This window comes from Eurosta solidaginis, chromosome 4 (genome assembly GCF_040869045.1).
Source record: "Eurosta solidaginis isolate ZX-2024a chromosome 4, ASM4086904v1, whole genome shotgun sequence".
NCBI classification, from domain to species: Eukaryota; Metazoa; Arthropoda; class Insecta; order Diptera; family Tephritidae; genus Eurosta; species Eurosta solidaginis.
Window position 1 is genome coordinate 135747209 of NC_090322.1, and position 144179 is coordinate 135891387.

Consider the following 144179-nt stretch of genomic DNA (forward strand, 5'->3'; position numbering starts at 1 on the left):
ATTTACAACTCACATGGGTTTACAGGCGGGATTTTCATGTTTCACCAGCGCATTTCTATTCCTGTTGTATTAAAATGTTTATTTCGCTTTTTTTAAAGGTACTTGGAAAAATTCCACTCATACCAAAATATTAAGATTTGTTAGCATGCGTGAAATTCTGTGGTGTGAATTGTGTTTTGATTCAAATTTTTTTATACTCAGAGTGCTTTGCACATAGAGTATATTAACTTTGATTGGAAAACGGTTGGTTGTACAGGTATAACTGAATCGAGATAGATATAGACTTCCATATATCAAAATCATCAGTATCGAAAAAAAAATTGATTGAGACATGTCCGTCCGTCAGTCCGTCTGACCGTTAACACGATAACTTGAGCAAATATTAAGATATCTTCACCAAATTTGGTACACGAGCTTATTTGAACTCAGAATAGATTGACGTTGAAAATGAGCGAAATCGGATGATAACCACGCCCACTTTTTATATATATAACATTTTGGAAAACACAAAAAACCGATTATTTAGTAAATAATCCACCTAGAATGTTGAAATTTGACGTGTGGACTGATATTGAGACTCTTGATAAAAATATGCCTTTTTTTTTTTAATGGGCGTGGCACCGCCCACTTGTGATTAAATCAATTTTACAAATATTATTAAACATAAATCAAAAATCGTTAAACCTGTCGTAACAAAATTCGGCAGAGAGGTTACCTTTACTATAAGGAATGCTTTGATGAAAAAAATTTAACCAAATCGGTTAAGGACCACGCCAACTTTTATGTAAAATATTTTTAAATGGGTCGTGGACGCGTAAAATAAGCTATATCTTTGCAAAAAAGAGCTTTGTATCAATGGTATTTCATTTCCCAAGTATATTTGTAACAATAAATAGGAAAAACTTCAAATTTTAAAAAATGGGAGTGGCACCGCCTCTTTTATGACTAAGCAATTTTCTATGCTTCGGGAGCCAAAACTCGAAGAAAAATTGACGGATCGTAATACAATTTGGTACACAAATTTTCCCTATATCAGGAAATATTTTTAGAAAAAATGGACGAGATCGGTTAAAGACCACGCCCACTTTTATATAAAAGATTTTTAAAAGGGTCGTAGACGAAAATAATAAGCTATATCTTAGCGAAAACAGCTTTGTATCAATATAATTTTACTTTCTAATTGAATTATAACATTAAATGGGAAAACACTAAAATTTTTGAAAGTGGGTGGGCCACCGCCCCTTTTATGACTAAGCAATTTTCTATATTTCAGGAGCCACAACTCGAAGAAAAATTTATATCACAATGAAATCTTGTATACATATTTTCCTTATAGCAGAAAATATTTCTAGGAAAAATGGACGGAATTGGTTAAAGACCACGGCAACTGAGATATAAAACAATTTTAAAAGGGTCGTCAACTAGAATAATAAGATATAACTTAGCAAAAAATAATTTTGAATCAATGATATTTCACTTATCAAGTTTTATTGTAAGAGGAAATGGGGAGATATTTTTGTTTTAAACGGGCGGTGCCACGTGTTATGTGGAAACGTAATTTATCTGAAATGAAATGTACAATTGAAGCTCACACTGAGTATGCAATATTTGGTTAAATCCGAACTTAGACACCTTTACTTGTTATCCTAATATAATATATTCAAGTTAATGTATTACGCCCACTTGCAGAGCGGCAAGTTAACTCAGAGGTAACTTGACATGAGGGGTTAAACTCATACATTTTTGACACATTTGTTTAGTTAACTCTGAGCTAAAAAATAACTTGCCGTTTTGCAAGTGGGCCTTAGAAGATTAAATGTTTTTTTTACGAGGAGGAAGCATCGAAAGCCTCTAAACCGAACTAAGCCTCCCAGCGTCTAAGTAGCAATTCCGCCGGTACTACCATCAGTATTTTGTCGGAAGGTGGGTTGAGCACCAAGCTTCATGTCTGTTGGGGTTACGTTGCAATTCTGTAGAGTCAAACGTTGTACATATCGACATATTTTAATGGAAAGGTCGTAACTTCAAAGATTTGTTAACAAGGACGTATCTCAGCGAAGTCGTTAATAAAGTCGTACCTCAGGAGACCGGCTAAAGAGCATACATATTTATTTACTGTATTTCCTGCTTATTTATAACACTGATAGCCAAGTGTGTATTGCTCCGGTATCTGAAAGCAGGGTCGTTTTGAACGACTGGATAAGACATGTCTCCAATCCTTGCCTTTTTTCTCGCTGTTTGTGAAGCTTTCGGTTACACCTCCAGATATGTAATTATTCTTTTTTATTTTTTAGTTATTTTTTTTTTAATTTTTAGTTTTTATTTTTTTTTTTGTTAAATTTTATAATTTATTAAATTTTGATGAGCTCGAGGCAGTTTAAAAAATTGAACACAGTTTAAATTTTTATATTTCAATTTTATTTGGTCGATATTTCGATCTCATTCTGAGATCATCCTCAGGAACTGTGGACAAAAACAACAATTAGTTTACATGTAACATGTTAAATTTTTTTGACAAAATTTTTTTTTCGGTACCTTTTCAAAGCCAGCCAATCTGCAATTTGAGCGGTTGAAGAGGCCTTGTCTCTAATCCGTGTTAAAGCAAGGACTATCTAATACCAGTTTCACACAGAAGGTTAATGAAGTAATTAATCCAGGTTTCTACATTAAAGCCCTTATTGAACTCAATCTTCCATACAAAATACAAATTCCGAATTATCTCATTATTGCTTTATTTAATGCAAAGTGGAGTCAAAAATGTAGTACATTTTGCTTGATGGGCGGTCAGAATTTATTGTCTATGTAACAAATGACAATAATTTACGACAAATAGAAAAATACCAAAAAAAACTGCATTTGCAGCAAAAGATAATAAGGCCTTCTCAAAAATAGGCACATATTTTGATTGCCATAATAGTTAACGAGCTGTGATCCATTTTAGCATTTTTTTTTTTCAAAAGCGTAATATTTTTTTAGGGCTGCTGACAGATGTTCGCTTAATGAAGCAAGTCGCCCTGTGTGAAAAGGAAAACTTAATTATTTCATCACACAAAATTGTGATTCGTTTCAGTTTCTGCGTGAAAACGGCATAAGGAAGTAATAATGGTTAACCGTAATGTCACCATTTGAACAGTTGGGGAAGCCAGTCTCTTTGCATCAGCCTAGACTATCTATGTTGGCCGTAGTCGTTTTTACCGATGTTGTTATTTGCACGATTGGAGAGGCTTTGTCTCCAATCCGTTCCTTTGATTTTTGCCTAGTCGCTACGACTGCGGTGTAGCCTTTCCAGGCTTCGTTACCGCCTTATTGTGTATGCGGTGACATCGCACGCTATCGTCCATTTTTTGATACTTTAGAGCATATGACCCACAATTACCTCGGTTATGTAATCTTCCCAAAATAAGCTGCGCAGTCTACATCTAATCCTACAGGACATGGGGCATTCAAAAAAGACATGTTTCACATCCTCTATTGTTCTGCCTCCGTTGTGGTCGCATATTGTTTTTCTTCGATTTTGACGCGGTGACGATATTTCCTAAAATATCCATGCACGGTTGCGAACTAAGTTAGGTAGAAATCCACTTTATCGTGTGTTCATGTCACGATTCAAGTCTTGTTTGCACCGATTAATTGTGGTTCATTTTGAATGATACTGAATACTTAGAGCCCAGACATTTCCACACAACTAGGATTAAATGCCTCTGAGAAGATTATAACCGATAGATTTTAGTGAAAATTGTGATAAAAGATTCACGGTGTCCCTCTTTCGCGATAACTGACGACAATTAAGATCACCAAGGGAGGTTAAGTTTTCCTCCTCCTGCCTCTCCCAACTCAGTAGAGGTCTTCCCTTCCTTTGCTTTCAAACTGCAGCGTCGACTGAAATACTTTCTTGACCAGAGCGTCTCAATTCCCATAACATTACCTAGCCACCGAAGTCTCTGGGTCTTTTCTGCGTGAATCTCATAGAGCTCATTATGACATTATGATACCTCCTCCAATACTCGCCGTCGGCATCACGGACAGTGCCATTAATCTTCCGAAAAACTTTTCTCTCGAACACTCCAAGAACCAAACCATCTTTTCTGGACACCGTCCATGATTCCGAGCCATATATCAGGACATGTATGATGAGCGACTAGTAGAGTGTGATTTTTGTTCGTTGAGAGAGGACTTCACTTTTGAGTTGCCTACTTAGTCCAAAGTAACGCTTGTTGGTAAGAGTAATTCTCTGTTTGATTTGAAAGCTGACATGAAAAGTGTCTCAAATTAGAAGCCTGTTAAGGAAGTACTCCTTTAACGAATGTCAAGCAACTCACGCCAGAAGTTATTAATTTAAAATAGGTCGGCTTGATCCGCTTCTCGGAAAGAAAAGAAAGACGCCATACCAAATTTTGAATATAAAGCATCATCTAATCCCCTTGAGCTCACACACTAAATTTCATTAGTTCAGTCACAAACACCCGCATAGAAGAGATTTATATATAAAGAAGGTAAGTGGGTGACAAATTCTAACATCAAAATAATTCTGAGATTTACTTAAGTATACAACTTTCATTAATATTTAATAGCAAATTTAACTAAAACGAATAAACTAACGCTTAACACTTTGTGAGTATTTACCAGCATTACCTGTCATCCCAATAAAGTTATTGTCGGTTGTGGAAGAGAGCAAAAGAAAAACTAATTAAACAAACAAATTGAAAAGAATGATCAAAGGACAAGTAAGGAAGGCTAAGTTCGGGTGTAACCGAACATTAAATACTCAGCTGAGAGCTTTGGAGACAAAATAAGGGAAAATCACCATGTAGGAAAGTGAACCTAGGGTAACCCTGGAATGTGTTTGTATGACATGGGTATCAAATGGAAGGTATTAAAGAGTATTTTAAAAGGAGTTGCCATATTTCTATAGGTGGACGCCATTTCGGGATATCGCCATAAAGGTGAACCAGGGGTGACTCTAGAATGTGTTTGTACGATATGGGTATCAAATTAAAGGTATTAATGAGGGAATGGCCCTTAGTTTTATATGTGAAGGTGTTATCGAGATATCGACCAAAATGTGGACCAGGGTGACCCAGAACATCTTCTGCCGGGTACCGCTAATTTATTTCCATATGTAATACCACGAAAAGTATTCCTGCCAAGATTCCAAAGGCTTTTGATTTCGCCCTGCAGAACTTTTTCATTTTCTTCTACTTAATATGGTAAATGTCACACCCATTTTACAAAGTTTTTTCTAAAGTTATATTTTGCGTAAATAAACCAATCCAATTACCATGTTTCATCCCTTTTTTCGTATTTGATATAGACTTATGGAATTTTTTTCATTTTTCGTAATTTTCGATATCGAAAAAGTGGGCGTGGTCATAGTCGGATTTCGGCCATATTTCACACAAAGATAAAGTGAGTTCAGATAAGTACGTGAACTAAGTTTAGTGAAGATATATCGATTTTTGCTCAAGTTATCGTGTTTTCGGCCGATCGGAAGGACAGACGGTCGACTGTGTATAAAAACTGGGCGTGGCTTCAACCGATTTCGCCCATTTGCACAGAAAAGAGTTATCGTCATTGAACCTATGCCCCTACCAAATTTCACAAGGATTGGTGAATTTTTGTCCCTCTTATGTCATTAAAAGTATTCTAGACAAATTAAATGAAAAAGGGCGGAGCCACGCCCATTTTGAAATTGTCTTTTATTTTTGTATTTTGTTGCACCATATCATTACTGGAAGTGAATGTTGCCATAATTTACTTATATACTGTAAATATATTAATTTTTTTGTTAAAATTGTTTGCTAGTTTTTGGTTTGCACACACACAGTAATAGGAGTAACGTTCCTTCCAAATTTCATCATGATATCTTCAGCTACTGCCAAATTACGGCTTGCAAAACTTTTAAAATACTTTCTTTAAAAAGTGGGCGTGTTCTTCATCCAATTTTGCTAATTTTTAATTAGCCCATATATAGTAATAGTAGTAACGTTCCTGCCAAATTTCATCATGCTATCTTCAACGACTGCCAAATTACAGCTAGCAAAACTTTTAAATTACCTTCTTGTAAAAGTGGGCGGTGCCACGCCCATTGTCCAAAATCTTACTAATTTTCTATTCTGCATCATAACGTCAACCAATCTACCAAGTTTCATCGCTTCATCCGCCTTTGACAATGAATTATCGCATTTTTTCGGTTTTTCGAAATTTTCGATATCGAAAAAATGGGCGTGGTTATAGTGCGATATCGTTCATTTTGAATAGCGATCTGAGATGAGTGCCCAGGAATCTACATACCAAATTTCATCAAGATACCTCATCATGTTAAGGGGCAGACGGACGGACGGACATGGCTCAATCAAATTTTTTTCGATACTGATGATTTTGATGTATGGAAGTCTATATCTATATCGATTCCTTTATACCTGTACAACCAACCGTTATCCAATCAAAGTTAATATACTCTGTGAGCTCTGCTCAACTGAGTATAATTAAGCGGATAAACGCGGATAACGAGATTGCTGGTCTTATGAATTCAAAACATTTCAAAAATTTCACTTAATTTAACATTATCCCACTATAACATGAAAAACTAATTTCTGTTCAATTAAAATCACAAAAATGTATATTTACTAAAATTAGCATACCTCAGAAAATAAACACAATATTATATTTTAGCAATTGAGGTATAACTCACAGCAGGCCAGCAATTTAAACTTACACAATCAATGGCAAAAATTCGAGTTAAAACTTTTTCTCAATTGATATGCTTCCAAATAAAGCTCCGTTAGTCGATTCGACTTAGTTCAAATTTCCTGGTTTTTTTATTTTTTCGCTTAATTACGTATTTCTAAATAGAATTTCAAAAGAATTTTTGAAATTCAAAGATATACTTTTTTAATTAATATTTTATAGAACATGAAAGTAATACACTGTGCGCTGCCGAGGAAAAAATTGGTTAACAGCGAGCACGGAAAAACAACTAGTACGATGAAGCATGTCGCGTTGCAACTGAAAGAAAAGACGCTGCCCACATTGCTACGCTAAAAGCGAGCGCAACAAGAAGAGTACGTGAGCCCTACCGCTGGTTGAAAAGGGAAGCGTAACGCCTTTACAGGAAGAAGATATCATAGGCTGAAAGGCGCGATTACGAAGAGCTGCTAGCCATCATAAATAACGCCCCCAAATTTTACCGAAAAATTCGGCAACATACGAAAGGTTTTAAATCCGGGGCAAACTCCTGTATGGAGGAAGACGGCGATGTAACTCCCATATGGAGGCAATACTTCTCTGCTCTCCTTAATGGAGATGATGAGCCCGACACCGCAATCGATGACGATGGGATTAATGTGCCAGATAAAAAAAATGAAACAATGCTTCGGGCGCTGATGGAAAATACGGCAGCGAAGAGTTGGTAAGGCGCATGTATCAGCTTCTTTGCCAATAATTGTGGGACGAGCACATGCCTCACGATTGGAATCTAAGTGTACTTTCCCCAGTTCACAAGAATGCGGATCGGGCAAACTGCGACAACTATCGCGGAATTAGCCTTCTTAATGCTGCATTTAAGGTTATGTCAAGCTTATTGTGCGAAAGGAGAAGCCTTGACAATTACGCCACTCTTGGCAGCATTTGGGAAATAGTGTAAATAAACAACATCAGCTTCAAAATACAGCGAAGGGTTACTCCTGCCAATAAATGGTAGTAAAATTATGCTCTAAAAGTCACTTATCCTACCCGTCCTGTTGTTCTTGCATAAGAATGGACCATCACAACATAAAATGGGGGGAGTGTTGGACGGAAAAGTTCTTCGAAAAATTTACGAACCTCTACACGTTGGCCACAGCGAGTACCGAAAAAGGTTAAATGATGCGCTGCACGAGTTTTGCGGAGAAATCAACATAGTCCAGCGAGTAAAATGCAGTGGCTATGCTGGCTAGGTCATGTAATGCTAATGAAAGATGATGCTCCGGCTAAGAAAGTATTCTTATCGGAACCTGCCTATGGAAGCAGAGGTAGAAGGCGGCCCCTACTCTTTTGGAAGGAACAGCGAGTGTAGGTTTTACTTGCGTACCTGCCGACGTCGGCCTAACCACAGGTATGGACCATGGTACAAGAGTCAAAGCAGGTTTGACCAGCCCCCAAAGCTCGCTTACCTTGGTCCCAATCGATAATGTGCATGGACACACCATTACTTTGGTGTGGTTAGAAAACACCTCTTTCATTCTATGGGTCATGGCATCCGGTTGCGATGCAACCCCACATTCGAGCTAACCAACTCTTACCGCATTCGGATATCAACTACAGCCACCACGAGCTCCCAAAAGGTACCTCCCTCAAATGAGCAGAAACAGAGAAAGCTCCGCTGGCTGTCTGCTCCCCGGGGTACCACTTTAAAGTCTTAGTCTGATTTTCGCAGCCGAAGCTACTACCGGTTGAGTATCCACCAACCTGATGTCCGAGTATTCCGGACACTGACACAACACATGCACCCAGTCTTCACGCAATGCACCACATACACACCCCTCCGTTTCGCTCAAGTTCTCAAAGAATGCAATAAGAGGACCACGACCCGTTAGCAGAAAGCACAAATTAAATCTGAAGTCTGGATTTTCTGCCACAAACGAAACGACCCGCAAGTATTCGTACGTTACCCTGCTACTGGCACTCCTTGTTGGACGCCGTAACCGTTTAAATGGTTAAGCGCCAGTTAAGTATGCAAGTAAGTAACCATTTCGTATGACTATAATTTAAGTTGACCCTAAGACCTTTTGAAATGGTCATAAAGTCAATTTTTACTGTGGGCGTTGAAGTTATATCACCTCTCCATTTAAAATTTATGTTACCAATAAATCTACCTGCCTGCCCATTAATTGAAAAGTGGAGATTGGAAACATTCTAAGTATATTTTTAATATAGACTATCAGCGCAAGTTTGGTGTTTTCTTATTCATCACTTATTTTCGTCACTTACTCGTCTAGGTATCATCTAACAAACCAGTGGGTATAAAAATTACATGAAAATAAAATATGCTCTTGAACCGCTAATTTGAGAGGCTGGTTATAAAGCTGAGCACGAATATAAGCGAAAAAGGAAAGTGCTGGTGCTCTAAGCTATTACTCACTCAAGCGGTCAGTTACGGTTTTGCACTTAGTGGCACAACCCCTGTTAAACGTTATGATTATTATTTGACCAATCGCGGTTAGGTTAGCGCAAAGTGTAAACAGCAACAACTTACACAAGACGCACATCATAATTAGCCGCAGACTTATTAATGTTTAATTAAATTTCTTTTCCTCACAAAACGGTGACCTCACTCAAAGTACTTGGCCTCCTTTACTAAAAGTTTGCGCGGAAACATAGGGTACGTAATAAAAACCTACGAATTGGAAATGAAAACAAATATAAATTAGCTAGTTGGTATGAGGTCGTTGTTGTTGTTATTGTAGCAGTACTTCTCTTCCAATAGATGCAATCACTCAAAAATCAATCAATATCCTCTTACCGGAGGAGTTCAAGGAAATTTTAATTTTCAACATGGTTGCACCGAAGAGATATAAGTGTAAGAGGCGTTGGTTTAACATTGTCATTAAAAAAATGGTTGGTGTCATGTGGGGACATGTTACAAGCAGGACTTATATTGTGTATGTCGGATAAGTAAGAGTTTAACCTCTTACAGTATCCAGGTCGAAGTTGTGTTGAATGACGCGCGTCTCCCTGGAGAGATTGCTTTCCTCAACTGCGAGTTTTGTATTTGTATTTGTCATTGGGGACTGGATTAACTTGGTATTTATGGGCACAGAAATTTGCTGACAGGTTTTGGAAGTTTCTGTAGGCTTTTTTTGCTTTTTACCTTAAAACGGCTAAATATTTTCTATTTCTGTAAACTTACGAACTAGCTCAAAGTTATTCACTAAGGCCAGGGTTCAGTACAAGTTCAACTCAGTTTGTCAGCTAAACTACGCTTAAACTTATTTTGCAGTTTTTCAGTCTACTTTAACTGAAGTTTAAGCTGAGCTTAAGCCGCCAAACTGGCAGGGTTAAACTCTAGTTAACCTATCGGTGATTTGCGTTCGTTGGAAATGGCTTCGAGTATACAAAACACGCATTTGGGCTTGAGTACCATTACCTCTAAAATCTAAAGAGTTGTTACGAAACAGTGGCTCTACTTGAGAATCGTAGTGTACTCACCAAAAGAGCGAATTTTTTATAAAGCGATAAATGCTATTACTTAAGTTGAAAAATGATAGTTACCAGCTTGTGATTCTTTGACTGGACTCACATGTAAGATTCCAATATTACCTAAAATAAAATAAAATATATATGATTTATTTTTGATAAATTACGCTTCATTACTGCTATCAATCAGGTATTTATTTCCCACAATAAACAGCTGTTTGCTTTGGTGATACCACCTTGGAGATTTTTTTTCAACCTCACCTCAACTCGATATCCAATGTAGGATATCAACTAGAGAAATGTTTGAATATTCAGTTGTGAACGGTACATTTCTCACAATCTGCCAAAGGTTGGATAATAATTTCAAAATGCTCATGAAGTTGGAGATCAACTCGAGAACTACATATAAATTTTGCAAAATTTCTCAAAGGTTGGATATTGATTGGAGAATGAAGTTGGATATCAACATGAGAACTATCTGGTTTGCGAATAACTAGATAATGATGTTGGATATCCCCTTCGGAACTTGATATATATTTCGCTGGAGAAATATCTTTTAAACGCAAAAGGCGTCCTTTAACTGCGACTGAAAAACTGCTCAGTTGTTTAACTGGAGTTTAAACTTGACTAGAGTTTAAGTAAACTTAGTTTAAGCTTAGCTTAATCAACTACTGAAAAACCGAGCCTAATAGTTCAGAATAAAAATGTAATTTTTTTTCACAGGGACAAGTTCTGGTGATGGAGGGAGTGGTAATTCACTCTTTCATAACCATAAGTGGTCGTTGTAGCATTGGTCCATTTTCAGTCCATTTAGCACATAAATGTTGATCATCTTCCACAGCCAACAACTTGAAGCCTACATTTTGATGGCTTTTCAATCTTCTGTCTTCGAAAAGCAATCTTCATTTACAGCTGCTACTCAGCATTCTCGTATCAGTTGTTTGTTTAACAAAGTTAAACTTAATTTTGTTTAATGTCAGTTGGCAGACTTGTAAAATGTAACAGGCTGCTGTTCGTTTTTATGACTTTCTAATTTCCAAAGAAAAACGGACGATAAAATAAATAGATATGAACAACCGAATTAGGGGAAAGTGCCACGAGCTTTTTGAAACTAACAGCCTCTATTAAGCATAAACTTTAAGAATGTATAAAAAAGTTGTAAAAATATTTTTTTGCTTTTAAGAAATAAATCAACAAAAAATATGCTTGTAAATTCGGGAGGCAGCAAAGTTAAGGCGTTCATTTCAGGTAACTACCACTAAATCTTCTAATACTAAATCAGTAAGTGCATTTGCCATTTATGTTCCCACTTTTATGAGAATCCATAAAGAGTGCGCTTTGGGTGGAATATGGAATACGGAATGGAGTTAATATTAAATTGTGGTTGAAAAATGAAGCAAATAAATATTTATATAAATTTAAATCGTAAGAAAAAGTGCCTAGTACTTACATATATTCAATTCAAATTCTGTCTGAAGCATCAGCATAAAGTGAGGTTAGGGTCGCGTGGCGAGTCTCATGTCCTTTGAATGCAATTAACGACAGACCCTCTAGGGAGTATGAATATTTGCCAAAGCGCAAATGCACTGACTTTTGGCTTGATGACAGCAGGTACATCGTTTTGTCATTTCCCATCAAACCTATATTTTCCGCCCCTTTTTCCAGTTTGGAGTAAGCATAACTTACGGTGCGGGTGTTCAGGAGGAGGATATAGAGCGCCGCTTATTTAATTTTTCTATAAGCTAGCATATTTTATACGGACTTCGAACGGCATATGCTAGACAGATGAATTTTACTGAAAAGCTTTTCATGCAGAAATATCCCAATGGGCTGCCCAAACTCTTGCCGAGGGACATTGCCGTTTAGGGAAATTTTTCAAACGTTTTTATGTTATTGTTCCGTCACTTTAGTCCAGGCTCATTGGCTAGTTAGGTCAGTGCACTACATCTACATCATGGCGGACTTCAATTACGCAACTGTAATGCGGACATAAAAAAGTTGCTGCAGTTTGTCAAATTTTGTGATTGCTTAGCTTTTTAGTGGTCTTCCATAAGCAATCAATTAGTCAGTTTTGGAGATAGTTTCTTCCATATTTTTCAAATAAGTAAGTAGTATGCCGTCAAAGAAAGATGTTTTTGCTTTTCTCAAGGTAGCTTCTAAATTAGCATTCCACGTGAGCGTTCTAACAAGTTTTGCTCCCAGGTATTTTCTTCCGCGCAAAAAAAGATTTCGGAGCGATCCAGAAATTATTCTAGGTTGGCTGACTTTCTTTTTGAAAAATGTGCTACGATTGATTGATAATCACTTGATATCCAAATATCTTTCTACACTCAAACATTTTCTTATAAACATAGAAATACGAAATAGGAAAAAGTTATATGGTGAAAAACAAGTGTATTTTCTATGTTTTGAGAAAGTTTTTTTCTTTCGAGAGTCTATATAGGGACACGATACCGAATGCAAATAATCGGTACTCATTACAGGTATCGCTCTTGAAGTAGCAGGTACCCGAGAGTATTGAGTCAAATAGACTCGATACTCCAAGTATCAGATACAAAGGAGCGGTTCAATAGTGTATCTTAAAACAGGCGGTTCCTATTGAAGGCTGAGATCTATTCAATTCCGGGGGCCTGCAAAACACCATTGAAGGGCCACCTCTTTATTTTAAAAATTTATATGAGGTGTCTTTCTAACCTACCAAGAGAATTATGGTTTTCAACAAAATTACAATTTATCATAACCAGATAAACAGGCTTTCGTGAATATCGGAATTGAATCATTCATTATTAAAAACGCATATGTCCTTATTTAGCCAAAAAATGTTAATTTTTACTTATTTTAAATTTTAAGTTCCATTTTCTATAAAGCTTTTTAAACGCAAAATTTGTATACTTAAATTTTGTTTTTGATTTGTGATCTACCCAGAACCAGCTCTTAAATTATTGTGACTTGTGGCAACCTTTATACTGATAGAAGAATTTTTGCTTACTCAGTCTGATTAGAGACTGCTTAAAGTTTGTGAGAAACAAACAATGAAAACCGCAATAAAAGACACCCTTGCATGGTGGACACACTTGCACTTTCGCACTCAATCATGTAAAAGTGTACTTTACACTTTTCCTATAAAAAAAAAAACACAAAACAATAAAGCTTACCTTATCTTCCATAGTTAAGTCAGTAAGAAAAATAAATAAATGTTGCCTAAATTATTTGCAAAATTAAACTAGCGGTACCTGATTTGCAGGGCAATCGGCCAACCTTTTAAAGTGTAACAGTGCAGAAAGTATGCCTTTTTATGAAGCGAAAACACATTTGGTTTGGCGAAATCACTAATAGTTCTTTCTTTGTATAATTCCAACTTTTGACGAAAATTCGATACGAAATACTCTTGCCAAAAAGTATATTCACAAAAGTAAACTAGTAAAATATCAGTTTCGAATGGCAAAAGTATCGATATGGTAAAAGAGCGTGTCGAAATTCGTGTCCCTAAGTACATAGTTCAGGAGCTATCGTATATTTCTTCTTCGTGCGCCCCTGTTATTCAAATGTCTTCTGCATAACTTAGTGTATAAGATCCTCACTGGGTGAGGAGGACCATATATGATTGCGGTCCTCAATAGAAGGTATAAAGCGCCCGGAGAGGGTATTCATATTTGACACAAGACTATAGAAATATCAAGAGCATCACTAATATTTTATTGTTCTTAGCAAAATTAATTGTTTTTTGTTTGGTTACAACAATCTAAACAACAATCTTTTTTATTCAGTTTCCTATGAGTTTTTTGAGCGTTTCATGAGGCCGCTTAAGAAAATATCCTTCATATTCAATCACTTCTAGTTAGAGGCTACTTCGTGATTCAACACTCTGAAAATAAATTGTTACTTGTGACAAAATTTCTGGAATATTAATCACTTTCCTCAACACAAGGATGATATTCAAGTAACAAAGAATTGCAATTTCCTGTTTGAAGCCATAAAACTAATTGAAAGAAACTCCTTCATTTTTACTTCAAATAAACTAACAATGTATTAGAAAGTCAATAAAAAAGTTCGTACTATTTTTCACTTTCCTTCAATTGAACACATGTGAACTTTTTTGTTAGCTTCCAAGTAATTACAGCCATTCAACATTGGCAGCTGTGGCCAGTTAGTTTGCTTAGGCATAATCAGTTGCAATTGATTATTTTCCTGCCAATTCAAATAACTAATCGTTAAATGAAAGTTGCATAGAAAACGGAATAAAAGAAAGTAAAAGTGGTCAGGCGATGTTGGCAGTTGATAATCAGTGGGAGAGAGCACTGCAAGAGATAAATCTCAAATAAAATAGGGAAGGTAGAATAAAAATTAATTAGGTCAATTGGTTTGAGAAATTGAAAACAAGCAGAAACCACGTATGTACTCGGAAGAAGAGTAATGGAAAGCGGGCTGATAATTGTGTTATAGAGAACGTAAGGATGTTTAACTGAAAAATCACCTTTTTTATAAAGAGCGATATTATGATATTTACATTATAATCAGATAGTCAATTGAAGACATTTGTCAATAAAGTGCTTAATACTAAAAGTTCAGAAAGTGCGAAAAGTAGAGAAAGCGCTGGGATTAAAAATGAGACTTAAAGAGTGAGTCAGAGTCAGTTTCGATGTGTTAGTAAAACTATTTTAGGATTAGCCACACATGCATGAGCACTATGAATACATTCAGTCTATGTAATGTCTTATTGACCGGCAAGTTCAATCACACAGACTTGACTCGGGCTGACTCGTGAAAATCCAAATGAGTTTGATTTTGACGGCGAGTGAGCACGTGCATAGATGACTCGTGAGGGGTCAGACGCAACGTGTGTAAGCCCTATTAGAAAACGCGGAAATAAAATGATGCTTCATGCTAGGATTTGTAATGAGGTTTATTTAAACCAGGGTCGGAAAATAATGGCTATTTTTTTCAAATGTATGAAAAGGTTTCAAGAAAACAACTTTAACATTTTCTAGGGAATTTGTCATATATGTAATACTCCTATATTGCTAATAGAAAATGCTCGCATTGTGTGACAAAGAAAAAGTTAAATTTAGGTACACTAAGAAAAAATACGCATAGTGAAAATGAATATATTTTTATTAATTACCATTTAAATATGTCCCTGTTTAAAAATAATACGTTCAGACCAAAACTTACTATGCACATATTTAAATTAAGAGAGAATTTACATACACGCTTACTTAAATACATATGTATGTATAATGTGCATGCTCTTTTATGCATCCGTAGCTTGTGCCCAGAAAAAAATGGAATAAGCAACTGTGAGGTAGAAGGAATTCAGCGGCAGCACTGCTTGTTCATTTGATTTTTTTGTGGTTGAAACGAACGCAATATGCATGTACATAAAAATATTTGTTGAGCGAAGAGGTTGCAAGATTTGAATTGCCATTAACGTTTTTCTATGCAGTGTTGCCGTTTTGTTACATATACCGCAATAGTGATCAACATTTGACTCGAAACATTACCATTGCACATATGCAAGTAAAAAATATTTAATTTTTTTCTGTGCTAAGAGTGAGGTGGCAACTCATTTATAATGGTATGCATTTGTAGCTGCTTCAAGGAAGAGAAAAAATGTGTGACAAACTGAAAGAAATTTTGCATATTTTTCAATTAGATGAATTGCTGGAAGAGCTCACTGGGAAATATATTAAAATCTTTTAAAATATTTATTATAAAGCATGCAATATTGTTTGTTCTAGTGACTGGAATTCAATTTCAACATTTAAGTTTTTTAAACGAATCTGATATAGCCGACGCTGTAAAAAAAGTTGGCAAAAGAGCTCAATTCCGTGAAAAGCTGTTTGCCTGGCGAAAGAAAAAGGTAAGTAATAGTAAATTTCGTACAAAGCTTTGTTGTTTAAAGTGCTTATGTTTTATTAACGAAAATAATCTATAAAGAAAGAATATGTATGTACATACGTATTTGTATGCGCATACGCTTGACGTCGCTGCAAGATTTTTGCTTGGCTGCAGTCGGCATAATTCATGAAAACTTTGTACATTGTTAGTGTAATAAAACACATAAAAATCAAGTGCAAAATGTTTGTTATTAATTTTTGAATACATGTAGGTATGTGCCGCCGATGAGCTACGGAACAATGGTAAACAATGTGTAATCCATTATGTGGTTAGTGTTATTTTAAAATTCTTTATAAACCTTTAATATTTTCTATGAATAAGGGGGTTAGTTTATTTGAGCCAGATTCAAGTAAATGAGTGGTATCCAAAAGCACGTAAATAGTGAAATATCTAATAAATACATTTTTTTGCTTTTAGTCTGTGGAAGGGATACTAAACGACTGTTCTGCTGGCAGATCCATTTTAGAACATTATGAGTTCAACGGCCATTTAAATAATGGGCATCCTGATCGGATTATAAATGCTGTTGTAGAGTACGTCGTTGAAAACAACATAAAATTAAAGCCACTCAACTTCGAGCAATTTTTAAACGACATTCAGTTATTGTTTCCCGAAGAAAAATCGTACTTGGTAGGTAATCAAGAAATATCAACATAACGTCGAAATGTTTACTAATGACTTTTCCAAATTAGGAATATTATTACATTCCGCGCAAAGGAAAAAAACCACCTGCAGGGAAATTGTATTCCAAATACACAAATATTACAGCGAAAAAGAGGAAAGTAGACTGCACTGCTAAACAAAAGAGCAATATTTTGGATACATCGACTACTGATTTTTTAATTGAATTCGACGAATAAATTGAGGCTAAAATAAAAGAGGAGCTACGAAGGGAATCGTCTGATTGACAGGTGGGATAGATCTCATAATATTCGCCAACGGGATTTATCACGTCTCAGTAATTTGGATTTCATAAAAGAGTGGCCAAAGCTAAGAGACGCCAGAGGTCCCGAACTGGTAAGCCCCAATTATAAGTTTAGATACACTACTGGGGGATAGTCATAGTCGAAATAAAATGTAAATTTAAGTTAGTTAAAGCTTTTTGACACAATTTTATGTGTGCTATCTGCCGGAAATTCTTTAAATAATTTAAAATCACATTTTATTTCGACTATGACTATGCCCCACTAATTTTGATATTTTTTGAACTTGTATAAAATTTTGTTATTTGAAAATAGATAAATGCCGACTTCAAACGTTTGTATCCAAACAAAGAGCATTTACTTAAAAGCAAATGGAGTAACTTCAAACAGAAAATTCGAGAGTACTACTATTTGAATATTGCCAATGCCGCCTGCAAACCTCTTTTAGAAGACTTAAGTTGTGTGAAGCAAATAGGTGAGTCAAGTGACTTTTGGCGAAAAGCAATGTGTGCAAAATGTCAATTTATAAAAATATTTTCTCTTTTTTGTTTAGATGCTGAAGATTGTATATTAACAACTCTAATTCATTCAGTACTACCTCCAACAGCAAGATTTAAAAACACTTCGGGAGCATTGAGAGCTAAGGCTACAATATTAGACGCGCAAAATTTTTTTATTTTCAAGGTGGAAGGTTTAAGCAATGTTCATGAAGAAATTTAAAAGTACGTTGACAAATGCTATTTGAATTCATTAACAGTACAACCTTTTATAATTGTTGAGGGAACATATTTATCACTTAATCGTATTATGCTTATATTGATAAAATTATTTATAAGTTTGACTCCTTTATTGAGTGCCTGGATTGTACTTTTTAAATATTTCAAGTTTTAAATTTAAAGTATCCGGCAATTGCTGCAAACGCTTGGACTTTTATACAGATATATTTTTTTGAAATCGAAACAACTTTAGATATTAAAACTCCTGCTTTGGTATCACTTGTAAATTTCCTTAAAAATTAGTAACATTTAAATATTAAAAGATGATATGTTTTTTATGTAATAAAACATTCCAAATAACAAGCTGCTTCATAGCACATTTAAAATCATATCACTTCCTTAAACAAAGTGATACAAAAATTTGTACGTTTGGTAACTGTAAGCAGCTTTTTTCATCGTTCGGTAATTTCAAAAACCATTTACTTAAACATATGAATGAACAAACAGATATTTGCAAAACTATAGCAAAAACTTCAGCGCTTGAAGTGCCAAAGCAAAAATTAGCCAGCGGGCCATGATTCATTGATAATTCTAGCGTTAAATGTCATAAACAAAATATAGTTTCAGATCAAAACGACAATACAATATTATCAAAGCTATCTAATAATTTTCAGTAAAATTATATTCAAAAAGTTCAATGACTAGAAAGGATGTGCTTTTTATACAAAATGAATGCGCGAAATCCTTTCAAGTTGTTTCAAGAATACGTAAACGAATCTTTGAAAAGAGAAAGTTTTACAAACCGGAATTCATTTTCAGAGCTAGAAGTTCTTTCAAATTTTTGCAGCAATCCTTTTGTAGACATTTCTTCAGAATATCGTATGATAAAATATTTGACACAAAAAAAAATTTACGAAAGCCCCAAAACTATTGTAATTGAAAACACAATACAGGAAAAAATTGTTAAAGGTATTCCATCATTATCAGAAAAAAAGCGAACTATTGAAGTTATGCCATTGTCATTTCAATTTAAGGCTTTTTTTAAATTAGATGGCCTACTTGACATTGTAGTTTCTAATGGCAGAGGACTAATTAACAATGAAAAAATTTGTAACGTTGTAAGTGGCACAACTTTCAAAGAAGTAGTACTTTCTCTTCCAAATGAAATCGTAATACCATACAATTTATACTTCGACGATTTCCAACTAAATAATGCGCTGGGAACACACACTTTTTACATCTGTGGCTGCTATTATAATTTTCCAACATTGCCTCAATACTTGAGTTCGAAGCTTGACTTTATATTTCATGCTGCTTTCATAGCTACGGAAAATGTAAAGAAATTAGGTAATTAAATATCATTTAATAGCTTGATAAATGAACTAGTTATATTGGAGAAAGGTATTTTAATACATACCAAAATTGTAAAATTTGTTTTGACAGCAGTACTTGGGGATAATTTTGCTATCAATGGAGTATTGGGATTTTCTAAATCATTTATTGCTAACAAATTTTGCAGGGTCTGCAGACGATCAAAAGAGCAAACTAAGCATGATTTAATAGAACAGGATATAAGGACAAAAGAAAAATACAAAAGCGATGTACTTGAGGGAATTATTTCAGGTATTTCGGAGGAGTGTATTTTCAATAGACTAGACAAATATCATGTTTTAAATAACTCCTGCTTTGACATAATGCATGACTTGCTAGAAGGAGTTTGCAAATATGATGTTACAAAGATTTTGTCCTCTTTAATAGAAGAAAAAGTACTTTATCTTGACATTATAAATAACAGGAAAAATCGTTTTCCATATGGAGAGCTTGAAGTCGGAAATATTTTCATTAATATTACAAAAAATCATTTAATTAACTACAATTTAAAAATGACTGCCACTGAAGTGTATTGCTTTATTAGTTTTCTGCCTTTAATGTTAGGTGATCTTATCCCAATAAACAATAAATATTGGTCAATATTAATTTATCTTGTAAATATATTAAATTTACTTTGCAAGCCAGAATTGGGTGAGAATGATGTTAAACGTTTAAAGCAACTAGTAAACAATCACCACACGGTTTATTGTAATGTATATGGATGCCTTAAACCAAAACATCATTTTATGCTTCATTATCCAAGAGCTATTAAGATGCTTGAGCCATTAAGATACAACTGGTCTATGAGGTTTGAGGCTATGCATAAAGAAAGTAAAATTTACTTTCAAAACGTGACATCTCGTCTTAATTGCATCAAAACAATTACATTAAAAGCAAGCTATATATTTACTTCAATTTTACAAAAATATTAAGTCGGTTTGCCAAATTTATTTAGTATAGATGAACATTTTTATATTGACAATTTAAAAGAAAAAATTTTTTTCAAATATGTAATAACCGAAAACCATCAAATAAATTTTGAAAATGTATGTGTGTCCGAATATATATTGTATGGCAACTTAAAATATAAAAAGGATATCTATTTAGGTATTTTAAACGACAATTTTAAGTTATTCAAAATTGTATTAATATTACATTGGAATGATAACTTATACATATTATCAAAATCTATACAAATAAAAAAATTTGATGAACACTATTGCTCTTACGAAGTTGGATCCGCCTTAAATAAAATAACATTAATAGACATTAGAGACTTTACTACACGTCCAATGAATTTGCACTCTATAATTGGAGGCAGAACTTTTATAAGATACAATAGCATTTAAGCTTATCTTTAAGATTTACGTATTCACTTTCGATGTAAACATCTATAAAAACCATAAGCTTATCTTGAAGTAATACATATCTATTTTCAATATAAAAACCAATAAAACCCCTAAAAACGCAGTTTTTTTATTTTAAAGAAGCAAATGTAAGTATTTTTTTATTTAAATATGTTATTTAATATTCAAAACACAATCAAATATGAAAGTTGAAAAATTTAATATTTTGTATTTGGTAAGGATTTGAATATCATCTGATTAAACCCAATATTTTCGTATTCAAATCATATTCAAGAATTATGTAGTAAAACTGAGTGTGGAAGTATTCAATCGAACTTCAAAAATGTATATTCACCTCGAATACTTTCGTATTTAATATCATATTAATTATGTGCATACTTGATTTAAACATTTGCTAAATACAGCACATTCATTGACGTTTTTAATTAAATCATATACGTTTTTATTTGATTTTACTATTTTTTCCCCTCAGTGTACATTCGACTATTGAATACAAAACAAAAACATTTAAACAGCAATATATCGGCACTCTGATGTTTGTGAGTGTTTGTAGCCTGTAGCAGCTGGACCCGTGCGCATCTTGTGCAACAAATATTAACAGAAATCAGCTGTTCTATCAATCAAACGTCTATAAACTTACATGCGCTTGCGCTGCCATCTGGCGAATGTTAGCAACTGCCGGTAATGCAGTGTTAGTTCTAATCAAATATTCACAATAGTGCAATAGTACAAATAGATTTCTTTGTGTGCTCACAATCGTTTATTTTTAACAAATTATTTTAATAAAATATAGCTAAACAAAAGCACTATGACTAATGATGCCCAAAGCTCGCTAATAGCTTTACAACCAAAACTTTATTTATTTATAGAGAACGAAAATCGACACTGATGATGGCACAATGCCGAAACCGGTTTGTCTCAAAACCAAATGTGACAAGGGATGACGGAAAAGCGTTCCAATATACACCCTTTGTTTATAGATTTGTATTACAAATAAGAGCGCGAAAGAGACCTGTACATAGAAACAGCAATTAGAAATAATATAAAAGATAACATATATGGAATTTGTAACCAAATTTGGGCGTTCTATAACCACTATAGTTACCAAGCATTTTCTTGGTCATAAATAAACATTATATTAACCAACATGGTTTTTTTTTTTGGTTACGGAAACCGAAAGCAAAAATTTCTTTTTTTTTGTTTGGTTATTAGTATGAAAACAACGTATATATTTTAGCTTATACCTACAATTTCATGATATTGTAAGGAATTTTGAAAAATCCTTGTTATTATACACCTTCTGCAAACGTCCGAATCGCTAAATTGTCGAATAAATAACTCCAATATTCAGTTATGCAAAATGGTCTTTATTAGACTACTTTGTGAGTACTTCACAATAACACTTTTACTTCACAACTAATTGCGTGTTTAAATCAAACTGATTCTGATTACTCAGCTTGCGCTGCTTTTGTACTCTCCGTTGCTTCGTCCGCATATTTCTCCAAAGGTCTAGACGTTTTGTAAATAAATCAAAACTGAGTTGTTCAATGTACGTTCATAAGTGTCTTTATTTGGAAATTACTTTCCCTTTTATACAAAAGATTCTTATTATACAGATACTAATACTTACAAACTAAGTTTACAATATTTCTGGTATGCGATGTCAGCATATTGGAACGACATATTTAGGTACGTTATTACATATGTATGTAAATGATTCGATGTCAATATGACTGATAGACAATTATGTCGGTCAGCGTGACTGATCGATACAGGGCCGTAGAGAGAAAATCCGGGCCCGGGACTTAACAATTTACGGGCCCCCTATAAAAATCCACTAATACACTTGATTAATTTGAATTAATGACGTCTGATTCATGAATCATTATGGATGGATTATATCAAACAAAATTTTTGCCACGTCAACTAAATAATTTTTGCACTAAGAGCTGAATATAAAATTAACACAAAATATTTACTATTTATATTATTTTATTGTAACGAAGAAATAAAATTCTCTTTTAACATATTGTTTCAAATAATCTTTTCTAGTTATTTGGTAACATTTTAATACATTTCTGATAAATTTAATGATGATTATAAATTTTAATTATTCAATATAGAAAGTTCGAATATCAAAGAGTGGCTTTTCCCTCTTTTTTCGCTGCAAAATTTTTTATAATGATATCAAAATTTAACTGCCTTGCCAAAACGGATTCAACACAAAGCGTGGAAAGTCCTGAAACTCGCTCTTGAGATGAACACGATCTATGAAAGTTTTTGATTCTTGAAAGGACGCTGAAGGAAGGTTCTGCACTAGCTACAGTGACGGGTATAGTGAAAAATATACGTAAAGCAACACAAATGTTGGAGAAAATCGTATACAGATTTTTAACATATGTAGATGGCATTTAGCAATTCCAATGGTGACAGACCTTTATGCAAAATTTGCTTCGTAAATGTGTTCCAAGTGAATTATTTCGCATTCTAAGCTTTGAGAAATGTTCGACTTGTATTTTTCGACAAATTTTGCTGCGCTCGTCCGAACCGTAGTTTCATCCATGTCTTCAAATTGCCACACGTTTCGCTCAAATTTCTCATAGCTGCAAATCGTTCAGAACTGCCAGTGATTAACGAATCAACGATCACCAGGAATGTATTGTTTTTAAAATCAGACACTGAATCATTCGTAATCATATCATTTAAATTGTCTTCAGAACGTCTTTTGGGTTTTCTCTTTCGAATGTCCGGAAACTTTGGCGAGATGTTCAGTTGAATAGCAATTGTTTTGCATTCGTTTAAAATTGTTTCCCATTGGTTCCTGATCGACTTCAAATCAGCTAATAAGGCATCTATATGTCGGACCTTATCATCTATGGTGGCGTCTCTAGCTTGGATGGCCACGTTTCTTACATTAATGTTAGTCATTATTTTGAACCAAATTGAGGACATCAAGATACATTCGAATTTGTTGATGTACTTGAGAATGCCGGTAACATCTCCGTATGCCTGCGCAGTCAAATTTGGCTTTTGTCTGAAAGACTATGTACATGTTTTTTTTTTTTTTGAGGATGTCCCATCGTTGTGGAGTGCTGCTGAAAATAATAAAATATTTTTATACAGCTCCGAAGGAAGTAATTGCAGCGGTACAACATTATGCAGCATCAACACCACATAAATTGAGACTGTGGGTTGCACAAAGCGAGTAATCAGCTTTCGAGTTTTTGTCGAGAATGTGACGTAGTGCTCCGTTATAAGCTTCTTTCATATTGGCGCTGTTATTGTACCCTTGTGCACGACAATTACCAATTACCGTTATTGTACCCTTGTGCACAATGTTTATCTAGAGTATGGCAAATTAGATAAGCGATTTTCTGACCAGCTTTTTGGTTACAATTCACGAAAGCCAAAAACCGTTCCTGAATTGTAAAATTTTTTTGCTTTCCAATTGAAATGGAGTTAACGCAAAAATTAACGTAGTCAACGCGACTAGCGTCAGGCATAGCATCAACGATAATAGCAAAATACTTGGCTTTCTTGCCTTGATCTAATATAGTTTCCTTCACGTGCTTTGCACAAATTTCTATAAACTCGTTCTGAATGTCTGGGGAAAGATAATGAACTTGTAAACGCTTGGGCTGCTGTTGTGAAATCCTAACTTTCTCCAAATGATCTCTAAGTATCGGATCATATTGGCTTATGAGACCTTAGATGCCCAAAAAATGTCTATCGTTTCGTTCACCAAGATATATACTTTCGCATTTGAAAGCTAGGCCTCTTTCACCCAAAAATAAAATAGTGTCTAAAGTTCTATATAAAATTTCTTTCCACTTTTGAGTTTCAGTGATTAGCTGTTCATTGTTCGTTGATGTTTTGAATTAGATTTTGTAAAGATCGCCATTGAATATAACATTTAATGTGATCTTGAGTATTTTCGTGTGATGGCAGTTTATCGTATAGCTTCTTCCATACTTAGAATTTCGAATATCCCCACAACAAATTTGAGGTCGATTTAAAGTATTGGTGCTTAACAGATGACATGGTAGGCAATAAAAAGCATTGCTACTGGCACTCCACACTAACCAGTCACGCTCCACTCTCCCTCCATTTGGGAAGATTCTGTTTAAGAACGAGTAGGAAATGCCTCGTCATGACAATCATGTGGAAAAATAACAGGACACTTTTAATGACCTCGACGAATTATTTCGTTGACTTCTTCAGATCGCAAAAACTGGTTATTACGTTACCGATATCGAAGTCGTTTAAATAATCTGGAATTTGATACAGAGTTGGTGGTATTGTTGGAAGACTTTTTGAAAATGATCCTTCATCAGTGTCACCACGAAAACTTTACGACTTCGGATTCACGTAAACATACATTTTTGTTTGATGTTTTTATTGTCTCTTCCCTATTCGAAGGCCCAGGCAAAGTCAATGTCAATATTCGTTGATTTTGGAATTCGGCTTAAAATTTGCACATTGAACAAATATAGACTCTCCTGAATTAAAAAAATGTCTTAATACCTCTAAATCGCGGGCCCCTGAGAAACCCCGGGCCCGGGGGGATCCCCCCGTCCCTCTACCTTATCGTCGGGCCTGGATCGATAAGTATGTTGGTCAATGTGACGAATTGACAAATGTAAACAAATATGCATTTGCAAGCATTAATAACCCATTGGTTAACTCCCGCTGAAACTGCATAAATATTTGGGTCGGTACATTTAGCTATTTGTGTGGTCTAGAAGTGCGTGTGTATTTTGTATTGTTAAATGCATTCAGAATGAAGGGCATTTCCAAGTAATGCTACACGACCGGGTTTTTGAAGAATGGCCACACACAATATGCGTGTGCTAATTTTGTGTCTATTCAAATTGTATCCTCAAATTTGGGGTGTGTTTTTTATCATTTTACTTTTGTGACCTATATAAAATTCGTTTGACACAATCGACTTTCAAGTGTGTCGACCCACTTAAAATCCGCTTGTGTTTCCAAGTTATTCCTTAGCAGTCAATCGTTTTATGGTCATAATTTAGGAAGTAATGGTAACTTGATGCCAAAATGAATTTGTATGTTTATGTAGTTTTTTTTTGTGTATTTATTTGTTTACATTTGCTTTACATGTGTTCTTATTATTTATTTTGTCATGTGTACATATTATGTTGACCTTGTTTTTTTTTTGTTCTCTTTTGTTTTTGAACATATTTTGTTGTATGCTGACTTTCGAGTACTTGATACGAATTATGCGTAAATTCGAATGCTTATAACTAGATTTTTTTTTGTCTAAAAATTACTAATGGTTTTATATTAATTTAAGCCTATTTTTATGAACTATTATTTCCTTGTCTTTACTTTTCTATCGCTATCTCCTGTTCTATGCGGTATTAATATGAAACTGTTATTTTTATCAATATTTTTTAATTTAAACTGTCCTTTGTATTTATTATCTAACTTATGGTCAAATGACCTCTCTAAAAGGCGAGCTTTTCTTAGAGGACCCGGGCAAATAAATATTTATATCTATTTCTTTAATGTGGTGTTTCTAACAACTAATAGAGATAAATGATTTGTATTTCCTTACTTTAACTATTTCTATTAAACAACGCTTTTCGTTGTCATTTAATTTTATTTCAGTCCTACTAAACTAAGATCATATAAAATAGGAAATCTGTAACTAATTATACAGAGAATTTAGGAGCTGTAATTGATGGAAGAGCCAGATAGTTTATAGTAGTAGAAGTATTTCAAGTAATGGGTAAGAAGGAAGGTAGTGGATGCAAAAATGTTCATATATTTATATCTTTCATATTTTTCAGCACTATCTTTTTTATCTTGAGGTGTCGTGCGATTTCTGGGTGGCGAGCCAGAGTCGTTATGATATTTATGAGGGATTATTTTAATTTTATCGCGATTTGTCACCTGTGTAGCATTATGCGTCATGCCCATCTATGTAATACACTTGCGTCATTACGCATCATGAACCTCCATGCCAAATATGTATATTTTAATAGCAATCATATTACAATATTATTCAACATAAATTATTGAACTAACCCAGACGGTTAACTAACATCAATGGAATGCCGAATATGAAACCCGTGTCCGTTCACAGCTAATAAATTTTGCTTATTATTTACATACAACCAATTATGGAAACTAACCAAATTCCCGCATTGATCTGCTTAGGTTGCGAGACAGGCATACAAACTTACATATATGCATAGCATTCACCAGACGTTGTGAGACAGGCACACAAACTTACATGTATGCCTAACATTAACCAAACTACTTGCATTGATCTGCTGACGTTGCTAAAGGCTCCATTACTGATACTTAGCATAGACTTGACTTGACTTGGCGTAAACTTGGCAACTTAGCCACGATTATACTCCACTTGGTGCATAAAATCTGGCATCATAATCAGCGTTGAAATTTATTTTTAAATAAATGTCAATTTGTATGACAAAATGTCAAAATGAAATGGAAACAAACAAATGGCATCTCAAAATGTAAACGTCACTTAGAACTTACATAGAAAATCAAAAATCAACAGACTTCTAAGTCAAGTTAAGTTTTGAGTAATCAGTAACATGCAATGTTAATTTAACAGAATTATAAGTGACAGTTCGCAATCCAAGTCAAGTCTATGCTAAGTATCAGTAATGGAGCCTTAAGCGGGAGTCATTGGTGCCGTATGTCGTATCGCTGTAGTCGTATCCCTAACGTAATCAGCAGTTTATCGTTACGACGGTAAACCAAAAACCAAATGGTTGGCTACGATACGGTTACGACCTTAGCAGCACCAATAATCGATTGCATTGATTCTCATAAGATAGGTCGAATCAGCTGTTATAAGGTTACCGATACGGTTACCGATAAAGCACCAATGTCTCCAGCTTTAACAATGTATACAAACCTACATGTATGGAGTCATGCATACAATTCTACATGTATACAAAGACTGTATGCAAACTTACATATATGCATACCCCATTACCAATGTACATATTTTTAGTTTATTAGTATTAATATTATTATGAATGTGTAGGTTAAGTAAACTACTATAAAAGAGAAGGCAATTATTTAATAAAGAAGATTCATGTTTTGACTACGAACGTCTTAGCTTCTTTCATTTTTAAAATTAAACACTTTTCACCTGCATAACTTCTAAAGTTAACGTAATTATTTGATCTTTCAGAATTGGGGTACCTACTTTATTTTTAAATTTGCCTACTGCAGTATTCATTCTTATTTTCACCAATTTTTCCTTCAGGACAACTGTGTTTTTTCTTCTTTTCAAGTTCTAGATTGGCGGCATTTCTACAGATGTGCACAGCCTGATAAGCAATTGTTCTAATTCAATCTTATCATCAACAATCAGGTTCCTTGTACTTCTTACGCTACCATTTTTCTATCCTTTTGGGATGAAAACGAGCGCGACATGTCTTATTGTTGCAAACTTATATAGCGCTTTACATATATATATATTCTCTTGTAACTTTTTCATAATTTTTATTGTTGTTATGTGCAGGTTTTTTCCGTGTTTTGCATATTTCAACCGTCATAGAATTTTTCTATTGCTTCATGACTATCTTTGTCTTCAAAGATACCAGGAGCATTCAAAGAAATTATGCAACTATTTTTGATTTGCTATCAAACTTAGACAGGGCTGATGAAACTGTCTTTATTGTTGATTGGGAAATTTTGGGGTTTAAGATGTGATGAAGGTTTAATTTTAATTGTCTACTGCTATTCCTAAGTTTGTATGAAAAGAAATTTAGATACGGTCTTTTACGGGTTTCAACTGCCTATATTTGTGCTTCATATAATTTTTGAGCATCATAGCTATTGTGATGATCAATAACATGAATGCACAAATTAGAACTGCTAACCAAACATCTGGAATATTTGGCAAATTTTTTGTATCTACCTCGGCTGGCGGTTCGTATTTAATTATTCTGTTTTCTGTTTCTTTTTTTTCGGAATTCCTGAATTTTCCTTTCCTAATTCATATCCGGCTAATGCTATCATAATGCCGTGTGCTATCTTTGTCCACCAGGCCATGTTGAAATTTTCCTATGATTATTTTCCTGTTACTTAGAAAAGGAATTAATTTAATGTTTTAATAAAATTTTTATTTGATTTCATTTTTTATTTTAATTTAGCCATTAAGCGTTCGATTTTACTTTTTTCAACGATTTAGCAGTTCTAAATTCTTAAATTTTTATACTCAGCTGAGCAAAGCTCACAGAGTAGATTAACTTTGTTCGCATAACGGTAATCAGTAACGGCATAAACTAATCGAGATAGTTATAAACTTCTATATATCAAAATGATCTGGGCGAAAAAAAAATTCATTTAGCCATGCCCGTCCGTCTGTAAACACGATAACTTGAGTAAATTTTGAGGTACCTTGATAAAATTTGGTATGTGGGTTCCTGGGCGCGCATCTCAGATCGCTATTTAAAATGAACGAAATCGGACCATAACCACGCCCACTTTTTCGATATCGAAAATTTCCAAAAACCGAAAAAGTGCGATAATTCATTACCAAGGACGGCTAAAGCGATGGAACTTGGTTGATGGGTTGACTTTATGACACAGAATAGAAAACTAGTAAAATTTTGGACAATGGGCGTGGCACCGCCCACTTTTAAAAGAAGGTAATTTCAAAGTTTTGCAAGCTGTAATTTGGAAGTCGTTGAAGATATCATGATGAAATTTGGCAGGAACGTTACTCCTATTACTATATGTGTGCTAAGGAAAAATTAGCAAAATCGGATTACGAACACGCCCACTTTTAAAAACAAATTTTTTTAAAAGTCAAATTTTAACAAACTGTTGAATATTTTTACAGTATATAAGTAAATTATGTCAACATTCAACTCCAGTAATGATATGTTGCAACAAAATACAAAACTAAAAGAAATTTTCAAAATGGGCGTGGCTCCGCCCTTTTTCATTTAATTCGTCTAGAATACTTTTAATTCCATAAATCGAACAAAAATTAACCAATTCTCTTGAAATAGATTTTGTGACGTTAACTGTTTTCTGTCAAAATGGGCGAAATCGGTTGAAGACACACCCGGTTTTTATACACAGCCATCCGTCTGTCCTTCCGCTCGGGCGTTAACTTGATAACTTGAGCAAAAATCGACATATCTTTACTAAACTTAGTTCACGTACTTATCGGAACTCACTTTATCTTGGTATAAAAAATGACCGAAATTCGACTATGACCACGCCCACTTTTTCGATATCGAAAATTACGAAAAATGAAAAAAAAGCCTAACTCTATACCAAATATGAAAAAAGAGATGAAACATGGTAATTGGATTGGTTTATTGAAGCAAAATATAACTTTAGAAAAAACTTTGTAAAATGGGTGCGACACCTACCATATTAAGTAGAAGAAAATGACCAAGTTCTGCAGGGCGAAATCAAACGCCCTTGGAATCTTGGCAGGAATACTGTTCCTGGTATTACATATATAAATAAGTTAGCGACAGATGATGTTCTGGGTCACCATGGTCCACATTTTGTTCGATATCTCGAAAAGGCCTTTACATATACAACTAAGGGCCACTCTCTTTTAAAACCCTCATTAATACCTTTAATTTGATATCCATATCGTACAAACACATTCTAAAGTAAACCCTGGTCCACCTTTATGGCGATATCTCGAAAAGGCGTCCACCTATAGAACTAAGGCCCACTCCCTTTTAAAATACTCATTAACACCTTTCATTTGATACCCATATCGTACAAACACATTCTAGAAGCACCCCTGGTTCACCTTTATGGCGATATCTCGAAAAGGCGTTCACCTATAGAACTAAGGCCCACTCTCCCTTTTAATATACTCACTAACACCTATCATTTGATACCCATATCGTACAAACACATTCTAGAGTCACCTCTGGTCCACCTTTATGGCGATATCTCGAAAAGGCGTCCACCTATAGAACTAAGGCCCACTCCCTTTTAAAATACTCATTAACACCTTTCATTTGATACCCATATCGTACAAACACATTCTAGAAGCACCCCTGGTTCACCTTTATGGCGATATCTCGAAAAGGCGTTCACCTATAGAACTAAGGCCCACTCTCCCTTTTAATATACTCACTAACACCTATCATTTGATACCCATATCGTACAAATACATTCTAGAGTCACCTATGGTTCACCTTTATGGCGATATCTCGAAAAGGCGTTCACCTATAGAACTAAGGCCCACTCTCCTTTTTAATATACTCACTAACACCTATCATTTGATACCCACATCGTACAAACACATTCTAGTGTCACCTCTGGTCCACCTTTATGGCGATATCTCGAAAAGGCGTCCACATATAGAACTAAAGCCCACTCCCTTTCAAAATACTCATTAACACCTTGCATTTGATACCCATATCGTACAACACATATTCTAGAGTCACCCCTGGTCCACCTTTATGGCGATATAGAACTATGGCCCACTCCCTTTTAAAATATTCTTTAATACCTTCCATTTGAAACCCATGTCATACAAACACATTCCAGGGTTACCCTAGGTTAATTTTGCTAAATGGTGATTTTCCCTTATTTTGTCTCCAAAGCTCTCAGCTGAGTATGTAATGTTCGGTTACACCCGAACTTAGCCTTCATTACTTGTTTGTCTTAATTTTAATTTTTCTTCAATACTAGACTATGCTAATCTCTTTTTCCTTGTTTAGCTTGTTCCTGCGCCGATATTCTTCTATAATTATCGGTTGTGGACCTTGCTTCCCAGTCGCAGAGGTTTGAGAGCCTCTTCGGTGGCTTTTATATGCTTTTTTGCTAGTTCGTCACACCTTTTAAATATTGCATGAAACTCTTGGTCAGTTATGTCTGGCACAGCTGAGAGATAGCTGTACCTTTTAATGTTTTCCTGAACGGCAATCTTTGTTTATTATTTATTCTATTGAATATTTACTCAATATATTTTTGTTTTAAATTAAAATTTTTCTAAAATCTTTTTAAAATGTTTTTTTTTTTTCAAATTATAATTAATTAAGTATAGTTCATTTTTCTTCTTATTTACAAAATACTTTCTTGAAAGACTAGTTTTTATGCCGTTTTAAAACGTTTAATTTATCCTATTGGAAATTTATATAAAATAAAAATATTCCTAAGCAGAAATTGGAAGTTTCTGCTGTTGGTTGAGCAGCATTGGGGTTGCCAGTCTCAAGTGGTTTGCCGACAGTCGGAAAAATATCTTATCTTATTCCATTCGATTATGCCCATTCTGTGGAGTGAATGTTAGCTACGGTTACGTTTTTGTGTTCACTTCCTTAGCGCGTTCTACATTAGAATTCAATGCTTCGTAGTTAATCTGCTCTCCTTCTGGAATCGTCAGTGGGATTTCGGTTGCTGCCTCTGCAATGATTTTATATTTTTTCTGCACGTGGTGTTGGGAAGGTTTTCATCGGAATTTAACAAAAATTTTCCTTTTGCCAGGAGTTGATTGACCGATTAGTCCTTCTTGGAATTTCCGCAACCTGCTTTTAAGATCTCAGGATTTGGATTTCAGCAAGCTCTTATATGATTTCAGCAGTATTTGGCAGAATCCTTGATATAAAGAAAATACTATTGGATGTTTTCTGCCTGGATTTTAAGCAATCTGCTTCAGAAATAGCAGTTTGCTTATTGTAATCAAGGTAAGCTGGCAGGATCGCCATGTAAATAAATCAAGACTGAGTTGTTGAATGTACGTTCATAAGTGTCTTCATTTGGAAATTAGTTTCCCTTTTAAGCAAAATATTCTTATTCTACAGATAGTAATACTTACAAACTAATTTTACAATATTTCTGGTATGCGATGTCAGCATATTGGAACGACCTATTTAGGTACGTTATTACATATGTATGTAAAAAGTTCGATGTAAATATGACTGATAGACGATTATGTCGGTCAGCGTGACTGATCGATAAGTACGTTGGTCAATGTGACGAATTGACAAATGTAAACAAATATGCATGTGCAAGCATTAATAACCCATTGGTGAACTCCCGCTGTAATATTTGGGTCGGTACATTTAGCCATTTGTGTGGTCTGTAAGTGCGTGTGTATTTTGTATTGTTAAATTCATTCAGAATGAAGGTATTTTCAAGTAATACTACAGTTTCACCTTCAGAACTCTTGTAGCTCATGCTTGGTTACCAGCTATATTCGTATGTATTTGTAGTTTATAGCCATATGCGTGTGTATGTGTGCGTAACTACTTCGGCTGATGACTACATATGTGTTTGTATGTGAGATATCTCTTCGTCGCCTTCTACATAAGTGTTGCTAGCTTTTACGTGGACATGTATATAAGAGTGGCTGCTTCATGTTTTTGTTGTTGCGTGATTATTTACTAACAGCCCAGTGATGTCAACAATCGCCACAATATGAAATGCGTCTTACATGGCAAGATTGTGAGACGGGCTTGCAAGCAGTGTTTTTCCGAGCTCGTTGGGAACCTTCTGTGTCCTTACTGTTCATTTACTCGCTTCGGGGAACAAATTTATATTCGACGTACGGAGTACGGTTTGTTTGTTTGACTCCTAGTCGAAAACGTAGTATAAAGAACTAGAGTTGCTCCAGTGATGACAATTTTTGGATAGATGGGGACGGGCGTAACATGGCTGTTGTTAATTTAAAAAGCTATTTTGGTATTTTTGTTTATCCGGTACTATCTTGGAGTCCGCTCAGCGGACTTAATTGAAATTTGCAGCGAGTGTACTACAATCTTGAATATATTTTTAAGGCCTTGTCAATATATTTTCATACGGCTGCCACCTAATTGAAATATAAAAGTAAATGAGGTTAGCAAATAAGGGTATCTAAGTAAAGGTATTTTACTATATATTTGAACTTAAATATTTATTGCTCGGATGAGCACATATTTAGGTTTATCACCTAACGTTACTTTATTCATTCCCTTGAATATCTGGTGCTATCTCAAACACAGGTTTGGATGAAATTCCATACATAGCTAATAAGCTATATTTGATTAATTTAATTTCTTAAATAAACGTTGGAGTTGTGGATGATTTTGTAATGGAACGTAATTTGGGACGTTTTTAATTTTTATGTACGGTTGCCACTTGACGTTAACTATACATTTTTATATTTTTGCTATCAAATAATTTTTTTTCAGGAATTCACTGCTATTGAAGTAAAATAATCTCGAAAAGCTCACGACCTCACTTTTGCAGAGCTTATTGATTTGATAGAATTCCACCGACCTCATCCTTCACAGCGGACCCCAGGTACTGATTATCAAGTTTTTAAGAGCTTGTGTAGGAGTTCTACCAACGGCTCAACGTTCGTTGAAGATATCATGATGAAATTTGGCAGAAACGTTACTACTATTACTATATATCTGCTAAATAAAAATTAGCAAAATCGGATGAAGAACACGCCCACTTTTTAAAAAAAATTTTTTTAGAAGTCAAATTTTAACAAAAAATTTAATATCTTTACTGTATATAAGTAAATTAAGTCAACATTCAACTCCAGTAATGATATGATGCAACAAAATACAAAAATAAAAGAAAATTTCAAAATGGGCGTGGCTCCGCCCATTTTCATTTAGTTTGTCTAGAATACTTTTAATGCCATAAGTCGAACAAAAATTTATCAATCCTTCTTAAATTTGGTAGGGGCATAGACCCAATGACGGTAACTGTTTTCTATGAAAATGGGCGAAATCGTTTAAAGCCACGTCCAATTTTTATACACAATCCACCGCCTGTCCTTCCGCTCGGCCGTTAACACGATACCTTGAGCAAAACGAATATATCTTTAATAAACTTAGTCCACGTACTTATCTGAACTCACTTTATCTCGGTATACAAAATGGCCGAAATCCGACTATAACCACGCCCACTTTTTTGATATCGAAAATTACGAAAAATGAAAAAAATGCCATAATTCTATACCAAATACGAAAAAAGGGAAGAAACATGGCAATTTGATTGGTTTATTGACGCAAAATATAACTTTAGAAAAAACTTTGTAAAATGGGTGTGACACCTACCATATTAAGTAGAAGAAAATGAAAAACTTCTACAGGGCGAAATCAACAGCCCTTGGAATCTTGGAAGGAATACTGTTCGTGGTATTGCATATATAAATAAATTAGCAGTACCCGACAGATGATTCTCTGGATCACCCTGGTCCACATTTTGTTCGATATCGCGAAAACGCCTTCACATATACATTTAAGGGCCACTCGCTTTTAAAACCCTCATTAATACCTTTAATTTGATACCCATATCGTACAAGCACATTCTATAGTCACCCCTGGCCCACCCTAATGGCGATATCTCGAAAAGGCGTCCACCTATAGACCTAATGCCCACTCCCTCATAAAATGCTCAGTAACACCTTTCGTTTGATACCCATATCGTACAAACATTCTAGAGTCACCCTTGGTCCACCTTTATGGCGATATCTCCAAAAGGCGTCCACCTATAGAACTAAGGATTACTCCCTTTTAAAATACTCATTACCACCTTTCACTTGATACCCATATCAAACAAACACATTCTAGAGTCACCCCTGGCCCACCCTAATGGCGATATCTCGAAAAGGCGTCCACCTATAGACCTAATGCCCACTCCCTCATAAAATGCTCAGTAACACCTTTCGTTTGATACCCATATCGTACAAGCATTCTAGAGTCACCCTTGGTCCACCTTTATGGCGATATCTCGAAAAGGCGTCCACCTATAGAACTAAGGATTACTCCCTTTTAAAATACTCATTACCAGCTTTCTTTTGATACCCATATAGTACAAACACATTCTAGAGTCACCTCTGGCCCACCTTAATGGCGATATCTCGAAAAGGCGTCCACCTATAGACCTAATGCCCACTCCCTCTTAAAATGCTCAGTAACACCTTTCATTTGATTCCCATATCGTACAACACATTCTATAGTCACACCTGGTCCACCTTTATGGCGATATCTCGAAACGGCGTCCACCTATGGAACTAAGGATCACTCCCTTTTAAAATACTCATTAACACCTTTCGTTTGATACCCATATCGTACAACACATATTCTAGAGTCACCCCTGGTCCACCTTTATGGCGATATCTCGAAAAGGCGTTCACCTATAGAAATAAAGCCCATTCCCTTTTAAAATACTCATTAACACCTTTCGTTTCATACCCATATCGTACAAACACATTCTAGAGTCACCCCTGGCCCACCCTAATGGCGATATCTCGAAAAGGCGTCCACCTATAGACCTAATGCCCACTCCCTCTTAAAATGCTCAGTAACACCTTTCATTTGATTTCCATATCGTACAACACATTCTAGAGTCACCCCTGGTCCACCTTTATGGCGATATCTCGAAACGGCGTCCACCTATGGAACTAAGGATTACTCCCTTTTAAAATGCTCATTAGCACCTTTCATTTGATTCCCATATCGTACAACACATTCTAGAGTAACCCCTGGTCCACCTTTATGGCGATATCTCGAAACGGCGTCCACCTATGGAACTAAGGATCACTCCCTTTTAAAATACTCATTAACATCTTTCGTTTGATACCCATATCGTACAAACATTGTAGAGTCACCCCTGACCCACCCTAATGGCGATATCTCGAAAAGGCGTCCACCTATAGACCTAATGCCCACTCCCTCTTAAAATGCTCAGTAACACCTTTCATTTGATTCCCATATCGTACAACACATTCTAGAGTCACCCCTGGTCCACCTTTATGGCGATATCTCGAAACGGCGTCCACCTATGGAACTAAGGATCACTCCCTTTTAAAATACTCATTAACACCTTTCATTTGATTCCCATATCGTAAAACACATTCTATAGTCACCCCTGGTCCACCTTTATTGCGATATCTCGAAACGGCGTCCACCTATGGAACTAAGGATCACTCCCTTTTAAAATACTTATTAACACCTTTCATTTGATTCCCATATCGTACAACACATTCTAGAGTAACCCCTGGTCCACCTTTATGGCGATATCTCGAAACGGCGTCCACCTATGGAACTAAGGATCACTCCCTTTTAAAATACTCATTAACATCTTTCGTTTGATACCCATATCGTACAAACATTGTAGAGTCACCCCTGACCCACCCTAATGACGATATCTCGAAAAGGCGTCCACCTATAGACCTAATGCCCACTCCCTCTTAAAATGCTCAGTAACACCTTTCATTTGATTCCCATATCGTACAACACATTCTAGAGTCACCCCTGGTCCACCTTTATGGCGATATCTCGAAACGGCGTCCACCTATGGAACTAAGGATCACTCCCTTTTAAAATACTCATTAACACCTTTCATTTGATTCCCATATCGTAAAACACATTCTAGAGTCACCCCTGGTCCACCTTTATTGCGATATCTCGAAACGGCGTCCACCTATGGAACTAAGGATCACTCCCTTTTAAAATACTTATTAACACCTTTCGTTTGATACCCATATCGTACAAACATTGTAGAGTCACCCCTGGCCCACCCTAATGGCGATATCTCGAAAAGGCGTCCACCTATAGACTTAATGCCCACTCCCTCTTAAAATGCTCAGTAACACCTTTCGTTTGACACCCATATCGTACAAACATTGTAGAGTCACCCCTGGCCCACCCTAATGGCGATATCTCGAAAAGGCGTCCACCTATAGACCTAATGCCCACTCCCTCTTAAAATGCTCAGCAACACCTTTCATTTGATTCCCATATCGTACAACACATTCTAGAGTCACCCCTGGTCCACCTTTATGGCGATATCTCGAAACGGCGTCCACCTATGGAACTAAGGATCACTCCCTTTTAAAATACTCATTAACACCTTTCGTTTGATACCCATATCGTACAAATATATTCTAGAGTCACCCCTGGCCCACCCTAATGGCGATATCTCGAAAAGGCGTCCACCTATAGACCTAATGCCTACTCCCTCTTAAAATGCTCAGTAACACCTTTCGTTTGATACCCATATCGTACAAACATTGTAGAGTCACCCCTGGCCCACCCTAATGGCGATATCTCGAAAAGGCGTTCACCTATAGACCTAATGCCCACTCCCTCTTAAAATTCTCAGTAACACCTTTCATTTGATTATTGATTCCCATATCGTACGACACATTCTAGAGTCACCCCTGGTCCACCTTTATGGCGATACCTCGAAAGGGCGTTCGCCTATAGAACTAAGGCCCACTCCCTCTTAAAATGCTCAGTAAACCCTTTCATTTGATTCCCATATCGTACAACACATTCTAGAGTCACCCCTGGTCCGCCTTTATGGCGATATCTCGAAACGGCGTCCACCTATGGAACTAAGGATCACTCCCTTTTAAAATACTCATTAACACCTTTCATTTGATTCCCATATCGTACAACACATTCTAGAGTCACCCCTGGCCCACCTTTAGGGCGATATCTCGAAAAGGCGTCCATCTATAGTACTAAGGTTCACTCCCTTTTAAAATACTCATTATCACCTTTCATTTGATACCCATATCGTACAAACACATTCTAGAGTCACCCCTGGCTCACCTTAATGGCGATATCTCGAAAAGACGTCCACCGATAGATCTAAGGCCCACTCCCTCTTAAAATGCTCAGTAACAACTTTCATTTGATACCCATATCGTACAAACAAATTCTAGAGTCAGCCCTGGTCCACCTTTATGGCGATATCCCTAAATGGCGTCCATCCATAGAACTATGGCCTACTCTCTCTTAAAATACTTTTTAATACCTTCCATTTGATACACATGTCATACAACCACATTCCAGGGTTACCCTAGGTTCATTTTCCTACATGGTGATTTTTCTTATTTTGTCTCCATAGCTCTCAACTGAGTATGTAATGTTCGGTTACACCCGAACTTAGCCTTCCTTACTTGTTTTTGTTATTTTTGTTATTAAGCGGGTAGTTCCCTTTATTGGTTTTAATAAATGAGTTCATTTTTAAGAGCAACTTTTTTTTTAATCTTAATTATTTTGACCATTGTACCAAAGAGTGTAGATTTTTAAAATCTTTGATTGTACTAAAATTTCTTCAAAGTCTTTCCTGCCGGGAGAGGGATGCGAACCCGCTCTTCTGCGATGGTTGAACTGTTGCCCTGGTCCACCTTTATGGCGATATCCCTAAATGGCGTCCATCCATAGAACTATGGCCTACTCTCTCTTAAAATACTTTTTAATACCTTCCATTTGATACACATGTCATACAACCACATTCCAGGGTTACCCTAGGTTCATTTTCCTACATGGTGATTTTTCTTATTTTGTCTCCATAGCTCTCAACTGAGTATGTAATGTTCGGTTACACCCGAACTTAGCCTTCCTTACTTGTTTTTGTTATTTTTGTTATTAAGCGGGAAGTTCCCTTTATTGGTTTTAATAAATGAGTTCATTTTTAAAAGCAACTTTTTTTTTAATCTTAATTATTTTGACCATTGTACCAAAGAGTTGTAGATTTTTAAAATCTTTGATTGTACTAAAATCTCTTCAAAGTCTTTCCTGCCGGGAGAGGGATGCGAACCCGCTCTTCTGCGATGATTGAACTGTTATAAATAAAGTCAGCCAAGCCTTTGCTGTTGTACAACTTTTCTCAATTGCCTTGTTTGCATAGTTTTATTCTTGTATTTCTATTAATATAGCAAAGCAAAACGAGTTCATTAAATGAACTTACCAGCAAGAAAGCGTTGCTTAGGTACTTGTAAACATACTAATAAAGTATGTATATGTGTCCAAAGAATAAGAATCCAAAGAATAAAATTCAGAAAAGCAGCAAATTAAAGCAATTTAGTCACATTTTGTTTAAAAATTGATATATAAAAAAAAAAAAACTTGGCGGATTTGCCTTCGAGGATTTTCAGGCTGGGCTTCACTTCTAATTTGCGTCGTGCTCCTTTTCAATTTTTTCTAGAAATTGCCGGAACAGCACCTTCTTGTTGTATGCCGACTTAATACCACAGCTGCAAGGTAGTCGAATTTTAACTAAGAAGTTTTTCTATGCAGAAACACTCTCAGAGTGCTTGCCAAACCACGGCCTAGAGGCGACCTCGCTTAGAAAAATCTTGACTAAACTTACAAATGTATTATGTACATGGACGTTTTGGTTCTTTAGTTTTTAAAATCAGACTCAATAAGATCTTAAAACGCAAAACGTGGACCCTGGTTCCAATATGGTGTGTAATATGAACATCAAATGAAAGCTTATGATGATAGCTTTAATACAAAGGTTGCAATATGTCAACCCGTTAACGTGATATAGGTCAAAATGTATTATCTATATCTTTGTATATAAAAATCACGTGTCACTATGTTTGACGCCGATGGACTCCTAACTACTGCACTCCGTGTGTAGTTTGATCTAACTTGAAATATAGGATAGGTTATATCTCAGCCTATATTCGCAATATTATTTTATTGCAATTTTTTTTATTTGTTTATACGTAATAACAAAATGTTACATATACGCACCGGCACTCACATTTTCAGGTAGTGCGGATATACTTCCGTCTAACTGGTTGGTGTTTAATTAAACAACGTGCTTATCAATAAAAAATAGTATAGCGAATGATATCAAGTATAGCACATCACCAGGCCCGCCGAGAGGGTGGGGGGGAGGGGGAGGGTGGATTAGCCCCGGGCCCAGGGTTTCTGAGGGGGCTCGCTACTTAGAGGTACTATGACATTTTTTTTAATTCAGGAGAGTCTTTAGTTGCTCCATGTGCAATTTTTAAGCCGAATTTCAAAAGCAACGAAAATCTGAATTTCGTTTCAATATTATAGTAAAGTGTGAAAAATAAAAATCTATAAATATAAAAACAAAGGCTAAAATGTGTGTTAGTTGGTCGCCGATGTTTGAAGAGATGCGTTGGTCGATTTTGTTCAAACTTTCACCAAGTTGCGTAAACCTCACGCGGTGGTTACTACATAGGTTTGGTTGCGATCGACGTACAGGGTCTCGAGATATAGGCCGAAACGTGGACCGAGTACCCCTAGAATGTGTTTATAGAATATGGATATCAAATGAAAGCTGTTGATGAGTGCTTTAGTACAGATTAATATATTATCCAGAGACGGACTGGGACTGGAATTAGGACTAGGACTGGGACTGAGACTCGGAGTGGGACTGGAACTGGAATAAAATACATAACACCGTCTGGGACAGGCAATTAGGGATGCAGAAGAATGAGAAGAAATTGAGAGAAGAGAAAAGAGAAAAGGAGATTGAGAAAGAGATAGAATTAGACGAAGATGGCGATAGATGAAGCCAAAAAGACGGAGGGAGGAGTGAATAAAAGGATAAGAAAAAGGTGTTTGCAGATAGGCCAAATTTAGGGCAGAACCACGTCTGCCGGGTCTTCTAGTTTTATATATATACTTAATTCCCGTGTCATAGTGTTTGTGGTTAAACTATTTCAAACCGGCACGAGGGGTTTTCATGAAATTTTGTCAGTATATTGAGCAGGCCACAGAATCGGATCTAATCTATTTTTCATACACTAAAATAGTAAGGGCGATCCACCGCAAAATTTTGTTTATTTTATTTTAAAACATTTTCCGTTTTTATTTTTTTATTAAACAGCATTCAAAAATACTTAAAACCCTCTGGGATTAGGACTGAAATTAATGGATGGAGAAAAATAAGAAATTTAGAGAAGAAAAGGGAGGGGTAGGGTTAGACGAAGATAAAGAGAACAGGGCCGCCGAGAGAAAATCCGGGCCCGGGGGCAAAAAAATACGGGCCCCCATACTAAAATGAACGAATTCTCAAGATCAAAATTATCATCTTTTACAAATTTATATGCATTTGTATATACATGTATATTTAAGCGTATACATGCATACGAATTAGGCTGGGTCGATTTATTAACCGATATCGCGCCATCGGTTTTTCGATAGGATTTGGGCTCAGGAAGAAAAAGTTCCACTACTCATACCCAAAAAAATAATTTTGGAGCCTGCGGAAAAAAAAATAGCGAAAGGGTTATTTCCGACCAAAACACTCCCCAAACCCCAAAAGATATCTGTTTTTTTTTTTCAAAAAACTGCAATCGGCAACGGTTTTACATACATACATACATGTATATCGCTGTATAAGAATTTGCATCATACCGAATTTTTCTGCTGCAACAGAAAACGAATTCAACTTTATGCTACAAAGCTGACGCCAAAAACCAACAACACCTTATGCGGGGTGCAGACACGTTAAGAGATTTTTAATATTTGTTGAAATTTAAAATGATTGCTATCTACGAAAGGTGATTAAAGGTGTGGTTTGTTTATTTTCTGTAAGCAAAAAGCTTGGATAGCATTTTGAGATTTCCGGGCCTCTCCAAAGCCCGGGGCCGGGGGTAATGGCCCTCTCAGTCCCCCCCCCCCGCTCTCGACGGGAAGGGAAGTAAGAGGTGAAAACTTACAAGTTATGCAGATAGAGCAAAGTTAGGGCGGAACAACGTCTGTCGGGCCTGCTAGTTTGGTATAAAACTTTTTATTAATTTGAGGAAAAGTTTTTCTTCGATTTTTTTTCAATAACAAATACTTGATTGAAGTCTTGTCACAAAATTTATATGTACGAGTTAGCGCATAGGGAAAGAGTACTCGGCTGTAAAATTGTGAACCACGACAAGAAATCCACGGCCTTGACAGTTAAACAATTAAATTTTTAGATGTTATAAAATTTTCTCCATTTTTAAGAAAATTATTCCTATAAGCAAGGACAAAAACATCTTAGTTTTGAGGAAATTAATTGTATTTTTAAAGGAAGAGTTTCTATGGCACAAAATCAATCCCATTTTACTTTTTTTTCAGTTTTCAGGAATTTTTAACAAATTTTTTTGGGTTTAAGTACCAAAACCGTAACGGAATATGTACATAAAAACTTTTTAATATGTAATCGTATAAACTTCACTACAGTAACATCTTTAAAACCAAAAATGTATACACTTAAAACGCGCAAAGAAAAATAATAATAATTGCTTCACTTTCGTTATAACTTCTATCGTATTTTCTATCTCAAAAGTAAAATCATCACAGACAATATAATTGCATTGGCCCTTGCTGCATTACATTTATTTGCCAAAAAGTTTTTGAAAACTTTGGCAGAGTAGTAAAGAAAACGGAAACAAAAAAAGCTATCGAGCGAAAATTCCAACTTTGAATGAATGCAAGATGGATGGATGTGGCACACTGATATGTGACTGCCAGCAACCAAACGCTAATGATATCGCAGTAAAGAGGAATAAATATGTATGTGTGCATATAAATACAATAAAATATATATATTCATACATGAAGCTATAGACATATATGTATATACATATGTTGCAAGTATTTGTGTAGTCATATTAGAATAACCAGCCGAACATTCTAAGACAAAAGAAGACGCTCTTTCTTGCTGGTAGAATATGAATATGAATGCGGCTGATGTTGGTGAATTTTGGCCTGACATTGGCGGCATCATAAAATATACGATAAGAGCAGTTTTCCGCTCCATTGCAGCGAAAAATAATAAAAGGAAAGCACGAATATACATACATATGTACACGTTTATATTAGACAGTTTCCTAAAGCTAAAATGATGATATGATGAGCAAGTGAGTGAGCAGGTTTATTATACTTTAACGCCCAAACTACCAGGCAGCTTTAACTAAAATTTTTCAAAACTGCTTTCAGGAGACCCATCTAGTGGCAGTGGTTAAATAGCTCGCTACGAAACGGATTGTGCTTAAAAGCGGAGACACGCACTTCTGTTGGTGATATTATATAACCAATAGCCGAATCGGTTGCCATGAATCGTAGATACGCACACAGCTAATATTTCAAAACGCCATCGAATCATAGTCGCGTGTTCAGTGTGTAACTATTGCTTCGTCAAAAGAAAATTCGTAAGAAATCAGGATTTTAATAGTATCCGTTGAAAGCACTGCGATGTTACTGCATAAGAACTAGCGCTGTCTCTTAATGCTATAATTCTGCGCTAGCTTGGAACTAGTGCAGTTCGATATAGGGTACTTTGGTACTTCAGCTTTGTAGCAAAAACCATAAATGTATGATTTACGTGAGGATTTATATGTGGACCTCCACAAAAGGTGTTGGGCAATTCGCTGCTGGGTTATTATGGATCCTGTAACTCAGAGCTATCATTCTCTATGTCGTCCAACTTTTTTGTAGATATCACTTTGCGCGGCCGGCTCCCTTTCTTTTCTGATGGGTAGCAATACTTTATTTTACTCACAATGGCTCCTAAATATCAGAAAAATCACATAACTTTATAAACCCAAAGTACCTACTGTATCTAAAGGGCACAGACCTTCGATGTATCCAAAAAGATTGGAGATACAGACCAAAATATGGATACAAATGGGCCAGTAGGCGTTTATGTAATTTATTACTAGGATATCGCAGTCTTAATTGGGCTCGAAGATATACTCTAAAATGTAGCAGTGAAGGTCTGTTTCAAAGAAGATTTCAGTACAGGAAGCATTCAAAATTTGGCTCAACTATATACGGAGGTAACGCAGAGGGAGAAGGAGAGAATGTAGAAAAGGCAGTGGGAAAATGAGAACGAAAGGGTGAGTGACAGTAAGAAAATGACAAGTGGAGAAAAAAGGAAGGGAGTGGTGGGAGAATGATTATGGGAGGAAACTGAGAGAAAAAGAAAAAAGTGCCAGCCAGTCGGTTTCAAAACCCCCATTGAAGAAGATGGTGTAGATGTGAGGTATTTTTCTAACCTTTTTTACGATATGAAAATTGGTTCGTAGCCAAAATCGGTCAGTAAAATATGGTTGTATATTCAAGCTTTAAACACATACAGCATTAAGAAATTTTTCCCGTAACTATTTCCCAACAATCGCCTAGGTTATTTGAAAAACTCTTCTAGTACATCGTTTACAGAAAGTGGTGTATCAATATGGATATTCAATGAAGCGAGTCCATTCAAACGTTCTTGACTGGTTGTACTCCGCAAGTATGATTTTAACCTTTTGAGGGCAGAAAATGTGAATTCTGGTGTTGCTGTCGAAACTGAAAGAACGGATAATATGCGCAATATCTTATTTACACGTTCGAAAGCATTTGGATTCACCATCTGAAAAAATAACATAAAGAAGAAATATAGCATAACAATTTTGTAGGAAAAATTTTGACTTGCAACTCGCCTTCTCCACATTTTGACTTCCATTGCCAACTCGGTTTTGGAACAATTCACAACACTTTCATAAAATGCATGCAGATTTTTGCATTTTTCAGCGTTGTATTAATTTTTGGGGAACAAAACACCGAAATTTTCGAAAATTAGTTGGTGTTTCATGGAACGGTTCTTGATATGAGTTATGAACGCATCAAGGAATGGAATATAGAATGCGCTTCTATAATAATCTTGGACGCTCTCAGTATCAACGTTGCATCTATTTAATTGATGTTTACTGATGCGTGGTTTCTTGTGTAGCGCAACTCTTTCAAGGGGTTGCGAGCGCATTATATACATAGCTTATCAAACCCAATTGTCAGCCTCACCTACCCGTGGGGAATCCTGTTTCATTAACGGCCGAGCCTCTGGCGACCCCGAACTCCTGATGGATCAAGGGGTTGGGAGGGCGGTATGGCCTAGAAGGTTTCATGTGGTCATAACAAATCGTTTCCCGAGATGTTCGGACTGGTACTTTTATTGTGCTTGTTACCGGAACGTACCGGATTTGCATCCGGAAAAGACCATCAACATCGATAACACTTCCCAAGGCCTTCGGGGAGTGTCCTTATCGCTACAACAACAACAGCAACGTTTGGAATTGCACGCTAGAAATAGCAGTTTGAAACTGAGAAGCTTGTGCTCAAGTTTTGTCATTTTTCCCTTCTGCTATCTCTTCAAAGGCTTCGAATATTGCTGACTCAAGTTCAATGTAAGTGGTTACCGCTTCATGACATTGGCCCATCTTGTTGGGCAGACGCTTTGTAATTTTTTCTTCGACCTTCTTTTATACCCAGCTGTACTTGTACACAGGGTATTATAACTTTGATTGGATAACGGTTGGTTGTACAGTAGGGCGGGTCGATTTAAAAATCGCTCATTGCTCTGTGAAAATCGTATTCTAGGGATCAAAATAAGAAACTTTGCCGAAGGAACCATACCTCTAAAACGAATTCTGATGTCCCGCCCTTTGGGTCGAACTCTTTGGTAGGGGCAATTTCAATTCTACCTGCTGTGTCTTGTGGTGGCTTAAAAAAAACAACACAAGCAATTTTACGACATGCAAATGCATCACAGTGATGCCTTGGTTTTAAAAGGGGGTTGTAAAAACGTTAATTTCTAATAATTTTTTTTAATTTTTTTTTCTATTACTAAGTTAAATTCATTTTTTCATTTACATATGTTCTGACTAAATAAATTTCTAAAGAGAAAAATAAACTCCAAAAAGAACAAGTAAGGAAGGTTAAGTTCGAACATTACATACTCAGTTGAGAGCTATGGTGACAACATAAGGGAAAATAACCATGTAGGAAAATGAACCGAGGGAAACCCTGGAATGTGTTTGTATGACATGTGTATCAAATGAAAGGCATTAAAGAGTATTTTATGAGGGAGTGGGCCATAGTTCTATAGGTGGACGCCATTTAGGGATATAGCCATAAAGGTGGATCAGGGTTGACTCTAGAATGCGTTTGTACGTTATGGGTATCAAATGAAAGGTGTTAATGAGTATTTTAAAAGGGAGTAATCCTTAGTTCCATAGGTGGACGCCGTTTCGAGATATCGCCACAAAGGTGGACGAGGGGTGACCCTAGAATTTGTTTGTACAATATGGGCATCAAACGAATGGTGTTAATGAGTATTTTAAAAGAGAGTGGGCCTTAGTTCTATAGGTGGATGCCGTTTCGAAATATCGCCATAAAGGTGGACCAGTGGTGACTCTAGAATGTGTTTGTACGATATGGGTATCAAATTAAAGGTATTAATGAGAGTTTTAAAAGGGAGTGGTGTGAAGGCGTTTTCCAGATATCGACCAAAATGTGGACCAGGGTGACCCAGAACATCATCTGTTGGATACCGATAATTTATTTATATATGTAATACCTGCCAAGATTTTAAGGGTTTTTTATTTCGCCCTGCAGAACTTTTTCATTTTCTTCTACTTAATATGGTAGGTGTTACAACCATTTTATAAAGGTTTTTCTAAAGTTATATTTCGCTTCAATAAAACAATCCAATTACCTTACCATGTTTCATCCCTTTTTTCGTATTTGGTATAGAATTATGGCATTTTTTTCATTTTTCGTAATTTTCGATATCGAAAAAGTGGGCGTGGTCATAGTCGGATTTCGTTCGTTTTTCATACCAAGATAAAGTGAGTTCAAGTAAGCACGTGAACTAAGTTCATTAAAGATATGTCGATTTTTGCTCAAGTTATCGTGTTAAAGGCCATGCGGAAGGACAGACGGAAGACTGTGTATAAAAACTGGGCGTGGCATCAACCGATTTCGCCCATTTTCACAGAAAACAGTTAACGTCATAAAATCTATGCCCTACCAAATTTCAAAAGGATTGGTTAATTTTTGTTCGACTTATGGCGTTAAAAGTATCCTAGACAAATTAAATGAAAAAGGGCGGAGCCACGCCCATTTTGAAAATTTCTTTTATTTTTGTATTTTGTTGCACCATATCATTACTGGAGTTGAATGTTGAAATAATTTATTTATATACTGTAAAGATATAAAATTTTTTGTTAAAATTTGACTTTCAAAAAAATTTTTCTTTAAAAGTGGGCGTGGTCCTTCTCCGATTTTGCTAATTTTTATTAAGCGTACATATAGTAATAGGTGTAACGTTCCTGCCAAATTTCATCATGATATCTTCAACGACTGCCAAATTACAGCTTGCAGAACTTCTAAATTACCTTCTTTTAAAAGTGGGCGGTGCCACGCCCATTGTCCAAAATTTTCCTAATTTTCTTTTCTGCGTCATAAGTTCAACTCATCTACCAAGTTTCGTCGCTTTAGCTGTCTTTTGTAATGAATTATCGCACTTTTTCGGTTTTTCGAAATTTTCGATATCGAAAAAGTGGGCGTGGTTATATTCCGATATCGTTCATTTTAAATAGCGATCTGAGATGAGTGCTCAGGAACCTACATACCAAATTTCATCAAGATACCTCAAAATTTACTCAAGTTATCGTGTTAACGGACGGACATGGCTCAATAATTTTTTTTTTCGATCCTGATTATTTTGATATATGGAAGTCTATATCTATCTCGATTCCTTTATATATGTACAACCAACCGTTATCCAATCAAACTTAATATACTCTGTGAGCTCTGCTCAACTGAGTATAAAAAACATAGGCATATCAAAGTGGGATTTTTCAAAATTTGCCCCTACGAACCAAAGGGGGGACATCAGAATTCGTTTTAGAGGTATGGTTCCTTCGGCAAAGTTTCTTATTTTGATCCCTAGAACAAGATTTTCACAGAGCAAAGGGCGATTTGATTTATGGACCTCTACGCGTTGGCGATGGCGAGTACCGAAGAAGATTTAATGATGAGCTGTACGAGCTATACGCAGACATCAACATAGTCCACCGAATTAAAACGCAGCGGCTGCGCTGGCTAGGCCATGTTATGCGAATGAAAGATGATGCTCCGGCCAAGAAAGTGTTTCTATCGGAACCCGCCTATGGAAGCAGAGGTAGAGGGCGGCCCCCACTCCGTTGGAAGGACCAGGTGGAAAACGATTTAAACTCCCTTGGTGTGACCAATTGGCGCCGGTTGGCGGAGTGAAGGAGCGACTTGCGCGCCTTGTTGGACGGCCATAACCGTTTAGACGGTTAAGCGCCAATTAAGTAAGTAGAAGTAAGTAAAGGGCGATTTTTTTGCCTCCCCACAAATCCACCCGGCCTATTGTACAGGTATAAAGGAATCGAGATAGATATAGACTTCCATATATCAAAATCATCAGTATCGAAAAAAATTTGATTGAGCCATATCCGTCCGTCGGTCCGTCTGTCCGTTAACACGATAACTTGAGTAAATATTGAGATATCTTCACCAAATTTGATACACGAGCTTATCTGGACCCAGAATAGATTGGTTTTGAAAATGAACGAAATTGGATGATAACCACGCCCACTTTTTATATATATAACATTTTGGAGAACACTTGAAACCTGATTATTAAGTAAATAAACAACACACCTAGGATGTTGAAAATTGACGTGTGGAATGATATTGGGACTTTTGATACAAATTCGAAACAAAATTTTAAAATGGGCGTGGCACCGCCCACTTCTGATAAAATCAATATTACAAATATTTGTAATCACAAATCAAAAATCGTTAAACCTGTCGTAACAAAATTCGGCAGAGAGGTTGCCTTTACTATAAGGAATGCTTAGAAGAAAAATTAACGAAATTGGTTAAGGACCACGCCCACTTTTATATAAAAGATTTTTAAAAGGGTCGTGGACGAATAAAATAAGCTATATCTTTGCAAAAAGAGCTTTATTACAATGGTATTTCATTTCCCAAGTGGATTTATAACATTAAATATGAAAAACTTCAAATTTAAAAAAATGGGCCTGGCACCGCCCTTTTTATGACTAAGCAATTTTCTATGTTTCGGGAGCCATAACTCGAAGAAAAATTAGTTCAGAATAGAACCATATGTATGTATTATTGCGCAACCTTGTAACACTATTAAGCACACAAAACAAACAACAACAGCATTTCAAGTGTATAGCTGGGTATGTAATATTCGGTTTCACCCGCACTTATACTTCCTTACTTGTCGCATAATCGAAATTTTTTTCAGGAGAACGTTTTGCCTTTTTGGCCATTGGTAAAAATCAAAATAAATTCACCCTGCCTACATCATGTTACAATCAAATATACGACATAAAATAATGAAGTAAAAACGAGGTACAATCCTAGATCTGCCACTGAGACAGTTGTTATATGTACAGTTACATATATATAAGTAAATATTCGTACATACTTATGCACCTTTTTGAATGCGAAAGGAGGACTTGTGAATGACGGCGTCCAGTACAGAGGAGCAAAATCATAACAACGGAGTGAAAAGTTAGCTAAAACAACAACAAAAAATAATAATAATGACAGTAACACAAGAAAGTTGAATAAAAATAAAAATTCCTCGTTATTTTCATATTGCCACAAGAGAGTGTACAACAAAAAGTTTCAAATTGAAATAGTCGCATACTTTTTCTCAGGCTAAGGCGCATGAGTGTATATAAATAAGTAAAATGCATGTAAAGGACGCAGGGAGCGTATACCCTCGGCGACGATGCTTGCAGCGGATGTGCTTAAAGTCAAAGTTAAGCAAAAGCATTTCCGTGCACAACAGACAAAAGTCAAGTTCAAATCTTCAAAAAAAGAAAGGCCAAAGCACTGATACGAACGATGAGGCAGCACTGAATGTCTCTGTTATAGGGATGGAAAAAATGTGAAACTTGCTTGAAAGTTTATTTTTAAATAAGGATGAATAATTTATGTAAAAAATATGATTAATAAAATCTTTCTTTCTCTTTGTATTTAATACAACAATATTATGTAAATGGTTGGTTCCTTGTCAGCCATCGCTGGAATGATCTTAAATTTGCAGGTCCTAAATGGCATGAAACTATGCTGTTGGAGCGTGGAAATAAATGAACTCAAAATGCAAGGACCTTAAGGACCTTCATAGTAGCAAAGGGCAGAGAGAAAGCAAATTGGAAAACAATAGCAGTTACAAGTAAATTTAGTAGGCAACATTTAAAGTTATGATGAAAACATTTACAGTGTTCCAAGAAAGGAAAGCAAAGGAGTGGAAAGGAAAGGAAGGAAAAGTAAGGGAAAGCAAAAAAAGGAGAGTACAGAAAGGAAAGAAAATGAGAGAGAAAGGTTTCTACCTGGTATGTTGTCGACAAAGCATAAGCGAGTTACCGATTTTTTATCGATATAATAAAGAGATAGCTTTTGGTAAAAAATTGATAACTTTCGATGTATCGATAAATTTTCGACACCAAATACAATCGTTTTATTTTATAAATAATCGTTAAGTTTTAGATAGGAAATCAATAACTTTTCGAAAGCAAATCGATACCAATTTGACAAAAATTTCTAACATATACATACATTTGCGTCGTGCTCCTCTTGATTTTTCCTACAAATTGGCCGGACGGGACCTACATGCTTTATGCCGACTCCGAACGGCATCTGCAAGACAGATGAGTTTTCACTGAGAGCTTTTCATAGCAGAAATACACTCAGAGCGCTTCCCAAATACTGCCGAGGGGCTACCACGCTTAGAAAAGTTTTCTTCTAAATGAAAAACCTTATTTCTAAAGTTTTGATGTTGCTTTGCCCGGGGTGTGAAACCAGGACATTCGGTGTGGTAGGCGGAGCACGCTACAATTACACCACGGTGGCTCTAACACTCCGATAATAAATGAATAAAGTATCCAAGGCAAATCGATTGGTCTCTGATAAAATGTGACAAATTTTCGTAAAATATTCGAAATCTCATTGTTAATAAATAATAATAACAATATAATTATAACAAACCGAGTTTTATACTTCTAGTCGTAGTTGTACCAATTTGTAAACAGCTTTTTAGCGATTTGTTATCGAATACAAATAGACTTGTTATCGAAAAGTTATCGATTTTTGATGAAAAAAGTAAACAATTTGGTATCGAAAAGTTATCGAAATTTTATTGATTTTTTATATAGAAATTATTGACTTTTAATAGATTTAGTATCAAAAAGTAATCGGGTATCGATAAGTTTTCTAAAAATATCAAGTTATCGATTTGTTAGCAAAAAGTTATCAATTTTTTATCAAATAAAAGGACGATAAAAAATTTTTAAGGACTACCTTTATATAAATGGACAAAAAAATAGAAGGCAATTTTTCCTTTAATACAGACATAGTCTTGTTGAATTTTGACTAAAAAACTTTAACAATAGCTCTTGTAAAAGAATTTTGGGATTTAAAGCTATAAAGGTGGAACGCAATCTTTCAATTTAAGGCAAACCATGTACGTGGGTTTCACTGATTGATTATTTAAAATTTAAACACGCGCTCTACCTTTATAATTTTAAATCCCAACATTTCTTTGCAAGAGCTATTGTTAAAGTTTTTAGTCAAAATTCAACGAGACTATGTCTGTATTAAAGGGAGAATTTCCTTCTATTTTTTGGTCCATTTATATAAAGATAGTCCTTAAAATGTTTTTATCATCTTTTTATTTTAAATTTTTTAGTACTGCCTACAAAAAGGCAATTGCAACTTTGATTAATAATTTAAGTAATTCCTAAAAGAAATTTCTTATCTTTATTTATTTGTTCAAAATAGGTACCCGTTTTTTGGCGTTGTCGGACGTACTACGTCTATATCTATATTCGGCTTAGGTGACTGTAGAAAGATGTATGTGTGCTACATACAAATCGGTGAATTATTATAGCTGTTCAATGTTCTTGATATTGGTGGAGCGGGTGAGTTGGACAAAAAGGATGAATGTGATGAATGATTCTTGTTGGCGATTATTCTCATAATTGGCGAAGCCGGATAATGCGGTGCAATCGTTGTTGGTGAATATGATCATAATTGTTGAGGAAGTAAGTTCAACACAATTGATGATGTGGTGAATTTTTATTGCTGGTGAACGTGCATCATAACAAGGGAATTCCAACTCGTTTGTCAGCTACTTAATTTGCACAGATGAAAAACGTGGTGAAATTCGCATACACCTGAAAGTCTAAAAGAATCGTGGTGAAAGTCTCTTACGCCTAAAAGTATGCAAGGACGTGCATTGCTTTGAGCCTTCAACGAGGTGGAATTCTACAATGCCTGCAACACTCAGGAGGCTAGCCATGAAGGTATGGCTTAATCTTCAAAATAGTTCGACTTGTGCGTTACGTAGCTCAAATGTTTTGATCAAACATTGCACTGTCACCAAATTTTAAACTATACTTCAGGTTTCAAGTCTTTAGATATCCAGGAAGTTAGCTAAAAATCGACTGCAAGATTCCCAATTTAAAACTTGTTTTTTCAATATCTCAATCCATGTGCCACCTAGCGGATTTTTGTTGATAAAATATTGCATTGTCACCGGGTTCTGATTTACGGCCCAAGTTTTTTAAGGATTTGCAGTTATCTTAACTAGAGCACCACCTAGCGGAACTTTGTTTTCTATTAGTTGTATTGTCACCAGGCCTTTAACTAAGTGCCAAGTTTCAAGTCTCTAGGTACCCGGGAAGTTAGCTAAATATAGATTGAAAGATTCCCAAATTAAAATTTGTTTTCTTACTTTCTCGAACCGCGTGCCACTTAGCGATTTGTTTTTTTTATCAAATGTTTGATTGTCACCGGGTTCTGACACACGGTCCAAGGTTCAAGTCTCTAGTTACTCAAAAAACGATCTTAAGGTACCCCTCGTTTTTCAGGGATTTGTAGTTATCTCGCTTACCGCGCCACCTAGCAGAATTTTGTTTTCTGCAAATTGTGCTATCACCGGGTCTCGAATTATGTGCTAAGTTACAAGTCTCTAGGTAACCGGGAAGTTAGTTAAAAATTGGATTGAAAGATTCCCAAATTAAAATTTGTTTTCTTACTATCTCAATCCGCGTGCCACCTAGCGAGGTTTTTTGATGAAATGTTGCATTGTCAGTGGGTTCTGACCCACGGCCAAAGGTTCAAGTCTCCAGTTTCTCAAAAATCGATCATAAGATACCCCTCGTTTTTTAGGGATTTGTAGTTATCTCGCTTAGCGCACCACCTAGCAGAATTTCGTTTTCTGTAAATTGTGTTGTCGAACTATGTGCTAAGCTTCAAGTCTCTAGGTAACCGTGAAGTTAGTTAAAAATTGAATTAAAAGATTCCCAAATTAAAATTTGTTTTCTTACTATTTTAATCCGCGTGCCACCTAGCGGGGTTTTTGATGAAATGTTGCATTGTCACTGGATTTTGACCCACGGCCCAAGGTTCAAGTCTCTAGTTACTCAAAAATCGATCATAAGATACCCCTCGTTTTTTAAGGATTTGTAGTTATCTCGCTTAGCGCACCACCTAGCAGAATTTCGTTTTCTGTAAATTGTGTTATCACCGGTTGTCGAACTATGTGCTAAGCTTCAAGTCTCTAGGTAACCGGGAAGTTAGTTAAAAATTGGATTGAAAGATTCCCAAATTAAAATTTGTTTTCTTACTATCTCAATCCGCGTGCCACCTAGCGAGGTTTTTTGATGAAATGTTGCATTGTAACTGGGTTCTGACCCACGGCAAAGGTTCAAGTCTCCAGTTACTCAAAAATCGATCATAAGATACCCCTCGTTTTTCAGGGATTAGTAGTTATCTCGCTTAGTGCGCCACCTAGCAGAATTTCGTTTTCTGTAAATTGTATTGTCACCGGTTGTCGAACTATGTGCTAAGCTTCAAGTCTCTAGGCAACCGTGAAGTTAGTTAAAAATTGAATTGAAAGATTCCCAAATTAAAATTTGTTTTCTTACTATCTTAATCCGCGTGCCACCTAGCGAGGTTTTTTGATGAAATGTTGCATTGTCACTGGATTTTGACCCACGGCCCAAGGCTCAAGTCTCTAGTTACTCAAAAATCGAACATAAGATACCCCTCGTTTTTCAGTGATTTGTAGTTATCTCAATTAGCACGCCACCTAGCGGAACTTTGTTTTCTATAAATTGTATTGTCACCGGGTCTCGAACTATGTGCTAAGTTACAAGTCTCTAGGTAACCGGGAAGTTAGTTAAAAATGAATTGAAAGATTCCCAAATTAATATTAATTTTCCTAATATCTCGATCCATACGCCACCTAGCTGAATTTCTTTGATAAAATATTGCATTTTCACCGGGTTATGACTTACGGCCCAAGTTTCATGTCTCTAGATCATCGGGAAGTTACTCGAAAATCGATAGCAATATTCCCCCCGTTTTTAAAGGATTTGCAGTTATCTTGACTAGCGCGCCACCTAGCGGAACTTTGGTTTCTATAAGTTGTATTGTCACCAGACCTCTAACTAAGTGCCAAGTTTTGAGTCTCTAGGTAACCGGGAAGTTAGTTAAGAATGGATTGAAAAATTCTCAAATTAAAATTTGTTAACTTACTATCTCGACCCGCGGTCCCCTAGCGACATTTTTTTGATCAAATAATGCATTGTCACCGGGTTTTTACCCACGGCCCAAGTTTCAAATCTCTAGCTCACCGGCAATTTACTCAAAAATCGATTGCAAGATTCCCCTCGTTTTTCAGGGATTTGTAGTTATCTCACTTAGCGGGCCACCAGCGGAACTTTGTTTTCTGTAAATGGTATTGTCACCAAGCTTCGAACTGTGTGCCAAGTTTCAAGTCTCTAGGTCACCGGGTAGTTGGTTAAAAATGGATTGAAATATTCCCAAATCAAAACCAATTTTCTTAATATCTCGATCCATGTGCCACTTAGCGAATTTATTTTGACCAAATATAGCATTGTCGCCGGGTTGTGACGTACGGCTAAAACTTCAAGTCTCTAGCTCCCCGGCAAGTTACTCAAAAATCGATCGCAAGATTCCCTCGTTATTCAGGGATTTGTAGTTATATCAGTTAGCACGCCATCTAGCGGAACTTTGTTTCCTATGAATTGTATTTCCACCGGGTCTCGAACTATGTGCTAAATTACAAAGCTCTAGGTAACCGGGAAGTTAGTTAAAAATGGATTGAAAAATTCCCAAATCAAAATTAATTTTCTTAATATCTTGATCCATGTGACACCTAGCGAAATTTTTTTGATCATATATTGCATTGTCACCGGGTTCTGACTTATGTACCAATTTTCAAGTCTCTAGCTCATCGGAAAGTTACTTAAAAACCGATCGCAAGATTCCGTGCATTTTTTCAGGGATTTTCGTTTATTTCGATTCGTCTGCCATGTGCGCCATTTTGTTTTCCACGAATTGTGGTGCCATCGACTCGCAAACTATGGGCTAAGTTTCAAGTCTCTGGATCACCGAGAAGTTAGTTAAAAGTCAATCGCAAAATTTCCATTTTAAAATAAATTTTCTGTATATCTCGATCCGTGCGCCATATAACGGTTTTTTTTCACTGGCATTGTTATGTCTCCCAGATCTGAACTCTTTTCTAAGTATCAAGTGTCTAGCTCAACGGGAAGTTACCGAAAAAGACTTTTCCGTGGGTCAAAAATTCGTATGGAAATGAGGGGACAAACATGAAAGGGACTTAATATAAAGGTAATAAAATAAAATTGGTCTTAACATTGGATCGAGATATTAAAAAATCGTTAATGTGGTCCGATTTGGCTCATATTTGGAACACATGTTACATACATGAATAGAAAGCGAGCTATGAAAAAAATCACCGCCAGGTGGCGCAAGGATCGAGATCGATTTGGCTCATTGGTCAAATATTACATACAGTCCGGTAGAAGTAACATCGAAATACTTTTGAGCACATAAGTTCAAATTCTATAAGCGAAATTTAAGTAAAAAATTCAAGTACCGGAAGAAGTGACGTCAAAATACTTTGGAGCACATAAGTTCAATTTCTGTTAGTGAAATTCAAGTAAATAAAAAAATAAAATAAAAATTTTAAGTTAAACGGCTTTATTGAAAACAATATGTGCTACAAAGTATTTTGATGTCACTTCTACCGGACTGTGTGTAATATTTGATCAATGAGCCAAATCGATCTCGATCCTTGCGCCACCTGGCGGCGATTTTTTTCATAGGTCGCTTTCTATTCATGTATGTAATATGTGTTCCAAATATGAGCCAGATCGGACCACAAATAAGATTTTTTTAATATATCGATCCTTGCGCCACCTGGCGGTGTTTTTTTCTTTTTATTGCATTGTCATCGGGTTCTGAACTATATTCCAAGTTCCAAGCTTATAACTTATCGGGAAGTTACTTTCAATTACAAAATTCTTAAACAACGCTACACAGAGTCAAGCTAAATAAAACCGTTTAAAAACAAACTCAAGGAGAAGAAATAAATTGCAACAGCTCATTTGGAATATTTACTTACTGCAACTTCGATTGTGTAATTGTTCAGCCATCTTTGTGCAACTCTCTAAACTCACCACGGACTGCTTCTGCAGCACCGAATTCTTTGTTATTGTGCTCGTAAGTGTGCAAGAAGCTCTTTGGTTGTTATAAATAAAAGCAAAACATTTGTCTTGATTTATGTTACCGCAAGATGTCGACTTTATCGCCAAATATCTTATCGTGCCATTGAGGGTATTTAAGCGGTCGCTTGACTGTTTCGTTTCCTCTTTAAGTTTTGCTTCATCTGTGTAATTTAAGCATTTAGTTTTGCCGACAGTATTTCGCGGTTAAGAGCACAAAATTCTAGCCAACACACTTATGTATTTTATGAGGGCAAAAATGAGGACCAAAAAAGCTCTTTGTTTATCCTTCCAGAATATACCGAAAAGCCTGAAAGTTGTTGTACTCTCATTCAAACTTTGCTAGCTTCTTTAAATTATCTAGCAAAAAGGATTCAAGAATTGGTTGACCCAGTCTGTTGAAATGTATTTCATGGTTGGTTTCTTTCCTGCGGTTACCAGCTTTTTTATCTACACCCAACTGAAGTCCGCATATATGAGTAAACTAAATTTTGTTTTAGATTTAGATTAGACCAGTTTACATGAAAATGGCTGCACGGAACATTTAAGCCCAGATAAGTCTTCACTTTTCTTTCTTACACTAACATTTTTAAATTAACTAAAATTCGCTCATGGGTTGAAGTTAAACTTACGAGAAGCAAAAAAATGCAGGCTCTATGAGAAGATCGTCGTCGGCTTATTATCAATAGCGAATTATTATAGGCTTTTTATTGTATAGTCATCACTGGCTTTTTATTGATTTCTTATCTAGTTGTAGTCGATGGGTTTCAGATGTATAATCGATTTTAAATTGAAATTTTATCGGCACTTGTTTGCTAATGATTCGATGAGTCATCGTTTCCAAATCGATGGGCCGCCGATAACAAATGGGTAACACTCCGATAACCACTCAATAACTTTTTGATAATATGTTCATATATTTCGATAAACATTCGATAACATTTCGTTAATAAATCTTGTACTTTTCGATAACAAAATTATACTTTTTGGATAAAATTGATCATTTTCGATTGCAAGTCGACAACTTTTTGAGAAAAAATCGAAAATATGCTGATAACAAATTGGTAAAATTCCAACAAAAATCGATAAATTTTTGGCAACATTTCAATATCTTTTCAACGAACTTTTAATTCCTCGACAACATTTCGATTACCTTTGTCGACGATACTAAATTCACACTTAGATAAACAAATCGATATCTAGTCTATACCTCGTCCATAACAAACCTTTTCTTTCCTTGTCTTAATTTGCTGTTCCGGCTTCGCTCACATCAAATCTACTACCAACACTGCTCCCACGTTATGCTACATTTGAACTCCGTATTATCCCATATAGCATACCACATACAAGGGCTACGCCTATGCTTATATAACCTTTCTATCGCAGTTTAGATTCCCTTATACCCTGATCAAAGATGTTTTCTTATTTACATACTTAATTGGCGCTTAACCGTTTAAGAACTTGAAATGTCGTCAAGAGTAGACGTGTTTTCAGTGTGTGTGGGGTGCGCGCAATTGAAATCGCTTTTTACACTATTATTATAATCAAGTTTTATTAAAATTTACGGTAAGTTTTCACTTCAAATAATGAATTGTAAAATCTGCAATCAAAAAGTGGACCGCGCAGACGGTGGTAAAGTCACCTGTGCCGACTGCAAATATATTTTTCATTGTGTGTGCGTCAATTTAAATAAATCCGATGTCGATTTTATGAGAAGCAACAACACCAAATTTAGATGTGATGGATGTGGTGTCGCTCGTCGTAAATCGTTGCACATCCAGCCTCTGCCACCACCAGCGACTGCATCAGGGCTTGCAAATGCCTCCAAAGCTGCTCCGACGCTGGAAAAAAATTTGGCATCTACAAGTTTGGATCAAGCCAAAAAACAACAACAACTGTCCGCGAAAGCAACTTCAGGTAATGCAAATGGGCAAGGCAATGCTAAAGAAAACATTGCGTCTAATACCAACACAAACAATCAAAAACAGCAGATAGACAAATACACGGGTCAACAACCTAACGAAAACTCCGACAGCAGTAACAAAGCAATCACTCTTCAGTTGCTATATGAAGAGATAATTGCGCTAAGAGAAGTCAACACCAATGTTCTTAATGCACTCGGCGTGCTGAAAGAGGAGAATGAAGCACTTAAGAAAAAGGTGACAGTATTGGAGAGCAAACTCATTTGGAGAGAGCAGGGAGATTATGGGAATGCAATTGAAATTACTGGCATCCCACAACAGTACAGCAGCAGTGGGGAAGATTGTGTACAAAAAATTATTATGGACACATTAGGAGTCACAATCGCGCCTACAGATATCGACAAATGCGTGGTAAAAAGCATTAAACGTAATAATGACTCTCCGTGTGCCCGTGACGTAGTTTGCGTGCATTTCTCATCTAATTCAATCAAGAAGAGAGTGATGACCGCACAAAAAGCAAAAGCGCGCTCGCTGTCAGCAAAGCTATTTGATGACTCCAACAATAATAAAATATATATAAACGATGCTCTCTCACGATCAACTCGAGCTTTGTTTACTGCGGCATATAAATTAAAACAAGAGAAACGATATAAATATTTACGGTTAGAGAAATCTAGCTTCCTAATGAAAAAAGGCAACAATGAGAAGATTATCAGTATCAGAACATTTGATGATTTGCATTTAATAGTTAACTAGCTAATTTTAGCTCTTCTCTTAATTTTTATATTTACTTTTAAAGATGTTCTCAGATGTTCTGCCTAATGATAACCCAATCGTTGCTAGCAATAATGTTTTGAATAACTCGCCCTCAACTGATTCTAACAAATTATTAGTTATCCATCAAAATATACGTAGTCTTAGACAAAATTTCGATGTATTCGTTGGTAATATAGAAGCGTTAGGTATAAAGCCAGATATTATATTTTTGTCTGAAATATGGATTTTTTCGTATGAAGTAGGAGATTATAAAATCCCCAATTATAACTTTTATACAAATACCAATGACAGCTACAGTGCAGGAGGTGTTGCAGCTTTTGTACGCGATACTTTTGACTGCTCGTCAGTTAGTAATAGCTTACAAAGTGCAGATACGTTACAGCTTTCCATCAATATCAAAGGCGAACTATTTGTTTTCTTGGGGGTATACAGACTTCAGTCTGTACCTATCTCGTTATTCCTTGAAGAATATTCCTCTTTAGTGGTAAATGCGAAATCGGTTAATTTTTTTATTCTTGGTGACATCAATTTGGATATTTTGCATCGTTCCAGTATTACCGACGAATATTTGGCTTTAATGGCGGTAAATGGTTTGGAATCCTACATAAATGAACCAACACGAACAAGTTCAGGCACTTGCATTGACCACGCGTTTTGTCGTTTCAACTCGCTCCCTAATAGAAATTGTACAAGTCTTAATATGGACTTGCAAGTAACCGATCACACGATGACTGGTATACAGCTTACTGGTATTACGTCAGGCAAACCAAGTATCAACCGCGCTCGTAAATCGATTTGTAAGGTAAACTTTACGATGCTGAATAACAAGCTTCTTCTCGAAAATTGGTCAGAAGTGTACGCGGAAAGTAACGTATCGGCGGCTTGTGGTGTATTTTTAAACACTTTAAAAGTGCATGTCAATAACTGCACTCTTAATGTGAGTCAGCGTAAACAAGCTCTGCGGCTTAAACCTTGGATTACCCGAGATCTATTAAGGAAAATAAAGTTCAAAAATAAGTTAGGCAAAAAATGTGCTAAGCATCCCAATTGTAGGAAGCTTCGCTCTCGCTACAATAAAATTAGGAATCAGTCCAATAAAGCAATACGCACTACGCGCGATACATTTTTTAAAAACAAGTTTAACTCAGCTTTGGGCAATACCAGAAAAGAATGAGTCGTCATCCACAGTTTCCTAAACCGGGACAGTGTAGGGAGCCACGAGCCAGTTACCCTACGTGCTGACAGCCAGCTGACTACAGACCCAGAAGAAGTTGCTAACAAATTTAATACATACTTTACCTCGATTGGTAATTCAAGTTCAACCCTTTGTGATTGTCAGTTTGCAGCCAATCTACCCTTATGCCAAGTTGCAACTAATAGTTTCTTTTTTAACCCCATATCCAGCTTCGAAATCGCTAAAATTATAAAAACATTGACCAACTCTAGCTCTTGCGGCGATGACGGTATTTCAAATAGTTTATTAAAAAAAATATCGCTCAATATAGTAGATATACTGAAACATTTATTCAATAAAAGTATAACTCAGGGTGTTTTTCCTGATGATCTTAAATGTGCCATTGTAATCCCGATCTTCAAAAAAGGGGATAAGAAGGACGCACGTAACTACAGGCCCATATCTCTACTCCCATCGATTTCCAAAGTATTTGAAAAGGCGGTTAAAAATAGAGTTGTGAACTTTCTAGATAAATCGAACTTTTTCAGCCCCATGCAATTCGGATTTCGATCCAGACTCTCAACAGAGGACGCTCTACTAGATTTCTGTTCAAAGGTGTACAAAGCTCTAGATAGTAAAAGTAACTGTGCTGGTTTATTTGTCGACATAACAAAAGCTTTTGATATGGTAGACAGGAATATACTTCTGGAAAAAATACATAGTGCAGGTTTTCGTGGCTTTATGTACAAATGGTTTACATCTTATCTGTCTAATAGAATACAAAAAGTTAAAGTGGGTAGTTACTACAGTAGCCTGCAGGAAGTTAATCTGGGCGTACCCCAAGGCTCTGTCCTTGGCCCGGTACTGTTCCTCATTTATATTAATTCAATTTTTTCAATTCCATTGAAGGGCAAAACGACTGCCTTTGCAGATGATCTTGCCATTGCGTATAGTACAACGAGTTACTTCGAACTAATATGTGATATTAGCCACGATGTACATATGCTGAGGACTTGGTTTGCTTTACACAAGCTACTAGTTAGTAACAAAACGAAGTTGATGTATTTTAGCATTGCTCCCAAAGAATTTGAGGTTTGTGATCTTTTTTTTCATTCAGCAGAATGCGCACGTTTTAACATGCATCATATGGCGTGCACTTTGAATGGCACGAAAAGTTCATTTGCAACCAACGTTAAATGCAGTGATAACTGCTTCAGGATTGATGTTGTTGAAAATTTCAAATACCTAGGCATTATAATCGATAATCATTTAAATTGGTCTGCACACATTCAGAAACTAAAACATTACTTTCTGTACACTACCCGTCACTTCTATCGTCTCAAAAAGTGTTGCACTATGTCCATTCTAAAAGCTGTTTACTATGGTCTAGTCCAATCGAAACTTCAATATGGGATTACCTGCTGGGGTGGCGCCTCGGCTAGTAAGCTGTCACCCATTGTAACACTCCAAAAGGGAATTATAAGACGCATATGTGGCGCAAACTACAGGTCTCACGCTATGATATCCTTTAGGAGACTAGATATACTACCATGTCGTCATCTATATTTATTTAAAGTCCTAAAAACGTTCTTTATTAGATCGGTGTACTTAGAAAGTTATCCGTCTGAAGTCTACAACCTTAGGAGCAATCTGCTTCCATCGGTACAAATCCCGCATGCTAGGACATCTCACTTCAGAAGTTTTTATACATACACGTCGTGCAAAATGTTCAACACTCTCCCTACTTCTGTACAAGTTATAAGAAATCTTAACCTATTTCAAAATAAAACAAAAATGTATCTGATTAGTTTTAGCCACTACGATCTAGAAGCCTTGCTGAGGACGTTGTTGTAAGTCATATGTAACTTTTTTAACTATATCAACTGTTTCTCTATCGGAACCTTAACTAATTAACGAATTATCAATTGTTTCTCTATCGTAATCTTAACTAATTATCTGAATTATTATGAGTTTATTCTATAATATTATTAACAACTATACACCCCACACTGAAAAAGAATTTTAATATGTGAACTGGCATTTAATACTATTTTAAAAATTTAATATAAAAAATGCCATGTACCTTTCTTATGCTATAGAGTAATAGAATGTGCTCTTTCAATATTGTAATTTATTTAAAATATGCATTAAGAAATGTTTAATAAATAAATAAATAAAAAAATAAATAATAAAATAAAAAAATAAAAACGGTCATGGCCGTTCACCAAGGCGAGCCACTCGCTTCTATGTTTTGTAAACTGGCGCCAATTGGTCACCTAAAGGGACTTTTTTATCGTCTTCCAGCTGGTCCTGCCGGAGTGGGTGCAGCCCTGTTATTTTGCTTCCACAGGCGGGTTCCGATAAAAATGTTTTCTTAGCCGGAGCGTCTCTTTCATTCGCGTAGTTTGGCCTAGCCAGCATAGATGCTGCAATTTAGATCGATGGACTATATCGATGTCTCTGCGAATAGCTCGTACAGCTTATCGTTAAATATTCTGCGGTACTTGCCGTCGCCAACGCGCAGAGGTCCGCAAATCTTTCGAATATAGCGGGAAAGAGTACAATAAGCGACTTGTAAGGAACGATTTCCGTTTAATGATAGAGGACTTTACATTTCATTTGCCTTCCCTAGTTAAAAGTAGCACTTATTGGCAAGAGTGATTATTCGCTTGATTTCAGTGCTAATCGTTTTGTTTGTGTTAATGCTGGTTCCCAAATGAACGAAGTCTTTTACTAACTCGAAATTATGGCTGCCAACAGCGGCGTGGTTGCCGAGTTGCAAATGAGCTGACTCTTTGCTGCTGCTGTTGTTGTAGCGATAAGGACACTCCCCGAAGGCCTTGGGGAGTGTTATCGATGTTGATGGTCCTTTGCCGGATGCAGATCCGGTACGTTCCGGTACCAAGCCCGAGCATCACGTGAGCGATTTGTTATGACCACATGCGACTTTCTTGGCCATACCGCCCTCCCACCCGCTAGACCCATGAGGAGTTCGGAGTCGTCACAGCCTCGGCTGTTAATGAAACAGGATTCGCCACGGATAGGTGAGGTTAACAATTGGGTTTGGAGAAGCTATAATTGCGCTGGCAACCTGAAAGGGTTGAACTACACCACCCCTTGAATCTGATATTTTAGTCGCCTCTTACGACAGGCATCCTAAACCGCTGGTGGAATGAAATTGCTTCTAATGAATTCTAAATTGCTGACTCTTTGCAGGTGACAGCAGGTACTTCGTTTAGTTCTCATTCAAAGATGTACACACATCAAACAAATCAAAATATTTTGCAGTCCGCCGGCAAGTTTCGAGTGGAAGTACTTTGGACCAGAGCTGTGTGCTCTACCCACTGAGCCATCAAATATTCAAGTTTGTGAAAATATATCTATGACCACTTCTCACAAATAAAATTTTTTATTTTCAGCACCAATGTTAAACTTTTGCGTTTTGTTTCAAAACCCGAAATCAATGAAAGTTTTTAAGTAAATATTGTTTTTTTTTTTTAACTAGAAATGTTTACAATATTTGTATTTTTGGATTTTCAAACTTTTTGGTTTTGTTTAAAAACAATTTTAAGGGTTTGAACTTTCTGCCCAATTTTGTTTAAAATAAAAATTAGAAATAATAAAATATAATTATAGAAATTAAAAAACAAAGCAGGAAGTTGACGGGTTTTATATGTAGATAAGAAAAGTTCAAAATTGCTTTAATGATTGATGAATGGCTTAAAACAAATTTCTAAGCGTGTGTGGCGTTCTTAGAATACATTCTGAAATAGTACGTTATTCAAAATGTTTCTAGTATAGGGAATTTTGAAACAGTTGCTTGATATTCGACTCAGCAGTCTATTGCTTCTTAACTTTCATCTGGACGTCTTTATCTGAGAAATTTTCAAAAAATTAATTAAAGGTACCTTCTTTGAAATAACCGAAACATACAGTACGATGTTTAATCCTCTTCTAACTTTATTTTATCTTAAACTAGCGGGACCCGGGTGTGCTTCACTACACCAATAGAAATATTGGAACAAGAATAAAATATCATAAAATTTTTTTTAATCTTTATTTCAATTCTTAATCCAAAACATTTGGATACACTATATTTTTCGTTTTTCCATCTGGGATATGAATAAAAAAACAATTTGGAATGCCTACTCTGGAAGAGGCAACCGTGCGAAAAGCACGGTTCTTCCAAATTCAATCCGCATACTCGAAGCGTTTGTCCTTGCGCCTTGTTGACTGACATAAATGACAGGCGCACTGGAAATTGCAAACGCTTGAATTCAAATGGCATGTTTGTTGGTATCAGTGCGATTCGCGGTATAAGCACAATTTCACCTTTCGCTTTGCCGGTCAGTATTGTTGTTTCAATTAAATTCGTTATCAACTTTTTTACATTCAGTCATGTTCCATTACAAAATTTTGGTGCATTTAAATTCCGTAATAAAATAAGTGATGAGCCGACCTTCAAATTTAAACAATGCGGTGACATACCAGACGGTTCCAATGAATTCAAAAATTCAACTGGATAATTCACTGCGTCATCTTGATTCATTGCGCTTTCTACTGACTTGTATGTTGTCACCACACCTGACAATTTTTTCAGAATGTGATGATTGTTTTCATTGACATAGGCATTTTTTGGTGCCAGTATTGCGCGTTCTCTCATGTAATTTTGAACAATATTTGGAAACACTCGTTCAATTAATTCTTCTTTTGACTGGATAATTGTACAAAAATTGTTTGGCAATGTAATCGAACCATTTGTTTTGTCGATTGGAATTTTGCCATTTCCGATCTCTAACAATTGCTTCGAGAACTGCTCTGCAGACTGATCATTGTGCAACTGAACACGCATTTTTATGTGTAATGTTAATTTTTTCACGTATCGCCACAAAACCGAAGGCTTCAAACATGCATTGATCTCATCGGCCGGTGTTGATCGTGGAATAACGGGAAATGTTTGTCGAAAGTCACCTGACAATAAAATTAAAGCACCACCAAAAAGCACCCGGTTTCCACGTAAATCTTGCATCGTTCGATTTAATGCTTCCAATGATTTTTGTTTGCCATTGTACACTCATCCCATAGAATGACCGCTGCTTGTTGCAAAACTTATGTCATCGCTGAATTTTTGGATATGTTACAGGTTGGAGTTTCTACCATCTGTATATTCAATGGCAATTTTAAAGTTGAATGAGCTGTTCGTCCTCCATCCAATAAAGTTGCAGCAATTCCAGAAGAAGCAAGTGCCAAAGCAATTTTCTGTTGCGGTCGAATAGTTTCTAAAATCAATGAAATCACAAATGTTTTTCGGTGTCGCCAGGTGCATCCAAAAAATATAATCCACCAGTGTTATCAGAAACAGCTTGCATGATTTTGTCATATATATCCTTTTGTTGATTATTCAATTTGGTGATGTTGGATTGAACAAATGTACGTAAATCAGGATCCATTGCTCTACGACGCATCCGAATTAAAATATCTTCAGTCATGTAATCTTTATATTTATTCCACAATCCAATTGGATTCGATGGCATGCATGTTGATTTTATAATGGAAAATAGCATTCGTATTTGCTGTGGATGAGATGAAATCGATGCATCATGAAGTGTTGCGTCCCAATGAGTGTCATCTTCTAACAAATGCAAGAGCTTACATGCTTCGCGATATGTCTGACAAAAATGACTGTGAACTGTTCTTAAATCCTGAAATGATTTTGGTCCTCGAACGTTTACCAACAACATTCGCAAATAGAAATATTCAGCATTGTTGGGATGTACCGTATACATCCTGCCCAAGGCATCTGTTTGGAAAATACCTGGATAACCATCAACTGGTGTTCCTTATTTACGCCGTTGAAATTTGTTTGATGATGCATTCCAGTTTTAATATTGCGGTATATCAACATATATCAAATATCTGGAAAATGTGTCGGTTTCATACAATTGAAAAAAAAAAGCAGTTAAAAGAGTTGCTGGTGGTTCTGCTGCTCTCTGCTGTACATTCTAAGTAGTGAAATAAACTCGTTGACCATTCTCCAGATGAACTGCCAAATGAACAACAACAGGATATCTTGCATGCAAAGGAAACGAAAAGTTACGCCAAACTGCTTCATTACTGCTTATGTATCGCCCCATTTGATATTGAGTGATTTCATCATTTCTATTTTCACCATCTACTCTAAAAACAGCCATATCCCTTCCTTTATTCACATATTTACAAATGTATTTAATAGACTTTACTGAGTTACAGTACTCAACATTTAAGTGAGTCTGGAAAACTTTTGGCAGTATCGGTGAATATGGCACGACCCAACGATTGTCAACTTCGATGTCTTGATTGCGCACTCTCATTATCGCCGTTTTACCATTATTTTCAAATGATCGACGTCGATACAATGGATATCCGTCATTGCCTGTTATGGTATCGGAAATTAATGCTCTCTGATACCGCTTTGAACATTTCCCATCGATCATACATGTCGAATACATATTTATTGTATTGTACTGTATTGTATTGTATTTATTTCAAATCAATTTTTTACAATTCGGTCACAATGGAAACAATTCCCGCGAAGCTTGGCGCTTATCTGCGGTTATTCAGATATAACAAAAATAAATCTTAAAATTAATACATTGAGTCTTAAGACGAAATTCACAAATTCTATAGATAGACATTATTTAAAGGAAGAATATATAAGAGTTGGTAGTGTAGGAAGAAGGGAAAGAATGGGAAGAAAGATAAAGGTTTTATGTATGTGCTTGGACAATCATTATATTATGCTCTTAATAAACTTTACCAAAACTGACTTCCTGGCAGGAGTATTAGGAAAGTTAGTGAGATTGACCGGAAGAATATTTAAAATTGTGGGAAATTGTACGGTAAGAGTTCTTTTTGTGTAGTTGTTCGAGAATTTTGGGATTCTCAACCTGTTTTCGTTACGCCTACGGGTACCAATGTGATGATCAATGGGTATTCGCCACTTACCTTCATCGTAGAATTCATTTAGAACTGTAACTGTATATATAGATTTGACATTTAGTATACCGAGCTCTTTGTTGAGGGATATTATCAAATCAGTTATATTTTCCTTTCTGCTTAGAATTTTAAGGATCTGGTTCTGACTATCTTGTAAATAGTTGCAATATGTGGATGAACCCCACGCGGTAATTCCATATCTCAAGTACGACTCTGGCAGTGCCGAATAGGCTTGTTTTAATACATCATACGAGCTGAAAAAACTAAGATGTTTCAGAAAGTATGATGTCGACCTAAGCTTTTTTTGCAGATGGTTGATATGCGTATTCCATTTGAAGTGGTCAGCCAGATGCACACCCAGATATTTGTATGTGTTCATTTTTTCAAGAACCTTGGCACAGTTGCACGCTGCGGCGTTATTATGTATGCAATTGAAGCTATGAAACAAGATATTTATCTCTGAGGATGGAATATGCGGAGGTATCATATGCATAATTTTAATTTTAGATGCGTTTATTCTCAACCCGTTGTCATGGGACCACTTGGTAAATATGTTAAGCTTTCTCTGCTTGATTTTTATTGCTTGGTTAAGGTCTATGTGCGGAACTAATACAGATGTATCATCAGCATAGGCAAACAACTTACAATTCTTTAGCACTTGAAGCATGCTGTTAGTGTATAGAATGTATAAAAGCGGGCCCTGCTTTGAACGTTGGGGAACTCCGCATTCAAATTTTAGTCTCTCGCTATAAGTGTTATGTATTTTTACTGTGTATTTCCTCATTGAAAAATAATTTTCAATCCATCTAAGGGTTTCCCCTCGCACCCCGGAATTATACAATGCATTGAGAAGGTTCGAGTGGGATAAGGTGTCAAACGCTTTGCTGAAATTTATAAATAACGCTAGGCAATGATGGTTTCTACCTAGAATTTCATTCACCTTATTAGAAAAATTTCCTAACAGCTGATTAATATTTTTCGCTTTCAGGAATCCCTATTGGTTTTCGCTAAATATATTATATTTATTAATAAAATTTCTCAATCTTCATACCAATACTTACTCCATTATTTTCTCAATGACGGGCAGTATTGATATTGGCCTCTAATTTACAGGGTCGGTTTTTATACTCGATTTATGTATAGGCTTTATGACTGAAACTTTTAATGCATCAGGGATTTCGCTTTGACTTAGACTGAGGTTTACAAATTTAGCTAAGATTTGACTCATTAAAATTGCGTTGTTCTTAACGTCCTTTGGTCTTATACCGTCTATACCGGGTCCTTTTTTGCCATATAATTTTTGTATGATATCCAGGACTTCCTCCTCGCTTACTTCGTCTAAATAAATTGAATTCGATGTACTGCAATCTGGTGCAATTAAAGTCTTTATATCACAATTATGGACTGCTTGTTTAATGCCGTTATCAAAAGTTATAATAAAGGTATCACAGATACTTTTGAAATCCGCACCTATAAAATTCCTAGACAACATTTCGTCAGTGCTAATGGGTTTTCTTCCTATTAAGTCATTAATAATCTGCCATGTTTTACGGATATCATATCTACAGTCTGCGAATTTTTCTCGATAGTATTGGTTTTTTGTTTTATTAATTGTTTTATTTAAGTGACTTCTAAATTTTTTGTATTGCATTTCTATGTTCCTATCATTTGGGCTAGCCTTCCATTTTTTGTACAGACTGTCTCGCTTCTTACACAGACGTATGATTTCGCTCGTTAGCCAATCATTTGCTTTTCGAGGTTTCTTCGTACGTTTGACCAAAGCATTCTCGTAGATACATCCAAAGGTAGAAAGTATATTTTCATACATAGTGCTAAAGTTTGTACATTCTAGTACTTCGTTCCAATTAACCTCACGCAGTTGATCAGCGACTTTTTTGTCACTTAATGATAAAGAGAACCTATTTGTGCTCTTACTAACTCTATCGCTTTCACCAAAAGAAACACCAAGTAAAAGGGAGTAATGGTCAGAAATATTGGCCTCTATTATTGCGGAGTGTAATTTTGCATCTATGCTTTTGATAAAAATGTGGTCAATGCATGTGGCGCTTTTTCTCTTCACATCTACTCTCGTATAATCTTTAATAATATTTTTAAATCCATATGAAGATAATATGTCTAGGTAAAGAAAAACTTGCCTATTGTTAGTATCAAATGTATTGATGTTTATGTCACCAATAACTATTGCGCATTCTTCATCATTCATCAGCATTCTTCAGTGTGCTCTCTAGCTCTCTGACAAACTCATGTGTGCTATTGAGCGGGGGTCGGTATATGGCGTATAGTTTGCATTTGAGTTCAGTGTTTTTGTTAGATATGATATCAATTACTATGGTTTCGTAAGAAATAGTTTTCGAAGGGGCATATTTATAGGACAGGCGATCTCTAATAAATACAACTACACCACCTCCTTTACTTCGTTCTCTGTTGACGAACTCTGCGACAAAGCCAGCGATAGAAAATAGATTTTGTTCTCCTTCTACTATATTGGTTTCAACTAAGTTTATTATATCAATATTATTTATGATTGGATCTATTTCTGTTATAAAGCTGTTAAAATTTGTTTTTAGCGAACGTATATTTAGGAAGACGCAGCTTATGGTAAAGTTTTTTATATTTATCGCATTAATGTATCTAAAGCTTTTATATTTGTTATAGGTTATAGTGTTCATTAATAGAGAAAAGTATGGAAAGTAAAAAGTTTCGATATATAACGAGAAGTGAGAAATGGGCGTAAAAAAATTGAATGTTAGGTGTAAGTACTTAATACTTAATACTAATTTATGAGGTCGATGTCTGATTAGGAATAAATATATATAAAATAATTGTTTTCCCCCTTTTTGGCTGACACGGTGAGTTGATCATTCACATACACATATTTACCAGCTCCATTGCCATTGCCTAGTAAAGAACCTACACTCAGCTTTTTACCCTTCGTTTTCTTTATTCCCTTTTCTTTGTTGTGCGGCAAAACTTCACCGCATGGACCGTGAATCGTGTTTTTTGTTACCACTTCAAATGATTCTGGATCGATGGTTTGATCTGGTATTTCGGCTGATATGACGCTATCAATCGGTGTTATTTTACGTACCAGCCATATCAATATGTGTGCCTCTTTTTTGCCATTCAATGGAGTACATCCAACATTGCCCCTTTCCAAAAACGCTTAATTTCACAATTAAATCCATCAGTGTCTTCAAGTTTTGCCGGAATACACACTGCTGTAACATCGTGTCGATCTGTTGGTGACTGACCCTCGAATTACACGTAAAAGTGATGAAAAGATCTGGTCGGCCGTATTTTCGAACATATGACATAGTATCTTGTGCATATTCGTGCATGTGGCGTGGACCACCAATATAAGAAGCTGGTAATATCGTCAGACGTCCGATATCATTCACATTTGCATCATTCGCTATTGCATCTTGCAAATGTATGTACTCTTCAGATCGCAAATTGGCTTGATTGAATCGGATGAAATTCAGACGTCAGTTTCAAATTTTGCATACGTGTCTACAATGTATTGGTGAAAAGTTTACCACATCTCAGAATGTAATTTTGTTCTTGTGCACGAAACATCAATCGATAAGAATAATAATTGTAAAAAATATGTTCATTCGATTTTAAATTTTAGTTTTTATTTGATATCCGATTAATATAATTAGTATATTATTTACCGGTTCTTGGATCTATCATTGGTATTTAAATGTGATAACCATAATCACCTTTTCAATGTAGAATTGGATATTTTAATGCGTCGTAACTGCGATGAAGCTCCGAAACACGCTGTAATTGTTAATTTCTACGATGAAGTACAATATCGCGGGATTGAAACTGATCGCCAACAATTACAATTGCCACTTCATCAATCGTCGGTACATTAAATCTTCTGGAATGCTCACCAAAAGGCGTTTTATCCGCTCTGATTATGATTTTGTGATTATCAGATGGCATACGATCGAGAGCGGTTTTGAACAATTTCACCAATTCATTGTTCTGATGAAAAAATCTTTAGAGATCGCAAATAATCGCTCGTTTTGTATGTGAGGTAATTGTGCAACGTTCATCCAACTTACGATTCTCATCTCCGATAAAATATATTTGCAAAAATTGATGGTTAGCGTCAGGAAATGGTAACAATGCACCTCCTCGATGATAAATCTGACCTTGAATCTGTAATATGTATGCAATGTAATTGGTGTTGGATCAAAATCCTTAAAAAAATTGTAGAAACTGCTACTTAGATCTACAGAACAATTAGATACTCCACATGAAGTAATCACCTTAAATGTCGGCTTAAAATTGTCTCTTATAATTTTTGTAGCACCAAAAGTAGTCATTTGAAATGATGAATTGTATTCTTGTATATGATTCATAAAATGGTTCGACATTGGTGATCCTCCAAAAATCAATGAGTGCAATGGATCAGGTGGTGTTTCAAATGCCGACAATTTCACTTTGCCATTAGCACAACACATGCCAACCGTTTCACCCAGAAACTTAGCTGCTTCACAATGTGGACATATCGCACTCATTAATCCAATATATCCATGCATACTGTAATCAATTTGTGGATCGTAATTAAAAGCATTACGATACATATTTTCTAGAACACGACGTCATATTTGTCTTGGTCGTGCTGGATTTCTTTACCGCTGTGGTTCTGCATATTTATTTCGTGCATACCGTTCACGTCGTATTTCATTTTGTTGTGGCAGGTCATCAATACTTTGCGCTCTTCTTTGAAGTAACATTCTGTTAGTACTACGCGTACGTCGACCAATATTTTGACGTCTGGCTCGAGGCATGTTCTTAAAGTGAAAGGAAAAAAATTCACTAAAACTCCATGTTCAACGCAAGAAATTTTATTTAAGAAAAGCACATGCAAAAATACGCTATCGAAATACACCCACACGTATATGTTCAAAAGACAAAACGAAAATACAATCCGTGCAAAAAATTTGATGAAAAACACAATAAAACACGTGTACACGATTAGATGCAGTTGAAATCACTAACTGTATTCTGTAAAATGAACGACGAAAGAACATTTGAAAAAATATATTTGAAGAGAAAAACTTGATACATCATTGCCACAATTTTCTACTATATTTTTGTTCAACGATACGACATAATTACAGAAGGAATTCCCAGTGTATTATAAATATTGATATGAATTCAATTGAAAATGAAGAAATACTCAATTATGAATCGAAAACTACATAAATATTGAACACACGTGTTGATTCTCCATAGCTCATAACAAAAAGACCTAATGCCAATATACAGCGAAAGTACGATGTGACAGATATGTTGTGTTGTGGTGTATCTCTTTCCATTGTATCTGAAAATTCCTTATTGCCAAAATGGCAGCCATGTTCATTGTTCATACTCTAGTCTAAGAAATCTCGATCAGATGCAGGTCAATCAGTACAGCACATCCTAAATACATTTCTTCATTACTTTTGTTTTTAATTTTTTTAATTTTTTCATTCTTAAGGCATCAGAGTAAAAAAGTTAGTAAGTGTGTAGGAACAACAACTTTCGGGACGCTAGTGAATACATTCGTTGAACTCGAGGGATTCATGAGTTAGGTTACCAAATAGTTGTAGCGATATTGATTCGAAAACAGGTGGGCGAATATTTCTAATGTTGACTTGATCCGTATTTCGAAGAAACATTGTATATGTAAATCTTATGGCTATCAGATTTGGTAGTCGTAAATTTGCAAGTTTAAAGCCAACAGTCAACGATTCTTTATATTCGTTTTCCCAATAAGTGATTTCTCGTCGTGAAAGAAGATTGAACACGTTGCACCGAACCGTTGTTTGTTGGGGCAGTTGTGTAATGAAGAGATATTGTAAATTTTCGGTAAGGAAGCGACCATTTGAAAAGAATCAGTTGAAATTTGCGGAATGTTTGGTTTTGATTTCGAGAAATCTAAAATATTGACCGAAATAAGTAATGCACCAGCGCTTCGTTGTAAAAAATGCGATGAACTCGATACCCTTGAACTCTTGTTGCCAAAGTGCCAGCCGAAAATGAATTTGCCGATGCGAAATGTATGACATCTTTATCAGAATGCAGTCGGTCAGCAATTTCCAAGATTATTTCAACTGTATTCATGATTGTTTTTGAAGAAAAGCAACACAACAAAATAACACCTAATAAATTTAGTGGGACATTACTCACCAAATTGAAGCACAGCATATACCGAATTTACTTAAATCCAGTTCATTTATTTTTTTCACAGTTTTTATGAAAAAAAAACAAATGACTTCTTTTTTCACTTGGTTTTCACTTGAGAAATGCCGAACGTCAAATTATAATTCTAGAAACGTCAATTCCATTGAATAATGCAAAATGGAAATAAGCACCACCTATTCCATTTCATGAAATAACGCAAATATGCAAATAATCACCATCTCTTCGTATGAAACGTAGCCGTAGCTTGGTGTGATATATCTCATGAACCGCTCGACCAAATTCAATCAAACTTTACAGAAACCATCGACATGATAGCCCAAATGTACCGTAGAATGGTTGGTTGTATTTGGTGGAGCCGGTCTCAAGTTATAAAGTAACACCAAAAATGTGCACTTATTTTTATATATATAGATTAAATCGTATTATAGTACTGCAAAATTCATCACAATTAAAAGTTCCTCTGCACAGCCGAAGACAGCGCAAGTTCTTACTAATAATGTGCGTCCTATTCCATCTCACTGGCAAACGTTGTACGAACAAAAAAAAAAACTTACCAACCCTTTATTGTAAATTACCAAAAAAATTTAAACGTTTTCCGTTAAATTGTTTACTGCAAGTGTTATTTTTAAATCTCATCTAAAAGGCTGCGGTGGGCGTCCACTTGTCCGACACTGCGTATGAGTAACATTATTTTACCAAAGCGTTGTATCGTGCGAAATGCCGACCACAGAAAAAACACGTCTGCTATAAATGCAATTAAAATATAATTTATACTGATGAACACAAAATGCATATATTGACATTTGTACATACATGCAAGAATACATATTTTAATCATAAATGTACAACATCAAAAGTTTACCTTTATACAATACATACATATCTACATTCGAGTACGAAAAAGCACTATGGCACATATCTTGCAGCAAAAAAATAAATAAATTTTAAAATGCTGATAAATGCCAAAAAACAGGCCGCAAGCATTTGTTTTTGTATGGTGTTGTCACATAAAAACAAACTAAAATGAAATAAAAAAATGTTTTTATTTATTACCATAATTTAATAAAAATGCGTAAAAATGTTTGCAAAGCCGAAAAGTATGTGTAATCCCTTACCATGGTGCTCGTATGTACGAGTATGTACGTATTACAAACACATTGTTTCAACATCAGCATAAGCACTTGACTTGACCCCACACGGTTATGTGAAAATGCAGCAAAAGCAGTTTTCCAGTCTTTATCATGGCTTTTTAAGCCATGGATAACGATCTTCTCATTGCTGTTACTGTCGCCCATTAAATGTGCTGTCAAACTGTCAGTCGGGGTATGCACCTGTTCTTTATTGTGTCCAGCACTCTATACTCCATCCATTCATTGTTTTGGTAATTTATTTTTTATTTATTGCACAATTCTTTCAGTTTTTTGCTGTTATTTAACTCATTCAATAATATTTATGTATGTGCATTCATTGATGTTATCCTTATATTATTTTAACTTGTATAGCCTCAATTCGCTACGGTCATCCTGGTGTGCCATGGTAGGTGTACTGTTGCCCAAACGGTACTCTGTTATATTTAATTTTTGAATTCTAAAAGAGTTTTCATTCTGAAGAGTTGCTCACTTTATTGTAATTAACCTGATGGTATTGTGCGGTTGCTTTTATCTCGCTGACATTTCTCTGCATACCAGGGGTCATGCTACTATTGTGTGATATACGTTATGTGTACGTATATATACATATAGACATTTCTTTGTATTCGTATAAACCGATTTTTAATATATGCGCGTATTCGAGGATACAATAGCACTTTTACCAAAAATTATTATTTTCAGTTTAAATAAAATATATCAAAATAAAACAAGTAAGGACCTTCTCTAATGCCTTATTGTTTTCACGAATGTAACATTATTATAAACTGAATTATTATTTTATAGGTTGTTGGTCAGAGAACGTAAAGGGACTTAATATAGATAAAGCAATTGTAAAACAGAATTCTTCTACATTTTTATACTCAGCTGAGCAGAGCTCACAGAATATATTAACTTTGATTGGATAACGGTTGTTTGTACAGGTGTAAAGGAATCGGGATAGATATAGACTTCCATATATCAAAACTATCAGTGTCGAAAAAAAATTGATTGAGCCATGTCCGTCCGTCCGTCCGTCCGTTCGTCCGTCCGTTAACACGACAACTTGAGTAAATTTTGAGGTATCTTGATGAAATTTGGTATGTAGGTTCCTGGGCACTCATCTCATATCGCTATTTAAAATGAACGATATCGGAATATAACCACGCCCACTTTTCCGATATCGAAAATTTCGAAAAACCGAAAAAGTGCCATAATTCATTACCAAAAACGGCTAAAGCGATGAAACTTGGTAGGTGAGTTGAACTAATTAGGGAAAATAGAAAATTGGTAAAATTTTGGACAATGGGCTTGGCAACGCCCACTTTTAAAAGAAGGTAATTTAAAAGTTTTGCAAGCTGTAATTTGGCAGTGGTTAAAGGTATCATGATGAAATTTGGCAGGAGCATTACTCCTATTACTGTATGTATGTTTAATAAAAATTAGCAAGATCGGAGAACGACTACGCCCACTTTAAAAGAAACATTTTTTTATAGTCAAATTTAAAAAAAAGTTAATATCTTTACAGTATATAAGTAAATTATGTCAACATTCAACTCCAGTAATGATACGGTGCGACAAAATGCAAAAATAAATAAAGGTTTCAAAATGGGCGTGTCTCCGCCCTTTTTCGTTTAATTTGTCTAGGATAGATTTAATGCCATAATTCGAACAAAAATTTACCAATCCTTGTGAAATTTTTGCAGGGGCTTAGATTCTAGGAGGATAACTTATTTATGTGAAAAAGGGTGGAATCGGTTGAAGCCACGCCCAGTTTTTATACACAGTCGACCATCTGTCCTTCTGCTCGGCCGATAACACGATAACTTAAGCAAAAATCGATATATCTTTACTAAAATAAGTTCACGTACTTATCTGAACTCACCTTATCTTGGTGTAAAAAATGGTCGAAATCAGACTATGACCACGCCCACTTTTCCGATATCGAAAATTACGAAAAATGAAAAAATGCCATAATTCTATACCAAATTCGAAAAAAGGGGTGAAACATTGTAATTGGATTGGTTTATTGACGCAAAATATAACTTTAGAAAAATACTTTGTAAAATGGGTGTGACACCTACCATATTAAGTAGAAGAAAATGAAAAAGTTTTGCAGGGCGAAAACAAAAGCCCTTGGAATCTGGGCAGGAATACTGTTTGTGGTATTACATATATAAATAAATTAGCGGTATCCATCAGATGATGTTCTGGGTCACCCTGTTCCACATTTTGGTCGATATCTCGAAAACGTCTTCACATATACAACTACCACCACTCCCTTTTAAAACCCTCATTAACACCTTTCAGTTGATACTCATATCGTACAAACAAATTCTAGAGTCAGGCCTGGTCCACCTTGATGGCGATATCCCTAAATGGTGTTCACCTATAGAACTATGGCCCACTCCCTCTTAAAACACTCTTTAATACCTTCCATTTTATACACATGTCATACAAACACATTTCTGGGTTACCCTAGGTTCATTTTCCTACATGGTGATTTTCTCTTATTTTGTCTCCATAGCTCTAAGCTGAGTATGTAATGTTCTGTTACACCCGAACTTAGCCTTCCTTACTTGTTCTTATGTAATAATGAAATGAGTGTTTTGAAGAGGCTATTTCGACTTCGCGGTTTGCAGAAAAAATCGGAGAAAGGCAGTAGATAAACAATTTCAATCTAAGTCTGAATGAAAAGTTGTGCCATGGTGCGAATAACTTTTTTATAACTTCTAAACTGCATACAAATAAATCCTTCAGGGGCATGCAAAATATTTTCGTTTTCTTATCATGCTCCTAATTGCACACGATAAGGTGAAATTAAACTAACAATCGAATTTTAAAAACCCTACAAAAAAAATCACCACATTGATCCAAGCCAAGTACTGTACTTTAGTACTGCTAAGACTTTTTACAAGTACATATAATAAGCTGCAGTTCTGCTCCAGGACTTTTCATGCCCTCGTCAGCTTTAAAAATTTTTTTCAAGAAATATCAAACTTTTATACCAACGAATAAGACGGTAAGACAATTAACAGCTTATTTATCAGTATTGGTTTTAAATATTTTTTGGGATTTTATTTTGAGAATATTTGTGATAAGATGTTTATATAGAATATATGAAAATTGTAACCATCGGCTGGATTTTTCAAAAAATAACTTTTGATTTGTAATGAGAGACCGGAAGATCGCCCACGAACGAAATTCCACTTAAAATCCCAAGTTAAAAAATATTAGGTAGCAGGAAAAAGGGGAAATAATTCAACAATTTAAGTTTAAGCTTTGAGTTTAATGCATAGCTTAACGACGTACTTGTTACGCAGAGTCCGTTCATCGTAAATCGTACCAAAAAGTCTATACATTTAATCACCCACCTCTATTTCAATCCCTCTCCCTTACTGAATCTTTATGTCCTCCTAACACTTTATATGACTCCCTCTTTACCTGCTTCCAAATGTCGGTGTTGTTAGAAATACTTTCTGGACTTGAGCGTTTTCGTTGATTCGCTTATCAGAGTAGAGCTTATGGCACGATATTAACAAGTCTATTTGCTCATTGAATTCCAACTCTTTTCGTCTAAATATTGATCAAATCTTAGAGACTAGATGTGATATTATATTTAAAGATATTCAATACAAAGACAATTGTGAATCTATGACTTTTTGTATAATTTGGGAAAAATATAAACAACGTCACATCAGGGCGGAGAAGGTGACATCCATTTCCAATAAAATAAATCTCTTCAAAGCCTTTTTACCAGGAGTGGGATTGGAACTCGCACTCCTACGATGGTTGAAGTGTTACGTCATGCCTTAGTTGTTTGTAAACTTTATCCCAATTGCCTTTTTTGCATATTTTATTCTTTTGCACACAGGGCCGGCTCTACCATATACGCGAACTACGCGACCGCCTAGGGCACCAAGTTCTAGGGGGCACAAAATTAAAACACTTTTGTACTAAAAATCCTTTTTGTAAAAAAAAAAGAAATTTTGTAGCGGCCCTATATTTAGTTTCATTAAAAAAAATTTAATTTTCACCTTAGTTATATTTTACAACACAACTTGCCTGGTTCCATGCCCAATTTAGTATTTTGTTGACGATATCAATGTCGGTTGCGAGTGGCGAGCGTAGTTTTTCGAAGCTGAAATTAATCAAAACGTACTTGCGTTCGACCATGACTCAAGAAAGGCTTGTCGGTTTAGCATTGCTATCAGTACAGCAGGAAATTTACCAAATATTACATTTAAGTAAAATTATATCTCCTTTCTCTGAGCTGCAGGCGCGGAAAATGAAGTTTTAGTAAACTCTAAGATAATCAAAAATACTTTTGTGTGTTATATTTTCGTTGTTTTGTTAAAAAAAAAAAAATATATATTTAATATGCAAAAGAAACATTTTTTTTTTTATTGACACTAAGTTTGAATTAAATATTTCTGATCTCTAATTTTCTGATCTCCAATTCCTTTGTACAAATACGGGCGAAAGGGCCGCAAATAATAACTCCCCTAGGGTCCCAAATTCTCTTGAGCAGGCCCTGTTTGCACAGTACATACTTTGTATGTAACCACATGTTAAAATTATGCTTTTTGTTAGTGGCGGTTTCAAAGAAATCGGTATTTGATTTGTTATATTTATAAAAATACAAAGAATTGACTAATGTTGTCTGTTTGTATGAATTAAGCGGGGATTGCCCTTTTTGCTTTTAAACGTATGAAAACATTTATTTTGAAGCAATTTTTAATTTTATATATAAACTATCAGACCCGGTAGAAGTTGTTCTGCCCTAAATTTGGTCTATCTGCATACATTTTAATAAGCTTTTTCCGTCTAACTCTGCCCTCTCCCCCCCCCCCCCCCCGACCTCTTCACTTTTTCCTAATCATTTTGTTCACTCCTCCCTCCGTCTTTTTCGCTTCATCTATCTCCATCTTCGCCTCATTCTAACTCTTTCTCAGTCTCCTTCTCCTTCACTCTTTTATCTTCTCTCAAGTTTTTCTCATTCTCATTCATCCCTTATTGCCAGTCCCAGAGGGTGGTATGTATTTTGTTCCAGTCCCACTCCGAATCTCAGTCCCAGTCCTAGCCCTAATCCCAGTCCCAGTCCGTCTCTGGTCTACTTCCCGGAAAAAAGGATCGTAAATACTAAAATAGGCAATTTTGTATACCAAATTTCAGGCAAATCGAATAGGACGTATGTAAATAGGTATGTGGCTATTATTAATTCATGTCTTTATTTCGGCTTCGCATGCATATTTATCAGTTTTGCCAGGTTGATGCGACTTATTCGAATATCACAATGAAAATTACTTTAAAGCTCTCAGCAACTGCTTTAATTTGATATCCGTATTACACACACATTGTGGGGGTATCTGGGCCACGTTTTGGCCTATATCAGGAGACCCTGGTCACCAATAGGTACGAAAACTACCCTGTACTAAAGCAGACATCGACAACTTTCATTTTGTATCCATATTGTATAAACACTGTCTAGGCGTTCGCGGGCATGTTTTGGCCTATATATCGAGACCCTAGTCACTAAAGCACACATCAACAGCTTTCATTGGTTATCCATATTCTATAAGCATATTCTAGGGGTACCCGGGTCCACGTTATGGACTATATCGCGAGACCCTATCCGTCGATCGCAACCAAACCTACGCAAAAACCACCGCGTGTGGTATACGCAACTTATGTGAAAGTTTGAACAAAATCGACCTACATATCTCTTCAAACACCGGCGACCAACTAACACACATTCTAGCCTTTCTTTTTATACCTTTCATGAAAATGAAATGGTATATTAATTTCGTCACAAATCCCAAAATTGTAAGTCCTTAAAGGAAAATAGATAGACCCACCAATAAGTATACCGAAATAATCAAGATTAAGAGCTGAGTTGATTTAGCCATGTCCGTCTGCCCGTCTGTCGGTCTTTCTGTTTATATGCAAACTAGTCCCTCAATTTTTGAGATATCGTGATAAATTTGGTGAGCGGGTGTATTTAGGTGTTCGATTAGACATTGTCGGAATCGGCCGGATCGGACCACTATAGCATATATCCTCCATACAACCGATTTTTCAGAAAAAGAGGATTTTTGTCATATCTTCCTCAACTTATCAGATTGAAGCCTCAAACTTCACCATATGCTTTCGTATATTGCACGTCTGAAAAAATGGGTAAGATTGGTCGTATATATAGCATATATCCCCCACAACCGATTTTTCAGATAAGAAACTTTTCGTAATTACTGCCCCATTTAAAAGCTAGAGGGTTCAAATTTCGAGGAATGCTTACGTATATAGCATATATTATAGATCGGTGGTATATCTTAATATATAAAAATCACATGTCGCTATGTTTGGGGCCAATGGACTCCTAAACTACTGAACCGATTTTGAATTTGTTTTGCACACCGTGTGTAGTTTGATCCACCTTGAAATAGAGGATAGGTTATATCTTAGTTTATAGTCGCAATATTATTTTATTGCATTTTTGTTTATTTGTTTATACGTAATAATAAAATATTACGTATACGCACCGGTACTCACATTCTCAGGGGTACGGGTATACTTCCGTGTAATTGGTAGGTGTTTAATTAAACAACGTGCTTATCAATAAAAAATATTATAGTGAATTATATCAAGTATAGCACATCACCAGGCCCGCCGAGAGCGTGCGGGTTTCTGAGGGGCCTGCGATTTAGAGGTACTATGACTTTTTTTTTAATTCAGGAGAGTCTTTAGTTGTTCCATGTGCAATTTTTAAGCCGAATTTCAAAAGCAACTAAAACCTGCATTTCGTTTTAATATTATAGTGAAGTGTGAAAAATAAAAATCTATATATATAAAAAGAAAGGCTAAAATGTGTGTTAGTTGGTTGCCGGTGCTTGAAGAGATGCGTCGGTCGATTTTGTTCAAACTTTCACGCAAGTTGCGTAAACCTCACTCGGTGGTTACTACATAGGTTTGGTTGCGATCGACGTACAGGGTCTCGAGATATAGGCTAAAACGTGGGCCAGTGAATGCCTAGACAGTGTTTATACAATATGGATATCAAATGAAAGCTGTTGATGAGTGCTTTAGTACAGAGAAATATATTATCCAAAGAAGGACTGGGACTGCGATTAGGACTAGGACTTAGGCTAGGATGCAGAAGAATGAGAAGAAATTGAGAGAAGAGAAAAGAGAGAAGGAGATTGAGGAAGAGATAGAATGAGACGAAGATGGAGATAGATGAAGCGAAAAATACGGAGGGAGGAATGAATAAAAGGATTAGGAAAAAGTGAAGAGGGGGGAGGGCGAGTCAGACGGACAATTATGAATCTATGACTTTTTGTATAATTTGGGAAAAATATAAACAACGTCACATCAGGGCGGAGAAGGTGACATCTATTTCCAATATACCTTGTAAATCTCTTCAAAGCCTTTTTACCAGGAGTGGGATTGGAACTCGCACTCCTACGATGGTTGAAGTGTTACGTCATGCCTTAGTTGTTTGTAAACTTTATCCCAATTGCCTTTTTTGCATATTTTATTCTTTTGCACACAGGGCCGGCTCTACCATATACGCGAACTACGCGACCGCCTAGGGCACCAAGTTCTAGGGGGCACCAAATTAAAACACTTTTGTACTAAAAATCCTTTTTGTAAAAAAAAAAGAAATTTTGTAGCGGCCCTATATTTAGTTTCATTAAAAAAAATTTAATTTTCACCTTAGTTATATTTTACAACACAACTTGCCTGGTTCCATGCCCAATTTAGTATTTTGTTGACGATATCAATGTCGGTTGCGAGTGGCGAGCGTAGCTTTTCGAAGCTGAAATTAATCAAAACGTACTTGCGTTCGACCATGACTCAAGAAAGGCTTGTCGGTTTAGCATTGCTATCAGTACAGCAGGAAATTTACCAGAAATTACATTTAAGTAAAATTATATCTCCCTTCTCTGAGCTGCAGGCGCGGAAAATGAAGTTTTAGTAAACTCTAAGATAATCAAAAATACTTTTGTGTGTTATATTTTCGTTGTTTTGTTAAAAAAAAAAAATATATATATTTAATATGCAAAAGAAACATTTTTTTTTTTATTGACACTAAGTTTGAATTTAATATTTCTGATCTCTAATTTTCTGATCTCCAATTCCTTTGTACAAATACGGGCGAAAGGGCCGCAAATAATAACTCCCCTAGGGCCCCAAATTCTCTTGAGCAGGCCCTGTTTGCACAGTACATACTTTGCATGTAACCACGTGTTAAAATTATGCTTTTTGTTAGTGGCGGTTTCAAAGAAATCGGTATTTGATTTGTTATATTTATAAAAATACAAAGAATTGACTAATGTTGTCTGTTTGTATGAATTAAGCGGGGATTGCCCTTTTTGCTTTTAAACGTATGAAAACATTTATTTTGAAGCAATTTTTAATTTTATATATAAACTATCAGACCCGGTAGAAGTTGTTCTGCCCTAAATTTGGTCTATCTGCATACATTTTAATAATACATACCACCCTCTGGGACAGGCAATAAGGGATGCAGAAGAATGAGAAGAAATTGAGAGAAGAGAAAAGAGAGAAGGAGATTGAGGAAGAGATAGAATGAGACGAAGATGGAGATAGATGAAGCGAAAAAGACGGAGGGAGGAATGAATAAAAGGATTAGGAAAAAGTGAAGAGGGGGGAGGGCGAGTCAGACGGAAAAAGCTTATTAAAATGTATGCAGATAGGCCAAATTTAGGGCAGGACAACGTCTGCCGGGTCTGCTAGTCTATATATATAAAAAGAAGTGTACATTTTGATTGTCACTCCATAACTCGAGAACGGCTCGACAGATTGCTGTGAAATTTTTAGGAAAGATACAGGAAGGAGAGGTGATGGTTAGTTGATTTTGAAATCCCAAATCGGTTTAGCCATCTAATATCTAATCTAATATATATTATAAATGGGAAAGTTTGGATGTTTAGATGTTTGGATGTTTGGATGTTTGTCCAGACGTTTGTTTTTGTGACTCAATGACGCAAGAACGGCTGGACCGATTTGGATGAAATTTTGCACACAAATAGCCAATAGTCTAAAAGGATCTACCAGCTATATATTTTTGAAAAGGGCGTGGTCCCCGCCCCTAGGAACAGTTATAATTTAATTATTACATTTTTTCGTCTTTGCGACTGAATCACGCCAGAATGGCTACACGGATTTTGATGAAATTTGGGACACAGACAATAGTCTACTAGCGAAATTTTTTTCGAACATGGAAAGGGGGGTGGGGTTCCCACGACCCCTTCGAACAATTACTTTTTAATTATTTTTACACATTATTACTTTACGTATACGGGCCTTCACCAATATTACAGACTCAATGGGTCAAATAAATCGAGGGCTTACAAAATGAGCAGTGACACCCTCCGCCTCCATCTCCCCCTTCTCTCTTCCTCTGGTGTAAAATCTATAAATTGTTATAACTCAACATACATTTTCTCCTACATCAATAGTTTTTGGTATCTGGTACATACAGATCGAGATCTAAACAATTTTGGAAAAACGATCAGTGGTCCTCTTCTTCTCCTCCCGCCATCCGCCCTCCTTCAATTGTTTTTATTAGCACGCTTTTATTAGCTTTACCTGTATGTTTCTATGTAACTTTTCATTCGCTCCAATGCGCCTGCTGCCTTATTAACATGGTTTTATAATTAGCTTCACCTTATTTGTAATCCCGTAACGGTCATATGGAGACCCTTCCGGGATCATTTCTGGATGGTTTTCGGGATCGGTCCGGGATCCCGCCGGGGTAATTTCGTGACTATTTTGGGATCATTTTGGGACCCTTCCGGGATCATTTCTGTATAGTTTTCGGCATCCGTCCGGGATCCCGTCGGGGTTATTTTGGGACATTTTCGGGACTATTCCGGAATCATTTCGGGATTATTTCGCGATAATTTGGGAACCCTTTCGGCATCATTTCTGGATGGTTTTCGGGATCCGTCCCGGATCTCATCGAGGTCATTTGGGGACTTTTTCGGGATCATTTGGGGGCTCTTCCGGCATCATTTCTGGATGGTTTTCGGGATCCGTCCTCGATCTCGTCGGGGTCATTTGTGGACTTTTTCGGGATCATTTGGGGGCTCTTCCGGCATCATTTCTGGATGGTTTTCTGGAACCGTCCGGGATCCTATCGGGGTCATTACGGGACTTCTTCGCGACTAATACGGGATCATTTGGGAACCCTTTCGGCATCATTTCTGGATGGTTTTCGGGATCCGTCCGGGATCCCGTCGGGCTCATTTCGAGACTTTTTCGCGACTAATACGGGATCATTTGGGAACCCTTTCGGCAACATTTCTGGATGGTTTTCGGGATCCGTGCGATCATTTGAGGACCTTTCCGGCATCATTTCTGGATGTTTTCGGGATCCTTTCGGGGTCCCATCAAGGTCATTTCGGAACTTTTTCGGCAACATTTAAGATTGGTCTTCAGGATTCGTCCGGGATCCCGTCAGGGTAATTTCTGGACTTTTCCGAGACTATTTCGGGATCATTTTGGGACCCTCCCAAGATCATTTCTGGATGGATTTCGGGATCTGTCCGAGATGTCGTCAGGGTCATTTTGGGACTATTGGTGATCATTTGAGGACCTTTCCGGCATCACTTCTGCATGGTTTTCGGTATCCGTTCAGGATCCCGTCGGAATAATTGCGGGACTTCTTCGGGATCATTTGGGTCCCTTCCGGCATCATTTCTGGATGGTTTTTGGGATTCGTCCGTCATCCCGTCGGGGTCATGTCGGGACTTTTTCTCGACTAATACGGGATCATTTGCGGGCCCTTTCGGCATCATTTCTAGATAGTTGTCGGGATCCGTTCGGGATCCCGTCAGGGTCTTTTCGGAACTATTAGGAGATCATTTGAGGACCTTTCCGACATCATTTCTGGATGTTTTTCGGGATCCTTTCGGGGTCCCGTCAGGGTCATTTCGGGACTTTTTCGGGATCATTTAAGGATGGCTTTCAGGATTCGTTCGGGAACCCGTAAGGGTAATTTCTGGACTTTTCGGAGACTATTTCGGGATCATTTTGGGATCTTCCCAAGATCATTTCTGGATGGATTTCGGGATCAATCCGGGATGCCGTCAGGGTCATTTTGGGACTATTAGGTGATCATTTGAGGACCTTTCCGGCATCACTTCTGGATGGTTTTCGGTATCCGTTCAGGATCCCGTCGGAATCATTGCGGGACTTTTTGGGGATCATTTGGGGTCCCTCCCAAGATCATTTCTGGATGCATTTCGGGATCTGTCCGGGATCCCGTCAGGGTCATTTAAGGATGAGTTCGAGATCCCCTCAGGGTCATTTCGGGACTTCTTCGGGACTATATCGGGATCATTCCTGGATGGTTTATGGGATCCGTCCAGGATCCCTTAAGGGTATTTTCGGAACAATTAGGTGATCATTTGAAGATCTTTCCGGCATCACTTCTGGATGATTTTCTGTATCCGTTCGGGATCCCGTCGGAATCAATGCGGGACTTTTTCGGAATAATTTGGGATCCCTTCTGGCATCATTACTGGATGGTTTTCGGGATTTGTCCGGGATCTCGTCTGGGTTATTTCGGGACCTTTTCGGGGCTAATACGGGATCATTTGGGGATCCTCTAGGGGTTGTTTCGTGACTTTTTCTGTTTTCTTTCGGGATCATTTGGGGACCCTTCCGGCATAATTTCTTGATGGTTTGCCGGATCCATCAGGGTCATTTCGGGACCATTTTGGGATCATTTGAGGACCCTTCCGAGATCATTTCTGGATCCGTCGGGATGCCGTAGGAGCAATTTCGAGATTTTTTGTTACTTTTCCGGGATAGTTTTTGGACCCTTCCGGGATCATTTCTGGATCTGTGCGGGATTCCATATGGGTAATTTCCGGACTATTTCGGGATCATTTTGGGACCCTTCCGGAATCAATGCTGTATGGTTTTTGCGATCCGTCGTGGATCCCCTCAGAGCCATTTCGGAACTTTTTCTGGAGTATGTCGGGATAATTTAGGGACCCTTTCTGGATATTTTCTGGATGGTTTTTGAGATGCGCCCGGGAGCCCGTCAGGGTCATATCGGAACCTTTTCGGGATCATTTTTGAACACCTTCAGGGATCATTTCTGTGTGCTTCTCTGGATACGTCTAGAATCGTGTCGTTGTCATTTCGGGTTTTTTGGGACTATTCCGGGAACTTTTGGAGACCCTTTCGGGGCATTTCTGGATGGTTTTCGGGATCCGTCCGTGATAGCGTGGCGGTCATTTCGTAGCTTTTTCTGGATAATTTCGGTATCATTTGGGATCCTATCAGGTTATCAGCTCATTTAGTTCTTTTTATACTCAGTTGAGGAGAGCTCACAGAGTATATTAAGTTTGATTGGATAACGGTTGGTTGTACATATATAAAGGAATCGAGATAGATATAGACTTCCATATATCAAAATAATCAGGATCGAAAAAAAATTTGATTGAGCCATGTCCGTCCGTCCGTCCGTCTGTTAACACGATAACTTGAGTAAATTTTGAGGTATCTTGATGAAATTAGGTATGTAGGTCCCTGAGCACTCATTTCAGATCGATATTAAAAATGAACGATATCGGACTATAACCACGCCCACTTTTTCGATATCGAAAATTTCGAAAAACCGAAAAAGTGCGATAATTCATTACAAAAGACAGATAAAGCGACGAAGCTTAGTAGATGAGTTGAACTTATGACGCAGAATAGAAAATTAGTAAAATTTTGGACAATAGGCGTGGCACCGCCCACTTTTAAAAGAAGGTAATTTAAAAGTTTTGCAAGCTGTAATTTGGCAGTCGTAGAAGATATCATGATAAAATTTGGCAGGAACGTTACTGCTATTACTATATGTACGCTTAGTAAAAATTACCAAAATCGGAGAAGGACCACGCCCACTTTTAAAACAATTTTTTTTTTTTAAGTAAAATTTTAACAAAAAATTCAATATCTTTACAGTATATAAGTAAATTATGTCAACATTCAACTCCAGTAATGATATGGTGCAACAAAATACAAAAATAAAAGAAAATTTCAAAATGGGCGTGGCTCCGCCCTTTTTGATTTAATTTGTCTAGTATACTTTTAACGCCATAAGTCGAACAAAAATTACCAATCCTTTTGAAATTTGGTAGGGGCATAGGTTTTATGACGCTAACTGTTTTCTGTGAAAATGGGCGAAATCGGTTGATGCCACGCCCAGTTTTTATACACAGTCATCCGTCTGTCCTTCCGCATGGCCGTTAACACGATAACTTGAGCAAAAATCGACATATCTTTAATGAACTTAGTCCACGTGCTTACTTGAACTCACTTTATCTTGGTATGAAAAATGAACGAAATCCGACTATGACCACGCCCACTTTTTCGATATAGAAAATTAGGAAAAATGAAAAAAATGCCATAATTTTTTACCAAATACGAAAAAAGGGATGAAATATGGTAAGGTAATTGGATTGACGCGAAATATAACTTTAGAAAAAACTTTATAAAATGGTTGTGACACCTACCATATTAACTAGAAGAAAATGAAAAAGTTCTGCAGGGCGAAATAAAAACCCTTAAAATTTAAAATCTTGGCAGGTAGTACATATATAAATAAATTAGCGGTATCCAACAGATGATGTTCTGGGTCACCCTGGTCCACATTTTGGTCGATATCTGGAAAACGCCTTCACATATACAACTACCACCACTCCCTTTTAAAACTCTCATTAATACCTTTAATTTGATACCCATATCGTACAAACTCATTCTAGAGTCACCCCTGGTCCACCTTTATGGCGATATCTCGAAAAGGCGTCCACCTATATAACTAAGCCCCACGCCCTTTTAAAATACTCATTAACACCTTTCATTTGATACCCGTATCGTACAAACATATTCTAAAGTCACCCCTGGTCCCCCTTTATGGCGATATCTCGAAAAGGCGAACACCTATAGAACGAAGGCCCACTCCCTTTTAAAAATATTCATTAACACCTTTCATTTGATACCCATATTGTACAAACAAAGTCTAGAGTCACCCCTGGTCCACCTTTATTGCGATACCCCGAAAAGGCGTCCACCTATAGAACTAAGGCGCACTCCCTTTTAAAATACTCATTAACTCCTTTCGTTTGATACCCATATTGCACAAAAGAATTCTAAAGTCACCCCTGGCCCACCTTTAAGGCGATATCTCGAAACGGCGTCCACCTATGGAACTAAGGATTACTCCCTTTCAAAATACTCATTAACACCTTTCTTTTGATACCCATATTGTACAAACAAATTCTAGGGTCACCCCTGCTCCACCTTTATGGCGATATCTCGAAACGACGTCCACCTATGGAACTAAGGATTAATCCCTTTTAAAATACTCAGTAACACCTTTCTTTTGATACCCATATTGTACAAACAAATTCTAGGGTCACCCCTGGTCCACCTTTATGGCGATATCTCGAAAATGCGACCACCTATACAACAACCACCACTCCCTTTTAAAACCCTCATTAATACCTTTAAATTTATACCCATATCGTACAAACACATTCTAGAGTCACCCGTGGTCCACCTTTATGGCGATATTTCGAAACGGCGTCCACCTATAGAACTAAGGCCCACTCCCTTTTAAAATACTCATTAACACCTTTCGTTTGATGCCCATATTGTACCAACAAATTCTAGGGTCACCCCTGGTCCACCTTTATGGCGATATCTCGAAACGGCGTCCACCTATGGAACCAAGGATTACTCCCTTTTAAAATACTCATTAACACCTTTCTTTTGATACCCATATTGTAAAAACAAATTCTAGGGTCACCCCTTGTCCACCTTTATGGCGATATCTCAAAACGGCGTCCACCTATGGAACTAAGGATTAATCCCTTTTAAAATACTCATTAACACCTTTCTTTTGATATCCATATTGTACAAACAAATTCTAGGGTCACCCCTGGCCCACCTTTATGGCGATATCTCGAAAATGCGACCACCTATACAACAACCACCACTCCCTTTTAAAACCCTCATTAATACCTTTAAGTTGATACCCATATCGTACAAACACGTTCTAGAGTCACCCCTGGTCCACCTTTATGGCGATATTTCGAAACGGCATCCACCTATAGAACTAAGGCCCACTACCTTTTAAAATACTCATTAACACCATTCGTTTGATGCCCATATTGTACAGACAAATTCTAGGGTCACCCCTGGTCCACCTTTGTGGCGATATCTCGAAACGGCGTCCACCTATGGAACTAAGGATTACTCCCTTTTAAAATACCCATTAACACCTTTCATTTGATACCCATATCGTACAAACGCATTCTAGAGTCAACCCTGATCCACCTTTATGGCTATATCTCTAAATGGCGTCCACCTATAGAACTATGGCCCACTACCTCTTAAAATACTCTTTAATGCCTTTTATTTTATACACATGTCATACAAACACATTCCAGGGTTTCCCTCGGTTCATTTTCCTACATGGTTATTTTCCCTTATGTTGTCACCATAGCTCTCAACTGAGTATGTAATGTTCGGTTACACCCGAACTTAACCTTCCTTACTTGTTTTTACTCAATTACAAAAATAAAATGCATTAGACAGAAAACAAAATTTAAACAGATAACTTGATAAGCAGGATAATGCGAATAGCCCATATATTTAAATTTTTCCTTGCGGATGGGGCCGCGGGTAAAGGCTAGTATATATATAAAAATCAAATTCTGTGTGTGTGTGTGTTCGCTATGGAAACGTATTTCCCACACATCAATCATCACCAAATTTCGGTTATGGCTTCCTTCGATCAACCGGAATGTTTTAGGCTAAAAATAATTTCGATATATAAAAGGGGCGTGGCACCTCCCATACAAATGTAATCTTTGGTACTGCATACCTTTGAAGTTATACATGCCAGAACAATGAAATTCAATGAGGAGTTATATGAGGTCAATCCCTAACACTACCAAGAAAATGCGGAATTGGGAAAAAGGGGGCGTGGCACCTCCCATACAAATGGAATCTTTGGTCCTGCATACCTGTGAAGGTATACATGCCAGAACATTGAAATTCAGTAAGGAGTTATATGAGGTCAATCCCTAACACCACCAAGAAAAGGCGGCATTGAGAAAAAGGGGCGTGGTACCTCCCATTCAAATGGAATTTTTGGTACTGCATAACTTTGAAGGTATACATGCCAGAACATTGAAATTCAGTAAGGAGTTATATGAGCTCAATCCCTAACACCACCAAGAAAATGCGGAATTGGGAAAAAGGGGGCGTGGAACCTCCCATTCCAATGGAATCTTTGGTACTGGATAACTTTCTAGGTATACATGCCAGAGCATTGAAATTCTGTAAGGAGTTATTTGAGGTCAATCCCTAACACCACCAAGAAAATATGGAATTGGGAAAAGGGGGCGTGGCACCTTCCATACAAATGGAACATATTATACTGCATATATCTGGATGTCGTAATGGTAGGATAATTAAAATTGGTAAGGAGCTATGTGACGTTAAGTCCTAAAACGTCCAGTAAAATGTGGAATGGGGAAAAACTATGGCTGCCGTACAAACTTTAATTATTTTAACACCTAAAGTTTGACTGTATTGTTGAGTCTAGCTGTTATGCCTTTTGGACGTTTAGTAAACTGCCGCTGTTAAAAAAATTGTTTAGCTTCAGTCTATCTACATCTTCTATACAAATCAAATTCTGTGTGTGTTTCCCTGTGAAAACGTGTTTGCTATACTTCGATCATCACCAAATTTTTGCTCGAATTTCCTTCGATCAAGACGAAAGTTTTCCATATTTCAGAATTAAGAATTTTAAATTTAAATGTTTTTTGTTTTTTGGCTATGCGAAAAAACTATCTTAGCTCCCAAAAATGATCATGTTAACAAAATCAATGATCGCTTTCAAAATCAATTTCCTGGTGAAGTGACGAAATATAAATCGATCGAAACAGTTACAGATGAAGATAAAATTTTGAATTATCCTAATGAATTTCTATACTCCTAAGAACCAAAAGGAATGCCTGCGCATATATCAACTTTGAAAATTGGCTCTCCAGTTATGCTTCTTCGGAATGTAATTAAAACAACAATCATCAGCGGTAAAAGCAATACAATAATATAAAATAAGCTACAATAAGATACAAGAATAAAATGTTTTAGAAGAAATTTTCACCAAATATGCGTACAAAATTCAAATCAATTTACAGAACAATAAATTAAATTATCAACAAACAAAACTGAAAAAATAACGCAACATCCATTCGATCTCGGGCGTTACAATGTGCGCCTGGTAAAGCTAGTATAGTATATATCTCATACAGTCGATTGTTCAGATAAGAAATTTTCGCAATATCTGCCCCACTTTAACAGCTAGAAGCTTCAATTTTCACCAAATGCTTACGTATAGAGCATATATTGATGTTTGAAAAAATCATAGAGATCGGCGGTATATACAGTATATATCTCATACAACCGATTGTTCAGATAAGAAACTTTTCGCAATATCTGCCCCCCAGCTAGGAGCTTCAATTTTCACCAAATGCTTACGTATATGGCATATGTTGTTGTTTAAAAAATCATAGAGATCGGTGGTATATACAGTATATATCTCATACAACCGATTGTTCAGATAAGAAAATTTTCGCAATATCTGCCCCATTTTAACAGCTAGAAGCTTTAAGTTTCACCAAATGCTTACGTATAGAGCATATATTGTTGTTTGAAAAAATCATAGAGATCGGTGGTATATGCAGTATATATCTCATACAACCCATTGTTCAGATAAGAAATTTTCGCAATATCTGCCCCATTTTAACAGCTAGAAGCTTCAATTTTCACCAAATGCTTACGTATAGAGCATATATTGTTGTTTGAAAAAATCATAGAGATCGGTGGTATATACAGTATATATCTCATACAACCGATTGTTCAGATAAGAAACTTTTCGCAATATCTGCCCCCCAGCTAGGAGCTTCAATTTTCACCAAATGCTTACGTATATGGCATATATTGATGTTTGAAAAAATCATAGAGATCGGTGGTATATACAGTATATATCTCATACAATCGATTGCTCAGATAAGAAATTTTCGCAATATCTGCCCCATTTTAACAGCTAGAAGCTTCAATTTTCACCAAATGCTTACGTATAGAGCATATATTGTTTTTTGAAAAAATCATAGAGATCGGTGGTATATACAGTATATATCTCATACAACCGATTGTTCAGATAAGAAACTTTTCGCAATATCTGCCCCATTTTAACAGCTAGAAGCTTGAATTTTCACCAAATGCTTACGTATATGTGAGATTTTACAACATGCGCTTCAACTAAAAAAACAGAAGCGGCTTACTTCTGTTTTCACAATGCGTGGAGCTGTGTATGTGCGTACTCACCAACAAGGCGAAGCAGTTAAAATTAATGACATGAGAGCGCTGACTGAATTGCACTAGAAGAGAAATTATGAAAATATGTACATATGTGTGATGCAATATTTATATTTAATACAGTATGCTAATGCAATGTTTCACTCCCTACTTTTTAGTCTATTGTCAATTTATATTGTTTCTTGTTCTTTGTTTATCACTCTCACCTTACTTTTTCGCTCTAATTTTTCATACTGCTTTGTTGAGCACATTTTGCTCGTTTGTTATGTTAATGGGTGATTTGACCAATGATTGTGCTGACGGTGGGCATGCGAGGTGTATTTTGGGCCAAATATTCAAAATACGCAAAACCTTAATACTGTTTTCACACAGAAACTTAATGATCTCATTTCACCTGCTAATGAAATCGTAAATTTTTTGCTTTCACACAGAAGTAACTGCTCGATTAGTATGAAGGATGAGGCAGACAATCATGGCGGAACGATACAAGGTGGGAGCATGGTGGCATACCTACAAACAAAAAAAATTCCATGTACTTGTAAATTCGATGGACAAATGTCAAAATCGTACTGCGCCGGTAGTTGATGTATCAAATCAAATAAAAAATGTTATAATCAGCTGTTCGATGCGGCCACCTTGTATCGTTCCGCCATGCAGACAATGACATTTGCTTTGAAAACTAAGAAGGGGAAACGGAAGCGGAACGATGCCAACAGAGTTGCATTGTGCTTTTGACTTCATTAGGGGAAAGTTGAGCTCAATAAGCGTCTTAATGTAGAAAACTGCCTTTATTATTCAATAAGCCGTCTGTGTGAAAACAGTATAAATATCTGCCATTTGAATTCTCGTAGTCTCACGGCTGCGAAGTTAGATTATCTTTCATATATATTTGATGATAACGTTATTGATTTAATTTGTATTACTGAGACCTGGTTCAGATGATCACTCCTATAAAATGGGTAATTATGTACTATTGAGAAACGACAGAAAGGGCAATGTTCGCGGTGGAGGAGTTGCTATATATTGCAAAGGTGTTTTAAATCCTAGAATAGTGTATCAGTCAGAACTTGGAAGTGAAGTGGAAAGCATTTTTATTGAGATAAGCGACACTCGGACAAAGTGTTTCGTTGCCTGTGTTTACAACCATAACAGGTCCAATGACCTAACTTACTTATTTCAGAAGTTGACTGAGTTTTCTCTAAGTTATGAGCACGTTATTATTTGCGGTGATTTTAATATAGATATTCTTAGTAGTAACTCCCGTAGTAAGTCCATCATAGATAGCTTTGAATCGTGTGATTTACACATTATAAATCAATTCGCGACCTGTTTTGCTCCCAACAGTAAACCTAGTCTGCTAGACCTGGTATGTGTTAATAATGTCAATTTCGTAAATCATTTTGACCAACTTCCCATGGAAGGCATTTCTGACCATGAAATGCAGATATTAGCGTATGACATGGAATTTAATACTAAAGAATCTGGCTTTGAATTAACATATAGGAACTACAACGGTGTTAACTTAGAAGTTCTAAATGAAGAGGCCTCTCGTCTGGATTGGAGAGGATGTGTGTATTTTTCTACGTTAGATGAAAAATTGCAATATTTTTATAACATTGTTAATTACCTCTTTAATGCACATGTTCCCCTAAAAACCATAAAAGTTCAAAGCCACAAGAAGCCGTGGTTTACAGCGGAAATTTTAAATTTAATAAAAAAGCGTGGGAGAGCGTACAGGGAGTGGAAGCGATCTCAAAATGCAATCCATTGGGAAGCTTACCGCGTTTTGCGAAATCGGGTTAATTTTTGCATCCGCGATGCTAAGGTAGCTTATCTGAATGCTAAGTTTGATACTAATTTACCTCCTAGAATGATTTGGAAAAATCTTCGTTCCTTAGGAGAATCCAAAAAAGATCGTCTTGAGTGCAGCATTGACCCCAATGTTATGAACTCGTTATTTTTACGCGGCCAATCAAATGATAGTGAAAATAATGCTATTATGTATGAAGATGATAACGATCATAGTAAAATAGCTGTAGCCGGGGTTAAAAGTCGGCCTACCTCAGGTACTTTTGATTTCACTGTGGTAACTAAGAATGATGTGCTAGGAGCTGTTATGGCTATTAAGTCTAATGTCGTGGGAATCGACGGCATTAGCTTGCGTTTTATCAAACTTATACTTCCCTTTGCCATCTCTTCTCTGACACATATATTTAATTTTTCTATAATAACCAGTGGATTTCCAAGTGAATGGAAAACGGCGCATGTTATTCCCATCCCTAAATCAAATTCTCCTGATTCCTGCAAAGACTTTAGACCAATTAGCCTACTGCCTGCTTTATCCAAAGTAACGAAAAGCTACTATCAAAGCAGATAATTGACAATATTCATGACAACCACTTGCTGTCTGAAGTCCAATCAGGTTTCAGAAAAGGGCATAGTTGTGCTACATCCATGTTGAAGATTCTGGAAGATATACGTCCAGCTTACGACAACAACGATCTTACGGTATTAGTACTTCTAGACTTCTCAAGAGCTTTTGATATGGTTGAATTTAAAATACTACTTCGCAAGCTCGAAAATTACTATAATTTCAGCCCTTTTGCAATTAAGTTAATGCAAAATTATCTCACTGGCCGATTCCAGCGAGTTCAGTGCGGTGATAGACTCTCTGATTTAAAGTCCATAACGTTGGGCGTTCCACAAGGATCCATCCTGGGACCAGTATTGTTTACACATTTTATCAACGACATAGTCGCCTGTTGCCGCCACGCATCTATACATCTTTACGCTGACGATACCCAACTCTACATGTCGCGCCCGATCGGCTCTCCGAAGACTTATTTGTTAGGCTGAATAATGATTTAAAGCGCATAAGTAACTGGGCTCGCGCAAATAAGCTACATCTTAATGCGTCAAAATCTAAGGCGATTGCAATATCAGCAGCATCCGATTTAAGCAGCCTTCCTGAAATTTTTCTAAATGATAATAAAATAGGTTTCCAGGATGTGGTTACCAATCTAGGCTTCAGAATTAATTCTAGTCTTACTAGTGCTAACCATATCAGCTTTGTGGTGGGTAAAATCTACAACACCCTTCGCCATCTTTACAGAACTGCCTACTTACTACCGCGAGACACTAAACTGAAGCTGGTAAAAACTCTTATAGTACCTCAAGTTTCTTACAGTAAACTTATATATGGTAACCTTGATTCGGTATCACTTAACAAACTTCAGCTGGCCATAAATAATGCCGCCCGATTTGTTTTTTCTAAAATAAAGTACGATCACATATCATCGTGTGCCGTGCAAATACTCGGGAGTGACGTCTGCAATTTCTTAAAAATGAGAAATCTATGTTTCTTGCACAAACTTCTGCATTCTCAATATCCCCCTTACCTATTTAATAAGCTAACCTTGAGTCAGTCCACTCGAACATTGAATCTGTTGATACCGGCTTTTAAATACTCCACATCCTCTAGAATGTTCTTTGTCAGTACAATCCGTCTATGGAACTCACTTCCTTCCAAGACAAAAGCAATTCGTAAGGCAGGATGTTTCAAACAAGCAGTATTATATTTCCTAAACTCTTAACTTACCCTAATTTACATATCCCAAACCTTCATTCTTCAAATATTGGTCTGGAATTGTTTCTATCACACTATTATTAATTAAATACGTATAAGCTTTTTATTATTTTTAATCAAAATTTTGTGCTCATTCTTTATTAAGTTTATTTATATGTAACTTCAATTTTTTGATGTGATTGATGTACTACCTAAAAGACAGTGTCTTACTTGTACAAATAAGTTTTTTAAATAAATAAATAAATATGGCATATGTAGTTGTTTGAAAAAATCGTAGAGATCGGTGGTATATATAGTATATATCTCATACAACCGATTGTTCAGATAAGAAACTTTTCGCAATTTCTGCCCCATTTTAATAGCTAGAAGCTTCAATTTTCACAAAATGCTTACGTATATAGCATATATTGTTGTTTGAAAAAATCATAGAGATCGGTGGTATATATAGTATATATCTCATACAACCGATTGTTCAGATAAGAAACTTTTCGCAATTTCCGTCCCATTTTAACAGCTAAAATCTTAAACACCAGATGCATTCGTACATAGCATATATTGTTGTCTGAAAAAATCATAGAGATCGGTGGTATATATGAGGCAGGATGCGAAGTCATTATCACTAGTCTAAGAGGAATTGACACGCACGCACTTTCAACAAATAATAATTTCACTCTGCCTCATATTTTTCACTACTCAAATATTTTTATTATTGTTTTTCTCGCCTACTAATTTTTAGTTTGTAAACTTTACAACAAGTGTTTTATGAAACAGTGCGCGTCACTTCATCAAAGTATGTCCCCATACTCTAAACTTATTGACAGATCCGACATATATATTATATACCCCATATAAACTGTTATTGTTGGCCCCTTTTTTACGTCTAAAAGCTTCAAATTTCATCAAATGCTTACGTCTACGTCATATATTGTTGAAATAAGTGATTCGATTGACGAAATCGGTTATGGATCACGCCCACTTTTATATAAAAGGGTCGTGGACGAATAAAATATATATTTGCAAAAAAGAGCTTTATATCAATGGTATTTCATATCCCAAGTGGATTTATAACAGTAAATAGGAAAAACTTCAAATTTCAAAAAATGGGCGTGGCAACGCCCCTTTTATGACTAAGCAATTTTCTATGTTTCGGGAGCCATAACTCGATGAACAATTAACGGATCGTAATAAAATTTGGTACACAAATTTTCTATATAGCAGGAAATATTTCTAGAAAAAAAATGGACGGGATCGGTTAAAGAACACGGCAACGTAGAAATAAAACTAGTTTAAAAGGGTCGTAGAGTAGAATAATAAGCTATAAATAGTTTTGAATCAATAATATTTCACTTATCAAGTTTTATTGTAAGAGGAAATGGGGAGACATTTTTTTAAACGGCGGAGCTACGTGTTACGTAGAAAAGTAATTTATCTGAAATGAAATATGCAATTGAAGCTCACGGTGAGTATATAATGCTCGATTACACCCGAACTTAGGCACCTTTACTTGTTAATTAAACGGTTTTATTTAGCTTGACTTGACAGGCTGGCAAGTTGGCACGAATTTTTTAATTGAAATTTAAGTAACTTCCCGATAAGCTACAAGCTTGAAACTTGGAATATATTTCAGAACCCAATGACAATGCAGTAGTAAGAAAAAAAACTCCGATAGGTGGCGCATGGATCGAAATATTTCAAAAAATCGTATTTGTGGTCCGATTTGGTTCATATTTGGAACGCATAATACCTACATGAATAGAAATCGACCTATGAAAAAAATCGCCGCTAGGTGGCGCAAGGATCGAGATATTCATAAAAATCGTATTTGTGGTCCGATTGGCTCATATTTGGAACACATAATACATACAATAATAGAGAGAACTATGAAACAAAATCGCCGCTATGTGGCGCAAGGATCGAGATATTCAAAAAAATCGTATTTGTGGTCCGATTTGGCTCATATTTGGAACGAGTAATACATACATGAATAGAAAGCGACCTATGATGTCCGATTTAGCTCATATTTGGAACAAATATTACATATAGTCCGGTAGAAGGGACATCAAAATATTTTCGAGTTCGAGGAGGGACTAGCATACGTGGCGCAGAGTCGAGTAAAGTCTTTGGAAGGATTATGTATTGAGGCCCCAGATTATAGCAAATTGTCAGGAAAGAGTCCGCGTAATAATGGGGCACTAAATTAACTAAATAGAATGAGAAATAATAGGCAATTAAATAAAGACTAAAAACTTGAAAAAAATAATAATAAAAAAAATTTAAATTAAACGGTTTTATTGAAAACTATACTTACATGAAGTAATAATAATACTAAAAAAATGTAAGGCGCGATAACCTCCGAAGAGATCTAAGGCCGTGCTTCTCTTCCAATTTGCGTCGTGCTCCTTTTGATTTTCCCTTCAAATTGGCCGGACGGGACCTACATGTTTTATGCCGACTCCGAACGGCATCTGCGAGGCAGGTGAGTTTTCACTGAGAGCTTTTCATGGCAAAAATACACCCGTAGCGCTTGCCAAACACTACCGAGGGGCGACCCCGCTTAGAAAAATGTTCTTCTAATTGAAAAACCTTATTTCTAAAATTTTGATGTTGCTTTGCCCGGGATGCGAACCCAGGGCATACGGTGTGATAGGCGGAGCTCGCTACCATCACACCACGGTGGCCGCTAGAAAATAATAAGGTATGTTCTAGGTACTAGTCATCACACTCCTCATCAATCTAGGGCGTTGATCAGACAATTAAATAAAAACGTTGGACGCGTCAAATTTCTATTGATAGTCATATAGAGCGTTGCCATATATCTTTTTGCCAAGTCGTCAGACGCCGCCCAAAAAATCGTCAAAAATCGTCATATCTATGGCAACAGCCAATAACAACCAAAGTTGAGTTAGGGCGAAGTTTAGTTATTACCAGACGACGTACGATTGTATTCGCCGGAAAACAGAATGAGATCGCCGGATTTCATTCAACAATATTAGCTTTAAAAGCACTTTTCTGAAAATTGTCGTTGATTGTTATTTCTTGTTGCCACATACAACATATAAAATCGTTTTCAATTCATTTCGTTTTGTTTTATAAATAACACAAACGTCTTAAAAGATATATTTTATATTACATACAAAATGTACTTGTTTTCAGTCATTTGAACCATTGTTTTTCTTTTTTTTTTTTGAGATCAAATCATTTTAGTTGCTTAGTTATACATTTTCGCATTCATTTGTTTAGCATATTTATTTGCGGTTCAATATTATGACAGGAAAGTTATTAAATTTTAAATAATCTTGGGCTAGCAATATTCCTTTTAATGTATCAGTTTCCAGACGGTTTCGGATTTTTTTTTTGTTTAAATTTATTTTAGAATAAATTCGATCTACATTCGCTGAAGTGGGTGGCAAGCAAATTATATCTGCAACGAATGCACCGAAATTAGAAAAAGCATATTTAGAGTCAGCTCTTTTGACAGTAGAAATAGTTTTCCAAAAACTTCTGGAGGCAACCTAGAAATGCCTTCAAGGAACTTAGAGGAACTGCGGCATTTGTGGTATAGCGTTTAGTTTTTGGGTAATTTTAGCCTAACCAAAAGTCCAATTCACCTCTCTTTCGTCACATTTTGTTCTGTGAAATATCATCTATAGCGTACTTTATCAAAAGTTGTATACCACAAACAGAATCAATTTATAAGACGAAAATCGGGCCCGAAATGCCGCTTCCCCAAAATGTGACGGGTAATGTGGTAAGCAAACGTAGGCTAATTTGTTGATATCAAAATTGTTTAAAAACTTCAATTTGTGCAAGACTCGCAAATAAAAATTGGAATTTTTTTGGGAATGCAGACGTTATGAGCCCAAACTTTATCGAACTGTAAACAACCAGTCCATTCTGATATATTTCTTTCGTGCTTCCATAACTTTTCGCAAAAGGAGCAAATTGCTCCGTCTGGAGGCGTTTCACCAAAATCTCCTTCGCTCGATTCTGCGTAGACGATGCTTACTTCGGAGTCACTGGTTAATTCTTCATTCATATTCAGCTTTTCTAGCTTTCGCTGCTGGTTTTTTGGAGGTTCCTTTTTTTTAATTTTTGGCTTCACTTTTTACCGGATCTTCCGGATGCTTTCTTCCAACTGATTCTTATATGGAGATTTTGTTAATACTGTTGCTTTTGACTTTCTTCCTCTTCCGGAAGGAATTGGCTTTCTAATCTTTGGCAATGGTAAAATCTGCCATGGCGAAACGACTCCTTTACTGGTTTATGCCACAGGTTCTGGAGAAGCCACTCGATTTGTATTAGATGCCGGTGAAGTAATAGAACGTCCAGTCTCCGAACTTGTATTGTTTTGCTCGGAAACTTCAGATTTTTCGGCAGTTACGTGCTATTCATATCAATTGAGCAATCAAGTGTGCATCAGTAAAAATATTTCGATCGAATGGGTATATACCAGTACATCTGAAACCGTTAACTGCAACCTGGCCAGTCTGAACCTTATAATACGCTTTGGAAAAGAGACCAACTTAATCGAATTTAGTAACTTTTCGTCCATTTTCTCTCATAAAACGCTTTAATTCGTTACTGTAATAAGTCTTGAGTGGGCTCATGAATGGTCTGTCTAGCGGTTGCATTTTATTAGTGGAATGCGGAGGCAATGATATCATCACCACTCCGTTTTCACGAGCTAAGTTGATCACTTCAATATTTATTATTGTAGTGTTCATCTAAAATCAACATTATTGGATCTATTTCTTGGTGTTTGAATATTTAAAAATAAATTTTACATAGAAGGCAGGCTTAAATCGTCATTTTTCATTATAAAATCGTCCAAACGTCATTCTAGTTGAAAATCGTCAAAACAACGACGGCGTCGTTAATCTGTCAACGCAGGTCTTATATAAGACCAATTGAACCTTAATAAGGTTATGATACGCCTCACATTTTTAGAAATTTCACGTGCCCAACGCTTTTATTTAATTTTTTACGGGAGGCCGCCGTAGTGTGATGGTAGGGTGCTCCGCCTACCACACCGACGATCCTGAGTTCACGCCCGGAAAAAGCAACATCAAAAACTTTAGTAACAAGTTTTTTTAATTAGAAGAACATTTTTCTAAGCGGGATCGCCCCTCGGCAGTGTTTGACAAGCACTCCGAGTGTATTTCTGCCCTGAAAAGAACTCAGTGGAAACTCATCTGCTTTGCAGATGCCGTTCGGGGTCGGCATTAAACAAGTAGGCCCCATTCCGCCAATTTGTAGGAAAAAAAATAGGAGCACGACGCAAATCGGAAGAGAAGCTCCGCCTTAGATATCTTCGGAGGTTACCACGCCTTACATTTATTTATTTTATAAGTTACTGAAATCATAGCACTTGTGCTCACATCCTGTGCAGCGGTAAGATTCGTGCATTCCAAAGCTTGATGCAATTAAGAAAAGGATCTGAAAATATATAGACTTCCTGAAAATTAGGCTGAACAGAAACTCATTAAGCAAATTTCACAATGAGTACTACACCAAGCATTTGTCTGCGACTCTGTTAAATAAATACTTAAGTTTCAGGTAGTTATAATAGGGAGCGAAATTTCATCTTGGATCCGGTAGCAAGCCCTTCAATTCAAAATGCAGGAATTGTTTTAAACTCCAGTTTGTGAAAGTGAACTTGATAACGTGGTTTCCATACTCAATCGTATATTAAAAAACAAGTACGTCATTTTATTGAAAACCAATCAATTTCAACCAAACAAAAAAGACGGCGACGGTGCGTATATGTACGTAGTTTTTTTTTTTTTCAATATTTGGCTATGTACAATGGGTTGGGTCGATTTGTATGGACGAAAGTTAATCTATATCGCGCCATCGATTTTTCGATAGGATTTGGGCTTAGAAAATAAAAGTTCCACTAAGCATATCCAAAACAATCGACCAAAATTCTTCTGAATCTCCGCAAAACAATTTTTTTGTCAAAATACTGCATTTACCAATTTTCCATTTGCCAATTGACACGAAAAAATGATTTGGAAACTTGAAAATAAAAAAAATGCATAAAAAAATCTAAAAAATCGATGAAATTTCGCAGGCTCGAAAATTATTTTTTTGGGTATGCGTATTGGAACTTTTTTTTCCTGAGCCCAAATCCTATCGAAAAATCAGTGGCGCGATATCGGTTAATAAATCGACCCGGTCTAATGTACATACATACAAATATACAAGTAAATCTGATATAAAGGCATTAAAGATTGTAAAAATGGTTGTGGACCAATAGGGGTAATTGAATTATTTAGCCCACAGCTTTATAAATAATATTACATTATTTTAGTCATATTCACCCAGCTTTCATTATGTGATTTAGAGCCAGTTAGTGTCAAAAACTACAGTAACTTATTCAATTTTATAGTGGTATATAGTGTTATTATGGATATGCAAGGATTTCCTGGTATACTAAGAAGATTCGCATTCCGTAAAGTTGTGTGACATGGCAGTCACAAGCTTGACTAGTGGTCAAATAGATTTAGGCCAGCCAGTAGGCGTAATCTATTCTCTGGTGTAGGGACAGCATTAACAGCTTAACATCAGCGACGTAAATTAACGCCTTAAAACAGTTCAAGATACTAAGTAGACCCCTAATTAGCAACAAGGATAAAATAGGTTCAAGACTTCATTGGGGTACACCAGACTTGCCGATATAATATTGAAAATTTTGACGAACTCTACATTAAGATCACCTTTTATTCTTTGATCTTCGATAATGTATCCAATCCAATTAACAACTTCGCCTTGAACTATCTTCTCCAGGTTAAATAAACTGTCTGCCAGGAATTCCAGGAATTTTGCTGCTTCAACAGGGTTGGACCAAAGTGCTAAGGGCGTTAGAAGTAATGGTTCCACATTTCAATTGAAGAGATGGTGGGTGTCTCGTTGGGTATTCGGGCTGAATTTGGTTAAGTAAGGGTTCAACTTATTACAGTATCCAAATCGAAGTAGAGATAGAGTGACGCACGTCTCCCTGGTTGCTTTTCTCAGCTGCCAGTTCAGGTTATTTGTCTTTGAGAAAGGTGTTCACCGGGCAATTGTTGTTTGTACCTTTTTATGCTCCTTTTTTCAAACGGCTGACTTATTTATTTTCTGCATAGCACTACTATGTTCTTCATTGAAATACAGTGATGACTTCTTAAGCTCCTGGGGGAGGGAACTCTTCGTTTAGATGTCTTTTGCGATGCTACGGTTTTTGGGTATTCAGCAGTTACTGTTTGTTCAGCATTTCATTTCTCACTTTTATGGAGAGTAGTATCGTCTCGCAATGTACATGATATTCTGGACACATAAGAAGACATCCTGTTGCAGCTTTGAGCACTTTGTTTTGACTGGCCTGCAGTTTCATGCAGTGAGTTTGCTTTTTAAGTGGATATGAGCATTACTTTGTCTTTGCCCCAGGTACTGCCAGCAAGAGACTTGAAGATTTTGTTGCGGCTGCATGCTCGCTAAAATTTAGTCCCTGATCCAATGTCACACGCAGTATTTTTGCGCCTAGAACAGCCGGCAGCGTAATGCGATGGACGTCGATATCCACTATGGTCGACATTTTCTTTGTTCACCTTGTAGATAAGGTCGCCGAGGACTCGGTTGGTGACAGTACCCGTTTTCGCCAACTGAAAAAAACTGGAAAGACTAGGGAGATAATTGTTGATTTTTTAGCATAGCTTATCAATTGATGTGCACGGACCTGTTGTCAATATCCTACAGTCATTGGCGTATAGTACAATGGTAACTCCTGCTGTTGAGGAAGGGAGATTCAATATGTAAAATTTAAACAAAAGTGGGGATGGGACACCATTCTGGTATGTTTAAGTCTTCTGTGTTTCGATGTAACGTTACTGAACTGCACCGATGCCTGCCGACCACACAACTTATTTGCAGTCCATCCTTTTTAGATTGGGAGAAAGGGTAGACCCTTCCAAGTCTTGCAGTAATACGCTGTGATTGACTGTGTATTAAGCTTTTGATAAGTCTTGCGGTAGGAGTACTCTTCTACGTTTGGATTCTTGATTCAGTCCGAAGTTGAGTTGCGTGTTGATATTCAAGTTTTCTCCCCGTCGCCTTCTGACACCCTTTTAGTTTCAAATGCCTCAAAGAGGTATATCCCAATAATTACGGAATGGGTCGCTTAGCACAACATCATTTGATTAATCTTCTCTAAGCAGGTCTTCAACAAAAATGCTCTGGGATTTTTTCGAGCTATGAAATCACATTTTTTATCTAATTTTAAAAAATAAGCCAATTTATTTTATGTTCAAGTTCAAGTGAGTCATATAAAGTTTTCCTTTAAATTTAAGAGTTACATACACAGTTAAACGATAAACCGAGATTCTACGGTAATTACTTTACCCAAACTTAATATCAGTTTTAAAAAGATATAGAGGTTATCAATTAATTTCTGGACATATGTATATATTTCCAGCAGAGTAACACTTGCACTTTCAATCACTTCAAGATGTCATACCCTGCCATCACCTTTCCGCGCTAATACATATGTACATATGTAGAACACTTTCTCTGCATTTAAATACATCCAAAGCTAAAAAAAAAATTATTTTTGGAAAAATTTCAGTAACATAAAAAAGTTTGGTATGCAAAATTTTTTTGCGGAATAAAAATGATAAATGACCAAATGAACATAAATCATATTCGCGCTTTCACATAACTTCGCACACCAAATGGCGCACTCACACTCATATGCACAGACACAGCACATACATATGTAGAACAGACACATGTTTATCTTGCTTCCTGTACGTAGTGCCTGCTGCAATTCACAAAAAATTAGAAAAAGGTAATGTCCCTTTAGTGGCAAGCAAGAAAGTCAGAAAAACAAAAATTCCTTTGGGAGTAGAAAAGTTGTTGGAAGCTATGCGGATATAAAGGTGAATGCGAGAAAATTTCGCAATATTTCAAGTGACATTTTAAATGCTCTTGACAATGACATTTTTATTCGACTCACTACAATGTATTGTGAAATAAAAACAAAAATACACATTCATTTATTTAGCACCGCAGTCACCGACTAACTCTCTTGCAGTGCAGTTGTGCTAAACAAGTGTGATCCGTAGTTGAATAAATTTTCGTGAGCATAAGTGCGACAACCACGTGCTATACCATAAATTAAAATATATTACTAAGTGTTGCATATGCATAAATGGTCCACGATTCCTTCGGGGAATCGGTTTGACATACTCTCAGAAAATATGTCAACCTCCACCAAAAAGAAGAAAAGAAAATACAAAAGCCCCATTCCCACCCGTACCAAAAGTTACAAAAAATAATAATTGCAATGGGCCGAAATTCATTTTGATCAAATACACTGATGAGTCTAACCCGCTGTCAAAGTACAATGTCTTTGCCAAAAAAAAAGCTTTCAAAGGCATAACCACCGAATACCTTTCAGTAAGTATTTTACGCGATGACAGCTTGCTGACTTTAACAAAATCTCTAAGCGTTTCGGAGAAATTTATTAATTGTAAGAGCTTTGGTGGGCTATGTCCCGTATCCATTACCTTCCACGACTCCTTGAATACTTGTAAGGGTGCTATTTTCGACAAAATTTTAGCTCAAACAAACGAGGAGGAAATATTAGAGGCTCTAGAGCCACAAGGTGTTGTTGGCATATACAAATTTACCAAAAATATCAACAATGTAAAAGTCACCACAGGTAGAATAGTGCTATCTTTCAACTTGTATAAAGTTCCCCCCACTATTGATATAGCATGGTACTCAGTGAGAGTTGAGGAATACTTCACCACTCCCATGCGATGCCGATCATGCCAACTACTGGGTCACACCATGAAAAGATGCAAAAACAACACTACTTGTGAAACCTGCAATTTTCCACCCACAGCAAAGAACCATGCCAACGCACAATGTACGCAAATTGCTTTGGACCCCACACTGCCTCAGCAAGAGACTGCCCAAAATACCTCCAAGAGAAAGAAATATTAAAAATAAAAACACAGAACAAATGAAATTTTGTTGAAGCAAGATGATTATATAAACAGCAAAATCGCATTAATGCAACTCAACCACAATCTTACTCAGCAATTCTGGGCTCAGTGCAGCGTTCTCCCATTCTCAACAAAACCGATTCAACAATGTTGAATCAACATCTTCAGCTGGAAACTCCACCGCTATCGCTCAGCCACTAAACTCCCATGTACAACCTCACCCATCCACTAACGACTCTCTGATCGCTAACTCCGACTGTTTACCTAAATTTCAATCTCTCTTCTCTGACCACAAGCACTCCCACACTTCTACAAATATTGCCTCTTTACGTAATAAGCAATCTCTCTCAGAAAAATCAAACGCACAACACAGCATGTACTCACCCACAAATGTTTTTACGATCCCTCGCCCTCCATTCCCAACCACCTCCATGAACTGCAGTCAAAACAATAGTAACAACGATTATAACATTGATACCCCAACCGCCCCTGTCACTTCCTCCTCGTCTACTCACTACTCATATCTACCCCGTTCACACCATTCCTACAACAACAGACACATTGAACCAACTCCACCTAATACAATACTTAAATCTCTTCTAACCTCAATATCTGAAACACAAAACGATATTGTACGCGAGCCCCCAGAGCCCGAACTATAGACTATTTTCGCAAGAAAATAAATCTAATAGTAAAGTTAATATTATTATTAATGATTGTTGATATTCTCCAATGGAATATCAAAGGCTATCAAAATAATTACCTCGATTTAGAAACCCGTTTAAAAGATCGCAAACCACAAATAGTTTGCCTGCAAGAAACCCATATCAAACACCCCCACTCACCATACTGCCCAAAATAGTACATAACGTATTTCCATAACTTCCATAACATCGGACACGCCAAACAAGGCTGTGGAATAGTAATTCACAGAAACTTCAAACACAGAAGAGTCAGCATTACTTCCAAGATATCAGCAGTTGCAGTAGAATTCAACGTTCAATACCCTATCACCATAATTTCTGTATATCTTCCACCAAATCAAATTGTCTCACATTTAGAATTGCAACAGCTTATTTCATCAGAAAGTACACCAGTAATAATATGCGGTGATTTTAAGGGCTGGAGCCCACTCTGGAGCTCACCAAGCGCTAATCACAGAGGTACAATAATTGAAGATTTTATCCTAGCCTCGAATTTATGTGTCCTTAATAACAACAGTCCTACACATTTCTCCACCCGTAAATATTTTACGCACGTTGACCTAACCATTTGTTCACCACAATTACTTCTCATTACATCCTGGTATACTCTTGAAGGTCTTCATAACAGCGCCCACTTTCCGATAGTTTGCTCTCTGGCAATTTCCACCCAGAATCCTCCCAACCCTACCAGACCTTCTAGATATAATACCACGAGAGCCAACTGGTACAAATTTGTAAAAGTGCTAAATGACAATCTTCGGCCCGACTTCGACAACAATAACCCAAATAAAGAAGCCGCAATAATTCAAAGGGCAGCCTACCTAACAATGTCCCGTGGTGGTCTCGAGAACTGAACAAGCTACGAAATGAAAAAATGGAAGCCTGGAGAGAATACCAAAGGTGCCCAACCCTCAACTCTCTGATAACTTACAAAAAGTGCAACGCTCGATTTAACAGAGAAAAGAGACAAGCAAAAACCAATAGCTTTGAAGATTTCACTATAGAACTCAACCCTGCCTGCTCTGCCCAAAAAATATTGAAAGGAATACAAACTCTCACGGGAAGATATAATCCCCACAATATTCCCTCATTAACGATAAATAACACTATCAGCACAAATTCCCTATCAAGTTCATAAGAGTTTGCACATAAAATATCAAAATCTTTCGAAACTTCCAACTTTCCGCCGCAATTCATAGCCTCCTCGCACAGCATTCCCCATATGGGTGCAGCGGACACAACTGACCAGCTTGCTCTCTACCTTGAAAACGCTATTAATTTCTCAGAAATCGACTCGGCTTTAAAAACATGCAAAGGAAAGTCACTTGGGTTTGACAAAATAAATTATGAAATGCTGAAGCATACCCCTAATTATACTAAACAAAGACTACTTCAACTATACAATTCAATAATAACACCGGAATAATCCCTCAAAGTTTCAAGAGGGCTATAGTTGTCCCTATATTGAAACCACAAAAAGACCCCTCGCTTATAGAAAGTTACCGGCCCGTTTCCTTAATATCATGTATGAGCAAAATAATGGAGAAAATTATATCAAAAAGGTTAATGTGGTTTTTGCCGACCAAAAACATTTATCAACATTTCAGGACGGATTTAAAGCCGTCGCCAGCACGCTAGATGCTTTACTTTTCTTAGATCATCATCTCTCCAAACAATTATCCTCAAAAAATCACTCATCTGTACTGGCAATTGATTTTGCCACCGCTTATGAAAATATTGGAAGCCACATAGTCCTCAGCAAACTTCAAGAGTGGCGAGTGGGACCCAAAATATTTAACTACATTAAATCATTTCTAAGTAACCATCTTTCACCCATTTACGCTCAACACAATGGAATCCCCAAAGGATATCCACTCTCCGTATCCCTTTTCTGAATAGCCTTTGAAGAAGTTGGCAAAATCATGAGCCTCCAACATAACATTAAGTGTTGTTTGTATGCCGATGACTTATTTTTGATATCCAACAATAAGGTAAAAAGTGATATCGAAACTTCGTTTAAAACGGCTTTAGAATCTTTAGACGAATGGTCACAAAGCTCAGGTGCTCACATTTCACTTGAGAAATGTAAGCACCTGCATGTTTGTAGAAAACATAATTGTAATAACATCAACATCAAAAATAACAACAACAACATAGCCAATGTAAATAACATAAAAATACTAGGTGTCATATTTGATAATAAACTTAACTATAAGCACCACTGTATAAAACTAAGAAGTGAACTAGCTACCAGACTTAACATTGTAAAATACTTGTCATCAAGGAAAAGCTTTGTGCACACAAACACATTACTTAATATAACAAAATCAATAATCCAATCTAAAATAGATTACGGTTTACAAATATACGGTAAATGTACGAAGTCTAGCATTAATAAAATCAAAGCACCGTTCCACGCTGCAGTACGGAGAAGTCTACGCGCATTTAGGACAACACCTATCAAAAACTTACTTGCCGAAGGAGGCTTTCAAGCAATTGAAGATCGCACTAACTATCTCAAAAGTCGTATAATATACAAGCTATATTGCAACAATACTGACATACTCCACCATGAAATAAAATTACTCCACAGAAGAAAGCGACCATTGACCCACAAGTCAGTTCATGCGAGATAAAACGGCTCGCAGATACTCTAAGCATACAAATAGCTCCAATGAAAATACAGGCAACCAACAGGGCACCAACAGTGCTATACTTAAGCAAGCCTTCTTGCGAATAGTAAACCCGCTGAAAGAGAGCGGCTGGGACCTGCTGTTCACAAATAACACCTAGCAAAGTGATGGTACTGCGTTCGCAGTTACGAACGAAGATGGAAAAACCCTCTCCCACGGAATACTTACGGATTACGCTAGCATATTCGACAACGAATTGCAGGGCATAGTCTCAGCGCTAAATCTCGTAAAAAGTAAGCAAAAGACCTTAATATGCACAGACAGTCAATCAGTGTTTAAGACTGCAAGAAACATACAATGGCACGCTGGCCCAATATTCCACCTGCAACAACTGTTAATTAAAACTACACCATACATGAAACTAATGTGGATCCCTGGACATTTGGGCATAGTCAGAAATCAAAACGCTGACAATGCCGCAAAACTTGCTTTAAAATCGTGCCTCCACTCGTACAATCCGCTTAGTACAACATCAATAAAAAATATTGTTACGAATATTAGCAAAACTAAGGAGTGCTGCCGTCTCTAAGCCGATGCTAAGCAGTGACGTGAATGCACATCAATAATTCAATCATTATGTATCTACATAAAGGAAACAATAACTGCGTCTACATATAGGTACCATGTACGTATACGAGCAGCGAAGAGTCAATGCACTAACACATGCATATATCTGAGATACTCCTATAAGTATGCAATGAGAAAAACTATAAAATTGTGCAACTGTAGTTACAGCTGAGAAGTTTGAGAGCTACTGGACTAGTAGATTCTGGAAGCGCCTAGAAGGTGTATAAAATCGTGCAATTTTAGTTATAGCTGAGAAGTTTGAGAGCTCATGGACAATGCTAGTAGATTATAGAAGATGCGAACGAGGAAACCAGAGAGTATAAAAGGTCGCAGATGTAGAGGCGCTGGAATTCAGTTTGATTTGAGTTGTCAATCAGTTTCGATTAAGACGTTATCTAGCTATAGCAGTATTGTTTTGAATAGTAGAGTTTCATTTGAACTATCAATCAGTTTGGTTGTTAAGCAAGTTATTCGTTGCAAAGTATAAGTGTTATTGTGAAGTACTTTAATAAAGGCCATTTTTCCATTATTTAAAATTGGAGTTATTTATTCAACAATTTAGCGATACGGACGTTGGCACAAGACTGCAAATAAGAGGATTTGCAAGTAAATTCGTTACAATTGGTGTCAGAAGAGGAATTGTTGAATAAATTCCGGAGGACAACAAGGACATGGCAAAGTTCAGTGAATTGAAGATCCAGCAACTGAAGAAGGAGTTGGAGAGCCGTGGGTTGAATACAAGCGGCGTTAAACTCGAACTTCAGGCACCGCTGCGAGAGGCAATGGAAGCAGAAGGAACTGATGTGGACGAGTATGTCTTTTATCCTGATGGGGACGAGACAACAACAAAAATTGAAGAGAAAAACGAGTAATACGAAACGAGTAATACGAAAGTAAAAACTCCATCTTTTGACGGTTATGTTCCTTTCCAGGTCTTCAAGCTACAGTTTGAGAAGACCGCAGCACTGAACAACTGGAATGCGGAAGATAAAGTTGCTGCACTGTTCGTGGCATTGAAGGTGCCAGCAGCGGAAATCCTACAGACGATTACCGAAGGAGAGCGGAACAATTATGAGGCATTGATGGCTGCGGTAGAATGACGTTATGGAAGCGAGCATAGAAAACAGATATTCCAAATTGAGTTGGAAAACCACCACCAAAGAGCGAATATGGTGAGACTTTGCAGGAGTTTGCCTCGGATTTTGAAAGATTGGCACATTTGGCCAACGCGGACGCACCCGTGGAGTACACCGAGAGGGTAAAAATCCAGAGTTTTATAAATGGCATACGGGACGTAGAAACGAAGCGAGCGACATATTCAAACCCAAAACCCACATTCGCAGGAACGGTATCCTATGCACTGACTCAAGAAACAGCGTCGCCAGCATACAAAGCTCATCGTGTGGAAGTGGAAAGACCAGATTGGGTAGCCACAATTTTGGAAGCACTGAAGGGATCACAACAGAAAAATGCCGGAGTTATTAAATGTTTCAAGTGCGGCAACCCAGGTCATATTGCACGTCATTGCAACACCAACCATAACAGTTCCAACAATGTGGGTGGTCGTAAACGCAGAGCTGAAGGAGATGAGTAAATCTCCAAGTCCCCTCAATCGTTAAACTAAAGAGAGTCAGCCGCAAGGGGCGACAGCTGGCTCCCTCAATTGAATGCCCCATAATCTCTATCTCGCAAATTGGAAGAAGGTCAAGCAATCTTAATGTCGGAGGACATGTGGATGGAAAGGAACGGTTACTGACTGTAGATACGGGTGCATCCCATTCCATCATTCGATCAGATTTAGTCAACAAGAAGATAAGACCATTGCTTGGAGCAAGATTACGTACAGCCACGGGAGAGGACACCCAGGTAATTGTAGAAGTAGGATGTGAAGTAGCAATTGGGAACGTCACGGTACTACACAATTTTATAGTGGAAGGTATTGTTGATGAAATCATAATTGGAGTGTACTCCTTAATCAACCAAGGCATCAAAATCGATATGCAAAGCAAGACGATGCTATATAAAAACATGCTTGTACCACTTAATTTTGGCTACGAGAGAGGCTACAGCAGTAAACGAGTGCTGGTGGAAGAGAGTCAGCAAATACCACCAAAATCAAAAGCAGTCATCTGGGCAAAGGTTGATGGAGATTGTGGGACAAACAAATTGTGGGTTGTCGAAGCAGCAAATAAATCAGCACAGAACATACTTGTAGGAAAAACCCCTGGGTATGACAAAACAAGATGGACGTATTCCGGTAAGAGTACTCAATGAGTTCAAGTCACCATTCAATTTGACCAAAGGAGCTATTTTGGGAAGATGCCAAGAGGCTGAAGTAGTTATTAACTGTGAACAGCTCCAGGAACACGTTTCATCTAGTAACATTGATCTTTCAAATGACATCACGGAATGGACGGAGGGGCTAGAGGAAGATTATCAGAGTAAGGCAAAGCAACTGCTCCTAAAGTACGCAAACATATTTGATAGGATGGTTCCAAACCAGGCCGCACCAATGTTGTGAAACATCAAATTGACACTGGAGATGCGAGGCCGATCCGTCAAGCTCCACGTAGTGTTCCACTGGCGAAGCGGGAAGTTGTGAGTCAAATCATACAAGAAATGAGTGACAGCGGCGTCATCGAACCATCAGCTAGTCCATGGAGCTCACCGGTAGTACCTGTAAAGAAGAAGGATGGAAAAATGAGGTTTTGCGTGGACTACTGGAAGTTGAATGACGTTACGAAAAAGGATAGCTACCCTTTGCCAAGAATTGACGACACTCTGGACTCGCTATCTGGTACGAAATGGTTTTCCACACTGGACTTGAAAAGCGGCTACTGGCAAGTTGAGGTGAAGGATTAAGATAAAGAGAAAACAGCCTTCAGTGTCGGTGATGGTCTTTGGCAATTTACAGTGATGCTTTTGGACTTTGTAATGCACCAGTTACTTTTGAGAGACTCATGGACCAGGTACTGAAAGGACTACATTGGAAAACATGCTTGGTGTACCTGGACGACATCGTCGTATTGGGCAAGAATTTTGATGAACATCTTAAGAACTTGGAGGAAGTTTTCCAGAGAATATCTGGCGCTGGTCTGAAGTTAAGTCCCAAAAAGTGTACGCTGTTTTTAAAAGGAAGTAAATTATTTGGGCCACAAGGTAACGACAGAAGGTGTCTGTACAGCGAATGAAAAGATAGAGGCAGTAAAGGATTGGCCAAGACCACAGAATCTGCATGAATTGAGAAGTTTCCTTGGGCTGTGCACATATTACCGCCGATTTGTACCAAATTTTGCCAGCGTAGCCCATAGTCTCCACGAGCTAACAAGAAAAAATAAAGCTTTTGAATGGAAGAAGGAGCAAGAAGTAGCTTTCCAAACATTGAAAGAGCGGCTGTGCCCTGCCCCAATGTTGGCATACCCGATTCCAGGAGCAACGTTTATTCTAGATACAGATGCGAGCGGATATGCTATAGGAGGCGTTTTATCACAACTGCTCGATGGACAAGAGAAGGTAGTTGCATATTACAGCCGTTCAATTGGAAAACCAGAGAGGAACTATTGCGTTACACGGAGAGAGCTGTTGGCATTGGTAGAGTGCATTAAACATTTTCACAAATACCTCTACGGCCAGCGATTCCGTGTCAGGACAGATCACGCAGCGTTGAAATGGCTTCTGCAGTTCCGTAATCCGGAAGGACAATTGGCACGGTGGATCGAGCGACTACAAAGCTATGACTTTTCCATTGAGCATCGAAAAGGTAGTACCCATGGAAATGCTGATGCAATGTCACGAAGACCATGTAGTCTGGAATGCAAGCACTGCTCAAAGGCCGAGGCTAAAGAAGACATTATAGATATCCGGCTAATGACTATAACGTGTACGGATGAATGGGGCAAGCAACAACTAAGAAAGTGTCAGCTAGAAGATACAGATCTGTCACATGTTATGCAAGGGCTCGAACGAAACGAAAGACCAAGCAGAGAGGAGATGTCAGCAGAGAGTCCCATTGCGAAGTCATATTGGGCACAGTGGAACAGTTTAGAATTGATATCCGGTTGCTTGCATCGAGTATGGGAGAGTGAGGATGGTCAATTCAAGAAGAAACTGATAGTTGTTCCCAGGAAGACGATTCCTGACGTGCTCAGCGAGCTGCAAAATGGTCCAAGTGGAGGTCATCTTGGAATCACGAAGACACTCGAGAAAATTAAGCAGATATTCTATTGGGTTGGTTGCCGTCAGTCGGTCACCGAGTGGATTGCCAACTGCGAGGTATGCAACAGAGCGAAAAGGCCCAAAACCCGAAGTCATGGCCAGATGAAGCAGTATTTTTCAGGTGCACCATTTGAAAGGATCGCCATGGATGTCGCAGGTCCAATTCCTACTAGCAACCGCGGAAACAAATACGTACTGGTGGTTATGGATTATTTCAGTAAATGGCCAGAGGTATACCCAATCCCAAACCAAGAAGCAGAAACAGTAGCAGAAGTGGTTAAAAACGAATGGGTTGCAAGGTATGGTGTACCAATGGAGTTACATTCTGACCAAGGCAGGAATTTTGAATCAGCTGTGTTCCAAGAAATGTGCAAGAAGTTGGGCATTCAAAAAAAACGGACAACTGCATTGCATCCTCAGCCGATGGTATGGTGGAACGCTTCAATAGAACATTGGAGGAGCATTTAAGGAAAGTAGTAGACAAGTACCATAAGGACTGGGATAAACACATATCATTATTCTTGATGGCCTACCGATCGGCAGTACATGACACAACGGGCCAAACTCCCGCAAGGATAATTTTTGGCAATGACCTTCGACTGCCAGGTGATTTGAAGAGTGGGATAGATGCCGATGCGGAGAGGAATGTCAAGAAATCCACTGGTGTCTTGGAAGAAGAACTGAGAGGGATACACGATCTGGTAAGGCAACGAGCAAAGATTATGAGTGACAAGATGAAAGGGAGGTACGATAAAACAATTAATTCGGAAGGGTTTCGGGAAGGAGATTTGGTGCTGCTATACAACCCACAACGAAAAAAAGGTTTGTCCCCGAAATTGCAGTGTAACTGGGAAGGCCCATACAAAGTTGTAAAACGGATCAACGATGTAGTGTACCGCATACAAACCACTACCAAACCACGAACCAAAATGAAAGTGGTTCATTTGGTGAGGATAGCAGCGGTTAAATCGAGAGATTTGTCTAATCGGGACGATCAGACTTAGGTGGAGGACAGTGTTACGAATATTAGCAAAACTAAGGAGTGCTGCCGTCTCTAAGCCGATGCTAAGCAGTGACGTGAATGCACATCAATAATTCAATCATTATCTATCTACATAAACGAAACAATAACTGCGTCTACATATAGGTACCATGTACGTATACGAGCAGCGGAGAGTCAATGCACTAACACATGCATATATCTGAGATACTCCTATAAGAATGCAATGAGAAAAACTATAAAATAGTGCAATTGTAGTTACAGCTGAGAATTTTGAGAGCTACTGGACTAGTAGATTCTGGAAGCACCTAGAAGATGTATAAAACCGTGCAATTTTAGTTATAGCTGAGAAGTTTGAGAGCTCATGGACAATGCTAGCAGATTCTAGAAGATGCGAACTAGGAAACCAGAGAGTATAAAAGGCCGAAGATGTAGAGGCGCTGTAATTCAGTTTGATTTGAGTTGTCAATCAGTTTCGATTAAGACGATATCTAGCAATAGCAGTATTATTTTGAATAGTAGAGTTTCATTTGAACTATCAATCAGTTTGGTTTTTAAGCAAGTTATTCGTTGCAAAGTATAAGTGTTATTGTGAAGTTCTTTAATAAAGGCCATTTTTCCATTATTCAAAATTGGAGTTATTTATTCAACAATTTAGCGACACTAACGTTGGCAGAAGATTGCAAATAAGAGGATTTGCAAGTAAATTCTTTACAATATATACTCGAGAGCTTTAAATAACCATGTGCGAATAAATTGGAACTACTTCCAACATGAATATAAAGCAGTAAACCCTCACTGCGCCGCCATAAAACTTCCAACAACGACTACTACCTGGATGAATCGATGCTTTGTACGCTTAAGGGTGGGTCATACACTTCTGGCTAACCAACACCACCCAACAAAGCCTCCGCAGCCCATCTGCAAGTTCTGCAATAACAACAGCTTAACCATACGCCATTTACTTCTACATTGTCCCGGCCTATCCGCCATACGTTCGTCAATATTCGAAGACTCAGACCCAATCCAGATTATATATGTTCCTTCTGAACAGAATATTATAAGAATGTCAAATTTTTTTAAAGAACTAAACATTTTTCATCTCCTTTAGTATCTAATACATTATACTATCGTTGATACCATCAATCAAACTTTAAACCTTTTTAAGCCGATAACCCTGGTAGCTAGTGAAGATAAATTAGGTTACCTTGTAATTTTAATTATATTTTAACAATAAATAATAATATTTAGACCCGTTGAAGTTCAGCAGTCGCATGTAGCAAGAGGAGTAGTGATGGCATAGCAGCGATAGCAATAATTATTTTATCGCTAGTATATTACCATCTGTATTTGATAAGCGAGACATGCTTCTATTGCTTTATACAATTGTTTTTGTTATTGATATTAGAGAAAAATTGCAAAGTTTACAAACGGCGATGGTTACTAGGACATATTTCTGAGTTTCACTTCTTCATCAGGTAGCTTCTCGGGAGCTGAGTATTGAACTGAAATCTCCAACATTCAGATGTCAAGGCAGATGCCTTTAACCACTCAGCTATATGAATGCCCCGCTGCTCACTTTTCAATTGGTCTCTAAGTATTGCCTTTTTGTTGCTATTCCTTTTATTCTCCACTTAGGTACATACTTTGAAAGCCTAGTAACATTATTGTGGATTTTTACAGTTTTTGTTGTAATCAGAAGTACTTCCGCTGTTACTATTATATCAATATTATCATCTGTATTTAATTAGCGCGACATGCTCAGATTGCTTTATGCAATTGTTTTTGTTATTGATATTAGAGAAAAATTTCTGCTATATCACTTTAGTGATAATATTTTCGCTGGAAAGTTTTCTACTTAAAAGTAGGCAATAAATTGCTGAAAACTTTAATTCGGCGTTCCTCAAGCATCTTCTAATCTCCTGCTGTTGTTGTTGTAGCACTGCTAGTCTAATCTAATCTCCTTTTTTGGTTTTTCTTTTTTAGTTCTCTGTTACCTCTTATAAGACAAGTGTTAGTGCAAAAATTCAAATGGTTAATATACATACGAGCTGAATATCACCTAATCTTGGAGCGTAGATAGAGCGATTTTTCACCCAGCCACCATTATCGTCAAAGCTTATAACTTAAATAATATCACACGACTTATACGAGGATATGCCTACCCGAAAAGGGGTGACCCGGCAGGATAAATCTTGGAAGATAGAGATAGGAGATGGCCACGATCTCACTTAACGCATGTAAATGAGTAATTGAGGGAGTAAGCGGGGCCTATCTCCCTCTCTATCTCATTGGGTATTTACAACGACTGTTCGAACCCCGACAGCTGCTCTATATGTCATTATGCACATTCCACTTAGAACAACTGTTCCGACATTGAATAGACTTTGCGCGATAGAAATGCTTCCTTTAAAGAAAATAAGTATTGTGGCGAATGTTGACATCACTAGGCTGTTAATAAATAATCACGCAACAACAAAAACATGAAGCAGCCACTCTTGTGTACATGTATACATTAAAGCTAGCAACACTTATGTAGAAGGCGACGAAGAGGTATCTCTCACATGTAGTCATCAGCCGAAGTAGCTACTCACACATACACACGCATATGGCTATAAACTACAAATATAAATGTATGTAGCTATTAAAATGTATATAAATTACTAGACCTTAGGAGAAATGGGTGAACGAGGAAACCGAAAGTATAAAAGCAGCGCAAGCTGAGTAATAACTAATCAGTTTTGATTTAAACACGCTATTGGTTGTGAAGTACAATTGTGAAGTACTACTCCCAAAGTCCTCTAAATAAAGACCAGTTGCAATACTGAATATTGGAGTGATTTATTCGAAAGTTCAGAGATACGAACGTTAACAGAAGGTGCATAATAACAGGATTACTCTAAATTCGTTATACTATTTTACTCCAAAATTTCGATGTTTTTTCCTTGGTTAAAGGAATGTTAGGTTAGTTGGAACTATACGGTCAATAAAGATCTAACATACGCTGAATGTGTCTACAGTGTTCCAGTAAGGACTTATTTCATAAAATAACTCCATCCTCTTGGCATATACTAGAAGTTTCCAGTCACGGTCCAACCACTAAGCTCTCTCCAACATATGAATTACTCAAGGACACTTGAAGTGAGTGGACGGTCAAAGTTTTTTAAATTTGAAACAGCCAAAGGAATATGTACTCTACTCTCTAAGAAAAGTGTTATACAAAAATATATTTGTTGATATTTCACAATTCAAAAACAAAAAAAAAGAGGATCTGCCCAAGGCTACCCATACGAAAAAAGGTACAATTGATCTCGCCATAGGATATCCTCAAACAAAAGTGATAACTCCAATATATGTAAAGAGATCAAAACTGACTATAGACACATATTCCTTTGCAACTTATCCTGAACTAATAAAATTTTTTGCAGGGTTCTTATCGTTTTCATTTTGACGTTCGGTACACATTAAGGCAAAGAAACTGATTAAAGCCGCATAAATCTTTTGAAAGATAGTTCAATATTAAAACTTAAAAAAAAATATTTGGTTAAGACAAAATTAAAACTGAAAGGGAGATTAACTCAAAAAATGTATCAAAATATACACCAAAGCTGTTTTTATACTCAGCTGAGCAGAGCCCACAGAGTATATTAATTTTGTACGCATAACGGTACCCCGTAACGGCGTAAACTAATCGAGATAGATATAGACTTCTATATATCAAAATGATCTGGGCGAAAAAAGAAATTAATTTAGCCATATCCGTCCGTCCGTCCGTCTGTCCGTAAACACGCTAACTAGAGTAAATTTTGAGGTACCTTAATGAAATTTGGTATGTAAGTTCCTGAACACTCATCTCAGATCGTTATTTAAAATGAACGAAATCGGACTATAACGAACGATATCGAAAAATTCGAAAACCCGAAAAAGTGCGATAATTCATTACCAAAGACCGTAAGCGATGAAACTTGATAGGTGAGTTGATCTTATGACCCAGAATAGAAAGTTAGTAAAATTTTGGACAATGGGCGTGACACCGCCCACTTTTAAAAGAAGGCAATTTAAAAGTTTTGCAAGCTAAAATTTGGCAGTCGTTGAAAATATTATGATAAAATTTTGCAGGAACGTTACCCCTGTTACTATATGTATTTTTAATAAAAATTTGCAAAATCGGATAACGAACAAAAAAAAATTTTAAAGTCAAATTTTAACAAAAATTTGAATATCTTTACAGTATATAAGTAAATTATGTCAACATTCAACTCCAGTAATGATATGGTGCAACAAAATACAAAAATAAAATAAAATATCAAAATGGGCGTAGCTCCGCCCTTTTCCATTTAATTTGTATTATGTTTAATGCCATAAGTCGAACAAAAATTACCAATCATTGTGAAATTTGGTAGGGGCTTAGCTTCTATGGAGATAAATGTTTTCTGTGAAAATGGGTGAAATCGGTTGAAGCCACGTCCAGTTTTTATACACAGTCGGCCGTCTGTCCTTCCGCTCGGCCTTTAACGAGATAACTTGAGCAAACATCGATATACATATCTTAACTAAACTTAGTTCGCATACTTATCTACTCTCACTTTATCTTGGTATTAAAAATGGACGTAATCCGATTATAACCACGCCCACTTTTTCGATATCGAAAATTTCGAAAAATTAAAAAATGCCATAATTCTATACCAAATACGAAAAAAGGGATGAAACATTGTGATTGGATCGGTTTTTGACGCAAAATATAACTTTAGAAAAAACCTTGTAAAATGGGTGTGACACTTACCATATTAAGTAGAATAAAATGAAAAAGTTCTGCAGGGCGAAAACAAAAGCCCTTGGAATCAGTGCAGGAATACTGTTCGTGGTATTAAATATATAAATAAATTAGCGGTACCCGACAGATGACGCCCTGGGTCACCTGGTTCAGTTTTTGGTCGATATCTCGGAAACACCTTCTCATATACAACTAAGGGCTACTCCATTTTAAACCCGTTTAATTTGATACCCATATCGTACAAACATATTATAGAGTCACCCCTGGTTCACCTTTAAGGCGATATATCGAAAAGGCGTCCACCTATAGAACTATGGCCCACTCTCTTTACAATACTCTTTAATACCTTTTATTTGATTCCCATGTCATTGAAACACATTCTAGGGTTACCCTTGGTTTATTTTCCTACATGGTGATTTTTCCTTATTTTGTCTCCATAGCTCTCAGCTGAGTATGTAATGTTCGGTTACACCCGAACTTAGCCTTCCTTATTTGTTTTATTTACTTATTTAAAAGCTAAAAGTATAATATAAAGTTATAAAGTAGTGTACACCCATGTCAGCTCTAATACTTTCTCTTAGCCCCAGTAACCTAATTTTTGCAACAGAGTAAAAAAATCGTATATAGTCTATATACTATAGACCTATTTAGAAACGGCAGACTATACTCATTGCTTTTGCGTGTACTGCCTTCATATCAGAACTTATTTTACACGCTTCTAAAAAACTCATCGCCGTCGATTTCAATAGTTTCATTTCTTAAAAGAATCCATTTTAATTGACAAGCAACATACAATCTTAAAGGGCGGGCACACAGCTCTTTTAATCGACTTTTTATGTCGTAGTGATTTTTCACATAATTTTTTTTTTATTGCCATAAATTCTTACTACTGTCGTTGAGGTATTTAACTGCAAACGCGAAAAAGCAATTTGCGCCATATCAGCACGAAATAATCTTCGAAAAAAAATTTGGTTTGCAATAATCTATTGATAAAAGACAGCAATAGAAAAAATTCTTAATCGAACAAACGATGCGAGTGTGCATAAGTATTTGTATGTATGTATGTATGTATAGGTTTTAGAGCTTATCCTTTGTCAGCAATCAACGCAAGTTTTCGCCTAGCTTGCTGTAGAAGTTGTCGCCGGCATTTGTTGCGACAGTTTCTGCATATTAACACAGCATGTTGCATGCCTCAATCAAATTCGCTATTATTAGAAGTGTACGCACCACCCTCCGACCTTCTTTGTGCCACGGCACTGTTGTGTGTTATGTGGCAGCAACATTTGCTGCACCCTCCACCTCTACGTAAATAAACATATCTACATATGCAGGGTCGGCTATATGTGGTTTTTTATAACCCAATGTATATGTTGTGTAAAGCTTTACCACAAAGGAAGGCTCGAAGTTTTCGAAAAGGTTCAAACACTCGCCGACCTGTGTAGCGTGAATCTCAAGTCCGCAGAAATCAATTATTGAATGAATCCGATTAATGACATATATGAACTCGCGAGAAATAGTTTTCGTTGGATCCATAACTTATTCAAATTTTCCGAAATAGTTTGACAGATGCACAGTTATCGTTTTAGTGAGAATGGTTTTCAGTCACTGATCGAAAAACGGAAAGGGGGTCAGTTTGCTTGCATGCTTCTGCAAACATCAAATTTTGAAATTTAACTTTTTCACTTTGTAAAAGGTTGAAGTTGGTATAAAAATAGTATAACATGCTAACTTATTTATAACCTGCAACTTTATATAATAATTTCGTTATATTTCTAGAATTTTCAATAAATTTCTTTGTTATTTTTGTATAGGCACTGACTCCGAATGGTCCAAACTTTGCACACAAAAGGCTTAGTAGGCAACTCTAGCCTAGTGTCTAGTGAGAGAGCAGTCAGCTGACACGTTGTTACAAGAAAAACAAAACTTGTTTGATTTCCACGTTTTGGGCTGCGTACATACGAACGTCGGTGAGTTTTCATATGCACGGTATTCTCATATATACATAGGCTGTGTCAGCTGACACGCCCGTTGGTGAGTGTTGAGTTGATGGCTAATTCACAAACTCCTGCTTTAATTCACTCTAGCCATCGTCCGACCCGACGCGAGAGTTTGGGGAATTCAAAAATTTTGTTGGAAGATGGCTTGGCTTTACTGAAAGGGTTTCTGGTGGACCGTTTCGGTTTCGGATGTTTGTAGTGGTTCGTTCTTTCAAAATAGTTTTAGTTATAATTTCTTGGATAAGGTTTGTAAAGGTTCGTTCATCAAAAAAGTTTCAATTTAGATCGTGTTCCGCGGTTCCGGGTTTCCTCTTTTATTTTTGGTTCCACGCTTCTTCATTAGCTTCGGAATTGACCCCTTTCTGTTTTGGGCCTAAATAGAGGTTTTTAATTTGAATCCGTTCATCAAAATTTTTGTTTTGTTCCAATGTCTGGTATATGTTTATGTTTTTATACTCAGTTGAGCAGAGCTCACAGAGTATATTTAGTTTGATTGGATAACGGTTGGTTGTACATATATAAAGGAATCGAGATAGATATAGACTTCCATATATCAAAATAATCAGGATCGAAAAAAAATTTGATTGAGCCATGTCCGTCCGTCCGCCCGTCCGTCCGTTAACACGATAACTTGAGTAAATTTTGAGGTATCTTGATGAAATTTGGTATGTAGGTTCCTGAGTACTCATCTCAGATCGCTATTTAAAATGAACGATATCGGACTATAACCACGCCCACTTTTTCGATATCGAAAATTTCGAAAAACCGAAAAAGTGCGATAATTCATTACGAAAGACAGATAAAGCGACGACACTTGGTAGATGGGTTGACGTTATGACGTAGAATAGAAAATTAGTAAGAGTTTGGACAATGGGCGTGGCACCGCCCACTTTTACAAGAAGGTAATTTAAAAGTTTTGCAAGCTGTAATTTGGCAGTCGTTCAAGATATCATGATGAAATTTGGCAGGAACGTTACTACTATTACTATATATGTTCTAAATAGAAATTAGCAAAATTGGATGAAGAACACGCCCACTTTTTAAAAAAAAATTTTTTTAAATTCAAATTTTAACAAAAAATTCAATATCTTTACTGTATATAAGTAAATTAAGTCAAAATTCAACTCCAGTAATGATATGATGCAACAAAATACAAAAATAAAAGAAAATTTCAAAATGGGCGTGGCTCCGCCCATTTTCATTTAGTTTGTCTAGAATACTTTTATTGCCATAAGTCGAACAAAAATTTACCAATCCTTCTCAAATTTGGTAAGAGCATAGATTCTATGACGGTAACTGTTCCCTGTGAAAATGGGCGAAATTGGTGGAAGTCACGCCCAGTTTTTATACACAGTCCGCCGTCTGTCCTTCCGCTCGGCCGTTAACACAATAACTTGAGCAAAATCCGATATATCTTTACTAAACTAAGCCCACGTACTTATCTGAACTCACTTTATCTTGGTATAAAAAATGGCCGAAATCCGACCATAACCACGCCCACTTTATCGATATCGAAAATTACGAAAAATTAAAAAATGCCATAATTCTATACCAAATACGAAAAAAGGGATGAAACATGGTAACTGGATTGGTTTATTGACGCAAAATATAACTTTGGAAAAAACTTTGTAAAATGGGTGTGACACCTACCACTTAAGTAGAAGAAAATGAAAAAGTTCTACAAGGCGAAATCAACAGCCCTTGGAATCTTGGCAGGAATACTGTTAGTGGTATTGCATATATAAATAAATTAGCAGTACCCGACAGATGATTTTCTGGATCACCTGGTCCACATTTTGGTCGATATCGCGAGAACGCCTTCACATATACATCTAAGGGCCACTCGCTTTTAAAACCCTCATTAATACCTTTAATTTAATATCCATATCGTACAAACACATACTAGAGTCACCCCTGTCCCACCCTAATGGCGATATCTCGAAAAGGCGTCCACCTATATACCTAATACCCACTCCCTCTTAAAATGCTCAGTAACACCTTTCGTTTGATACCCATATCGTACAAACATTTTATAGTCACCCCTGGCCCACCCTAATGGCGATATCTCGAAAAGGCGTCCACCTATAGACCTAATGTCCACTCCCTCTTAAAATGCTCAGTAACGCCTTTCGTTTGATACCCATATCGTACAAACATTCTAGAGTCACCCCTGGCCCACCCTAATGGCGATATCTCGAAAAGGCGTCCACCTATAGACCTAATGTCCACTCCCTCTTAAAATGCTCAGTAACACCTTTCGTTGGATACCCATATCGTACAAACATTCTAGAGTCACACCTGGCCCACCCTAATGGCGATATCTCGAAAAGGCGTCCACCTATAGACCTAATACCCACTCCCTCTTAAAATGCTCAGTAACACCTTTCGTTTGATACCCATATCGTACAAACATTCTAGAGTCACCCTTGGTCCACCTTTATGGCGATATCTCGAAAAGGCGTCCACCTATGGAACTAAGGATCACTCCTTTTCAAAATACTCATTAACAGCTTTCATTTGATACCCATATCGTACAAACATATTCTAGAGTCACCCCTGGTCCACCTTTATGGCGATTTCTCGAAAAGGCGTTCACCGATAGAACTAAAGCCCATTCCCTTTTAAAATACTCATTACCACCTTTCATTTGATACCCATATCGTACAAACACATTCTAGAGTCACCCTTGGTCCACCTTAATGGGGATATCTCGAAAAGGCGTCCACCGATAGACCTAAGGCCCACTCCCTCTTAAAATGCTCAGTAACACCTTTCATTTGATACCCATATCGTACAAACAAATTCTAGAGTCAGCTCTGGTCCACCTTTATGGCGATATCCCTAAATGGCGTCCATTCATAGAACTATGGCCTACTCTCTCTTAAAATAATCTTTAATACCTTTCATTTGATACACATGTCATACAACCACATTCCAGGGTTACCCCAGGTTCATTTTCCTTATTTTGTCTCCATAGCTCTCAACTGAGTATGTAATGTTCGGTTACACCCGAACTTAGCCTTCCTTACTTGTTATTTTTTTAATTTGTAATAATTTTAGTTGCGGTTTCGGTTCTTGTTTATATTTTTACTTTCGAAACTGTTAACGTGCTCTTACCCTTTGAGCCCAACCCTAAAGGTTTCGGTGTTGTGCTTCGAAATTCATTATTTTCAAATTGGTTTCATTATTCATTTCGTTCCGCTTTCCGGTTGCCATTTTGATTTCGGTTATTTATTTTCAAAACCAGTTGAAAATTTGGCTTCTTTCCGGTTTTATATTTAGTTTTTGTTTTAGTTCCTTTGTTCATACTTATTTGCAGTGTCGGTTGCATTCTGGTTTAGTTTCGGCTTCTACCTCTATGGGTTTCGCACATTATATATAATTGCCCATTAAATTTAAGTTTCAGCGGTTATCCGTGGTTTCAGCGGTTATCCGTGGTTCGAATTTCGGTGAAACAATTGGAAAAAACATTACTAGATTGCCTGATGATGTTAACGTGGTGGCACCGTCGCAACATGCCACTAAACGTTTCTTTCTTTTCAGTTTTTTTACCCAGTGAACAAAAATAATAATAAAACAAGTAAGGAAGGCTAAGTTCGGGTGAAACGGAACATTACATACTCAGCTGAGAGCTTTGGAGACAAAATAAGGAAAAATTACCATTTAGAAAAATGAACCTAGGGTTAACCTGGAATGTGTTTCTGTGACATGGGAATCAAATGGAATGTATTAAAGAGTATTTTAAAATGGAGTGGACCATAGTTCTATAGGTGGACGCCATTTCGGGATATCGCCATAAGGGTATACCAGGGGTGACTCTAGAATGTGTTTGAACGATATGGGTATCAAATTAAAGGTATTAATGAGGGTTTAGTTGTATATGTGAAGGCTTTTTCGAGATATCGCCCAAAATGTGGACCAGGGTGACCCAGAACATCATCTGTCGGGTACCGCTAATTTATTTAAATATGTAATACCATGAACAGTATTCCTGCCAAGATTCAAAGGGCTTTTGATTTCGCCCTGCAGAACTTTTTCATTTTCTTCTACTTAATATGGTAGGTGTCACACCCATTTTACAAAGCTTTGTCTAAAGTTATATTTTTCGTCAATAAACCAATCCAATTACCATGTTTCATCTCTTTTTTCATATTTGGTATAGAATTATGGCATTTTTTGTAATTTTCGATATCGAAAAAGTTGGCGTGGTCATAGTCGCATTTCGGCCACTTTTTATACCAAGATAAAGTGAGTTCAGATAAGTACGTGAACTAAGTTTAGTAAAGATATATCAATTTTTGCTCAAGTTATCGTGTTAACGGCCGAGCGGAAGGACAGACGGTCGACTGTGTATAAAAACTGGCCGTGGCTTCAACCGATTTCGCCCATTTTTAGAGAAAACAGTTATCGCCATAGAGTCATGCCCCTACCAAATTTCACAAGGATTGGTAAATTTTTGTTCGACTGATGGCATTAAAAGTATTCTAGACGAATTAAATGAAAAAGGGCGGAGCCACGCCCATTTCGAAATTTTCTTTTATTTTTGTATTTTGTTGCACCATATCATTACATTACATATTATCGGCGGCCACCGTGGTGTGATGGTAGCGTGCTCCGCCTATCACACCGTATGCCCTGGGTTCAACTCCCGGGCAAAGTAACATCAAAATTTTAGAAATAAGATTTTTCAATTAGAAGAAAATTTTTCTAAGCGGGGTCGCCCCTCGGCAGTGTCTGGCAAGCGCTCCGATTGTATTTCTGCCATGAAAAGCTCTCAGTGAAAACTCATCTGCCTTGCAGATGCCGTTCGGTGTCGGCATAAAACTTGTAGGTCCCGTCCGGCCAATTTGTAGGGAAAAATCAAGAGGAGCACGACGCAAATTGGAAGAGAAGCTCGGCCTTAGATCTCTTCGGAGGTTATCGCGCCTTATATTTATTTATTTATATCATTACTGAAGTATGTTGACATAATTTACTTATATACTGTAAAAATATTAAATTTTTTGGTAAAATTTGACTTAAACAATTTTTTTTTAAAGTGGGCGTGTTCGTCATCCGATTTTTCTAATTTTTATTTAGCACACATATATTAGTAGTAACGTGCCTGCCAAATTTCATCATGATATCTTCAACGACTGCCAAATTACAGCTTGCAAAACTTTTAAATTACCTTCTTTTAAAAGTGGGCGGTGCCACGCCTATTGTCCAAAATTTTACTAATTTTCAATTTTGTGTCATAATTTTAACGCACTTAGCCGTCTTTGGTAATGAACTATCGCACTTTCTCGGTTTTTCGAAATTTTCGATATCGAAAACGTGGGCGTGGTTGTAGTCCGATTTCGTTCATTTTAAGTAGCGATCTGAGATGAATGCCCGGGAACCTACATACCAAATTTCATCAAGATACCTCAAAATTTACTCAAGTCATCGTGTTTACGGACGGACGGACGGACGGACATGGCTAAATGAATTAGCTCTGCTCAGCTGAGTATAAAAAAACTCAACGTGAACCAACATTTTACGCAAACGCAAGCACCCAAAGACATCGCATAAAACACACAAGCGGAACACATTTCCACATTACATTCATTCGAACGCGGCAAGCAGATCACAACTATTTTGGTCGTTTGGCCCCGCCCACATGCGTATTTTATGGCTTATACACAGTTATCGATCGGAGACCATAGCGCGCCTGCCGCTTCGTTTTGACTGTTATCAATAGCAATCGGTGTTGTGATTGTTATAGGGTGCACGTTTAGCGACGTCTGCGAATATATATGTATATATGTGTGTGTGTGTACAGTAAGCACATGTGACTGCAATCAGCGCTGTTACATCTCACACCCTTTTTGCATCGCTACGGCTTTCCGATGCTTCAGCCAACCTTTGTAACGGTAACAGCTTGAAAATAACATTGACAAATGGGGGTTTGTGAACTTGTTCCATAGTCATTCCTTTTTAGTTACAAATGCTCTCTGGCCTGTATTTTTGGCTTCAATGTAACTTTGTATGTATGTATGTATATATGTTAAATTGTTTACTTAGCACTTTGAGTGATTTTCACGGATGTCAAGGATTTTCCCACCCAGCACACTAACTTGCTCCCCAGTCGTCTTAATCTGACAATATCTGCCTGCCAATAATCTTTTGAATTGAGAAGTGTTGATGTTTGCTTTGGCGGGAAAAATATTTTGAAGTGTACATTTGTACGTAGAATACGTAACTAAGGGGAGGTAATGTGAAGCTTCAAGAAACACGAAAGATGTGTGAGGGGAAGTTGCTAATAAAAGTCTTAAATTTGTTTTGTTTTCTTAACTTTAATCGCATTACCGAGAATTGAAGAAGGTATATCTAATAGTAGCATGACTAACTAGCCAAATTCAATCCTAGAGCCCCGTTATGAAAATCTTAAAAAAAACTGCTATGTAGGTTTGCCATTTTGGCAGTTCGCATTTTGAAATTAGTTAGTGCTGGTGCTGAAGTAGAACTAAAAATACCAATTTAAGGCTATTATAATTAGAATACACCAAGCCCATCAGTTCAGGGATGGGATCAAGAGATGCAAATTTCTTCACCCTTTTTCACCCTGAAAGCATACACTTCCCTATTAACGGTTATAAATTCGAAATTGTATAATGCTTTGTTCACTTGGGAACCCCATAAACTCAGAAAAGAATTAACCTAGACATCCAACGGATAATCAATTTTATCAACAAGTGCTTCTTTGGGCTGCGCAGACAATTGATAAATAAAGTCTTCCTTGACGAAGAAAAATCACACTTTATATATATCTCATCATCTTTATAGGGCCGGGAGGGCGCTCGGAGCTTTCGAGGGAAAAATTCTCAGAAAGACTTATTGTCTTGTCCGCGATATCAAAGGCGTGTATCAGACTACATAAATTTTATGCAAATATGGACACAGTACAACGAATAAAAGCACAAAGCACAAAGCAATTGCTTCACAATTAATTTTCTGCGAAGGATTGAGGGCCCTCCATTCCAGTAAATATTTGTATCGACAAGCGCAGTAAGCGGTGGAAGGATGAAAACTCTTCTTAGTTGCGAGGCGAACGTGGAGTAAAATCTGATTTCAATTGGTTGAAGCTTATTCGAGGTAGGAAAGAATAGCCTAAGTGACAAATAAAAGGCCGAAGTGGCAAAACAGCTAAACGCAAACTAATGACCTTAACCAGAACTTGTTTTGACGAAAACAACAATCAACTGAGTCTTTCAAAGGCATGCCACAAATTATATATGTGACCCGGCCTATGAAAGTGTGGCTTATGGCTCAAAAAAGAAATTGCGAGAAACAGCTGCTAAAGATAAACAATGCATTTCTTCAGTTTCTTAGTAGTGTCCTTTTTTGAGTCATAATCCACCTTTTCATAGGCCGGGTCCCATATTTAAACAATTTCTGTTAATTTTCATTGGAAATTTTTACAAATGGCTGAAGGTAAAATACTAACTCTCTCTTTGGGTAGTGAAATTTCTCATTCGATTTGGAAAGCGCATCGTCTGTTTCTAAGAAAACTGGCAAGCATTTTTTCCCCTATTCGACAAAATCAGCACTATCTCCAAATAAAAAGAGACTCGGTGACTTCAATGTGGTCTTAAATACGTTTAATTTTGGTAAGTGCAATACCTTACTTACTTCTCTATAATCAATGGCAGATATAGCTATTGCGTTCTTTAGTTGACAATGTTCGAGGCCCTAATACAAACTCGGGCCATCATCGTGTGACATTCCCGAAACGCCGACATATTGTGCAGTGCAGATATTGCGCACAGTATCGTGAGAAGACTTCTCTGTTCAGAACCAGCTCATGCTAATGAATTATGCACCCGGCTCACCAATTCAACCCTGGCAAAAATCTTTGTGTTAACCTCATAAACTAGCACTGAAATCTGACCTGTTCCGTATAGCCCTTGGCATAAATAAATGCTTGCTTAAAGAGCTTATAATAAGAACTGATACAGAGGGAAATACAAAACAGCATCGCAAATAAATGCGACCATAGAGCTTAGCAAAACTGAAAGAAATGCGACCATCGAGCTAAGCAACACTCAAAAGTCCATTAAAATTGGGAAGGATTTGCGCGAGTCGTTAGAGACTTTCCAGAACTTGATAAAGAGGACTATGAAAGGGTTGTCGGTGAGCGACTTTAAGATGGAGTTTCTGCTATCATCGACGGCATTAGCACATTTCTCTTTTACAGCCATATCACTCTTGCACACTTATTTGAAAACTGGGAGCTCTTTGTCTGTCTAAACTCGAAAGCACAATCATGTAACATATATATATAATATATAATCGCGATAAAGACACTCTCCGAATGATAATGATGGTCATTTGAAGGTTATTAATCAAGTACATTCTGGGAAAGATTTGATGTGACCATGTCGAACCTTCTAGGTATGTGGATTTTAGTCCAATTTTTACAGGTATTGTCTGCCGCGAGAATATTGGTTGGGTGATATAACGTCAACGACCATAAGGTCAATTGGCGTTATGAACTTTTGAAATGGCCGCAAGATCAACTAGGCTTATGACCACTTCAAATGGTCATACGGTCGATTGACTTTATGTCCACTTAGGAAAATTCCGTTTAAGCTTATGACCATTTCGTGAACAAGACCGTAACCATATACAGGAATTTATAAATATTTTATTTATATAACATAATAAAATAATTACAAAAAAAATGTTTAAGTTAAACGGTTTTATTGAAAACAATACTTACATGAAGTAATAATAATACTAAAAGTTAGAAAATAATTAGGTAGGTCCTAGGTACTAGTCATCACACTCCTCATCAATTTAGGGCGTTGATCAGACAATTAAAAAAAAGCATTGGCCGCTCTATCTATTGACAGTCATATAAGACCAACTGAACCTTAATAAGGTTATGCTATGCCTCACATTTTTAGAAATTTCACTCGTCCAACGCTTTTATTTAATTGTCTGGTCAACGCCCTAGATTGATGAGGAGTGTGATGACTAGTACCTAGGACCTACCTAATTAGTTTCTAGCTTTTAGTATTATTATTACTTCATGTAAGTATTGTTTTCAATAAAACCGTTTAACATAAAAAAATTTTTTTTATTATTTTATTAATATCTCTATCCTTGCGCCACCTGGCGGCGATTTTTTTCATATGTCGGTTTCTATTCATTATGTGTTCCAAATATATACCAATTCGGGGCACAAATACGATTTTTTGAATATCTCGATCCTCGCGCGACCTAGTGGCGATTTTTTACATAGGTCGCTTTCTATTCATGTATGTATTATGTGCTCCAAATATGAGTCCACCTAGCGACGATTTTTTATTATTGCATTGTCATCGGGTTCTGAACTATATTCCAAGTTTCAAGCTTGTAGCTTATCGGGAAGTTACTTAAATTTCAATTACAAAATTCGTGCCGGCCAGCCAACCAGCCAAGCCTGTCAAGTCAAGCTAAATGAAACCGTTTAAAAAAAGAAAACTTCTACCAGATGGATTGGACGTGCGGTTGAATATCTTTGTTCTTCCTGTTTCAAACAAATCATCGTTGAACCGTTAAGAAGCCCGGTTTTCCACAAATAAGAGATCGGAATATAGAAAAAAAGCGCCGCCGCCGAAACCTTCGAACCAAAAAAATTGCGCAATGTTGTCTATAAACTCTCAATAAAATAAGTTCTCCTATCGCACTGAAGACCACATTGGGCCATTTTTATCAGAATTTTCATTACAATAGCACCAAACTATAGGAAAAGGAGCGCCGTATCAGAAAACTTGAAATCAAAAAATTCTCTTCTCATTCGACCGAACAAAAATAAAGTTAAAATTTTAATGCGCGCAGGTATTAAATCATTTGAAGGTTGACATTGAGACCATTTCATAGGCCATTTCAAATAGTCACAAGGTCAATTGAAATTATGGCATAGACCTTATGTCATCTGTTATGTTGAGCTCGGCATTAACTAAAAAGAAGGATTAGAATTTCCCTTTCATAAGAGTAGGTACAAGGCATGACGTGGATGAATATACTGTGCTGATCCGGAAATAAACAGATCCTACAAGCTGCCAGATCACCGAAGCGTTTTCCAAGCGGAAGTATTAGCAGTATCCAAAGCAGGAGAAACACTGGAAGAAAATAGCTTAAACTGCAGCCGTATTAACTTTTATATTGACAGCCAAGCAGCAATGAAAGCAATAATCTTTCATAACATAGCATCGAAAAGTGTGTTAGAGTGTAAGCAAATCATCTACATTGGGTTTCAGGGCAGATGGGAATAGATCGGAATGAAACGGCGGATTAACTAGCTAAAAAGGGCGCTTCCCTTGAAGCGTGCTCAGTAGACTGGTCGAGATTAAGAGAAAGCGAGAGTTGGCCATGGTCGACCAAGCGGGTCGCAAGCGCGGGACTGTAAAGTGTCGAAGATTATGTGTAGGCCTTACGACCTTAGACTAACAAAGTTGCTTCTATCATTAAAAGAAGCGACTGTAGACTCATGACTGGTATTCTGACTGGACACTGCCTTCTGGCGTCACATGCCTTTAAATTAGGCTTGGTCAGTGATAGCAGATGTAGGAAGTGCGGGTTGGAGGAGGAAACGATCGAGCACGTTCTTTGCTCATGCCCTGCACTTGCCAGGCTAAGACTCCAGCTCTGAGGAGTGATACAGCTGTCAGATGTAGAAGTAGTAAGTGGCATAAGTCCTAGAAAGTTTCTAGTATTTGCCAAGATGACGGAGTTATTTAATAACATAGGTTCTGGTTTTGATAGGATTTTTCAGTTTGGCCGTTAAATAAACTTCTGGTAATACTACGGACGCATTCAGTCTATGTGAGGTAAAGATTAAGTAAAGATTAATAAAAATCCCTATGCTGCCAAGAGTCTTGCATTAACTCAATCTTTGCTTACAACTTACTACAGATTTATGTATGTATTTAAACTCATAAGTGAATTGTAAATTGAATTTTCACCTACGAAAGGCGTTTAAAACACAACTCTCTCCTTAAATAATATAAATGCACAAATTTGCAGGGCACTTAAATGCGTTGCTTTGTGACATCTCTGATCTCAGGCAATAAAATGGCATTTACGCTTATCGCAGCGTCAAACTGACCATTAAGTGAGTCAGACGCGCATTTTCAGACAGATAGCAATGTGAAGAACGAAATTTGCTTGCACGTGGGTTTGTGTGTTTTTATGGGAGTCGAATGCATTAAAAACGTTGTCAACAGTGGTGGCGCAAAGTCATAGCATAGTACATGCAACAGCAGCAACAACATGTAGGCAACGAGAGATGTAATAAAAATTAGTGCAACGCATGGTAAATATACAGAGATTGTAACACTAAAACCAACTGCAACTGCAAAAACACATTAACAAAATGTGTGCGTAACAAAGGTAAATGAAAGTAAATTTGCAACAGTATGCTGTAAGCGCCAGTAACAACGCCAACGCGTCGAACAAACGTCGACTAACGACGTACGACAAGTTTTCAAGTTACCCAATCAGTGCGGCTGTCCTCTTTGCTTTTGTTTTGTTTCGTTTCCTTAATTTTTATTTTATGCTTTCTTTTGCAACACTCATTCATACACCGCGTAGTGCTAGACCTGACTACCGGCAATTAATCATTAAGCAATTGCCCGAGGACTACTCAATAAAATTAATATTCATTAACATTCTTAATCATTATTTAACAGGTCTGGACTTTACGCGCCCCCGATATGGTTGCCAAGCCTAAGGTTGCTCACGGGAAGAAATACAAGCCTGCCAAAACACTTCCTCAGAACCACTACGGGCTGTCTTCTTATGTCCCCAGAATACCACCTACACAATTAGGCAAGAGTACTCCCCAGGGAGCGAAATGAAATGCTGAACAAGCAGTTCCTGTTGAATACCCAGAAACCTGGGCATCCCAACAGAAATCTGATTGAAGAGGCCACATCTCCCAGGGGCTTAAAAAGTTATCTCCGTAGTATTATGAGGAAATACGGCAAATGAGAATACAGCCGTATGAAGCAAAAAAGCACAATCAGGTCCTCAGTTATATCCACAAACAGGCGTCGAACCTCTATGCCAGGAATTGCACTCCCCTAGGGAAATGCGAGGCACTCTAGCTAGCTTCGATTTGGGTACTGTAACAGGTTAAACTCTTACCTATCCAGAATCAACCCGACATACAAAATGCATGTCCTGCATGCAATGTGTCCCCAATGGCAGCAACCATATCTTCAATCGCAATGTGGAATCAACGCATCTAACACCCCTCTAACTATGCTCCACACCTGTTGAAACTGCTAGTTTCCTTGGACTCCCGTTAGATGATATTGATGGCAATTTGTGATAGGTCCCGCCTATTGGAGGGGTCGAAGCACAGCTACAACGACAACAACAACAACAAGATTTGTCGACGAGTTATCGGTTTTTTTATTTGAATGGTCAGCGTGTTGTCAATTTTTTTATCGAAAAGTAACCGACTTTTAATAGAAAAGTTCTCGATTAGTTATTAAAATTTTATGACTAGTCCATCACATAGTTATCATGAATGTATCGATTTATTATCCTACCAATTTGTTATGGATTAGTTATCAATTTGTTTCGAAAATTGTTCGGTATGTTATCGATTTTTCATCGAAGACATATTTATTTATTATCAATTTATAATCTTGGTGTTGGCAATTTGTTATCGGCGTGTTATCGACTTGTTAACGACATTTCGTTGGTTAATTTTAAAACAGACACTGATAAAACTTCTATATAAAAGCGGTTCTCGATAGCAATCCGATAACTAGACATACACCCAGTGACGGATCTAGGATTGTACCTCCAGGGGGGGGGGGGGGGGGGGGGGGGGGGGGGGGGGGGGGGGGGGGGGGGGGGAGTTTACTTCAGATCTTGCAAAAACTATTAAAAGGTATCTTTTTTGAAGTAGGTTTAGATTTCCCTTATTTTATGCCCAAGGTTATGATGGATCTCCAGCGATGAGTGGAGAATTTTAAAGTGAGCAAGCAAACATTCAATTGGATTTTTCTCTTGCCATTTATGTGCACTGTGCAGCACATAGTTTTATTTAATTTAGCGGTAAATGCAGCTGTGATGTAGCTGGCATCAAGAATACATTGGGGACAATTGGATCATTACATTTTTTTTAACGATGGCCAAAAGGCAAAACGTTCTGCAGAACAAAATTTCATTTATACAAAAAGAAAGTTGAAGAAAAAAATGCAAAGCGTCTGCCCAACAAGATGGGCTCAATGTCCACGAAGCGATGTCCAATTACATTGAACTTCCGCCACCAATCTTAGCGAAGGATAGCGGAAGGGAAAAACGACAAAATTTCAGCACAAGCTTCTCAGTTTCCGGCTGCTATTTCTACCGTGCAATTGCAAACGTCTTGCTATATAATGTGGTCTGTGCATTCCATTGTTTTGGCTTTGAGTAAGCAATTGCAATCAGAAATTCAAGACTTGTCCGAGGCCCTGAAATCTGCAAAATATGCTATGCGGGAATTTCAAGAAATGCGACAAAACTCAGAAATACATTTTGACGAAATTTTCGAAAATGTAAAAAAATATACACAATATACGACATAGATATTAAGAAACCACTCATCAGTAAACATCAATTAAATAGATGCAACGTTTATACTGGGAGCATCGAAGATTATTATATAATCGCTTTCTATATTCCATCCCTTGATGCATTTATAACTCATATCCATAACCGTTTCATGAAACACCAATCAATTTTCGAAAATTTCGTTGTTTGTTTCCCAAAAATGAGTACAATGCTGAAAAATAAAAGTGTTCTGAATTGTTATAAAACTGAGTTTACCGTGGAAGTCAAAATGTGGAGAAGGTGAGTAGGTGGTCAGAATTTTAAAAGTGTGTTTGATGCACTTGAGGTGGGTACAATTTTGATGATTACCTACAAAATGTGTATCCTGCATTTCTTATTTATCTTATTTTTTCAGATGGTGAGTCCAAATGCTTTCGAACATGTAAATAAAATATTGCGCATATTAGCCGTCCTATCAGTTTCGACAGCAACACCAGGACGCACATTGTCTGCCCACAAAAGTTTAAAATCATACTTGCGGAGTAAAATCAGTGAAGAACGTTTGAATGGACTCGCTTCATTGAATAGCCATATTAATACACCACTTTCTGTAAACGAGGTTCTAGAAGAGTTCTTCAAAAACCTAGGCGGTTGCTGAGAAATAGTTATGAGAAGAGTTAGTTGAACCCGCAAACACCCCCCGTAAATCCGCCACTTCATACACCTGTTTCTTTACACATCGAACTTCACGTGTACTTGGTACTCACGCCTTTTTGGATGCTAACGGACCCTCATGCTGCTCAAGTGTAACTACTAATTAACCTAAGCGCACATTCAGTACCACAACATGGGCTACTCGTCGAGAAAGTTTAGTACTCGTATAGTCCTACTACTGGTTATAGAATATTAGATTTTATATTCGTTTACTCGTTGAAGCATATTTGCATGCGTGTATATGTTTACTCTGCTTGGCACAATCTTAACGCTTCCATTGTTTTTCCAGCTGTTGCAGTGGTTAGGTTTTTTATGTACAATGCGTCGTCGTTGCAACGGACGTTGTCAATGGTGAACCAACTCCCTTGCCTCATTTTATATTTTCTTAGTAAGCCTTGTAGACCATGGAAGCCATGCGTGATAACTGACATCCATCACATATGAGTCTAGCCTGCATTTTTTATGCTTTGGACCATGAAAACGTCAGCCCCACTTCTACATTTGCCACCTTCATCCGCATCGTACTTTTGAAGGGCTTGTAATGCGCTGTCATTTCGATTGTTTTCATTTACAGTATGGCGTATGTATATTAGACTGCAATATAAATGCACTTTTACTATCTTTGGTATTTTAACTAAAAAGAAACAAATCAAAATCTTTTGATACCTAAGCTTTCCGCCCATGAAATGGTAATCTTCTGTTAGAGATACAAGACCTTTATATTACGAACATTGAGTGATTTTCAAAATAATCCATTGGAGGGCAGATTTTTGGTTTTAGGACAATTTTACGAAAATTTCGAAGTTTTTCTTCGAAACTCTCAGCAATATTAAGAGCAGGGCTGATGTTACACTACTCGATAACCAGCTACCTCCAATGGAAGGATGCCAAGAATGATCTGAGGAACTTCGCATGGCGTTGTTCTTAGAGCACCAATCAGGCTATATCTGTGAACTTTACCAAACAAGTTTAGGTTTGACGCCTTGATCAAGGCTGGCCACTATACGACAATCCCATACAGCAGTATGGGTTGGATAATGGCGGTATAAATCCAACTGCATGTATTGGGGATGAGCGTCCATTTTTTGCCAATTTTCTTTTACACGCATATAATGCAATGTACGCTTTCTTTTATCGCGGAATGTCATTATACAGTTCACATTTTTGTTCGAAATTAAGGCTAGAAATTCAGCCTTATCTGCAAGGTAAGGCGCACACCATTTAGTTCTGGTAGGTTTAACGGTGGTTTTTTGTATCGTTTGATATATAAGACATGGTCACAAGACAATAATCCTTTTTAAACAAGGATGTTTCGATACTAGAGACAAGAATGTGTAGTGGGGTCTCAGCAGATTTCCTTTTGGTGCATGCGCCTTAATAGCCAGATATAAGGTTCCTATTAATAGTGGTAGTGAGGAAATTTGCTAATTATCCTCTCTAGGGTCTTTAGTGCGTGAACAAAAGACTGATAGGTCTAACGACTAATAGGTCCTTAGTTTCCTTTGTGTTCTATTGGGACTCACTGTCGAGGCTTTAGACTTTGTTAAACTGTTCTCTACAGGATTTACGAAGTAAGTCCAAATCATGCGACCCCCAGTGTGGGTTCCATTTTGGCATTGGACAAGCCTATTGTAGGGCATTTGAGATTGCCAATGCGAAGGTTGCTACCAGACCCTCCAGCTCCTCCGTTGATGAAGGGCTTTGTGAGGCAGTGCTGGTAGCTCTCTTGCTAACAGCTCATTATGTAGTTCCCAATTTGTGTTACGTGGGTTACGTCTCGGCTGTTTAACGAGAAGTCTAACAAAACTTCAAAATAACGGTGGTCTGAGAAGCTCTAAGCAAAATGCTTCACATTTTGTACGAAGGCAAATCTGAAACACCTTTAAGAAAAAAATTTTCGATAATCAATGCAAATTTTATGAGACCTATTACTTGGTTTTTGTTGTGCTAAAATTGATTGGGCTACAGAACTGTGTATTTAAAAAAATTCAGAGAACTCAAAAAGCTAAAAATTCGATATTTTCGAAAAAAATTTTCGAATTTTTTTAAAAATGTTTTTGAAATTGTGTTGCACAGTCTCAATCACGAAATTCGCGGAAGCTTTTTTGAATATTAGATAAGTTTCTAATCTCGTTTTGAGATAATTAGAAACCTTGCGGAATCTTTTTCTCGTGAGTTTAACTATTACATCGTTCTTAATTTTGATTTCAGTCTGAAGTCGCCAAGTATATCGTATTTCTCAGACCCTCCGATTTGTACGCCACCTTTTGGGGTCTTTTTTTTTCGTTTGTTGATCTATTAATTGTTGATTTTTGTCTCAACTCGATTAGTATCACGTATTCGTTTCAAGGATGCCAGCGCAATTCATAGCTTCTCCAACCCAATTGACATCCTTATCTACGCTAGCGAATCCTGTTGGCTCTGGCGACTCCAAATTACTCAGGGAACTAGAGGGTGGCCAGCTCCAGCCTAGAAGATTCAATATGATCATACGTAATCATTCTCGAGATGGTCGGGCTTGTACCTTAATGATGTTTGTTACCGGAACATATCGGATCTATATCTAGCAAAGGACTATCAACATCGATAACACTCCCCAAAATCTCCGGATAGTGTCTTTATCGGTACAACAATAACAAAAACAGCATAGAGCATGATCTTCAATTGCCAACTCAGTTAAGTAATTAAATTATTTGTTGGCAATAGTGATTCTTCGCTTGATTATCTCCGTTTCGTACAATATTTCTCATAATCTCTCACCCCCTGGCGTATCGTTAGGCTATATATATTGCACTGGCATTTTTCTGTGTACCACATAGCATATTTAAGCTCACCATAAAGTTACTAACAAACCGATCTTAAGCTATCAAATATTGTTTTATATTTCTATTTCTCTTCTCAATCAGCGCGCCTCTTAAAGAAATTTTTTTGGAACTTCTTTTTTGGTAGGGCAGCCTAATGCGCATGTATATGTGAATTCGTGCGTCCTGTATGTGTGTTTATTCATATATGTATATGGGCATATGTCATGTGGCCCTCTCACGCCTGCTTGCGGGTGTCGTTGGTGACTCTTGGTGCCCTAGAAAATGGGTTTTAAAATGTCATCTGCATCGTCTGCGCCTGTTAATTTTGTGTTCCTTTTACGTGATGTAAGAAGCATTTGGAACAGTGGAGGTTACTGTCGTTAATGGTGCCTTTCCTAATGCGAGAGGCTTGATGGTCTCAAATAAATGTCAAACGGCTTGCTGGCCTATCGCCTCCGCACCATTACCTTTATTGTAGGCTACATCATCGTTCCTTCGTTTCGCTTGCCTCTGAGTTCACGCGCGCCATCAATGCCCCGGTTAATGAAATTTACGCCGCAATGAGGCAGTAAGTGCTGTGATCATTGTTTTTGTTTCACTCTTCTGATATCACAGCACCATATTCAATATTGTGTAGTGCACGCTAAAAGTGTGCGAGAGGGAGGTGTAAAGCATGAAGGATACACACATTTTGTCGCGATGCCACTTTGTTTGAGACATCACATTAATTTACAGATTAATTGTCGTTTCGTTGCGTACAGCTTGTTTGATGTTTGTTTTGATTTGTTTTTATTGTTTGCAGAATGGACATATGAACATTATAGAGATATACGCCGCCGCCGCCGCTGAATGTCAAAAATATCGGCGCGGTACTATATTTTCTACACGTTTAAGACTGTTTAGGCCATTGTTCAAGCCGAAAATTGGTCGGATATGGTCGAAAGTGGTATTAACGGATGGGCATCACTGTCAGTTATAAGAAACTAATTGCGAAATTGAACTCTTTCTAACTGTCCAAAAGTTATTTAAAAAACAGGTGTTTTCGATGTAAGCTTAACACGGACTTTGCATCACCCAATTCACCAAGTTATTAAAACAAAACACTAAAAGAAACGTTATATAATAAATTAATATAATCACTTTGCATATTTTTTCTAAAAAATAATGAACAATGAATTCAAATAAAATTACCCAAGGTGTTTCAAATTGTTTTCAAGTTGTTAAAAAAAGCAAAAAAATGCCGATTTTTTTTAAATTTTATATTGCGATTGGCTGAAAGAATAAGCGAAATCAGTGATGCAAAATCCTTTAGTAGGTTCTAGAGGCATAAACACTCCTTTGAAATGTTTTTTACCTCATACTTAAGTTGAGAATATATGGACGTATGAGAAGGGTTTGAAAAATCACTTGGGCTTACATTCAAACATCTGTTGTTTATTTGCGAAACTATACAATAGCGTATGAAATGTTAATTTTAATTTTAACACTTCATCCTTCAACACCCAAGTCTCCCTTGGAGTTAATCACATTGATTATAGCCTATCAACCAAGTTTAAATATCACCTACACGTTACGGCTCCTTTTACAAATGTGAATACGTAGGCACATATATGTATTTACCAGGTGAGGCTTTGTCCTTCGCAAGAACACTGAAAGTGGTGAAGCAAAAGCTTTCCCAAGACAGTCGTGAAAATGACCGTGTGTGTTACTACCCTAACGAAGTGGACAGTCGACTAGTCTGAAAACTGAAGCTACGCGGTCATCAATAATGAGCTCTTATATAATTAGGCCGGAAAACAGCAGTAAACATCTTTCAACTTAAAATCGGTCGACTTTCATTCTAAAATATTGTTACGAATATTAGCAACACTAAGGGGTACTGCCATCTCTAAGCCAATGCTAAGCAGCGCCTTCTATGCACATCCATAAATCAATCATTTACCATCATCCGGTGGCAAAATCCTGAGCCCGATAAATAATTTTGCATGTAAATGCAACAACAACGATTTGAGCCAGATAAATCCAGATAGAAGTCTCGTTCAATTTGTGAGCCAGATAATTTGTTAATTACTTCTTTTTAGTTTTGCAATGCTGCCTTTAATAAACCTACTTTTTCAAAAATAGATGTCGCTGCTTAGCCTTTCGCCGTATGAGTTAAATGAAAAACAGCGGCGGCATCTGTCTATCACATTTCACGTGTGCGAAAAATTCACGATATCTGCTTTTCAAGTCTCTCAATGATCCAGAGCATTCCCGTGAGAATTGAGCTTGAGCCGGAGCTGTAAAACTTACTGGAAGACAGCAATTATGTATCTACATAAACGAATCAATCATTATATCTACACATATTAACCCTAGGTGAAACTACGCTTTGCACGGGATATTCAGACAAAAGTGTGGCTATTTTTTGTATCTCTATTTCTTTCGGCAGACGCAGCAGTACCAATTCCAAAGACCGGGGCTAGGTTTTGAAAATGTTTGAACAGTCTGCGAGATCTTGAGGCAAAAACCTCGGATCTTTCCGAAATGGCCAACACGTTGATTTCCTTAAATACATACAAACAAACCCTTTCATAAATACTATTTTTTTAAATCGAAAATTCAAGCTTTTCAAAGTAAGAGCACCGGCGTATGCCGGCGCGCCCCACACGCCGCCGCCGCCGATTAGGTGATCGGCGTAAACCTCTAGAACATTAGGGCGACCTGTGAATCAAATAAATGATAAATTTTGGTGCCGATAAGAAAAGTTTAAGCAGTGTCGGACAGTGACTTAAGTTCAGAGTTTTGAGTCTCAATAGAGCAAAAATCTTAATTTGACCCCTGTGCTACACCCTCCTACAGTGTTCAATCGGAACGAAAATTTTTATGTGATAGTTTTGACTTATGTATTACTCTGCCGGGGTGAGACCAGAAAAATCGTTCATTTGATTTACATGTAAGGCCAAGCCTAAAATTGCGATGTCTATTTTTATCAAATTTCGTCAATAAAACTCTTCTAATTTTATGTTCGATAATTTAAGTAAGAACTCTGAAAAGCAATGACAAACACGTTTTCGAAAAAGTCAACAAAGTTTTACGAAGCTTTTCAACTTTTTATTTGCAATATTCTGAATTATTCTAAGTATGCAGTTTTGTAGCCCAATAAGTTTTAATCCAATTATGTAAGTACAAGTTAAATGTCTCCAAAAGTACACATTGCTTTTTAACAATTTTTCGAAGAGTGTTTCAGTTTTGCTTCCGTATTAAAAATAAAGCTCGCCTTTCGTAAGGACGAAATTATAAAACATCATCTTCATTAGTCCCCGTTTTGCGAAAACTGACTCTAATCGTAAGCACCAAGAGAGGTCATGTCTTCCTTCATATTCCTCTCCCCTATCTCTGCTTCCGAATGGCGATGTCGACTAAAATACATCTTGGCCAAAGTGTCTTCGTCCATTTCGCATAACATGAACTAACAGGGTAGCCTTTGGGGTTTTGTTCGCTATACTATCTTCATATCAAGGTTAAGCTCATACAGCTTATCATTCTACCTCCTCGATTCTCACTGTAGCCATGATGGACCAAACCCATATATATTCCGGTGAGCTTTTCTCTCGAAAACCTCAAGAGTCATCTCATCTTTCCTGTTGTTGTTGTTGTTGTAGCAGTGTTTCGCCACATACAATAGGTGCCACCAATCACAAATTGTCATCAATGACCATAATCAGAGGGGTGTTAGAGGCGTTGGTTCCACAATTCAGTTGAAGAGATGGTTGGTGTCATATGGGGAAACGTTACAAGCAGGACATATGTTTTGTATTTCGGGGTTCACTCTGGATAGGCAAGAGTTTAACCTGTCACAGTATACAAATCGAAGTTGAGCTAGAGTGACGCGCGTTTCCCTAGGAAGAAAGCATTCCTCCTCTGCTAGTTCTGGTTATTTTTCTTTAAGTACTGGATTCGCCGGGCACTTCCCGGCATGGAGGTCCGCCGTCTGCCTAAGGATATCACTGAGGACCTGCACTGAAAGAAAAGGACTGGTAAAATCAACCGAAATACGGGTCAATTCAACCGAAATTTCTGTCAATTTTTATCCATCGCAACAAGATGTTGAATCGACTGCGCACAAATCGTTGATTCGTAATTGACCGTTTTAGTAGTCAAATGAACAAAAAAAGTTGTTGAGACACCTTTGTATGAAAGTACCTATATTGCGGCATTTGCAAGGCAGAGTTTTCACTGAGATCTTTTCATGGCAGAAATACACTCGGAGTGCTTGCCGAACAGTGCCTAGGGGCGACACCGCTTAGGAAAGTTTTCTTCTAATTGAAAAACCTTATTTCTAACATTTTTATGTTGCTTTGCCCGGGGTGTGAACCTAGGGTCTTCGGTGTGG